Here is a 110,000-nt window from a genome sequence, read left to right as displayed (position 1 = left end):
CTACATAATTATATGTTAATAATGTATATTAGAAATGCATAAGGTAATCATAGTTTCAGCAAAAGAAAATCACATTAAGCACACACTGCAGGCCTCTTTTTTTCTGTGTTGTCATTTTCAAGTAGAAATATCTGAACGTTGTTTAATCAAGTTATGTTTACTCCAGCAACACAATACATTAAGACTTCATTTTTTTTTAGATAACGCATCTTCAATTTTCCCAATCAGACCCACAGCTCACACTTTACAATCTATTAATATATTGACAAGCCAATAATGAACAATACATTTATTACAGTGTTTATTCGTATTTGTTAATCAATAATTAATAGATTAATTAATAATTAGTCATTAAAGGGGGAAATGTATGGAATAAAAACTTTGAAAGATAAAAAAAGAGATGTATAAATATGAGGATAGATCATTATATGATGGAATTTGGGGTCACTGGTTTGAGTCCCGACTGTGTTAGTTGGCATTTCTGTGTGGAGTTTGCATGTTCTCCCCGTGTTGGCATGGGTTTCCTCCGAGTGCTCCGGTTTCCCCCACAGTTCAAACACAAGCTATATTGTGGAATTGATTAACTAAATTGGCCATAGTGTATAAGTTTGTGTGTGAATGAGGGTGTTTCCCAGTACTGAATTGCAGCTGGAAGGGCATCCGCTGTGTAAAACATATGCTGGAATAGTTGGCGGTTCATTCCACTGTGGGGACCCCCTTATGAAAGAGACTAAGCCGAAGGAAAATGAATGAATGAATTTTGGGATTTGTACTTTTGCAATAATTTGTTCATTGTGGGAAAGTTAATATAATATACTTAATATACATTTATATTAAATAAATTTGTTTATTATGTACCTTTAAATTTAGCAGAAATTGCACTGGTCTGGAAATACTGGAATGAACAATACATACAGTATTTACTCATCTCTGCTATTTAAATACAGTCATTCACTGTTAGTTTGTTAACTCGCAGTGCAGTAACTTGTTATCAAGCATGAATTTGGATTTTAATGCATTAGTAAATGATGAAGTGTGATTGATAAATGCTGTACAAGTATTGTTCATTATTAGTTTGTGTAAGTAAATACATTAAAGGGGTAGTTCACACAAAATTGTAAATCTGCTCATTAATCAAGTTCTGATTAGGGTTTTATTCTGTTGAGCACAGAAGAAGATGTTTTGAAGTATGTCAGAAAGCTGTAAGCGTTGGCTTCCGTAGTCAAATGGATAAAATAAATGATATAAAGGTCAATCATTTTTTTAAATAATAATAATAATTAAAATCATGATGTGTTCGACAGAAAAAAAGAAACTCAAACAGGTTTGGAACAAGTGAAAGATGTGTAAATGATCTTCAATTTCAGTAGTATTTACTCTTCATCCATTTGACTATGGAAGCCAATGGTTACAGCTTTCTGACATTCTTCAAAACATCTCCTTTTGTGCTCAGCAGAATAAAACCCTAATCAGAACTTGAATTTAGCAGAAATTGTAGTGATTTATAAAGGATAGATATCTTTTTCTGCACAATAACTATAATTGTATATTTATTTTGTAAATAGTTTGCAGTGAGAACTGAAATAAAAGAATTAAACTGGAAAATGAAATGATGAAGCTTAATGATGTATGCATAAATGATCTATGATTAAGTAATGCTGCGCATGTATTGTTCATTATTAGTGTATGTTAGTAAATACATTAACGAATGGAATGTTATTATAAAGCGTGACCAACATATCAGAATGCACAGCTGTGCTTCTGTGTCTTTAGAAAAGTATCATCAGATATTTTATATGGAAAACAATCGCAGTGTTGCAGTGCATTTATTGCATTTCACTATTAGTCTACCATGCCAAGACGGAAAACACACACACACACACACACACACATACACACACAGCTCCCACTCAAATCACTGGTCACACTTTACAATAAGAGTGTAATAATTGATGCATTTACTAACATGAACAAACTACATTTATTACAGTCTTCATGTTTGTAAACATTAATGGAAATAAGGTCATTTGTTGTTAGTTCTTGTTAATGCATCCAGTTAACAAGGACAAGTTTGTATTTTAATGATGCAATAGTAAATGTTGAACTATGATTAATATAGATTATTACTTCATGTTAGTGAATACATTAAAGCGCCAGTTCACCCGAATCTGACAATGCTCCCATCATTTGTTTGCTCACTTTTCAAAACCTGTTGGAGTTTCACAAAAGAAGTTATTTTGAAAAATGTTGTAAACCTGCAACCATTGACACCTGTGGTATTTTCGTTTCCTACAATTAAAGTCAATGGTTACAACAGTTTTCAAAATAACTTTTTTGTTCTGCAAAAAAAAAAAATAATAATAATAATAATAATAATAAAATAATAAAGTTTTGGACCCACTTGAGGAAAAGAAAATGAGTAAATTAGCATTTTCGGGTGAACTATCTCTTTAATTAAAGCACTTTTTACTTGTAAATATGCTATTTTACTGCTCTCTAATGTTTAAACAGGCCAGTTCTACCATTTTTTAATCCATTTGGGTGATTTCAAGATTTGGCAGGAACACTTTTAGCTTAGCTTAGCATAGATCATTGAATCAGATTAGACCGTTAGCATCTTTCTCTCTCTCAAAAAAAAAAAAAAGATCAAAGAGGTTTGATTATTTCCTCTTTAAAGCACGTTTAATTTGGCCATTTCTTGCATGCTCCAATGCGATAAGTTGAATCTATGTAGCTTATCTCAGGGTCTGTCATGAACACGCTTGGCTTAGCTTAGCATACATCATTAAATCAGATTAGACCATTAGCGTCGCACTCAAAAAAATGATCAAAGAGGTTTGATAATTTTCCTATTTAAAGCTTCACTCATCTGTTGTTTTACATCTTGTAATGAAAGTTGTTATTTTCTAGGCTGATAGATCTAGGAGCTGTACTTTTATTTTGCCGTAATAATAAAGGAGTTATAGTCGTACCGTTGCATTGATACAGCACTGTTGCTTAGTTATCAAGCTGGAACTATTTTCAGGCATTGTGTAAGATCACTGCACTGCTGCAGCCATGGAAACTCTTAATTATTATTATTTTTGAGCAAGATGCTAATGGTCTAATCTGATTCAATGATCTATGCTAAGCTAGGCTAAAAATGCTCCCGCCATACCCAAAAATAAGCTGAATAGATTAGAAAAATGATAAAACTATTCTGTTCATCTGTGGGAAAGCTGTAAAATTTGCATATTTCTAAAATAATAATAACAAAAATGTGGAGTGTTACTTTAACATTAACTTATAACACCTTATTGTAAAGTGTGACCAAATCATAACATACTGTAGACACACACATATAAAAGCCATGTGAATTCAGATCCAGAGCATCCATCACCCAGTGTTCACTAGTAAGTGCATTTGGAAATAGCTATTTAGATCCATTAATGGCACTATATTAACAGTGTCGCAACATTAGTCGCATCTTTTGCACTGATCTGGAAATACGGGAATGAACAATACATTTACTACAGTATTTACTCATCTCTGCTATTGTAAATACAGTCATTCACTGTTAGTTTGTTAACTCGCAGTGCAGTAACTTATGTTATCAAGCATGAATTTGGATTTTAATGCATTAGTAAATGATGAAGTGTGATTGATAAATGCTGTACAAGTATTGTTCATTATTAGTTTGTGTAAGTCGGGCTTGTCCAAACTCGGTCCTGGAGGGCCGGTGTCCTGCAGATTTTAGCTCCAACTTGCCTCAACACACCTGCAAGGATGTTTCTAGAAAGCCTAGTAAGAGCTTGATTAGCTAGCCCAGGTGTGTCTAATTAGGGTTGGGACTAAACTTTGCAGGACACCAGCCCTCCAGGACCGAGTTTGGACATGCCTGGTGTAAGTAAATACATTAAAGGGGTAGTTCACACAAAATTGTAAATCTGCTCATTAATCAAGTTCTGATTAGGGTTTTATTCTGTTGAGCACAGAAGAAGATGTTTTGAAGTATGTCAGAAAGCTGTAACCATTGGCTTCCGTAGTCAAATGGATGAAATAAATAATATGGAGGTCAATCATTTTTTAAAATAAAAATAATAATTAAAATCATGATGTGTTCGACAGAAAAAAAGAAACTCAAACAGGTTTAAAACAAGTGAAAGTTGAGTAAATGATCTTTAATTTCAGTAGTATTTACTTCATCCATTTGACTATGGAAGCCAATGGTTACAGCTTTCTGACATTCTTCAAAACATCTCCTTTTGTGCTCACCAGAATAAAACCATAATCAGAACTTGATTGACGAGCAGATTTACATTTGTGTGAACTATCCCTATTAAGTAATGACATGTTATTGTAAAGTGTGATCATATCCGCTAATATTATACTGTAGACACACATATAAAACCCGTCTGAATTGCTGTAAGGTCAATTACAGAGCATAAATCACCCAGTGTTTACTAGTAAGTGCATGTTTAAATAACTCACTTAAAGGGATAGTTCACCCAAAAATGAAAATTCTGTCATCATTTACTCATCCTACACGTTCCAAACCTTTTAGGGTTTCTTTTTTTCAGTTGAACACAGAAAGAAGATATTTTGAAAAATGTAGGAAGCCAATAACTTTTGACTTCCATTGTATTTATTTTTCCTTCAATGGAGGTCAATGGTTACAGCTTTCTAACATTCTGCAAAATATATTTTATGTTTGAAATTAACTATTGCGTTCCAAAGTCATAAAATAAATACAATGGAAGCCAATAGTTAACAGATTTCAAGATTTTCAAAATAATAACAAAACTGCGATATTTTTCCTTCTCAGGAAGTCAGTGGTTACACCTTTCTAACATTTTTTTTTGTTAGAAAGCTGTAACCATTGATTTCCATTGTCATAAAATAAATACTATGGAAGTCAGTGGTTAGAGCTTTCTAACATTTTTTATTTATTTATTTTTTGTTAGAAAGCTGTAACCATTGACTTCCATTGTCATTAAATAAATACTATGGAAGTCAATGGTTACCGGTTTCAAACAGTTTTCAAAATAATAATATAATAGTGATATATATATATATATATATATATATATATATATATATATATATATATATATATATATATGAAAATAATAATTATTATTATAATTATATCATTATTTAGAAAAATGTTTGAAACCAGTAACCATCGACTTCTATTGTACTTATTTTATGACTATAGAAATCAATGGTTAGAGCTTTCTAACATAAAAGATATTTTGAAGAATGTTAGAAAGCTGTAACCAATGGCTTTCGTAGTTGGAAAAAATAAATACTATGGTAGTCAATGGTTACAAGTTTTTAACATCTTTTGCCCCTAAACATCTAATATCATTTATATTAATATTATTTAGAATTTTTTTTGAAACTGGTAACCATTGACATCCATTGTATTTATGTTATGACTATGAAAGTCAATAAGTAGAGCTTTCTAACGTAAAAAAAGATATTTTGAAGAACGTTAGAAAGCTGTTACTAAACTATTGCCTCTTTTTTTTCTTTATATATATATATATATATATATATATATATATATATATATATATATATATATATATGTATATATGTATATATATATATATATATATATATATATATATATATATATATATATATGTATATATGTATATATATATATATATATATATATGTATATATGTATGTATATATGTATATATATATATATATATATATATATATATATATATATATATATATATATATATATATATATATATATATATATATATATATATATATATATAAAGAAAAAGAGGCAATAGTTTAGTTTTTTTTTTTTTTTTTTTTAAAGAAGGAAACCAGTAACCATTGACTTCCATTATACAAATTTTTCAGATTATGAAAGCCAATGGTTAAAGCTTTCTAACAAATTTTCACAATTTTTTTATGAAAAAAACCCATTGACTTCTACAGTATTAATTTTTCTGACTACAGAAGCCAATGCGTATAGCTTTCTAACATTTTTCAAATTATCTTTTATGTTAGAAAGCTGTAACCATTGACTTCTATAAATATAAAATAAATGCAATGGAAGCCAATGGTTACTCTTTTCAAACATTTTTCTAAATAATTGTGTAATGAGTGTATTACATATTGAAAAAAAAGAGGAAAACTGTAGCCTTTGATTTCCATTGTATTTACTTTTCTGACTATGAGAGTCTTTGATTACAGCTTTTAAACATTCTTCTAAACATCTTTTATGTTAGAAACCTGTAACCATTGACTTCTATAGCATTTATTTTTCAGACTACAGAAGCCAAAGCTTACAGCGTTCTAACATTCTTCAAAATATACTTTATGTTAAAAAAGCCTGTAACAATTGACTTCCATAGAATTTATTTTTCCAACTACGAAAGCCAACCGTTACAACATTCTTCAAAACATCTTCTTTAGTGTTCAACAGAACAAAGAAACTCACAAAACCACATTTGAGGGCAAAAATGAACAAGTGAGTAGACTTTAATATCTCAGTGTGTGAACTATCCCATTCAAATAGCTAGTTGCCTCTCCTCCATTAACAGCACTGTGTAGCGCTGCGCGGTTTCCTGTGCAGATTCACAGTGTCTGTAGGAATCAGATGCTCGTGTCTGTCCTCCAGAGACAGCACTCTTCTCACCGCCTCCTCGAACGCAACCGCGACATTAGTGGCATCTTTTGCACTGGTCTCGAAATACGGGTATCCACCGCTCTCCATGCACCACTCCTGCGCTTCTTCACTGCTCACCTGACGCTCCGAAACGTCCAGTTTATTTCCCAGAACCACAAACGGGAAGCTTTCGGGCTCCTTGACGTCGGCGTAATAAATGAACTCTTTTTTCCAGTTGACCAGGTTGTGGAAGCTCTGGCTGTCATCCACACTGAAGGTCAGTAGGCAGCAGTCGGAGCCGCGGTAGAAAGGCGTGCGGAGGCTACGGAAGCGCTCCTGCCCGGCCGTATCCCAGATCTGCAGGGTCACAGTACGGCCGTCCACCTATGCAGGAAAAAAAGGCAACATTTGAGATGCTTTACAAATACACTGGTTGACTTATTACAGCAGGGGTCACCTGGAGGGTCCCTGCAGGGTTTAGCTCCAACTTGCCGCAACACATCTGCCTGGATCTTTCAAGTATACCTAGTAAGACCTTGATTAGCTTGTTCAGGTGTGTTTGATTAGGGTTGGAGCTCAAATCTGCAGGACACCGGCCCTCCAGGAACAAGTTTGGCGACTACTGTATTACAGTATTTACTTTACAAATTCCAAACCTTTAAAGGTTTCTTTATTCAGTTGAATGCAAACAGAAGATATTGTAAAAAATGTAGGAAACCAGCAACCGCTGACTGACTTGCACAGTGTTTACTTTTCTGACTATGAAAGTCAATGGTTATTATTCTTCAGAATATCTTCTGTGTTAGAAAGCTCTAACCATTGACCTCCATATTCATGAAATAAATACATTGGAAGTTAATGGTTACCAGATTCCGACATTGTTCAAAATGATATAATAGTGATATTCTAGGGTCTGTTTTTCGTACCTCGCTTAAATGCTCTAAGATGATTTGGCAGATCCGGGATCTTTTAATCTCGATAACTGATCTCTGGCTAATTTTCAAACAAGTTTGCGAATCAGATTAGAATGTCTGGATGAACTGATCTGAGATCGCTGCATGCGTGGAGAAGGACTGATCTATCGATCCTCGAAATCATGATCAGCAATGCAACGATTGGCTGACGGCACAGCAGCATAATGACATCATCTGATTAATATTCAATTATCCATGTCAGCAAAATTACATCAAATTAGCAGTAAACGGCTTGTTAAATATGACCCGCAATAACCTTCCACATTTGTTGTGGGCTGCAGGCTTTACACTTTCATGTGTCAAGAGTATTCATCATTTATTTCAATGCAAATCAATGTATTTAGTTCTACATTTAGAGAAGATTTTCTTTATTATAGTAGCCGTTTTTTTAATCGGTGTAAAGAATAACTGGATGTTTACAAAAGCATTTTGATATTGGTAAAGGCGTCTGCAACTTTTGTGAAGCATCAAATCACTGGCATATTAACTATTAAAACATGTTTATGACTGCATAAATGTATTATTGCTTTAAAAAAGTCACATATTGTGCATTTCTATTATACACAATTTGTACTAAAGCGATCTAAAAAGTTCATATCAATAAGTTTTCTCTTTGCACCACCAGGTGGCAGTCTTTGTACTTTCATTTCGATGGTGCAGATTACATAAGTTTTATTAATATGTATAACTTTTAGGGATGTAACGGTATCAGAATTTCACGGTACGGTAATACCTCGGTATGAATGTCACGGTACGGTATTTATTGAATCATTTACAGGAAAAAACAAAACTTATGAAAATACTCCAAAAAAGTGCCAAAAGTGTCAATGACATACAAATTAGCCATCTATCTGTAAGCTTTGAAACAGGAACTTCAATTTTAATAACAAAAAATTATTAAACCATGTAAAAAAATAAAGTTTAAATTTAGTATTGTTGAAAACTCATCACATTCAACATTTAATCACACTCAGCCCATCTACCCAGATGAGAGCTCTGCTAGTTGGACTTCTCATCAAGCATCTCCCGCTGGATCTAATCTCACTATATTTATTAAACGGGATATTTCATTTATCTTGTCTTTATCTAACGACATATTCCCTGACTTTGGGCATTGGAATCTATTACTTGTTCTCAGGTAACGTGTTTTGGCAGAGCGCAAAGAGAAGTTAATGATTAATGTAAGCACGTACATTCTGTATATTGACTGATCGCTTGCCTTTATTTCCTATAATGTATAAACTTATTGTATGTTATACTTTTAAAATGGCCATTATCGATTATTAAAACTGATATTCAGCAAAAGAGAGGCTGTGTTTCGTATTTTCACTGAAATTGAAAGGAGGCAGTGTTTTTATCGGCTCCGTTTTGTTATAAATATCCACACAGTGAAGATGACGCTCATCTTATGCAGCACGACGCCTCAACATGTCTGCTGTCTGTTAAGTTGCTAATATTAAAATGAAAATAGGCAGTTCCTTAAATCATGTTTACATTTTATTGTTGAGAAAGTGAAACAACGAAGCCAGGGTGATGTGAATGAAGTTATAAAGTACACTGTTCCCTTTGAAGATTTACCCGTGTCCTCGGTATAGTCTGCTTTTCCATATCAAACTGAGAAGAAGAGACTGCAGCCTTGATCAAACTTGCGAAGTCTGAACTTACACGGAGATTATGCAGGACTGAACTGTGCGTGTTAGGCTACTTAATATTCAGGAAAAGCCCCAATCAGAGAGGCGAATGTCTGCAGCCCCGCCTCCGTTTTCAGATGTACATGACAGTTTATAAGTATCACACACCAGACGCGCACATTCGAATGATATTTAACATGAAACTAATCAGATGGCGCTCTGTGGCGCGGCTGAAAAATGAACTGCGTCCTGAGCCGTCGCCGGGCGCCGTCGACAGCCGCCATCTTGCGGCGCCGGTGTGTGTATCCTGATAGAAACCTATGTTTAGAATTCTAAAATACATGGCGCTCGCCGTTTCTGGTGTGCGACCCGCTTTAGAGTTTTCCAGCTCTTTTCATCCCCGCTTCTAGCAGCACACTCCATTTCCGCATTACTGGATCTGTAGCGACAACAGACCGCAAGGGATTATGGTCAAGCATGGGCTGATGGCAATTGTAGTTTTCGCTATCTCCCGTTCGCTTCATTCGCCTGAGCAAATTTTCTCAGAAGACCTATAGTTTTACCGAGTCATGCGACTTCGGTAATATCGAAAAAAATTAATATTGCGGTATGACGGTATTTACAATACCGTTACATCCCTAATAACTTTATTTATTTTATTAATAACTATAACTTTATATATATATATATATATATATATATATATATATATATATATATAGTTAAAAAATATTTACTATTTCCCAAGTGTATATAACTACTACTGTAAAATATCAGAATCCAGCACATACTTTCTCTATTATTTTTGCTTGAACTGAGCCAATATAATCCTGTTTATAAGATATGAACCTGCTCCCGATCAGGGTTGAGCTACGACAGGGTTGCTATGATAACAACTCTCGGATCAGCTTTGAAGAAATAAACAATCCTGGATCATGTCATATCGTCAATAACCAAATCCAGCTAACCGAGTAATCCACGTACGAATAACGGACCCCAGGGCTCTATTTTAATGGTCTAGGTGCAAAGTCTAAGAGCTCTATCATACACCTGGCACAACAAGAAGCAAGATGCGTGTTGTTGGGGAATTCATTGTGTCTTGATGAATTTCTGAAGAATGTATTACTCTCATTTATATGCTTATTTGTGTGATTTCAGTATTATTATTATAATTATATATTGTATTATTACCCATACCTGCGGCATTATTATCAGGTATGTGTGGTTTGGTAAATGAAAAAGTCATTCTGTGTAAATGCAGTCAGAGATGAGAAGATAAATTAGAAGAGCAGCATTAATGTCACAATGAGGGTAGATTTATGGATGCAAGGCCATAAGGACACCTGCGTTCTGTTCTGTAACTCATGATAAGGCACACCTGCACGTGCACCCACACTCATTTGTAATGACATCTAAAAAATATGAGTACCCATGAACTTCAGCTGAACGTACAGTTGACAGCTCAGTGGACAAGATATATTGTTGAGCATTGTTTTTGGCGGAGTCAACACAGGAAGGAAAGACCTTTACTGGACATGGGTAAGACACCTGAAAGACACTGAAATTCTATTAGTGTCGGGCACCTAAGAGATTTAAGATCTCATTAGCGGAGAAGCTGATGGAGGTGTGTAATCCGTAAATTTGGATGGAGTATTAAGACACAGAAGTGTATTTAAACTATGTACAAGCCTATGTTCAGCAGACACTCGAACGACCTGTCTCTGTTGTTACTGATGCTGTGACAAAGTGCTTTGCCTAAAGACTTCGGAGATCTCAGACTTTGAGAAATTTGACTTAAAGACTTTTGCAGACCAGAATCTTTTTTCTGCAACAGTTTCCACGACATGTTACTATTTTCCGACTCACACAACCTTAATTTTGCTGTTTTTGTGCCACGTTGTGTAAATAGCAAATCCATTTGCGCCACTTTGTGGACTCATGGGTGTTTCAGTGTAGAAAAGAGGTGTGTGAAGGCGCATTACTGGAGTGTTGCTATTTTGAGGAACTAAAATAGACTGTATAATAGACCAGCTAAAAACAGGTCTAAAGTCATGCACGCTTAGTTATGCACCGTACGTACACACTCCTTTAAACACGCAGGATGTACAGCAATACACTAATATCTTTACAGATGAAAACAATTAAAGAAATAAAATATTTAAAAAATATATTAGCATACTTTCTACATCAATATAAACAGCACTGCCTCCATGCCTTTTTCACCTCGGGGGGCTTTTTCAGTTTATTCATGACGATCTGCATCTGTATAATGTGATTATTATTAGCAGTTTTTTTGATTATATGCATATTTATATTTGCTTTAATAAATACAAGTGTAGATGTGTCCAGCTGTGGGGTTTTGGACACGTCTGCATCAGCATATGGGCCATAAGAACACAACGCTTGTTTTCTGACCACACTTCATTATAATTGTTCATTTATTTCTTTGCTTGAAATTAGAAATGAATTTAGATATAGTTTTGAAGCAAATCTTTGCTCTTAACAAACTAAATTAATTATGTAGGCTATTGGATGTCTGTGTGTACAACACGTTTTCTTTTCCACAAAGGAGTGAAAGTAAAGGCAGATTGGAAGAGGCTCACTCTCTCATTCTCGCGCTGCAGATGCTCTGTTTAACTGTTTTCTTTCAGTTTTTCCACTTACGAAGTCGACATGTAAATAGCAAATGCGCTATGGCGCAATGAACCGGACTCTTAAAGGGAATGGGAGATGAGACTCTGATTGGTTTATTCTCAAAACACACCCAGAACTCATTAAGAGAATAAGCTCGACCCTTTTAGACCATGCACCATGGTGCAAAGCGAATTTTCCCATCCTTAATATAGCAAAAGTGGACATGCCTTTAATGCTTTTGCACGCTGCACTCCAGACTTTGTACCTAGATCATTAAAATAGAGCCCTAAAGCTTGTGGCGCAAAAGCATTAAGGGCATGTCTGAATCCACTTTTGCCATTTTAAGGACAGAAGAATGCGCTCTGCACCCCCGGCGCATGGTCTAACAGGCTTATGCTTATTCTCTTAAAGAGTTCTGGGCGTGTTTTAAGCATAACGTGCATTAAACAAATCAGAGTCTCGTCTCTCATTCCCTTTAAGAGTCAGGTGCATCGATCCATGGTGCATTTGCTATTTATATGGTGACTTTATAAGTGTAAAAACAGAACGCTTCACTCATGAGAAAACAGTTAAACAGATCATCTGCAGCGCAAGGATAAAGAACGAGCCTCCTCCATTCAGCCTCTTTACTTTCTCTTTACTTTACTTTCACTCTTTACTCCTTTACTCTGGTGGAGTGAGGAAACGGTGGAAACTCACTCCATTGAACACATCCATCAGCCCACATATTTAATTTCTTTGTTAAACACAAAGATTTGATTCAACACTATTTCTAAATTCAGTTCTAATCTCCAGCAAAGGAATAAATGAGCAATAATAATGAAGTGTGGTCAGAAAACTGAGATATATCAAACACACGTCATGTTCTTATGCCCCATATGGTGATGCAGACGTCTCCACAACCCCACAGCTGGACACATCTACACTTGTGTTTAATAAAGCAAATATAAATATGCATATAATAAATAATTATGCTAATAATAATCACATTATACAGATGCAGATCATCATGAATGAACGGAAGAACCCCCCCGAGGTGAAGAAGGCATGGAGGCAGTGCTGTTTATATTGATGTAGAAAATAATCATGTTTTCATCTGTAAAGATATTTGTGTGTTGCTGTGTGTATTCAGCAGTGTGTAAGTGTTTGGATCTGCATAGGTGCATAACTAACGCGCTCTGCTGGACTTTAGAGCAGCTTTTAGTTGGTCAATGGTGCTGTTGGTCTATTTCAGTTCCTCAAAATAGCAACGCTCCAACAAATGCGCCTAAATACACCTCCTTAACACGCACGCACATACACACACACACCACACCACAGAAGGGCACAAATGGATTTGCCATTTAAACAATGTGGCGCAAAACATGAAAATTACAGTTGCGAGGGTCTGAGAAGAGCAACAAATCGCGTCAAATACGTCTTGTGTCTTATTGCGTTGGGTGTATGATTGGGTACTTTATATAAAAAAAAAAAAACAAGTAGGAAACCAGCAACCATTGGTGGTATTTTCGTAGTATTTGTTTTTTCGACTATGTAAGTCAATGGTTACAGGTTTCTAACAATCTATCCCACTTACGGGACAGTTCACCCAAAAAAAGGAATATTCTGTCATCATTTACTCCTCATCCCTTACTTGTTCCAAACCTTTAAGGGTTTCTTTATCCAGTTGAATGCAAAAAGAAGATATTTTGAAAAATGTAGGAAACCTGTAACCATTGACTTCCATTATATTTTAGTTCATAATAAATATGTTAGACCAGGGGTGTCCAAGCTCGGTCCTGGAGGGCCGGTGTCCTGCAAAGTTTAGTTCCAAAACCAATCAGACACACCTAGGCTATCTAATCAAGCTCTTACTAGGCTTTCTGAAAACATATGAGCAGGTGTGTTAAGGCAAGTTGGAGCTAAAATCTGCAGGACACCGGCCCTCCAGGACCGAGTTTGGACACCCCTGTGTTAGACAATAAAAAAAGTCTTTTTTTTTTTTTTTTGCATGTATTATCTACTGAACCCTTTTAACATGTGCGCGATTCTCAGCAGCAGAGGTCATCATAGTTGGTAAACTCAGAGCACAATGCATGCAAGTAAATGATTAGTTGCCCTCTCCCAATCCTATTTGATGAAATATTAAAAGAAAAACTCCAAGATGGTGTTATCAAGACTTTCGGAAAAAGCAAAGAAATAGTGCGAGACTGACAATGGCAGCCAGATAAGAGAATAACGTCAGATTTACTGTCCTGCCCCCATACACACTGCATTACACACACCTGTACATTTGTTTTGTGTGTGTGTGTGTGTGTGTGTGTGTGTGTGTGTGTGTGTGTGTGTGTGTGTGTGTGATCTCAGGCTTCTATTTTAGAAGTAAATCTTTTCTTTTAAAGCTAAAAAGAAGCTTGTTGCTGCAACTTCTATGTCTGTATTAGATTATGAAGATGTTATTTACAGTTAAAGTCAGAATTATTCGCCCTCCTTTGAATTTTCTTTTTCTTTTTCAAATATTTCCCAAATGCTGTTGAACAAATCATGGAATTTCTCACAGTATTTCCTATAATATTTTTTCTTCTGGAGAAAGTCTTATTTGTTTCATTTCGGCTGGAATAAAAGCAGTTTTTAATAGCTTTAAAGGTCAATATTATTAGCCCTCTTAAGCAATATTAGTTTTGGATTGTCTACAGAACAAACCATTGTTATACAATGACTTGCCTAATTACCCTAACTTTACCCTAATTACCCTAGTGAAGCCTTTAAATGTGATTTTAAGCTGAATACTAGTGTCGTGAAGAATATCTAGTCTAATATTATTTACTGTCATCATGACAAAGATAAAATAAATCAGTTATTAGAGATGAGTTATTAACACTATTATGATTAGAAATGTTGAAAAAAATCTGCTCTCCGTTAAACAGAAATTGGGGAAAAATAAACAGGGGGGCGAATAATTCTGACTTCAACTGTATTTACAGTAGAAAATGTACCTCCAAGTCTTTATTGAGGAACTCCACACCGATGGTGTGGAAGAGATGAGCATCAAACTTGTTGGTGACGTATCGGTTCATGAGCGAGCTTTTGCCCACGCCGCCATCACCCAGCAGAATCACTTTCAGGAGAGATGATTTAGATGACATGGCTGTAATCCTCGTCCTGTGAACTGAATATGAGAGACATGTTTAAAGGGCACCTATTAAACTCACTTTTATAAGGTGTGTAAACCCAGTTATGTGTCAGCAGTGTGAATATCTCCAGCCTCTAATGATAAACATGAATTAATTGTGTTTGTTAATCAGACTTGATGAATGAAACACTTTGATTGACATTCGATGACCTTTGTACATGTCATCAGGGGGGAAAGCCCCGCCCACTAGTGCCCATCTCTCCCTCATTAGCATAAACAGCAGCCCTGAGTGAGAAGCAGCCGTCTGTCCATTAGCCATTAGAGTGTTTGAGCTGCTGAAGATGATGTCAGCATAGACTCAGAGGATTATAGATGTGGAGTTTTAGATGAACAGCGACAGGAATCTTCATAGACCGACAGAGGCATGAAGCACACACTGACCAATGACAACCTGCAGACCTGACCAGCACTGACAACACTAAAGCTGTTTTACATCTGCTGCTATGGTAATGCACAGGCGCTTGTAGCTCCGCCTTCTTTTAAAAAAAAGAGCACAATCTCATTTGATTTTAAAGCGACAGTTTAGAGCAGGGGTGTCCAAACTCGGTCCTGGAGGGCCGGTGTCCTGCATAGTTTAGCTCCAACTTCCTGCAACACACCTGCCTGAATGTTTTTTGTTTACCTAGATAGAGCTTAATTAGCTGGTTCAGATTCGTTTAATTGGAGTTGGAACTAAAATATGCTTGACACCGGCCCTCCAGGACCGAGTTTGGACACCCCTGGTCTAGAGGTCTGCGTCGGACTGATTTTTTTGTCCCGCTCCCGCTAGGTTTTATTCCGCACCTAACCGCTCTATCTGTACACGGCTTTCTGACCTACCGAGTGCATCTGAGTTGCAGAGAAATGCAGAGTTTTTTTTCTCTTATACGACATGCGGTATCAAACATTCCACCGTCATTAAACACAATCACTCTCTTTCTCCCCTGCGTGTGTGTTTGTTTTGCCTTGGTGTAAATCAGCGCATGCCCAAATGGAAACTCCCATTTTTATTCAAATCCTTCCCCTTTTCCCTCCCCCGACACTCCCACCTTAACACAGCCAGACACACCCACTTTCCTGACTTTGTCCAAACTAGAGGAGTGAAAACATCCTGCTGATACGGGGGTTTCATGGCCCTTTAAATGAATAGTTTGCTCATAATAACAATAATAATAATATTAAAAAAACTATGCAATTACACAATAATAATAGAAGCGATAATAATGTATACAAATCGAGCACAAATTCAGCATATCTGGACTTTCAGTTTATCAAAGAATCCTGAAAAACTGTCACTTATTTTACAATAAAAATAAATAAATTAAAAAACTGTTTAATAGCAATAATAATAACAGAAACAATGTTATCCAAGACAAATTCATCATACTGCCGAGCGTACATTAGCCAGTGTTGGGCAAGCTACTTGGAAAATGTAGTGAGCTAAGCTATCAGCTACTCTACTCAAAATGTAGCTTAACTACACTAAAAGCTAGCCCCTGGGAAATGTAGCAAGCTAAGCTAAAAGCTACAAGGCAAAAGTAGCTTAGCCACATCCAAGCTATTTTTGCATTTTTTTATTTTTAAATCGAAGCAATTTAAATCCAAGTCAATCATTGATCTTAGTGGTCAATAAAACGGTCAATGAAACATATGAGGCAGAATAGTTCAGTTCAGTTATTTACTGTAAACAGTATGCTGTACTAAACAGAAACACAATATAGCATAACAGCTAAAACAAAACTCCAATAAAACCAGGTGTTACACATTTAAAATAAATACTATAATAAAGGGATTTTTTTTGGAATAATATACAAGTTATTGCATATTAACATGTACTTCTCGAGGTATGGTCACGAGGAATACTACTTCAGAAATAACTTCTCTCCCTCAGTCATCTTTCCATCAAGCAAATTTCGGTTGGCGACATCGCCAACCAGAGGTGGCAGTAATGCACCAAAAAGTTTGTTGTCGAACACCGTAAAACAGGAAGAAGAATTCCTCATTCTAGCCATCATATGGGCTGCGTCCGAAACCGCCTACTACTCAGTAGTTACTGCATTTGAATTTAAACGTACTACTCGGCAGTTAGAAAAGTACGTTCTATACAGTATGAACGTGAAAAGTATGAATGTAATTCGGGCGTACTACATCCGCTGTTTTATCATGGTCACGTGACCTACCTGCGTCAATTGCGTCGCTTTACTCCTATTCATGAATTCGCTCGCGGGGCATCATGGGATAGCGCAGCATGCATGGGATGAGCACTCTAGAATCTCGCCGGAAGTAGTAAGTCATCCGGGTACTTCTCGCATACAGATTTTCGAATTCTATGAATTCGGACATACTACTCGGCTTGCATACTGATTTTAGCGTACTATATAGTATGGAAGTCTGCGGTTTCGGACACAGCCATGAATTTACTTTCATCGGCTACACACCGGCCTCACAGCTCCGTGAATGTCGGTGCCGTCACTTTTTGATCTGTGATCTGCAAATGTAGCTTGTGTGGACGCTACTGCGCTACTTGATTAATAAAATAGCTTTGCTACTGAAAAGCTATTTGATTTAGAAAGTAGCGATGCTACCGCCAAGCTACTAAGAAATGTAGTGAAGCTAGTAGCATCACTACTTGTAGCAACGCTACTGCCCAACCATAGATATATACACTAGATGTCGCCTGGCCTATTGTTGTCTATTGCAGTGGTTCTCAAAGTGGGGGTCGGGACCCCCCGAGGGGTCGCGGGGCAATGAAGGGGGGTAGCCTGGTGATTTCCAAAAATCTATTTATTTTTATTAAACCATAAGAATTAACATATTTTATCCATAACTATACTGAAAATAAAAATAGTCGTTTATAGTTACTATATAATATATAGTTACTATAGTAGCTTATAGTTACTAGTTCTATTGGATTGCGACCCCTGGGGTAATTACATTATATTAAAGGCAGCAATAGCGTCAGATGCATTTTGATTTTATAACATCAGGTTATACTTTCTGGCACATTTAAAGCACTGACACAAATTTAATTAGTGTGTTTGCGTCATTGCATGCAAGGTTTCTGTATTTATAACCACCTCAGAGGATATTGGGGGTCGCGAGTCACTGGCATTGTTATTTTGGGGGTCGCGGGCTGAAAAGTTTGGGAACCCCTGGTCTATTGGACGGAATGCGTCAATACCGCCGCCATCTTGCTACAGGGTAGCGCTCCTTTGAAATGAATGCAGGACCAAGGTACAGTGGAGGACTGTGGCCATCCAAAGCCAGAGATATACACATATACACATATATCTATGATCGGGAGTTTTCCTGGATGTTAGTATGTAAATTTTTTTTTTGTAATTACAAAAATTATAATTTTACATCACTTTTCTAAATTGATGGATCAGTGACCGCACGGGCATTCCTGACAAAAAGCTTGTGTTTGTGTGTACAGAAATGTACTATCCACCCTCCCTGTTAAATCTGATTTAATCATGTCCTGAAACACAGCTCCTCTCCTGCTTTCACTCCTCATACTGACGGAGGGAGCGATTCGTTTGAGAATGAATCCCCCGAACGACTCTTTCACTAACGTTAGGCGACAATAATACAAGTTTCTGGCAGCGCAGCATCTCGTTGTCATATTTCTTTTGCATTGTTTGCTGATTTTATTCAACAAAACTAGCATAAGCCAAGTGTTTAGTGCGAGTTGGAGCTGCTTTGCCGTATGCTGAATGCAGTGACTGTTATCATCAATAACGTTACCTGATTAGCACAAAAGTTCACAACAAACAAAAACAAAAAAAAAACTTAATATTACCTATGAAATGTTCTGCCTTTGTGCTTTGTTTTCTTTGTTTGCTCGTTACTACACTCGTAGACAGCGCTAAAGTCCCGCATCTTCACGTAATAACACTGTCTTGACTAGTGCGGTTGAATGACATTTGTCCTTGGGAGCACTGTACCAATGTGGCGGCGCTATTGACGCATGCTCAGGGTCCCTATGCGATATCTAGTGTATATATCTATGCTGCCCAACACTGACATTAGCATAATAGACACATTTCAAATTATAAAAAAGTTAATTATAATTAATTATTAATAGTTTTAAATAATTAAAAATATTTTTAAAAGTCCACATTTTAGACTAGTGGAGTAGTTTACTCTATCAAAATAAACAATAATAAATGAATAAATATAGGAGCCTCTTGTCCTCTTGGAGCTTTATGAATGTTTCTAATACCTTGAGAAATGATCATGTTACTTACCTTTACTGCCTCAAATAAATCATCCTTCAGAATCTACAACAGAGAAGAGCTCAATCAGAAATCAGATCCCAACACACAGAACTATTCCAGATTACTTTGTATTTTAATGTGTTGTTTGCATTAAATATTCAACAGACAGGAGACGAATCACAGAAATACGTCATAAAAGCACATTAAACCTCATTATCTATCATGAATAGGTCTACTGTATTGTTGTTGCAGTATGATGATGATGATGATGATGATGATGATGATGTAGCTCCCATTTAGACAGAAAGATAAAGCCATTGTACTCATGCTCAGTATTGGATGTAAAATATAGGTCAGCGTTTACTACACTAGATAGATGCACATTACTGTCTTATTGCCACAGTAGTGATGGACATAAGAAAAGCATTCCTACAGTAAATGAATTAAGGCATGTCGTCAACAGAGAGATTTCTTTTACCTTCAAGTTTAAATTCAGCTTTATTTACTTATTTTTAACAATTCAATAGCATTAAAATCTATTTAAGTGTCAGAGAGAGAGAGAGAGAGAGAGAGAGAGAGAGAGAGAGAGAGAGAGAGAGAGAGAGAGAGAGAGAGAGAGAGAGAGAGAGACTCACAGTAGTTTCTCTGAGCTGCGGTCAGTCAGTCAGTCGGTCATGTGCTCCTCTCTGTCCTGCATCACATGCAACAGCAGACATTAAAATCAGGCAACATGATGGAGTCTAAACTGCTGGAATGAAGCACGCTCACAATCACAATCACACAATCTCACATTCACACACACACAATCACACACACACACAATCATACACACAGACTCACATTAATAAACAAAGAGACACACACACACACACACAACACAAATAAAACACACACACACACACACACACACAGAAGGATAAACACACACATGCACACGCACACACACAACACAAATAAACACACACAAACACACACACAGACAGAAGAATAAACACACACACGTGCATGCACACACACACAACACAAATAACACAAAAACACACACACACACACATGTGCACACACACACACTCACACAAACACACACAAACACACACACACAGAAGGATAAACACACACATGCACACGCGCACACACACACACACACACACACACAACACAAATAAACACACACAAACACCCACACACACACACACACACACACAGACAGAAGGATAAACACACACACGTGCATGCACACACACACAACACAAATAACACACAAACACACACACAACACAAATAAACACACAGAAGGATAAACACACATGCACACACACACACACACACACACACACACAAATAACACACACAAACACACACACAGAAGGATAAACACACACGTGCACACGCACACACGCACACACACACACACACACACACACACACACACACAACACAAATAAACACACACAAACACAGACAGAAGGATAAACACACACACGTGCATGCACACACACACACAACACAAATAACACACAAACACACACACACAACACAAATAAACACACAGAAGGATAAACACACATGTGCACACACACACACACACAACACAAATAACACACACAAACACACACACAGAAGGATAAACACACACGTGCACACGCACACACACGCGCGCACACACACACACACACACACACACACAACACAAATAAACACACACACACACACACACACAGACAGAAGGATAAACACACACACGTGCATGCACACACACACAACACAAATAAACACACAGAAGGATAAACACACATGTGCGCACACACACACACACAACACAAATAACACACACAAACACACACACAGAAGGATAAACACACACGTGCACACGCACACACACACACACACACACACACACAACACAAATAAACACACACAAACACACACACACACAGACAGAAGGATAAACACACACGTGCATGCACACACACACAACACAAATAACACACAAAAACAAAAACACACACACACACACACACACGGATAAATACATGCACACATGCGTGCACACACACACACAAATAAAAACACACACAAACACACACACAGAAACAAAGAGACACACACACTCACACACACACACACACACACAAATAAACCCATTCACACAAAGACACACACAAACACACACATAGACCTTGATTGTTGTTCTCTCAGGTTAATGACACAGTCTGTGAAAACTCTTCTGCACTATTAATTAGTGACGACCAGGAGATGTCAACACTAGATCACACTACATAAGAGAGGACAATTGAGCCTTTACAAGTGTAGATAAACCGGTGCGCACAAACACACACATGCGCGCGCACACACACACACACACACACACACACACACACACACACACACACACACACACACACACACACACACACACACACACACACACACACACACACACGCGCGCGCGCGCACATACACACACACACACACACACACACACACACGCACACACGCACACACGCACACACTCAAAGGTTTCAATAATAATACAGTCACTTCATTCACTCACACAGACCTGAGAGCCTGATGACTGAGTTTATGAGTACAGTTAAGCAAATGACTATTTACTTTTTTATGGTAAATGAGCACTTATACTGTAGATAATATTTGCACATTTTATTGCATTTACTTTTCTTCCCAAAACGATTAATCTTGATTATTCCAAAATAAAAGTTTGTATTTACATAATAAGTGTATATGATGTTAATCTTTATTTATATATAAATACACAAGCATACATAAAACACAAAAAAAGTACTGACGAAGAAATGTAGATATAATTTATATTGTAATAATACATTATAAAAGTATAATTTATTATTATTATTATTTAATTTAATATTAAAATGTTTTAACATATTCTAATTTAATCTAATGTATGTGTGTTACTTGTGTGTGTGTGTGTGTGTGTGTGTGTGTGTGTGTGTGTGTGTGTGTGTGTGTGTGTGTGTGTGTGTGTGTGTGTGTGTGTGTGTGTGTGTGTGTGTGTGTGTATTAGGCATGGTAAGTGTTTACTGCAGTAAAATTATTTCTTTTTACATTTCTTAGTAAAAACAACAACTTTCCCCCATTTAACACAATATATTACATTTTATAAAACATTTCAGGCTACATAATTAACATAAACAGTTGACTTCTTCTATCTTTTTTAGCTTCAAAAACACAGGTTTCCGTATTAAAAAAAAAACACTTTAAAAAAACCTTTAAATATACCTTAGTACCGGTATAACAAAATATTTTTGCGGTTTTAATACCTTGACTTTTCCAAACTGCAGTAAACCTTGAAACCGGTTATCATCACATGCCTAATATAAATACAGTTGAAGTCAGAATTATTAGCCCCCCCCCCCCCCCCCCCCCCTCCCCCCCTGAATTATTAGCACCATTGTTTACTTTTTCCCTAATTTCCTTTTAACGGAGAGCAGATTTCTTCAATCAGCACATTTCTAATCATAATAGTTTAAATAACTCATCTGTAATAACTGATTTATTTTATCTTTGTCATGATGACGGTAAATAATATTTGACTAGATATTCTTCAAGACACTTCTATACAGCTTAAAGTGACATTTAAAGGCTTCACTGGGGTAATTAGGTTAACTAGGCAGGTTAGGGTAATTTGGCAAGTTGCTGTATAACGATGGTTTGTTCCTGAGACAATCGAAAAAAATTGCTTAAGAAGGCTAATAATATTGACCTTAAAATGGGGTTTAACAAAATTAAAAACTGCTTTTATTCTAGCTGAAATAAAACAAATAAGACTTTCTCCAAAAGAAAAAATATTTTCAGACATACTGTGAACATGTCCTTGCTCTGTTAAACATAATTTAGGAAATATAAAAAAAAAACATTAAAAGGGGGGCTAATAATTCTGACTTAAACAAAATATAAATATATATATATGGCTGATTCCAGCGTTATGGATGTGACATTTGCAGTAAAAATTCAAAACAAAAAATTTGCAGAGAAAGTATACGTTAAAATTATATTGAATCATCTGTTTATATTTTCTAAAGCAACTAACCACAGAGTTATGGGATCAAAAAAATTCAATCTGTAAACATTTTTATACTTTAAATGAGGAAAATAAACAAGCGTTATGGATGTGACAAAAAAAGTCTGCGAGTTTACAGTATTCAACATATTTCGTAGAAATTCTGTGAATTAAACTGCACAACCCAAAATAAATAATGCTCAACAAAAGGATAAGAGTTGGCTCTTTATAGAACAAAACTGATTGATTTTATTTTATTTTTTACATATTTGCATTTTTGAGGGAAAAGCTTTGTTATGGATGTGACACTTTTTCGTTATGGATGTGACGGATGTGAAATTGCCATTTGTTTGACTTTGTTAAATCAAATATAATAGTTTGAAAACATTGACAGAGACATTTTTAAGTATTTTTAAAGTACTGTAAAACACTTGCCTGTGCAAAAAAATGTAGAAACGGTTTCGCTATTTTGGTGAAAACATTTTTCTTTTCATGGCAAGGTTGACATTTTCATGGAATTGCTCATATATATATATATATATATATATATATATATATATATATATATATATATATACATACATACATACATATATATATATACATACATACATACATACACACATACACATAGTTGAAGTTAGTTGAAACCATCATTATACAATAATTTGCCAAATTACCCTAACCTGCCTAGTTAACCTAATTACCCTAGTGAAGCCTTTAAATGTCACTTTAAGCTGTATAGAAGTGTCTTGAAGAATATCTAGGAATATATTATGTGCTGTAATCATGGCAAAGATAAAATAAATCAGTTATTAGAGATGAGTTATTAAAACTATTATGATTAGAAATATGCTGAAGTAATCTGCTCCCTGTTAAATAGAAATTGGGGGTACAAATAAACAGGGGGGCTAATTATTCTGACTTCAACTTTATATGACACACAAACTATATACAAAATACATAAAAAAAATATCCATCAGCAATTTCATGCAAATGTCAACCTTGCCATGAAAAAAAAATTTTTCACCAAAATAGAGAAACCGTTTCTAAATTTTTTTGTGTAAGCAAGTATTTTACACCTTAAGAATACTCAAAAAATGTCTCTGTCAGTGTTTTCAAACTATTACATTTGATTTACCAAAGTCACACAAGAGGCAATTTCACATCGGCCACATTTGTAAAGAAGCTTTTCCCTAATACATGCAAAAATGTCAAATAAAATAAAATCAATCATGTTTGTTCTAAAGAGAGCAACTCTTATCCTGTTGATTATTGTTTCTTTTGGGTTGTGCAGTTTAATTCACTGAATTTCTACAAAGTATGATGTTAACTGCAAACTCACAGACTTTTTTCGTCACATCCAAAACGAATGTTTATTTCCCCTTATTTAAAATATAAAAAATGTTTACAGATCAATATTTATCTGCTCCCAGAACTCTGTGGTTAACTGTTTTGGAAAATATAAACAGTTGCTTCAATATAATGTTGACGTATACTTACTATGTAAATTTAAGTCTTGAGTTTTTACAGCAAATGTCACATCCATAATGCTGGAACTGCTCATATATATATATATATATATATATATATATATATATATATATATATATATATATATATATATATATATATATATATATTATAAACATACATACATACATACAAGTTAGAATGCTCGTTTATAAATGTTAATACAACAATTAGTATTAATTATTAATATAAGTGATTAATAATATATATATTCTACCTTCCTCCCTACATTACACACACTATAAGTCATTTGTTTGAACTGTATTAAGGACTATATTATGACCCGGAGACAAATAAATGACATTTGGCCTAATTCATAACGTATATTACCAAAACTAAACGCAAAACAAGAGATTTTAGGACAGGCTAGCCTACAACCGACAAACTACACACACCACAACACCATTTATCACGATGAAAGCCGTGAATGACAGAGCTGAGCTGCTGAACTTTAGGCTAAACCGACATGATAGAGTGAATAATGAAGGAAATAAACACAGCCCTGACTGACTCTGTCTGTGTGTGTGGAGCTGCTAGCTAGAGCTCGAAACCCGCCGATTTAACGCACATTTGAGCTGTAAGCCACTCGGTCTCACCTGTAGATGCCTTTGAGCACATCGGGCTTCAATAACAGCGAATCTGAAAGCGATAAAAAGAAAGAAAACAAGCAATAAACCCAAACATGACGAGTTTATGGGCTCTTCCTCGGATCGCGGATGGTGCCACACTCCTGCGAGCCTATTGGCTGCGGTGAGTCATGTGACGCCGCGGGCTGATAGGCGATCACGTGATGGGTTGCTACATAAACAGAAAAAAAAGTTCAGGCCACCGAATTAAAGTTGAATGATTATCTGTGTTATAGGCTTGTTACACTAGTTTTGTTCAATTTAATAGTGCGATTAATATTCTCTGATTGCTGGGAAAAGGTCATATTATCACAGGTTTAAATTTACAGCCTCTAAACCATTATTTATCGTACTTTACTGGGAGTTTTTTTTTAAATAAAAAGGAACAAAAAGCAAATGAAGCACTGCAGATTTTAAATATAATCTCTGAATCAGCCGTGAATGAACAGAGATATGTTTAAATAAGGCTTCCCACTTTACACAATTGAGTAAGTACAAACTATTTTCTATATTAATATTTTTAAATTTATTGATTTAAACCCCTCACAACCTGTTCTTATTCACATTAAAATTAATTTGTCATTGTTTGCAACTTAACAGTATATTAACTAATAATGTTATTTAAAAATGTTTTTTTATCTTTATTTGGTCACTTATCGAGCTGGACCTTAATAATAAAAAATGAAAGCAGAGGAAATACATAGATTTATTTCTAATTTAGGGGCCAATTAATGTATTATTTTTGTACAGTGGTTTAGAAGAAAAAAATAGATAGGTGTGATAATCTGACGTTAAAAAAGGTCTGGGGTTATTATTTAAATATTATTATTGTCAAATAAGTATTTTCAGTTCAATTCTATGGTTAAGCACTTATTTATTAACATCATAGTTCTGGTCTTTTTTTAATACATTTTAAAACACACTCCTTCCTGTTCTTCTCTCTGCCCCCTTTTATCCTATTGGTTAATTTGAATATTAATCATACAATCTCTAGGACAATTATAATTAATACACTTAATGCAATTTACATTTTCAAATAATTTTTTGGGGGCCTCATGGTGGCACAGTGGGTAGCACGATCGCCTCACAGCAAGAAGGTCGCTGGTTCGAGCCTCGACTGGGTCAGTTGACATTTCTGTGTGGAGTTTGCATGTTCTCCCCATGTTTGCATGGGTTTCCTCCTGGTGCTCTGGTGTACAGTCCAAAGACGTGCTATGGGGGAATTGGGTACGCTAAATTGTTCGTAGTGTATGAGTGTGAAAGAGTGTGTTTCCCAGTGATGGGTTGCAGCTGGAAGGGCATCCACTGTGTAAAACAAATGCTGGATGAGTTGGCAGTTCATTCCGCTGTGGCGACCCCAAATTAATAAATGAATGAATGAGTAATAATTTGCTTGGTGATTTCCAAATATCTCATATATTTTATTAAACTATTAGAACTATCATATTTTATACATAACCTGCAGAATATAAAAACTAGGGCAAATTTTTTAAAACATAATATATTAAATATATATTTAATATTTAATAGTTACATTAAAAACAAACATGCAAATGTTGTTCCACCCAAGGCCAAAAGGTCCAGAATTTGTCCTTTTAATTATTTTATGTAATTTAGCATTTCAAAGTGCACAACTATGGAGTCAGAATAGACTCAATAATAATTCTTGCAAAAGACACGATGTACACATGCGTAGCCAAATTCACGTGCACAAAACCAAATTCACGTGCGTAAAATATTTATTTATATTCATAAAAAAATTTCACGTGCACAAAATAAAAATACATTTTCATAAAATACGTTTCACAAATGCAAAACACCATTTGCAGTTGTATAAGAGTGTACAAAAAGTTTTGAATGTTTAAAACTTGCGAGTTCATCCTGAATGAGAATGTGCAAATCCTCTTTCACGTACGACTCCGCCTGGATACGTGTGTGTGTATTTTTGAGACTTTCCTGGCAGAGGCAGGGCAACTCGTACCTTTCAGCCAATCAGATGAGAGCTGTATTCAATGAAACCAACTCTGCGCTTCTTTTGCGTAGACTGTTCCTCTCCAGCATGCCGAACGGAGAAAGCAGCAGTCGCACTTTTTTTTAAAAATATTTTTTTCTTTATTTGACCACATCCTCACTCTTTTTATCCATTATTTTGCCGCAGCTCCGCTCTTCTTATTTATTGTCTCGCTGCCTCATGAGCCGTTGTGGTCCGGTGGTCAGCACGTTGGACTGCCCTGCCTTTAGATCCGTGTTCGATCCTCACCTGAGTTAATATCTTATTTTTTCATTTTTATTGTTAAGACAAATAAAACTGTAAGGTTGTTGAACATTTAAAGTTCTAAAGCAGCTGTTTTCTAAAACAAAACGTGATGGTGTCATTACAAACTGAATGAAACTGAAAAAAAAAGATATTTACTCAGGTGAGGATCTTTTTTTTTCAGTTTCATTCAGTTTCTAATGACACCATCACGTTTTGTTTTAAAAATTTGGCTACGCATGTGCACCGTGTCTTTTGCGTGTATTATTATTGAGTCTATTCTGACTCCATACAACACTGTATAGCAGACTATTGATATTGATATAAATATCAGTCATATAACCACCAGTCAATGTGCCAAAAATTAAGAGTAGTTTAAGGAGACTTAAGAGTAGTTTGACACATAAACATGTAACTGACACTACATATATAACTTATACGAAAATGCAAGCATGTTTTCTTATCACATCTTAGTGTGTATTTACATTTACATTTTACATTTACATTTAGTCATTTAGCAGACGCTTTTATCCAAAGCGACTTACAAATGAGGACAAGGAAGCAATTTACACAACTATAAGAGCAACAATGAATAAGTGCTATAGACGAGTTTCAGGTCTGTAAAGTCTAAGAAGGGAAGTATTAGTAGTATTAGTATTTTTTTTTTTTTGGGTACAGTTAGTGTGATATTCAGAGAGGCAATTGCAGATTAGGAAGTGAAGTGGAGACTAAATAGTTGAATTTTTAGTCGTTTCTTGAAAGTAGCGAGTGACTCTGCTGTTCTGATGCAGTTAGGGAGTTCATTCCACCAACTGGGCAGATTGAATGCGAGAGTTCGGGAAAGGGATTTCTTCCCTCTTTGGGATGGAACCACGAGGCGACGTTCATTCACAGAACGCAAGTTTCTGGAGGGCACATAAATCTGCAGAAGTGAGAGCAGATATGAAGGAGCAAAGCCAGAAGTGGCTTTGTAAGCAAACATCAGAGCTTTGAATTTGATGCGAGCAGCAACTGGCAGCCAGTGCAAACGGATGAGCAGCGGAGTGACATGTGCTCTTATAGGTTCATTAAAGACCACTCGTGCTGCTGCGTTCTGGAGCAGTTGAAGAGGCTTGATAGAGTTAGCTGGAAGCCCGGCTAGTAGAGAGTTGCAATAGTCCAGTCTGGAGAGAACAAGAGCTTGAACAAGGAGTTGAGCTGCATGTTCAGATAAGAAGGGTCGGATCTTTCTGATGTTATAGAGTGCAAATCTGCACGATCGAGCAGTTCTAGAAATGTGGTCAGAGAAGTTTAGTTGGTCATCAATCGTTACTCCAAGGCTTTTCACCATTTTGGATGCAGTAATGGTTGCCCCATCCATCTGAATTGAAAAGTTATGGTGTAGAGTCGGGTTGGCAGAAACTACAAGCATTTCCGTTTTAGCGAGGTTAAGCTGAAGATGATGATCTCTCATCCAGTGTGAAATGTCCAACAGGCAGGCTGAGATACGAGCTGGAACCGAGGGATCATCAGGATGAAAAGAGAGGTATAGCTGGGTGTCATCAGCATAGCAGTGGTAGGAGAATCCATGTCTCTGGATGACTGGTCCTAGAGATGATGTGTAGATGGAGAAGAGAAGTGGCCCAAGAACAGAGCCCAGTGGTACCCCAGTGTTTAGATGCTGTAGGTTGGACACCTCTCCCCTCCAAGACACCCTGAATGACCTGTCAGAGAGGTAAGATCTGAACCATTGTATAACAGTGCCCGCAACGCCCAGTGACTCAAGCGTAGATAGCAGGATCTGGTGGTTGACAGTGTCAAAAGCAGCTGACATGTCCAGCAAAATGAGGACTGATGATTTAGAGTCTGCTTTAGCCAGTCTGAGATCCTCCATGACCGAGAGCAGGGCAGTCTCAGTTGAGTGGCCTTTCTTAAAGCCGGATTGCTTGTTGTCCTTGAGATTGTTTTGAGTAAGAAAGTCCAGGACTTGATTGAACACTACTTTCTCCAGAATCTTGGCCATGAATGGAAGCAGGGATACTGGTCTGTAGTTTTCAAGTAGCGTATGGTCCAGGTTGGGTTTCTTTAGCAGTGGGGTTACCCTAGCCTGCTTAAATGTAGTGGGGAATAAACCAGAGTCAAGAGATGTGTTAATTATGTGAGTCAGTGTTGGTATGACTGCAGGAGAGATGGCTTGCAAGAGATGAGAGGGAATGGGATCGAGTGGACAGGGGGTTGCATGGCTAGATAGCACGAGTTTGGACACCTCAGACTCAGAGAGCTGAGAAAAAGAGGTGAGTGTGTGTGGTGTTGGTGGTGTACCTTGCGTGTTTGTTGTAGATGCAGCAAATTGAGCACTGATTTTTGCAGTTTTGGTGCAAAAGAATGTAGCAAAGTCTATTTACACTATAAGCAAAGTTTATTTAACACTATTTACACATATTTCCTTCTTCTTACACGCTTTTAAACTTTTTTTTTTAGTTTTGTCCTCCTCAAGCATCGCCTGTGTGTAGCACTACATCTCCTCCAAAGCATTCTGTTGTGTTTTGATGTGATATGTGCTGTAAAACTGCCGGAACTACTTTATCTGTGTGTTTATCTGACAATAACCAAACACCTTAGAGCAGGGATGTCCATAAACCAAGCTTACAGAAAAAGCCAGGCTAATTTTGGTAAGTCAGGTTTAATAATGGCAGATTCGGCAAATTTACGATAGTTCAAACTGAGTCACCCTGGCAACTTATGCTGGGAAACTAGCCTGGTTCGGGGCAGGCTAACTCTCAGGCTAAGTCTTAGCTCAAGGCAAGCTTAATCAAAGTAATGTTAACATTCACCGGCCTTAATCTGATGCCATTTTAATTCACTTAACCTCTTAATAAAGAGTAAAAATTTATTGTCACTTAATAGCAAAAAGTAAATAAATAAAATAAAATAAAATACAATATATATATATATATATATATATATATATATATATATATATATATATATATATATATATATATATATATTCCAAACTTTGCATTGGTACTGAATAATCTAATGTATATGCACAAATATATTATTGTAAAGCATCTTGAAGAAAATATTAATTTAAAAGAGAAATCTTTCAGGGGTGTTCTTAGCGCTCTCTCTCTCTCTCTCTCTCTCTCTCTCTCTCTCTCTCTCTCTCTATATATATATATATATATATATATATATATATATATATATATATATATATATATATATATATATATATTTGGCTTAGTTCCTTTATTAATCTGAAGTTGACACATCGTAATGAACGGTCAACTTATATAGCATATGATTTATGCAGCGGACGCCTTTCCAGCTGCAACCCATCACTGGGAAACATCCATAAACACTCATTCACAATCCTACACTCTTTATACCAAGCGTTTTAAACTTAATGGGCCCTATCATACACCCGGCACAATGAGGCACAAGGCACGACACTATTGTTGTTTGCTAGTTTCAGCTCGGCGCAAGAGTCGTTTGACGTTTTCCGCCACGCTGTTTAAATAGCAAATGCATTTGCGCTCATAGGCGTTCTGGTCTAAAAAAGGAGACCTGTTAAGGCGCATTGCTGGTGCGTTGCTATTTTGAGGAACTATAATAGTCTGTTCAACAGACCAGCTTAGAGAAGGTCTAAAGTCCAGCGCAGAGCGCGTTAATTGTGCGCCTCGCTTACACACTGCTTAATACACACAGGATGTACAGCAATACGTATATGAAAAAGAATGAAATGAAAAGAATTTACAAATGAAAAAGAATTAAAGGATTAAAATATTACAAAACATATTATTTTCTAGCCTACATAAATTTAAACACCACTGCCTCCATGCCTTCATCTCAAAGGCTTTTTCAGTTTATTAATAACAATTTGCTTTGGTATAATGTTATCATTATTAGCAGCATTATTTATCATTTGCAGATTTATATTTATTTCCCAGAGATGGGTTGCGGCTGGAAGGGCATCTGCTGTGTAAAAACTTGCTGGATAAGTTGGCGGTTCATTCCGCTGTGGCGACCCCGGATTAATAAAGGGACTAAGCCGAAAAGGAATGAATGAGATGTATATTTAATTTATGAAAAATAAGCTTAGATTTGCCCACCTGTCAGGTTTTAGACCATATGGGGCACAGCATGTGTTTTAGTTTATAACTCAGGTTTTTTGACCACACTTTGTTATTATTGTTTATTTATTTGTTTGCTGGAAATTAGAACTGAATTTGGAAATTGTTTTGAAACAAATGTTTGCGCTTAATGAACAAAATTAATTATGTATAGACTAATTGATGTCAGTGCGTACAACGGGTTTTCTTATCCGCGAGAGCGAAAGTGAAAGTAAAGAATGAAGAGGCTCTCATCTCTCATTCTCGCACTGCAGATGCTCTGTTTAACTGTTTGCTAACTAGTGAAGTTTTCAGTTTTTCCACTTATAAGGGCATTAATGTAAATAGCAAATGCACCATGGCACGACGCAACAGACTCTGAAAGGGAATGGGAGATGAGACTCTGATTGGTTTATTCTCAAAACACACCTAAGAATAAGCTCAACCCTGCTGGACCATGTGATTTGGCGCTGAACGGATTTTTTCGTCCTTAAAATAGCAAAAGTGGATTCTCACTCGCTGTGAATAGCTGCGCCTCATTTCAGAGCTCTTTCAGTTCTCGTTGAAATGGTAGCACACAACATAATCTATATGCATCTATGCTCGACCTTCAGAGTTTGACAACAGCAGTTATCTAGACTATTTAAACTGATCTCAGATTAGTTCGATCAAATGATCTTCAACTGTTGTGGAACCAATTTAGGCATAGACGTTTAGTTCAGCTCATTGAAGTCAGGTTATAGACTTTAATCCCCGCTTTTCTAAATCACTTTTATGAAACAGCCCCCAGGACCAAGTTTGGACACCCCTGCCTTAAGTGACCATCAGCCAATCAGAATCAAGCATTCAGCAGACCTCGAGATCTCTTAAAAACATTTTAATGTTAAGCAAAATGTACAGCCATAATAATGTTACAGTGTTTATATAATCATACAAATGATGAACAACATCCACCTGTCAGAAAACAATCATGTTATTAATAAGACTTACATCCATCACTCTTCTTATTATCCTGCAGGTCTGCGCCTGTTTTATGAAGCTGAGCAGCAGCTAAATGTGTTTCTGTTGAGATGCTTAATAACATCTCACACACACATCCTAATCGTCCTAGAAGTCGAGTGTTTTATCTTCTGAACATTCTCCAGAGATCAGCAGCACATGATCCAGAGCGATTTCTCCAGTGCCGGAGCGTCCCCGCTCAGCCTCAAAGACCACCTGAGGAAACACACACACACACACACACAATAATCAATAGGTTGTTTGCAATCACGTGGTTTTGGTGATGCACGAAATCCAGATGGAGAGCAGCAAGTAAAAAAGCGTGGACTTTAAACACATGTGCTGTGTCCCAATTTGCATACTATGCATCCTAAATAGAATTAGTATGTCCCAAGGGTAGTATGTTGAAAAGAGTATGCCAAAGGTTCCCAGATGATTTACTATTTCTGGTAAAAATGATAAGAGTAGAAGCGTCCATACCATATACTGTAAAATATATGGACGCGGCCAATCGTCGCCATTTTGGTCAAGCGTCATCACACCGACAGCGGGATACCAAACAAGGGCAAAGAGGCGGAGAGTGAGCGGAGCTACAAACACCTGCTGGCATTTTGCTTGGACCTGGTTCAGACACACTTTTTACTTTGGGAGAAACGCTTAATACTTCATCACCTGCGACTCGTTTGTATTCTGACCACTTGTGCTTGGTTGTACACTATATCAATAAAGTGTTTAGACTTTTAAAAACACTGCTGTAATACATTGAGCCTCTAAACATTGTTCTTATGACGTTTTTCAACAGGAGGAAAACGCGAATTACATCCAAACACTTCAGATATAGTCTGTGTTAGTTAATGCAAGACTATTGATGAAATCCAGCATAACACTGTGTGACAACGCTTCAGATGACTGATCTAGAGCCTACAGCTAATCAATCTGACAGATTCTGAAGTGCATTACAGCTCTAAATATAAATATAAATGATCTTAAATAAAACAAATACATGTATAGAGATGGTGTATAAGTATATAACTTTACTCACATGGGAAACGGAGGCCACGTGAATGGTTTGTGAGCACAATTAACTGCCCTCAGCATGCCATGCCATCTAATAATTGTAGGAAACAAGTCCAAAAGGCAGTTGACTGTGTAAAGCCACATAAAACAACACAGAAATACGATAAATATGCCGAGTTCAGTGGCTAATCTGCAGGATTCAGCTGAGGTGACGTGACGGCGACCAGCGAGACCTAGCTGTCAATCAAGTGGCCACGCCCTTAATTATGCAAACTTAATATAACTTAATATAAAGGAAACGGATGAGTTATAAAAAAATTCACCCCCTCACAGTTGTCATGAAGGGTAATATTAGCTGTATTAACCAAAATCTTTTTTTGTACCAGGCTGTAAACACCTTTTTTTCTGCTGTAAAGTTGGCCATTATAACATTGGGCTCAATTGAAATTTGCTCTGTTTTGGAGCCAGGAGCGGAATTTCGGATGAATTGCAGTTTTAGTTACTACCGTACTGGCTTCCTGAGAGAGAGCGGGAGGTTGCCGCTTGGTCCATACTCTAACTGCTGATATTGCCCACAGTACATTGTGTGAGTAACATTTGATTAGAACTACAAATGCGAGTGTAAATAAACTACAAATATGATGGACGCTTGAGTCCAACCGTCAAGTAGAGAGGCTTCGGTAAAGATGTTTGTATGACTGTTAATCATTATGTAGCCCACTGGAACATATTTAAATCGCGATTTCTGTGTTATATTTCTGCAACAACAATGCTGAACTTATATAAAGACGTGTTTCGACATTAACTTCTAAGACCTGAGGAGATTTTTCTGCATGAAATAGACTGATTTCACACGGCCGCCATTTTTAAAAGCGAAATCGAGGCTGCGGTGGGAAGAAACCTAGAAGTATCATTGGGAGTTACATAGGAATGTTGTGTAGCTGGCTGTATATCTTATCAGCGAAGAGAAAGCGATATAAATTTATCATTTCTCCGCCTTCCGGGTGACCCGAAGGTCGGTTCTGAATGAATGGTGAAAATAAAAGAGATATCAGAGCTCAGTTTCAGCTAAGGGGAAATGGCACTAGTTAGCTAACGTTTTCTTTCCTAAACACATGTTTTAGATGTTAATAAACATCTCGAGTTAATAAACTGACTCTTTCACTATAATAGACTCGTCACGATACTGTATTAAAAGAAAAAACTGCAATTTCCCGTTAAAATTTAAGGCACTGTTGATTGTTTACTTAAAACAGCGCTGATTTGCCATTGTGTTCACTTGCTCAACAGAAACTACCAAGCACAAACTACCAAGCACAAACACAGATGAGTGATCCGCTTGTCGCTTGATGACTGGACTGATCTTCAGGGCTGCTTCGCACTCCAGTCTCCATGTATCTGTGTTTGCACTGGGTGAAGAGCGAAAAACTGAGTGCCAACACAGATACACGGAGACTGGAGTGCGAAGCCGTGAAGATCAGTCGAGTCATCCGCGCTCAGCAGAGCTTCCATGTTACCGGGAAATAGCCGGGTTTAAAACTTCAGTACCAGGACAACACTACTACAGACAACACGAGGGTGTGCTGCAGAGGACTGCAGTGTTTTATCACTCACCGGGTTATATAGACTGAAGCAGGAAAGCGTCCTCACAGTGTTTAACTAGTGCCATGAGCTGAAGCCTAGGAGGACACTTAAGCGTATCACTGAGATTGTGATGTTTTTTGATGCTAAATTGCTTTTAATTGTTTAAAATAAACTTATTGAATGACATTAAAGTGATGTTTACACTATTTCTGCATAAAAAAATCGCAGCTGGAGGTGTGTAGTACACAGCATGTTACTGCAGTGTTTACAGTGCTGATTTTATACATCCGGGTTTCTTCCGCACCACAGCTTTGCTTTGGTTCTGTAAAATGGTTGCTCAAAAGTTTGCTCTTCTATTACACACTCAAAAGTATATATATTTCCTTCACAAAAAAGTACATACATTTAGGGCGTAGTATAAGTATGCAAATTGGGACGCAGCACTGGATTATTGCAAAACAAGATGGAGATTTGATTGCAGCGATTACGTGGCAGGATACGTCATTTATATTCTCCTGGATTTTGTATAAGTGTGCTGGTGTTTGTATCTGATTTTTATATATAACATATCAACATATTTATACACATAGCTAGGCCTGTATTTAATCTTTATTATTAATGTCAAAATAATTATTCAAATATGGATGTATTGAAAAAAAATGTTTATTACATGTCACCTTTTCTTCCATTTTTCAGGCAGTTTCTTGAACTTTCCCCTCTTTGTGACTTCCCCCTTTTGGAAGTCTATAAAAGCTGTTCGGCATTTCTCATTTTAGCTGATTTAAACAATTATAACCAGCAAAAAAAAGGAAAAATTTGGATGTTCCGATTCCTATGTTGAAGAGATAGAGCCCTCTATCTGAGTTTTGCACGTCATCAATGGCGTCATGTGAAAATAACCTATATACTAAGAGACCAGGGCCCCGTTTCAAAAAGGAGGTTAAGTGAAACCTCAGAGTATTTTACCCTGAAATGAGAGAAACTCTGGGTTTTCCGTTTCAAAATGGCAGGTTTGTCAAACTGGAGAAAGCAGGGTAAGTCAAGCCTGTTTCTGAAAGAGAGGTAACTTTAACTCAGAGGGCTCTATTTTGATGGTCCATGCGCAGAGCGCAAAACGCAGGGCACAAACGCTTTCAGGGCGTGTCAGAACGCATTTTTGCTAATTTACGGACGGGAACATCCGCTTTGCACAAAGGCGCATGGGCTAAAAGGGTTGAGTTTATTTTCTTAATGAGTTATAGGTGTGTTTTGAGAATAAACCAATCAGAGTCTCATCTCCCATTCCCTTTAAGAGTCAGCTGCGTCGTGCCAAGAGCGCATTCGCTATTTACAGGACGCAAAGTAAGTCTAAGTGGAAAAAATGAGCATTTCACAAGCAAACAGTTCACAGTGTTTTAACAGAAAACAGTTAAACAGAGCATCTACTGCGTGAGAATGAGAGATAATGGATCACTTTCACTCGTGGATAGGGAAACCTTTACGCACAGACATCAATTAGTCTATAAATAATTAATTTTGTTTGTTAAGCGCAAATATTTGTTTCAAAACTATTTCTAAATTCAGTTCTAATTTCCAGCAAACGACTAAATGAATAATAATAACAAAATGTGCTCAAAAACCTGAGTTATATCCTAACACACATGCTGTGCCCCATATGGTCTAGAACCTGACAGGCGGGCAAATCTAAGCTTGTTTTTAATAAAACAAATATAAATATGGATATAATAAATAATACTGCTAATAATAATAACATTATACAAAAGCAAATTGTTATGAATGAACTGAAAAAGCCTCCCGAGATGAAGAAGACATAAAAGCAGAGATTTTTCATATTTATGTAGGCTAGAAAATAATATGTTTTGTAATATTTTAATCCTTTATATTTATATTCTATATCTATTCTTATTATATCCTATATATATCCTTAATATTTACATTTTGTCATATGTAAAGATATTTGCCTATTGCTCTCTTGTGTGTATTAAGCAGTGTGTAAGCGAGGCGCAACTCTGCGCTGGAGTTTAGACCGGGTTAGTTTTGGTCTAATGAAAAATCTATTATAGTTTCTCAAAATAGCAACACGCCAGCGGTCCGCCTCAGAACACCTTCCTTTTTAGACCAGAACGCCTATGAGCACACATAAGAGCGCTAATGCATTTGCTATTTAAACAGCGTAGCGCAACGCCTCAAAACCACTCTTGCGCCAAGCTGAAACTACCAAAAGACTACTGCGCCATGCCTTGCGCCACACTACGCCGGGTGTATGATAGGGCCCAGAGTCAGTTACTGTGGTGACTTACTCTGTGAACCTAACCTGGTCAGGAGCAGGTTTTATTCTCCAAACTCAGAGTTTATGTCGGTCTCCTCCCCTTTTTTAAAGACGAAATGGTATTTCTCGCCTTAGCCTGAGGTCTCCACCCACATATTTTAATGTTCATTTTTTAGATGTGCATAAAAACGATTGATGGAAACGTCATGATGCACATAACTTTTGAAAATATGCATAAAAACATACGCATAACTGAGTAGGATAAACTTTTATTCAATTAGAAAAGATGCGCATAAACTGCGATGGAAACACTTTTACTGAGCAAATTCCAGTAGCCCAAGTTATGTGTATAAAAAAAAAAGGTTTGTTATAAGAGATGGCAATGAAAATGTGTGTGAATGTACAAACCAGCAGGCATTTCATCAGATGAAAATTCAGATCAGCATTTCGTTCTCCAGCTGAACTTGATCTGCTCATGCATAGTTATAGCAAATATGAGCATATATTTTGAAAAGCAACACAACTGCATCAGGGAAGCAGAGACAGTAAGCATGGGAAAACAGCTGCTTAAGTAAATGCATAATTTTACATTTAAAGTATTTAAATATTTAAGTTGAATAACATAAGTAATGTAATGTGTGACATTTATAAAATCTTTACACACATTCCCACTTTTATACATGTTGATCAGTTTTAATAGATTTAAAAGTGCACTTGTGTCTGCCTTTTTTATTGATCAAGTGATAGAGGTTGATATGACATTTACAATGTAAACAGAACTAAACAACAGTTTTTAGAAAGAATAATAATCCTAATTAATCTAGGCTACTTGTCCATGCTGTAAAAAGGACAAGCCATTCTCGTACAAGACTTTGTTCTTTGTGTGACTGAAATATAGACAATAGCTGTTTCCATCCAATAATATTATATAAATTTATGTGCAAAACTGGAATAAAAAATGTGCGAATAAAGCAGCGTTTCCATCCAATGAGTGTAAGAGAACAACATCATCACTTCCTGATTGAATGGGCACCAAATATCAACAGTAAAAGCAGAATTTACCACGGTAGAAGAAACTGCAGTAGCGTCAAACTTTTCTATATTTAATAAATGTACTTGCGTCTCAGAACACAGTGCTGACACACAATAAACACGTGGGGGCGTTTGAAGCCATGAGACCCGGAGAACAGACGCTCTTGAAGCGCTCCAGACGCTCTGGAGGTCATTAATAATATAATGCCATTAATACTGAAACAGTTAAGGATTTTTAGAATGAATGAGCAAAACAACATTTAAGATGCGCTCTAGTGTGCTCAGCCTGCTGGTTTGTCCATTCACACACATTTTCATCATCTTATACACACCTTTTTTAATGCGCATAGTTTAATTTAACTTGCGCATCTTTTCTTATTGAATAAAAGTTGATCCTACTCAGTTATGCGTATGTTTTTATGCATATTTTCAAAAGCATCATGAAGTTTTCATTAATCGTTTTTATGCGCATCTCCAAAATGAGCATTAAAATATGTGGGTGGAAACGTAAGGCTAAGGCGAGAAATACTGCTTCATCTTTAAAAAAGGGGAGGAGACCAACAGAAACTAAGTTTAGAGAATAAAACCTGCTCCTGACCAGGTTAGGTTCACAGAGTAAGTCACCACAGTAACTGACTCTGGCTGTTTCTCAATATGCGTTCTTCAGCGGTCTTGCGTCCTCGTGTTCTCGTGCAACGTCTTCATCAGCTGCCTAAGTTCAGTTCCAATACTCAAGACCGCAAGTACGGAGGCTGCATGAAACTTCCCGGATGTGATCTTGATATCGAGGACGCACTGATGCAGACTTGAGCACTTGAGCACTTGCTCTGGAAGTCCCAGAAGTCATTGTGACTGAAGGTGGGAAGCGCAGCATTTTATTCAGATTTATTATTAAAGTTCAGAGATATCACTTATTTACCTCAGGAGTTTCCCTAAATGAAACGGTGAATATAAACATTAACATCTTAATAAAGGAATAAACACATTAAGGGTGTTTGTTTGCTGAAATTCGTATTAAAATCTGTTTTATTTATATTGTGCAGAGTATATATTTTGAAAAGGGGGAAAACCATAAATCATTGTATGAAGGCTGTAATGTTTAAATAATTTACCATTTAAAACACGTGAAGGTCATGTGACCATCAGGAAGAACGCAGCATCTCAAATCTCAAAGGACGCGTTCTCTGCCCTTGCCGTTTCCTGAGTTCGTTCCTCCGAGGACACCTGGCAAGATCGGTCTCCACAAGAACACAAGTCCAGTCTCTGCGTTCTTGGAATTGAGAAACAGCCTCTGTGTTATAGTTACCTCTCTTTTAGAAACAGGCTTGACTTACCCTGCTTCCTCCAGTTTAACAAACCTGCCATTGTGAAATGGAAAACCCAGAGTTTCTCTCATTTCAGTGTTAAAATACAGAGTTTTCACTTAACCTCCTTTCTGAAACACGGCCCTGAACAATGCTTTGTTGCCTATTGATTGGGTTTGTCCATGTCTGACCCAACATTGGGGTAAAACAACAACAACAACAACAAAACACTCTATTTTTCGAGTGTATTTTCACTGTAGAAATAATTGTATAACAGCTCTGCCCTGTTTTGAAAAGAGAATCTCATTTGAATTTAAAGTGAAAGTCACCAAAACACCACAATTAGGATCAAAGCCTAAAAGGGTCAGTTTCAGAGAGATGGAAAGCATTATCTGTGTGCTATTTTCAGCTCAAACTTCACTACACGCACTCTAAACACATATTTCTCATATTGTAAAAAGCATCATAATAAGTCCGCTTTAAATGAATATCTGTAACCCAACTGATAGCTTCATCTATACGTTTGACCCACAAGTATTTTATTCGAGTGTATAATGTGCTGTATTTCTGCTCACCGCTTCAGGATTACTGTCTGTCCAGCTGATGCTGATCTGCTCGCTCTGCCAGCTCTGCTTCTGACTCTGTTTTCTCTCCCAGATGGAGATGGCGCTGTTGTCCAGTTTCACCCGTAAAACACCCGTCTGCGGACCCTCAATGCGGAAATCAAACCTCAGACAGAAGCTGCTCTGCCGCATGTGATCTTCCAGCAGGAGCTTCATGCGGGCCTGCTCACGCCTGTTCCCCACGGGGCCCTCGAGAGCCAGGTAATACTCCCGCCCTGAACACATCAGGGGGAAACACTGGGTTTACTTTACTAAAACCATTCAGAAAAGTTAATCCAGCATTTGCATTTCTCCATTTTCACACTAATTTCAGTTGCAACAACCCCGAAAAAGAAATTAATTCTATATTAAAAATGATACTTATTGAAGATTAACATTAATAATAATTAAAATTTATATATATATATATATATATATATATATATATATATATATATATATATATATATTAGGGATGTAACGGTATTGTAAATACCGTCATACCGCAATATTAATTTTTTTCGATATTACCGTAGTCGCATGACTCGGTAAAACTATAGGTCTTCTGAGAAAATTTGCTCAGGCGAATGAAGCGAACGGGAGGTAGCGAAAACTACAATTCCCATAAGCCCAGGCTTGGCCATAATCCCTTGCGGTCTGTTGTCGCTACAGATCCAGTAATGCGGAAATGGAGTTTGCTGCTAGAAGCGGGGATCAAAAAGAGCTGTAAAACTCTAAAGCGGGTGTTGTCGCCGCGCGCGTCCTGAATAGTGGTGTTTTCGCGCGAGTTCTTATCAGCTGTGTTGCCGCGCGAGTTCTTATCAGCTGTGTTGTCGCGCGCGTACTGTAAAGCGGGGACGGAGGGTATGTCGCGTCGCGGGGGCACTTTTGATCATTTTGGAAGGGAACATTCTATCCAAGACTAAAAAGGGCATGTGCACTGCACAGGTTGAGCACTGTGTGTGCACGTGCCTGTAAGTTGGGGAATACGACTAATAATCAGTCATGGGGACTGCAGAAACACAGCACACTGTTCAGATTGATGCAGACATGAGACCTCTATCTCACTCATGGTTTGTGCTCTCAAGTGGGGGAAAGACAATGCACAACGTTACCCACTGCTGTCAACCTGGGCCAAGTCATATCTCTCTTGTCCCAGAAACCTCAGTCCCAAATGAGAGGGTTTTTTCTGTTGCAGGGGACATTGTAAATACCCAGAGATACCAGCTTTTACCAGATTATATTTATATGATAATTTTCCTTTAAACCCATCTCTATCTAAGTGAGTGAGTGATTAAATGTTGAATGTGATGAGTTTTCAACAATACTAAATTTAAACTTTATTTTTTTACATGGTTTAATATTTTTTTGTTATTAAAATTGAAGTTTCTGTTTCAAAGCTTACAGATAGATGACTAATTTGTATGTCATTGACACTTTTGGCACTTTTTGGAGTATTTTCATAAGTTTTGTTTTTTCCTGTAAATGATTCAATAAATACCGTACCGTGACATTCATACCGAGGTATTACCGTACCGTGAAATTCTGATACCGTTACATCCCTAATATATATATATATACACACACACACACACACATTATTTAAATAAATTCTTTATCTTAAGAATGCATAAGAAACCATATAAATGCACATATTTTATATACACATTCATACATTCAGTATTTGTACATGTATAAGTACACACACACACACACACAGACACACTTGCAATTTTATTTTAAATTTTAAAATATTAAAGTACCTTAATATAAAAATTTACTTCTATAATATATATATATATATATATATATATATATATATATATATATATATATATATATATATATATATATATATATATATATATATATATATATATATTCATTATATTTTTATTAATATTTATACACACACACACACAGACACACACACACACACACACACACACAATAGTATTTTATTTTTATTTTATTTAATATCTAAATATTAAAATACCAGAAGGCTCTATTTTAACGAGTCTAAAACTTAGGGTGCAAAAGCATTAATCCACTTTTGCCATTTTAAGGACAGAAGAATGTGCTCTGCGTCCCAGCGCTTGGTCTGACAGGTATGAACTTATTCTCTTAATGAGTTCTGGCTGTTTTTGAGCATAACCAGCATTAAACCAATCAGAGTCTCAGAGTCAATGGCGCTGTTGGTCTATTTCAGTTCCTCAAAACAGCAACACGCCAAAAATGCGCCTTAACACACCTGCTCTTTTGCGGCACAAATGGATTTGCTATTTGAACAACGCAGTGCAAAACGTGAAAATTACTGTTGTAATATATGTTTGTAATAGCATGTAATAGCAACAAATCGAAAAAAGTAACTTCAATATATATATATATATATATATATATATATATATATATATATATTTTTTGTATATATATATATATATATATATATATATATATATATATATATATATATATAAAATGTGTGCGCTCGCATGTATAAATATGATCAAAAATATTATATATATATATATATATATATATATATATATATATATATATATATATATATATATATATATATATATATATATATWATTATATATTTTTATTCATATTTATACATGCGAGCGCACACACACAGACACACACACACATACAAACAAAATAATATTTTGTTCACAATATTGAAAAATTAAAGAACCTAAATATGAAATAACCTTAATAAATATAAAAATATAATTATTATATTTGTATTAATATCTATATGCACATACACACACACACACACACCAATGGTTTAATATTAGCTTATATTACTTCTTAATTAATAAATTAATAAAACATAAGAGTTTGTAAATATATACATTTTAACGTTACGTCTTGCATGTCATTTTATTATTACGCCTATGATAAACATGAACATACATGCTATATATACACATGTATAAATATATGTTTATAGACAAACACACAGAAACATGACAGAACAAGAGTATATGAAGTAATATTTAACAGTCAATATATTTGTGTTTATGTATAATCATTTATTATAATTTTCTTAATTTTTTTATTTTATTGCAGTTTTTGACACTTTAACATTAACATTAAAGTAACTAAATATAAAAATTATTGCAATAAATATACATTTCAGTACCGTCTGGATGATATTTGATGGTCCAGTCCAGATCATCTGCGTTATCCTGAACCCATTCACAAGCACCGCGGTCAAAGTCACAATCCGTCAGAAATCCTGATCATAAACGCACACAATCAGCTGAAGATGATGAAAAAAACACAGAAAACTGCTGGAAATCTGCAAGAGTTTCTTACTTTCCTTCAGCGGCGCCGCCTGGATCTCCTTCAACTCTAACTCTGATTGATAAAAAGACACAAAATCATCCTGAGCTGCAAACAGAAAAACACACACATTAAAAACACACCAACATTTCACAAACCAACAATATACAGCTGACGTCAGAATTATTAGCCCCACATTTATTTATTTATTTTTTATATTTCCCAAATGATGTTTAACAGAGCAAGGAAATGTTCACAGTATGTCTGACAATATTTTTTCTTCTGGTGAAAGTCTTATTTACTTTATTTCGGCTAGAGTAAAAGCAGTTTTACATTTTTTTAAACTATTTTAAGGGCAAAATTATTAGCCCCTTTAAGCTATATATTTTTTCGATAGTCTACAGAACAAACCATCATTATACAATAACTTGCCTAATTACCCTAACCTGCCTAGCTAACCTAATTAACCTAGTGAAGCCTCTAAATGTCACCTTAAGCTGTATGGAAGTGTTTTGAAGAATATCTAGTCTAATATTATGTACTGTCATCATGGGAAAGATCAAATAAATCAGTTAAAACTTTCCGTTAAACAGAAATTGGGGAAAAAATAAACAGGGGCCGAATAATTCAGGGGAGCTAACAATTCTGACTTCAACTTTATATATGCAGTGTTTGAAAACAGCCAATAGAGGGCGACACAGCAGAAAAGTTTGCTAGATTCAGTCTGCATTACAGTACCTTAAGGAAAAAATAATGAACACAGGAACAAATGCTTCAGTCATTTATAGTAAATACTACTTTGAACCACACACACACACATGCAGCAAATCAGCAGTTATCATCCCATAAGCTGTCTTCCAGTTATGTGTGTCTGAAAAAGTTTATTGGTCAAAATAACTTCATGGCTCACTTCAGATACAGGTTCTCTTTTATAGTCAATGTAGTCAAATCTGTATACCCTAATGAAATGTTGTGTTTGTTTGTTTGTCAGTGGTCTGCTTTTTCGTCTGTGTGTAGTCTTCATTTTATTTTTATTAAATAGTTAATACATTATTAAGCCTGAGGGATTTATTTTGACGGTCCATGCGCAGAGCGTAAAACGCAGGGCGCAAGCGCTTTCAGGGCGTGTCAGGACGCGTTTTTGCTAATTTACGGACGGGAAAATCTGCTTTGCGCCGTGGCGCATGGTTTAAAAGGGTTGAGTTGATTTTCTTAATGAGTTATAAGTGTGTTTTGAGAAAAAACCAATCAGAGTCTCATCTCCCATTCCCTTTAAGAGCCAGCTGCGTCACGCCAAGAGCGCATTCGCTATTTACAGGACGCAAAATAAGTCTAAGTGGAAAAAATGAGCATTTCACAAGCAAACAGTTCACAGTTTATTAACAGAAAACAGTTAAACAGAGCATCTACTGCGTGAGAATGAGAGATAATGGATCTACTTTCACTTTCACTCTTGGATAGGGAAACCTTTACGCACTGACATCAATTAGTCTATAAATAAATAATTTTGTTTGTTAAGCGCAAATATTTGTTTTAAAACTATTTCTAAATTCAGTTCTAATTTCCAGCAAACGAATAAATGAACAATTATGACCAAGTGTGGTCAAAAACCTGAGTTATATCCTAAAACACATGCTGTGCCCCATATGGTCTAGAACCTGACAGGTGGGCAAATCTAAGCTTGTTTTTAATAAACAAATATAAATATGGATATAATAAATAATACTGCTAATAATGATAACATTATACAAAAGCAAATTGATATGAATGAACTGAAAAAGCCTCCCGAGATGAAGAAGACAAAAGTAGTGATTTTTCATATTTATGTAGGCTAGAAAATAATATGTTTTGTAATATTTTAATCCTTTATATTTATATCCTATATCTATTCTTATTATATCCTATATATATCCTTAATATTTACATTTTTTCATATGTAAAGATATTTGCCTATTGCTCTCTTGTGTGTATTAATCAGTGTGTAAGCGAGGTGCAACTCTGCGCTGGAGTTTAGACCGGTCTAGTTTTGGTCTAATGAAAAATCTATTATAGTTTCTCAAAATAGCAACGCGCCAGCGGTCCGCCTCAGAACACCTTCCTTTTTAGACCAGAACGCCTATGAGTGCACATAAGAGCGCTAATGCATTTGCTATTTAAACAGCGTAGCGCAACGCCTCAAAACCACTCTTGCGCCAAGCTGAAATTACCAAAAGACTACTGCGCCACGTCTTGCGCCACACTGCGCCGGGTGTATGATAGGGCCCAGAGTGTTTAAAGACCTGTCCAGGGACTGCAGGTGGAAAACAGCAACTTTGCTATAGCCTGGCACAAAACATAACTATAGTAAGAACTATGGTAATGGATCTGTTGTGGTGATTCCACAGTTGCTATGGTAACAAGAACTATAGTTATGGATTTGTAGTAGTGATTCTACAGTTGCTATGGTACCACAACAACTATATGCATGGATCTGTTGTGGTGACTCTACAGTTGCTATGGTAACACAAGAGCTTCAGTAATGGATCTGTTGTGGTGATTTTACAATTGCTATGGTAACACAACAACTATAGTCAAGTATCTGTTGTGGTGACTCTACAGTTGCTATGGTAACACAACAACTATAGCTCGAACCAGCGACCTTTATGCTGTGACGCCCCATTCACACGGGGCTTCAGCGTCAATGCTTGACTGAGGGCGTGTTTGAAGTTGGGGCTGACACGATCGTCATAGCAGCGTCAGCCAATGAAATTCAGTCAACAATAGGCCACTGTCTAGCTGGTGTATTTGCATACAGCGATCAGATTGGGTGACGCTTCTGTCGGCGCTTGAAAAGTTGAGCTAGTCCCAACTTCTGCAGCGAGCAACTCCTCTGAAGCGGCGCCGACGGATTCACAATGCAGTTCGGCAAAGCCTGACGTCACCCATTCAAAGTCAATGGGAAGCAATGACGCTGACGCCCTGTGTGAAAGGGGCGTGAGGCAACAGCACTACCTATTGCGCCACCGCGTCGGCCTGTATTGGTGTTGTAAATTATAATTCTAAATAAACCTTGTAGTAAACTGTGAGTACTGTTGTTTCGTATGTGCTTGATTCTCTCTATATTATTTATTATACAATACATTGCTTCAAACTATTAAAATGTCAATAAAAGTCACTGTTAAACTGCTGCACTGGAATTTCAACTTCAAAAATGGACGGAGCAGAGATCAACATCCCATAATGCAATTCACAAACATGAATAAATAATAAGCACAAAAAAATTCTGGAGATTTTTGTCACAGTGCACTTGCCTGATTGTTTACAGATTAACAGAGCTTACATTAATAATTCAGATAAAGCATGATGGGGCAGATAAACAAAGCTGAATAAATATGTCAGCTGTCTGTGTTAAATCAGGGAAAGCCCCTCGTAAGTGTGCAGAAAGCGAGTGTTCACTTGTCTGTGTATGTGTGTGTGTGTGATGAAAGACACTCAAACAGCTGTTCTCGGAGCTGTAATAAAAGACTTGACTCTTTCCGGCATTAAAGCTTTCATTCAGCAGAGGAATGTAAAACTCTCGGCTCTCGGGCCTGTCGACTCCTGTCCTCGGTTTAACATCAGCTCAGCTTTGTGTTCAGAGATTTAGAGTTTCCAGACATCACACAGGCCTTTCGTATGAACTCAAGAACTCATGGCTATTCTATGAGTGAATAAAAGAATCACTCTCTCTAATGATTCATGTAGAAACTGAAGAATCTCCTGTCATTATGATTGAATCACAGAATCAGCCGCCCAAACGATTCATTAAAAAAACTGAAGAATCTCCAGTCATTATCTGCTGAATAAAAGACTCACTGAATCAAACAATTCAATCAAACATTAATTATAGAATCACTCAAATGACTCATTTAAAAACAAGGATTCATTCAAAGCCTGAAGAAACTGCTTTATTTATGACTGAATCATAGAATCACTCAAATGATTCATTTTAAAACAAAGATTCATTTAGAACCCGAAGAAATTGCTGTATTTATGACTAAATCATACAATCACTCAAATGATTCCTTCAAAAACAAGGATTCATTCAGAACCCGAAGAATCTGCTGTATTTATGACTGAATCATAGAATCACTCAAATGACTCATTTAAAAACAAGGATTCATTCAGAACCTGAAGAAACTGCTGTCTTTATGACTGAATCATAGAATCACTCAAATGATTCATTTTAAAACAAGGATTCATTCAGAACCTGAAGAAACTGCTGTATTTATGACTGAATCAAAGAATCACTCAAATGATTCCTTCAAAAACAAGGATTCATTCAGAACCCGAAGAAACTGCTGTATTTATGACTGAATCATAGAATCACTCAAATGATTCATTTTAAAACAAGGATTCATTCAGAACCTGAAGAAACTGCTGTATTTATGACTGAATCAAAGAATCACTCAAATGATTCCTTCAAAAACAAGGATTCATTCAGAACCCGAAGAAACTGCTGTATTTATGACTGAATCATACAATCACTCAAATGATTCATTCAAAAACAAGGATTCATTCAGAACCTGAAGAAGAATCTCTGGTCATCATGACTGAATAAAAGAATCACTTAACCAAACAATTCAATCAATGACTGAATAATCTCCTGTCATTATGACTCAATAAATTAATGACTCAATTAAACAAACCATTTACAATGTCCTAAAGACCGAATCATAGAATCACTCACTCAAAAGATTCATTCGGAAACTGAAGAAGCGGCTGTCGTTATGACTGAATCATAGAATCATTCACTCTAAAGATTCGTTCGGCTTTTGTTTCAGCAATTTATGAGAAGCTTCGGCTTATAATTGAGATTTTTTTTTTCTGTTTGTGTTTTCCATGATCAGTTAGATTGTGTGCGTGCTTTGAGAATTATTGCAAGAACTATTAAAACCTCTAATGATGAATAAAAGTACTAAAAAAAGCAGAGAAAAGAGATTGTCTCCAGTGTGTTTCTCTAGTATTGTCCATTATTGAGGAGTGTTATTGAGTGTGTGTCAGTGATTGATCGCTCTCCGTCTCTCCTTTTGTAATCTGCACTCTATAGTAAGCGCTGCTGTTTTCTCATCCGTCATCAGTCTGTCTTTGACACCAAACTGAGCGTAAACGGAGTTAAATGGAGTGTTTCGGGTGGCTCTCATTGTTTCATTCACTTCCATTCATATGCATGAGGCTTCAGATATCTGACCTGTGAGAAACTAACTGCTGCACAGAGGAGGAACGTTTATCAGGGCGGATATTTTATTTACTGTCTAGATTAATTATTACTAATAATTAATTTATTTAAAATATCTGTAAACACAAGCCTTTTTTATAGTTAAATAAAATGAAATCTATCTATTTATCTATCTGTTGGTCAGTCTGTCTGTGTGTCTGTCAGTCTATCTGTCTGTCTTGCAATACACTAGCATTCAACTTAAAGCATAATTTAAAGGCTTAACTAGGTTAAATAGTTTAATTAGGCAAGTTATTGGACAACAGCGGAGTGTATAATTCTAATAATAATTCTCAAGGAGCTAATAATATTGACCACAAAATTATATAAAACAATAAAAAAAACAATAAAACTAAAAGAAATAATACTTTTTCCAAATAAAAAAACCCGAAATATTATAGGAATTATGGTGAAAATGTGCTTGCTTTTGTAAAACATTACTTGGGAAATTTCAAAGAAGGGCAAATTACTTGATCATAGGGGGCTTAAAATATTGACCACAAAATTATTACTAAAAACAAAAAAAAAACAGCCAAACTAAAACTTTCTTCAGATGAAATAAATATTATAAAAATTACTGTAAACATTTCCTTACTTTATTACACATTATTCAGGAAATATTCAATAAATAAACAAATAATTCACAGGCAGGCAAATAACTTGATCACAGGGGGATAAAATATTGATTAAAACTGTTTTATTTTATTAAAAACAGTTAAACTAAAAGAAATAAGACTTTCTTCAGATGACAAAAATATTTTAGGAATTATTGTGAAAGATTCCCTTTGTTAAATATCAATTGAAAAATATTTGCATTATAATTTTGTTTCAAAGGGCTAATAATATTGACCACTAAATAATTTGTAAAAAAAATAAAAACATGACAAACTAAAAGGAATAAGACTTTCTTAAGCTGAAAAAAATATTCTGGGAATTACTGTGAAAATGTCCTTGCTCTGTTACACATTATTCAGGAAATATAAAAAAAAAATGAATAAATAAATAATTCACAGGCAGGCAAATAACCTGATTCTAGCGGGGCTTAAAATATTGATTACAAAATTATTTTAAAAAAAATTAAAAAACAGTTCAACTTAAAGAAATAGGACTTTCTTCAGATGACAATAATATTATAGGAATTACTGTGAAAATGTCCTTGCTCTGTTAAACATCATTTGAGAAATATTTGAAAAATAATACAAATTTAAAAGGAGGGCGAATAACTTAATCCTAGTGGGGCTTAAAATATTGATCACAAAATATTTTTTTTTAATTAAAACCAGTCAAACTAAAAAAAAATAATCCTTCTTTCAGATTACAAAAATATTATAGGAAATACTATGAAAATTTCCTTACTCTGTTAAACATCATTTGAGAAATATTTGAGAAATAATAAGTTTTGAAAAAGGGTGAATAACTTTATCTTAAGGGGGCTAAAAATATTGACATACAAAAATACAAAAAAGGCCAGTCTAGAAGAAATAAGACTTTCCCTAGATAAAATATTATAGGAATTGCTGTAAAAATGTCCCTACTGTAAAAATACTCCTACTCCCTAAAAAAAAATACAAATTTCACAAAAAAAGGAGGCTAAAAATATTGACCACAACATTATTAAAAAAACAAAAAAAAACAAACAAACTGAGAACATAATACTTTCTCCAGATGAAATAAATATTATAGGAATTACTGTGAAAGATTTCTTGCTCTCTGAAGCATAATGTTGGAAATATTTGAATTATAATTTTATCTTAAGGTGGCAAATGATAACCACTAAATTAATATTTAAATAATTAAAAAATAGCCAAACTTAATGAAATAAGACTTTCTTCAGGGGAAAAATATAATAGGAATTACTGTAATCCCTGCTCTCTTAAACAGCACATAGGAAATCTCACTTCAGCTGTTTATGAATGTAAAGAGTATTTTTGAAGTCACTCACAAAACACGTCTCCTCTGCTGGTCAGCTCTTCATCCTCCAGCTGGTTCTCTGTGTCCTCTTCCTCTTCCTCTTCCACTTCTTCTTCCTCAGGAAACACTGGTGTTTCCTGTGGAGCGCCGATGTAAACCTCTCCATCATAATCGAAGGGTTGCAGATGCTGTCGAGGAGATTCAGTCAGCACAGGCTCTGGGATGCTGTTCTCAAATTTACCCAAAATCCGGGTTTTGGACGGAAAATCGGGAATCGCTGCAGAATCAAACAGAAATCTGTCAGTGGAAATCTTGTTTGTTAATGCTGAGTCATGCATTCAATATACAAAAAGACAAAAATGCTTATTTGAATAGCATTTATATAGTAAAAAAATATTTAATGATATTTAAAAATATAAATAGTAAAAATATAACTAAAATTAAAATGGAGTGTAAAATAATATATAGTTAAATATAACTGTAGATAGTAATTTTATATACAGAATAAACCAAATGTATAATAATAACATATTTAAATTTAATAATAGCTATTTATTGCACACAATAAACTAACTGCTTACTACTACTATTACTACTACTACTACTAATATAATAATAATACTAACATATTTAAATGTAATATTAGGCGACGCAATGAGCTCTAGGTAGTGCTGTCGCCTCAAAGCAAGAAGGTGGCTGTTTTGAGCCTCAGCTGGATCAGTTGGCGTTTCTGTGTGGAGTTTGCATGTTCATGCAGTCCAGGTGAATTGGGTAGGCTAAATTGTCCGTAGTGTAGAATGATTGTGTATGGGTGTTTCCCAGTAATGGGTTGCAGCTGGAAGGGCATCCGCTGCATAAAACATATGCTGGATAAGTTGGCGGTTCATCCCACTGTGGCGACCCCAGATTAATAAAGGGGCTAAGCCGACAAAAAAATTATAAATTATATATTTGAATATAATTATAGATAGTAATTTCATATACAGAATAAACCAAATGTATAATAATAATAATAATAATAATAATAATAATAACATATTTAAATTTTATAATAGATATTAATTGCACAAAATAAACTAAATGCTTAATACCACTACTACTATTACTACTAATATAATACAAATAATAATAATAATAATAATAATAATAATAATAATAATAATAATAATTAATAATGATAATAACATATTTAAATTTAATAATAGATATTAATAGTGTGTATGGATGTTTCCCAGTGAGAGGTTTCAGCTGGAAGGGCATTCACTGCGTAACATAATAACTGCACATACAAAATAAACCAAATGTATGATAATAATAATAATAATAATAATAATAATAATAATAATAATAATAATAATAATAATAATAATAATAATAACATATTTAAATTTAATAATAGGTATTAATTGCACAAAATAAATTAAATACTTAATACCACTACTACTATTACTACTAATATAATAATAATAATAATAATAATAATAATGATAATAATAATAATAACATACTTAAATTTAATAATAGATATTAATAGTGTGTATGGATGTTTCCCAGTGATAGGTTTCAGCTGGAAGGGCATTCGCTGCGTAACATATTAACTGCACATACAAAATAAACCAAATGTATGATAATAATAATAATAATAATAATAATAATAATAATAATAATAATTATTATTATTATTATTATTATTATAACATGTTTAAATTTAATAATGGATATTAATTGCATGTATTAAACTAAATGTTAACTACGACTACTGCTAATAAAAATAATAATAACATGTTTAAATGTAATAATATCTATTAATTGCACATACAAAATAAACCAAATGTATGATAAAAAATAAGTAACAACACATCTGATAAATACATAGCTAATAAAAAATCTATCTGGATTTTTAAAGTACATTATCATGACTAAACATGACCAAAACTATACCTGAAATAAAAATCAGCTAATTACGATTTTTTTTAAGTAAATGTAATGACAATTTAAAAGTCAACAATATATATATATATATATATATATATATATATATATATATATATATATATATATATATATATATATATATATATATATATATATATATATATATATATATATATGTATATTATTGAACGGACAATCTAAAAATAAAGCTAATTTAAAAAATACATCAGGTTAAATATTGACTGCTTTAAAGCCATTGTGAAAAATGCACAATATCAGCATTATTGCATTAATCAGGCATGCTTTACATCTGCCATGACTGCATGTGCACTGCATGACAAGCCATTCACAATCATTATAACCAAGCTGCATGACAACTTTCATCTTTCATTTGTTTTCCCAGCGGCATGGTCCAGATAATGCATTAACATCTGCAAAGCTTATTAGAGTGTTTCTAAATGTATCTGCAAAGCATCCAGCAGAGCGCAGGAGCCAATAGTATCTGGATGCAGCCTTTATGGTGCAAGCTGAGATTGCATCACTTAGCGATGCAATGTCAGACACAATGCACTCAATGGAGTGAGTGACGTCACTGTGACGGGTAGGGTTAGGGGCGGGGTTAGGTGAGCGCATTAAAAAGCATTGGATGCAGCTCAGATTGCACTGCACTAGGTCTGCAGCCAGACCCCTCTCGCAGGAGCTGATGTTCATCTAATGCTGATGTTTTACAATATCAGATGTATTTCCATCAGCTCATTCAGCCGTTAAACTGCGTCTTTCTCACCGTTCACAAGCACATCTGTGTTTCCTTTACTGCTGTCCCAGGATCTGTGATAAAATGGCTTGACTACACAAACACAAAGCATTCGGTTCACAAATTATATCTACAACATTTCTCCTAAAACATCCACACAAGTTTGGAAATTGTACTGTTTGTTTCAGCATGTTTAAAAAATGCTCAGCGATGCTGTATTTATTTAATTAAACACACACGAAATGCTGGGTTGTTGTAACCCAGTGTTGGGTCCCATGATGCAATTCAAAAGCATAAATAAAGGAGGAAAAAATTAAAAATTAAAACATAAATCACAAAATATGGAAAACTGCTCATTTATGGATATTTTAAAAGTGTAGTTTAATTTTCGCTGTTTCATTAATGCTGTCATTTCTCACCTGAACAATCGAATCCGCTGCCACGGAAGCCCTGCTTGCATTTACACTTGTAGGACCCAAGAGTGTTGATGCATTCAGCGTGATGACTGCACTTGTGTGTGTTCGACGTGCACTCATTTACATCTGCAAACACACACACTCGCATTATTGCATTTCACATCAACTGAACAAACTCTGCATGCACTAATAAAACACTGGAGAACTAGTGCTGGACCTGATACAGTAAAGCCAAAGCTGTCATCACAGATGCATCACTGTGTTTATAAGTGTTCAAGAGGAGCTGAGATTTACATGAGGGTTGGGTTTCAGCCAATCACAACAAACTGAAATATAAAATCTATCTAGCAGACTTGTGATATCTCTATAATTTGATAACTCTGCATCAATATAGATATAGATATCTATATAGAAAAGACTACTGTCATCTGACCAATCAGAGCAGAATAATGTCATCTGACTAATTAGAAAAACTAGTGTCATCTGACTATTCAGAAAATACTTGTGCTATCTGACCAATCAGAACAGACTCGTCTCATCTGACCAATCAGAGTTGACTTGTAATATCTGACCAATTAGAAAAGACTACTGTCATCTGACCAATCAGAGCAGAATAATGTCATCTGACTAATTAGAAAAACTAATGTCATCTGACCATTCAGAAAATACTTGTGCTATCTGACCAATCAGAACAGACTCAATTCAATTCAATTCAGATTCAATTCAATTCAATTCAGATTCAATTCAATTCAATTCAATTCAATTCAATTCAATTCAATTCAATTCAACTACTGTCATCTGCCCAATCAGAGCAGACTATTGTCATCTGACCAATCAGAGCAGACTATTGTCATCTGACCAATCAGAGCAAACTATTGTCATCTGACCAATCAGAGCAGACTATTGTCATCTGACCATTCAGAAAATACTTGTGCTATCTGACCAATTAGAGCAGACTCGTCTCATCTGACCAATCAGAGTTGACTAGTGCCATCTGACAGATCAGAGCACACTAGTCTCATCTGGCCAGTCAGAGCAGACTTGTGCCATCTGACCAATCAGAGTAGACTTGTAATATCTGACCAATTAGAAAAGACTACTGTCATCTGACCAATCATAGCAGAATAATGTCATCTGACTAATTAGAAAAACTAGTGTCATCTGCCCAATCAGAGCAGACTATTGTCATCTGACCAATCAGAGCAAACTATTGTCATCTGACCAATCAGAGCAGACTATTGTCATCTGACCAATCAGAAAATACTTGTGCTATCTGACCAATAAGAACAGACTCGTCTCATCTGACCAATCAGAGTTGACTAGTGCCATCTGACCAATCAGAGCACACTAGTCTCATCTGGCCAGTCAGAGCAGACTTGTGCCATCTGACCAATCAGAGTAGACTTGTAATATCTGACCAATTAGAAAAGACTACTGTCATCTGACCAATCAGAGCAGAATAATGTCATCTGACTAATTAGAAAAACTAGTGTCATCTGCCCAATCAGAGCAGACTATTGTCATCTGACCAATCAGAGCAAACTATTGTCATCTGACCAATCAGAACAGACTATTGTCATCTGACCATTCAGAAAATACTTGTGCTATCTGACCAATCAGAGTAGACTTGTAATATCTGACCAATTAGAAAAGACTACTGTCATCCGACCAATCAGAGCAGAATAGTGTCATCTGACTAATTAGAAAAACTAGTGTCATCTGCCCAATTAGAGCAGACTATTGTCATCTGACCAATCAGAGCAAACTATTGTCATCTGACCAATCAGAGCAGACTATTGTCATCTGACCAATCAGAAAATACTTGTGCTATCTGACCAATCAGAACAGACTCGTCTCATCTGACCAATCAGAGTTGACTAGTGCCATCTGACCAATCAGAGCACACTAGTCTCATCTGGCCAGTCAGAGCAGACTTGTGCCATCTGACCAATCAGAGTAGACTTGTAATATCTGACCAATTAGAAAAGACTACTGTCATCTGACCAATCAGAGCAGAATAATGTCATCTGACTAATTAGAAAAACTAGTGTCATCTGCCCAATTAGAGCAGACTATTGTCATCTGACCAATTAGAGCAGACTATTGTCATCTGACCAATCAGAAAATATTTGTGCTATCTGACGAATACGAACAGACTCGTCTCATCTGACCAATCAGTGTTGACTAGTACCATCTGACCAATCAGAGCACACTAGTCTCATCTGGCCAGTCAGAGCAGACTTGTACCATCTGACCAATCAGAGTAGACTTGTAATATCTGACCAATTAGAAAAGACTACTGTCATCTGCCCAATCAGAGCAGAATAATGTCATCTGACCAATCAGAGCAGATTATTGTCATCTGACCAATCAGAGCAAACTATTGTCATCTGACCAATCAGAGCTGACTATTGTCATCTGACCATTCAGAAAATACTTGTGCTATCTGACCAATCAGAACAGACTCGTGTCATCTGACCAATCAGAGTTGACTACTGCCATCTGAATAATCAGAGTAGACTTGTAATATCTGACCAATTAGAAAAGACTATTGTCATCTGACCAATCAGAATAGATTAGTCTCATCTGACCAATCAAAACAGCTTAGTGTCATCTGGCCAATTAGAACAGAATAGTGCTATCTGGCCAATCAGATCAGAGTTTTATCTGAGCAATTAAAGTTGACTAGTGCCATCTGACCAATCATAGCAAACTAGTGTCATCTGACCAATCAGAGCAGGCTAGTCTCATCTTACCAATCAGAGTAGACTTGGGATATCTGACTAATCAGAACAGCCTAGTGTCATCTGGCTAATCAGAACAGACTAGTCTCATCTGACCAATCAGAGGAAACTTGTGATATCTGACCAATCAGAAGATACTTAAGATATCTGACCAAATCAGAACAGCTGATTGTCAGCTGACCAATCAGAGCAGACTAGTCTCATCTAAGCAATCAGAGTAAACTGGTGCCATCTGATCAATCAGAGTAGACAAGTACCACCTGACCAATCAGAGCAGAGTATGCTTCCTAAGAAGGCGGGTTTAGAGCAACCAGATCGTTGAACCAAACATTTCAGAGACTGTACACTTCTAAATTAAAGTGATTTTGATCTTGAATACACATAAAACTATTCTAGAAGAGTCCCAAAATAAAACAAATACATTTTAAATAGCACAGGGACACGGAAGACTAATTGTGAAAAGCGTTATACAAATAAACTTGAATTGAATGTTTTTTACACTGATTCTTTAGCATCAACACTAAATGCAAGACTCATTACTTCATTAATGGATATTTTTAGGGTAGTTTACTTCTTTACCAGTAATTTGGCCATTTTTATGATGACTTTCTTTGACAAAAGCACACATCATCTTTAATAACTCGTACTAGCTCAATCTAAGGTGGACAGTTGTTTTTATAATAGTGTATAGTCGGTCATTACAGCAGGTTGTACACACAGTTGCATTCTTCTCACCAACGCAGTCGTATTTTCCATTGATGTATTTGAGGTCGTATCCTGGCTGACACTTGCAGTAGTAGCTGCCGAATGTGTTTGTGCACTGCCGGTTAAACGGACACTGGTTTTTCCCAGTCGCACATTCATCAATGTCTGCGAAAGAGAAAGAGGACAACAAGAAGAGTGCATGGAGAACATTCACTGTTATTAGATCACAGAGCTTGATATGACCAATGAGTTCAGAGTTTTTTTTGTTCTTGTTTACTAGCTGGGAGGCACTGTGGCTCAGTGGTTTGCACTGTGGCCTCACAGCAAGAAGGTTGCTGATTCGAGTTTCAGCTGGGTAAGTTGGCGATTCTGTGTGGAGTTTGCATGTTCTCCCAGTGTTGCCATGGGTTTCCTCCTGGTGCTCCGGTTTCCCCCACAGTCCAAACACATGTGCCATAGGGAAATTGATTAACTAAATTGGCCGTAGTGTATTAGTGTGTGTGTGAAAGAGTGCCCTATCATACACTTGGCACAATGTGGCGCAAGGCACAACGCAATAGTTGTTTGCTAGTTTCAGCTTGGCGCAAGAGTCGTTTTGATGTTTTCCGCCACGCTGTTTAAATAGCAAATGCATTTGCGCTCATATGTGCGCTCATTCCACTGTGCCTCTGGGCCCGTTTTTTTTTAAAAGGTTTAATCCGGATAAAATTGATACGGATTTAGTAATCCTGTTTTTGCGATTCGTGATCACGTAATCCAGTTTACTTTTTGAGCCAGTTTTTCAAAGCAACATTGGATTGGATCAATCTGATCCGGATAGGAACTTTTTAGGACCACTAAATCTGGATTACCAGTGCTCAATCACAATGTAGATGGATAGATAGGCCTATGTAAAGAGCAACAAGTAGAATAGCCAGTGTGGGGTCAATATAACTTTATTTTTATTTGAAATGAAAACTAAGAACATTTTATAAACAATAAAATAATTATAATAATAAATAATAAAAGCAAGAAAAACCCCACTCCATCCTCTTCCAGCAGTCCGCTCATCTGAGACCTACAACACTGTACATTGAGGATATTTATAATAAGTTTCAAATATAGATGTATTGAATAAAAAAAGACAATGTTGAAACCTCCACAATAATGTCAGACTTCCTCATCTGATGTGGAGGGAGCAGCTTGTCTGAGCGTATTCTTTAGGAGGCAGATCTCAAGTGTGGTCTTGGTTTGCTGCAGTTTGGTCAGAGTCAGTTGTTCCTCTGCCAGATAAAGCTGAACTTCTGCCCTTTCAGTCTCTTTTTGCAATTGTTCAAAGTGATTTCAAAAATCAGGCATTGCCATTCTTTGCATTTTTTTTGTTATTCTCTAATCATTGCATGCATCACTAATAAATATTCTAAACACAAAAATATTTTCCATTGTGATGAATATGTGTGTGTGTGTGTGTATCTATATATATGTATATATATATATATATATATATATATATATATATATATATATATATATATATATATATATATATATATATATATATTCCTTGGACTATATATCAATTAGTAACATAATAAAATGTATTGTTTTTGGTAAATTTTGACAGCTGTTTGGGGGATTATTTTATGAGGCCAAACTCTTTCTACTTTGCTGTAGGCCTATACTGAAAGGCTGAATACGTTAAAGCCTATAATCACTATAGCCTGACAGATGAACAAATAAAATTAAAACCTTATGAATAAATTGTATATCTCGTAAGATACTGCATGATCCAAATGTAGTTTTATTTAATAATTTTTTGAAGTTTTCATCACATTTTGGGCATGAAATCCACGCTAAATCCACCCTTCTGATGGGATCAGTTTAATCCAGGTTTTTTGGATCAAAGTGATCCAAATCCTACAAAAAAGGTCTGAAAAACCCAAACTAAAGGTTTGATCCGGATCAAAACAAAGATTGGATTATGTGATCTAATCCGATTACGTAATCCGTTTTTTCTTTTGAAAAACCCATTTTCAAGATTTGATCCAATCCCTTATCCAAAATCCTAGTGGATTACTTTTGAAAAACTGGGCCCTGATGAATAAAGGGACTAAGCTAGGGGTGTCCAAACTCGGTCCAGGAGGGCCCGTGTCCTGCATAGTTTAGCTCCAACCTCCTTCAACACACCTCCCTGGAAGTTTCTAGTATACCTAGAAAGAGCTTGATTAGCTGGTTCAGGTGTGTTTAATTGGGGTTGAAGCTAAAAGATAAAGGACACCGGACCTTCAGGACCGAGTTTGGACACCCTTGGACTAAGCTGAAGGAGATCAATGAATGAATGAATGAATGTTTTCATTTCAGTTCTCACCCTCGCAGGTCTTTCCATCAGACCCGAGCTGAAGGCCAGGGGATGGACAGAGACAGCGAACCTCAGACTGCACCTCCTCACAGCCGTACTGACAGTGAGCCAGAGAGCACGTCCTGGAGTCTGCAATGACAGACAGACAGGCAGACAGACAGACAGACAGACAGACAGACAGACAGACAGACAGACAGATAGACAGACAGACAGACAGACACACACAGTGTAACAGCTCATTAGGGCTGTACAGTTTCAATTCAAAACAATGCAATACAATTTCAACACATGGCCTAAATAGCTCTATATGGTAAGAATTCAGGTGCAGAATTTAAATAAACAGATGTGACACAACCAACCCAAGCTCATTCTGAAAAAGTAGTCCCGCGGACGTTTCTGGAGGCCGTGATTTATGTAGCCGGAGGTATGTATGGCTGCATTTCATTTGATTAGGCCAGTGGTCACCAAACTAATCAAGGTCTTATTAGGTATACTTGAAACATCCAGGCAGGTGTGTTGAGGCAAGTTGGAGCTAAACCCTGCAGGGACACCGGCCCTCCAGGACTGAGATTGGTCACCCCTGGATTAAGCAAACACTACGGGGCGGTATGTGTCCTTTTCGCGCTCGCCGGCTGACTGCTTACCTCCGTGTGGAAGGCTTTCCCACCTCTACAAGTTTGTCAAGTTAGCTCGTCGTGTACGTCGGTGGACTTGAGATGTAGAGAGGAGCTAACAACGATGACCGGGTTCGAGTCCAGGGAAGAGCGGTTCCAGAAATCAGGTAAGATTTCGAAGAAAGACTTTTTTGGACAGAATCCAAAAGATAAAGTGAACAAGTTCATAACAGGGTGAGAATGTGGTGAAATCCGAAAACGTGGTAAAAATCAGACGAGGGCTTTTCTTTTTCTGGACGGCTTTTGTAAATCGTTGCTTGGGTTTAGGGAAGCAATCGGGCGGGCGGGTCAATCGGTAAAACCGGTTGGGTTTAGGGAAGAAGGAGGAGGAGGGTGGGTCGGCCGATTGGCCTGTCGCCCAGTCAATCATTTAGTCAGTCGGACAGACAGTCACCTGACAGCGGCTTACGATGGGTTTATGCGAGAACAGCGCGGGCATGAACGGCACTCGCGAGAGATGTTGGAGATGTGAAAAAGCACACACAGCGGCCCCAAATTCGCGCAACAAAACTGCACAAATACATACCTCCCGGGACGTATTTCGCGGCCTCCAGATATGTCCATGGGACTACGTTTTCAGAATGAGCCTGGGTTGGAAATAGCACTGCATAATCTTCGTTGTGTGAATAAGTTGATAAAATATTTTAGATTAAAGTTACAAATATCATTATTCCTTGTGCCTGGATGCTTTAAACTCTCTCAGTATGCAGTCACAGGCCTTAAAAACACTTGCAAATGACAAAGATTTGCTCCTTTATCTCATGTTTTTACAGATCTCATGTTTCTGAACTGTGGCTCCTGGTCAACTATAATGGCTATTCAACATTGCAGATCCTGAGATGTGACTATTGCGGATGCACACATTGTAATATCCATGCTGAAACGATATATTGTGTATGTAAACATTCCTCTGTTTCCCAGAGATGGGTTGCGGCTGAAAGGGCATCCGCTCGTAAAAAACGTGCTGGATAAGTTGGAGGTTCATCCTGCTGTGGCGACCCCGGATTAATAAAGGGACTAAACCGAAAATGAATGAATAAGTGAACATTTCTCTGGATATATCGTGGTCACTCACTTGCACAGGATCCATCAGGCATTAGCATGTAGCCGTTTAAGCAGTAGCACATATAGCTGCCGAATGTGTTCATACAGCGATGCTCACAGGGACGAGGCTTCAGACCACACTCATTCAGATCTGAAGGAGAGAGAGAGTGAGAGAGAGTGTATTTTAAAATCCTTCCGTGTTTTATAACATTTAAAATACACAATTAACAAATGTACATTTCAGTCACAGACATTTTGCAAAAATGATCTCTCCATGTTTAACAGAGCGTAGCGTTTCTTTATTATTACACATTATCATTACATCCCGTTTCTCAAATCACAACACACAAACACTTTAATAAGCATGTACTCATAGACATCGCTATAATGCAGGTTAACTATGTCTGTATAATAGCTTTTTATTTGATGGCAGCAAGGTAGCTTAGTGGTTAGCACTTTGGCCGCACAGCAAGAAGGTTGCTGGTTCGAGTGCCTGCTTGGTCAGTTGTCATTTCTGTGTGGAGTTTGCATGTTCTCCCCGTGTTGGTGTGGGTTTCCTCTGGGTGCTCCGGTTTCCCCCACAGCCCAAACACATGCGCTATAGGGGAATTGATTAACTAAATTGGCCGTAGTGTATGAGTGTGTGAATGAGTGTGTCTGGGTGTTTCCCAGTACCAGGTTGCAGCTGGAAGGGCATCCGCTGCGCAAAACATATCCTGGATAAGTTGGTGGTTCATTCCGCTGTGGCGACGCTGGATTAATAAAGGGACTAAGCCGAAAAGAAAATGAATGAATTATTACTATGGTAGTAAATGTCGGCTGCACTGTGGCGCAGTAGGTAGTGCTGTCGGCTCACAGCAAGAAGGTTGCTGGTTCGAGTCTCAGCTGGGTCAGTTGGCATTTCTGTGTGGAGTTTGCATGTTCTCCCCGTGTTGGTGTGGGTTTCTTTCGGGTGCTCTGGTTTCCCCCACATCCAAACACATGCGCAATAGAGGAATTGGGTAATCTAATTTGTGCATAGTGAATGAGTGTGTATGGGTGTTTCCCAGTGATGGGTTGCAGCTGGAAGGGCATCCGCTGCGTAAAACATATGCTGGAATAGTTGGTGGTTCATTCCGCTGTGGTGACCCCTGATTAAAAAAAGCGACTAAGCCGGATAGAAAATAAATGAATGAATACTATGGAAGTCAATGGCTACCAGTTTGCAACATTCTTCAAAATATCTTCTCCCGTGTTCAACAGAAGAAAGAATCAGGTTTGTGAATGGTGAGTAAATAAAAAAATAAATTGGGTGAACTACCACTTTAATGCCTTTTAACCTGTCCTGTATGTCCATAAACACTGTAAAAAATATTTGTAAATGATCAGTTTTCCGTGTTTCGTGATTCATGTTTTTATTCAAAGTATCATTTTGATTTTTGATCATTTACAAATATTTTTACAGTGTTTATAGACATACAGAACAGATTAAAAGGCATTAAAATGATAGATCACCCAAAGTTTTTGAGCATTCACAAACCTGATTCTTTTGTTGAACATGGAAAAAAAGATATTTTGAAGAATGTTGGAAACTGGTAGCCATTGACTTCCATAGTATTCATTCATTCATTCGTTCGTTCATTCATTTATTCATTCGTTCGTTCGTTTGTACGTTCGTTCATTCATTCATTCATTCATTTTCTATCCGGCTTAGTCAATTTTTTAATCAAAGCTCCTGAAAGCAAAGAAGACCATGTACTTTAGGATTGGCCAACCCAGTCACCAGACATGAACATTATTGAGCATGTCTGGGGTAAGATGAAGGTTGAGCCATTCATCTATCTTTGCCATCTTTGCCGTTATCTTTGCCATTCCAGATGACTTTATTAATCAGTGATGTGAGTCTGTCAGAGATGTATGGATGCAGTCCTCCAAGCTCATGATGGAGTCAGACACAATATTCATTCTGTCTCCACTGCAGCAGGACTTTATATTCTATACTGGACATTATTTCTGTTCAGTGATGACACTTTTGTCTAAGCAAAGTCAGACCTTACCATTCACACGGGGCGTCAGCGTCAACGCTTTCCATTCTCTTTAAATGGGTGACGTCAGGCGTTGCCGAACTGCATTGTGGATCCATCAGCGCCGCTTCAGTGGCGTTGCTCGCTGCAGAAGTTGGGACTAGCTTAACTTTTCAAGCGCCGACGGAAGCTTCAGCCAATCAGATCGCTTTATGCAAATACACCAGATTAGACAGTGGCCTATTGCTGACAAATTTCATTGGCTGACGCTGCTATGACGATCGCATCAGCCCCAACTTCAGACACGCCCTCTGTCAAGCGTTGATGCTGAAGCCCCTTGTGAATAGGATGTTACTGTGCTAATATTGCCACTGGAGTCAGCTTCCATAAATGATCAGATGTGCTCCAACATTAGGCACATTCACATCCAGACTGAAACACATCTGTTTAGCTGTGCCTTTACTGAATGAGCACTGTGACACCTCCTAAATAAACACTTGTGCATCACTAAATACAGAATCTGTTCATCAACCCATATGTTTTACAGTGCAGTGTCTAATAGCGTATATTGTAAATAAATAAACAGTTGAGACACACAAACCTTGGCTGCAGGTCTTTCCAGTGTATCCAGGAAAACACTTGCATTTGTTGGGGCCGACACACTCGCCGTGTTTGCAGCCCAGATCACACTGAGCTGGAAAAACATGCCGAAATATTAATGAAGAAAACAGCGGAGGTCAAATCTGTTCACAAAACCACACACGTCTGGAAAACAACGGCAGCTCATGTCCCACAATCCCCCTCAGAGCTCAGACCGCAGAACAAGCAATGTGTATCAGAAAAGTTTGTGGATGGAAAGTAAAGCCCAGTGTTTCCATGTTTTGAATGAAAATAGGGTATATTCACAGCTAGTGTTTTTCCCCTAGTGATAAACTTCTGGTGAACGGATAATGTGAATATCTTCAATTTGATAAGGTTTCTTTCAAAGCGTCGATGTTGTACTGTAATTAAAATGCAATCAGTTAAACAGACTTCAGCATTTATTTAGTTGTTCAAGTGTAAAACGAAATGAAAAGTAGTATGTAGTGTAGGTTCCCAGCTAGCAAAATTCATGTGGCTCAAATCCAGCCCGCACCAGACACTTACATCCGGCCCACAAACTACATGGAATGGTGGCACTTGGGCGATCCGCTCCTTTTTGCCAGATCTGTGCCACAATCAAGCCATACCAATACCTCATATCAGCCAGAATTTAACCAAATTAACCAGAACTGACCCTATTCTGGGCCACAGTTTGCTTTTATTCTGTCCCAGATCCGGCCCACACCAGACACTTACATCTGGACCACATACTTAATAGAATGATGGATCTAGAGCAGTCTGCTCCTGTTTGTCAGATCTGGGCCACCAATAAGCCAAAGCAGTACCACATATTGGCCAGAATTCAGCCAAATGAACCTGAACTGACCCTATTCTGGGCCACAGTTTGCTTTTATTCTGTCCCTGATCCGGCCCGCACCAGACACTTACATCCGGGCCACATACCGCATGGAATGATGGCACTAGAGCGGTCCGCTCCTGTTTGTCAGATCTGGGCCACCAATAAGCCAAAGCAGTACCTTGTATTGGCCAGATTTCAACCAAATGAACCAGAACTGACCCTATTCTGGGCCACAGTTTGCTTTTGTTCTGGTCCAGATCCGGCCCACGTCATACACTTACATCTGGACCACATACTGAATAGAATGATGGCTCTAGGCTGGTCCGCTCCTGTTTGTCAGATCTGGGCCACCAATAAGCCAAAGCAGTACCACATATTGGCCAGAATTCAACCAAATGAACCTGAACTGACCCTATTCTGGGCCACAGTTTGCTTTTGTTCTGGCCCAGATCCGGCCCGCACCAGACACTTACATCCGGGCCACATACCGCATGGAATAATGGCACTTGGGCGGTCCGCTCCTGTTTGCCAGATCTGGGCCACAATCAAGCCATATCAATACCTCATATCAGCCAGAATTTAACCAAATTAATCAGAACTGACCCTATTCTGGGCCACAGTTTGCTTTTATTCTGTCCCAGATCTGGCCCACACCATACACTTACATCTGGACCACATACTGAATGAAATGATGGCTCTAGAGCGGTCTGTTCCTGTTTGTCAGATCTGGCCCACCAATAAGCCAAAGCAGTACCACGTATTGGCCAGAATTCAACCAAATGAACCAGATCTGACCCTATTCTGGGCCACAGTTTGCTTTTTTTCTGTCCCAGATCCGGCCCACAACAGACACTTACATCTGGACTGGACCACATGCTGATTGGAATGATGGCAGTTGATTGGCAATGATGGCTTAGATTCAGATTACATTATGCCATAAGTGCCAAATTGTTGCCTTAAATGGCCCATTTATTTGCTATTGTACATGGGGGCCACTTCCCTAGTAGCAAAGAATTCTGGCCCAGATTTGGCAAAAAGCTGGCACAGCAGGCATTCATCCACCACTGACATACAGCATGTGGGCCAAACATGGCCCGGGTTTGGCAGAGGTGGCACCGTCTTTAAGGCGGCACACAAGATTTGGGCCAGATGAAAAACGTAGTATTTGGCGCAGATTTAAAAATTTGATAAGTGGGCCATGTGAGTTTGGCTAGTCTTGACCCACATTTAAAATACACCAAAATAATTTTTGAGTAAAGAAAAAAAAAAAATCTACCAATCAGGTCACTTTGAGAAAAAGCGTGCCCATAGTGTGCCTAAAGCGCATCACTCCATAGGTTTATCAATTTCATTGCAACCGTGACACACCAACCTATCTGGCCCAGTTCAGGCCCAGTTATGAGTTATTAACTTGGCTGAGACTTGGCCCAGATATGGTCCGTGTTTGGCCCTTGTCTGGAAGCCAGATTTGGTCCAGTCATGTACCGTAATTCACTGCAGCATGTGGGCCAAGCAAAACCTGATTGTGTGGGCCAGAGCTGGGCCAGAGAAATTTTGCTTTGTGGGTTCAGGCTCACTGAATGAATACCACCAGTGCTGCATGACTGCCTAAAGTGGCCCACATTCATATGCTATCTGGGTTAACTGTGCTTGATTTAAACTTTCATTTGTCAACAATTCAGTGTTTTTCTGTCAGTATGGGCTGCTGTGTGTACAAAATAATTAACTAAAATAATTAGCAAACAGCGGCAATATAACAAAGAGTCAAAAATTTAAGGGAATCTGAATATATATATATATACACACACACAGAAAAAGGAGATTCACTAAATGTAATAGCAATCTTATTGTAGATCTGCTTTTATCTGCTAAATCACCTTCACATTGTCCTTTAGTGTTTTTCTTCCAGCCGTAGCAGCACTCCAACCGGCTGCCGTATCGACACACACCCAGCCCACTCATGACGGAGATCTGCCGCCGCTGTCTGTGGGGGAAACAATAAGGACACCCTCAGTTTAACACACCGATGGGGGATTTATAGTAATGCATTTAGATGAAATATAAATAAATACTAATATTAAGATGTAGACCATGCTTCACTTTTTGTGTCATGTGTTTGTATGTGTGCGTGTTTGTGTATGCATGGCTGTCCATGCATGTGCTTGTGTGTGAGTGTGTGTTTGTCTGTCTGCATTTTAATTGTGTGTGTGAACAGAGAAATAGATCTCAGGTTGTTTCAGGTGAAAAATGAGGCATAATTAGAAGGTAAACGTAGTCCTTACGGTGACCTTTGACCCTTTGGGGTTAACTGCAGTTGCTTTACGGCTCTTTAAGTGTTTAACAGACACTCTTACAGGAACCAATAAAATCTCCCGCAGCACATTTCTGCTATAATTACACCTCGTACTATTCATGGCCATCACACTTCAGCAGGAGCTTCTTTAAGACAGCGCTGAGGGTTTAGTGTGTCGCTGAGAGCAAGCACAGGTTTATATATATAAAATAGCCAATGAACACTTCACACCATCCATAGAGAAATATGATATATGGCAATATACGCAAATCACATGTATGTCTTGTGTAAAAATACATGTCTTTTATATACATGCAGTGCTCAGCAAAGCTAGCGAGTAAAGGACATAAATAAAATTAGACTAAAAGGCAGCCCTTGTCATCAAAACAACATCATAAACATCAATAAAACACAACAAATATGCCTAATGACATATGTTGATTTATTTTTTTGTTGATTTCCTTAATGTCGAAGCTAAAACAAACTGAGATCAAACATTAGCTTCAAAACAATACCTAAAACATACATGAAATGACTGTCATCTAATTGATTTTTGATGCCAATGTTCGATATTATCTTGATGTAGTTTTGACATCAGGGTGGTAAATTCATAGTAGGGATATCATAAATATGTACATTAGATATCTCATACAGGCCCTGAGCATGCATCAATACCGCCACCATATTGGTACAGGGCTTCCATGACAAAACTCATCAGCATTCAAGACTAATGCCAGTCTGAAGATGCTGGACTTTTGCGCTGCGTACAGGTGTAGTAATGAGCAAACAAATAATACCAAGTAAAAAGGCAGAACATTTCAAAGGTAAGATTTAGTTTTTTAAAGATCTGTGCTGGTATGTTGGATTGAATTTGCCAACAAGCATAGAGATATACATTAGATGTGGCCGGGCCTATTGTTGTCTATTGGACGGAATGCATCAATAGCGCCGCCATCTTGCTACAGGGTAGGGCTCCTTTGAAATGAATGCAGGACCAAGGTACAGTGGAGGACTGTGGCCATCCAAAGCCAGAGATATACACATATACACATATATCTATGATCGGGAGTTTTCCTGGATGTTAGTATGTACATTTTTTTTTGTAATTACAAAAATTATAATTTTACATCACTTTTCTACATTGATGGATCAGTGACCGCATGGGCATTCCTGACAAAAAGCTTGTGTTTGTGTGTATGGAAATGTACTATTCACCCTCCCTGTTAAATCTGATCTAATAATGTCCTGAAACACAGCTCCTCTCCTGCTTTCACTTCTCATACTGACGGAGGGAGCGATTCGTTTAAGAATGAATCCCCCGAACGACTCTTTCACTAACGTTAGCCGACAATAATACAAGTTTCTGGCAGCGCAGCATCTCGTTGTCATATTTCTTTTGCATTGTTTGCTGACTTTATTCAACAAAACTAGCATAAGCCGAGTGTTTAGTGCGAGTTGGAGCTGCTTTGCCGTATGCTGAATGCAGTGACTGTCATCATCAATAACGTTACCTGAGTAGCACAAAAGTTCACAACAAACAAAAACAGAAAAAAACGTAATATTACCTATGAAATGTTCTGCCTTTGTGCTTTGTTTTCTTTGTTTGCTCGTTACTACACCCGTAGACAGCGCTAAAGTCCCGCATCTTCACGTAATAACTGTGTTGACTAGTGCGGTTGAATGACATTTGTCCTGGGAGCACTGTACCAATGTGGCGGCACTATTGATGCATGCTCAGGGTCCCTATGCGATATCTAGTGTATATATCTATGGCCAACAAGCAGTGTTATTGATGATAATACAGTCGCTTACTGCACTGGCCATAAGGCAAAGTAACACCAACTTGCACTATAATACTAGGCTTATGCTAGATTTGTTGAAGAAAACCAGCAAAAATGTAAATGAAATATGACAACAAGTAACGACTAGATTTTAAAGTAACATAACAGTGCCAGTGCCTTGATGTGCATACTGTCCACCCTTAATTATTGAAGATTATAACTTTTATATACCATTTAGATCAGAGAGGTGTACATGCACAATGAGGTGCAGGGATATCTATGGTTGAGTGTTTCACAAACGAATCGTTAGCTTTCATTTATTTCCTCAACATTCTACACACAATCCTCCACAATGACATTGTGAAAACAGAGTTTTTGAAAGTGTTGCAAATTTAATAAAAATATAAAAGCTGTAAAATAAAGATGTACATCAGTCTTCACAGGCTTTGCTCAATACTGTGTTGATGCACCTTTGGCAGTGATACCAGCCTCAAGTCTTCTTGAATATGACGCCACAAGCTTGGCACACCTGTCTTTGGGAATTTTTGCCCCATTCCTCTTTGCAGGACCTCTCAAGCTCTATCAGGTTGGATGGGAAGCAATGGTGTACAGATCTCTTCAGAAATGTTCAATAGAATTTAGATCTGGGCTCTGGCTGGGCCCCGTCGCCCTGGTCAGTTCCTCTCTACGCCTCAACTCCGCCGACATACACGGCGAGCTAACTGGACAAACTGGTTGCGGCGGGAAAGCCCTCCACACGGAGGTAAGCGTTCAGCCGGTAAGCGCCAAAAAGAACGGCATCATACCGCCCTGTAGTGTTCGCTTCATCAAATGAAATGCAGCTATATGTACCTCCGGCTACATAATTCACAGTCTCCAGAAACGTTCGCGGGACTACGTTTTCAGAATGAGCCTGTGTTGTGCAAAACAAATTAACACATGCAAATAGCCCGGGACACAACAGATAATGTTTTAAAGGAACCCAGAAATGTGATAGCTGCTTCTCACTTAGGGCTGTTGTTTATGCTAATGAGGAAGAGATGGGCACTAGTGGGCGGGGCTTTCCCCCTCTGATGACACATACAAAGGGAGAATGTCAATCAAAGTGTTTCATTCATCAAGTCTGATTATAACAAACACAATTAATTCATGTTTATCATTAGAGGCTGGAGATATTCACACAATGCTGACACACAACTGGATATACACCCCTTTATAAAAGTCATTTTTGCATATTAGGTGCCCTTTAAATAATAAAAAAAAATACATATATATATATACATATATATATATATATATATATATATATATATATATATATATATATATATATATATATATATATATATATATATATATAAACTGCATTGATCAGCATTTGTGAACGCATTGATCCAGATGTCTGTAATTCTGCGCGCTCCTCATGCTAGTCTCTAAATCTGTCCCGGGCTCCAGAGGGACGCGGTGAATCCGTGAACCGACTGAAATACACCCAGCAAATGGAGCCGCTCATGTGAACAGGTGGCAGACGCTCATTACAGACAGAATTAGCTGCTCATCAGAACACTTTACAAAACAACACCAGCATTTGCACAAGCACTGAAGCTCACAGCCACAAATCAACAGCTATTACATCTCATTTCCATCAGCTATTTAAATAATTGTGTTTTGATTCGACACTCTAATTTAAATAATTTACTGACACTTTTAAAGGGGAGCTATTATGCCCTTATAACAAGATGTAAAATAAGAGTCTGATGTTTCTAGAGCATGTAAAGTGAAGTTTCAGCTCAAAATAACACACAAATAATGTTCCACTAACTCTTTGAAACTGACCCTTTTAGGCATTGATCCTAATAGTGATGTTTTGGTGACTGTCGCTTTAAATGCAAATGAAGGCGGAGCTATAAATGTCCATGCATCACCATAGTGGCAGATGTTAAGCAGCACTAGCTTCATTATCAGTGCTCTATCTATCTATCTATCTATCTATCTATCTATCTATCTATCTATCTATCTATCTATCTATCTATCTATCTATCTATCTATCTATCTATCTATCTATCTATCTATCTCTCTATCATCTATCTATCTATCTATCTATCTATCTATCTATCTATCTATCTATCTATCTATCTATCTATCTATCTATCTATCTATCTATCTATCTATCTATCTATCCCTCCATCCAATTCTATCCATCATTCTATTGTTCTACCCATCGTTCTGTCCGTCATTCTATTGTTCCATACATCATTCTGTCATTCTATCCTTCGATCCATCATTCAATCTTTCCATCCATTGCTCTATCCATCATTCTGTTGTTACATCCATTGTTCTATCATTGTATTGTTCTATCCATCTCTCCATCCACCGTTCTATCATTGTATTGTTCAATCCATCTCTCTATTTATTTCTCTATCCTTCGATCCATCATTCTATCTTTCTATCCATTGCTCTATCCATCATTCTGTTGTTCCATCCATTGCTTTAGCTATCATTCTATCCATTGTCTATCCATCGTTCTATCATTCTGTCCATCTTCTATCCATCTATCAGTTGTTCTATCTATCATTTTGTCCATCGTTCTATCATTGTATCGTTCTATCTATCTCTCCATCCATCGTTCTATCATTGTATTGTTCTGTCCATCTCTCTATTTATTGTTCTATCATTTTATCCATCGTTCTATACATCATTTTTTTCATTCTATCCATCGTTCTATCCATTGTTCTATCCATCATTCTATCATTCTATCCATCATTATATCTATCGTTCTTTCATTCTATTTATTGTTTTGTTCACTGTTCTATCGCTCTATCAATCATTCTATCAATTCTTTCCAACGTTCTACCTTTCTATCCATCATTCATTCCATCATTATATTGTTCTGTCCATCGTTCTATATTCCATCCATTGTTCTGATGTTGTATTAACTGTTCTATGTTTTACGCTGCAAATGCCCTTCCAGCTGCAACCCAGCACTGAAAAACACCCATACACACTCATACACTACGGCCTATTTAGTTCATCAATTCCCCTAGACCACATGTTTTTTTTAGACTTGTGGAGAAAACTGGAGCACCCAGAGAAAACCCATGCCAACATGGGGAGAACATGCAAACTCCACACAGAAACGAAGACTGACCCAGCCGGGACTCGAACCAGTGAATTTCTTGCAAAATAATATGATGCCCCAATAAAAGTTATTAGTAGTAGTAGTAGTAGTAGTATGCAATCAGCATGGCTAAATAATTAGTGAAAATCAAACTTGCAACCATGAAAGAAGCATGAGCATCTTTTCATGTACAGTTTCTTTTCAAGGTAATATCTATGCTTTTCTTTCTACAAGTAATTCAAATAAGCAAGACTTTTTTAAAAAGCAAATTAATATAAAATCCCATTAAAAAATCCCAATAATCTTACATTTATTGTACAAAAAGCCTGCACTGAAATGTCACAGATGCTCATGTTAACTAAAAAAAAAAAACATACAGAGATGGTCATTTACATATGCAAATTCAATATATTTGAACTTATATAATATAATAATACATCTTAGAATATATTTTAGTATTTACAAAAAAACATTTATAATATATTTTAGCATTTACAATATTTTTTGAATGTATTTTATATATTTATAATATCTTTCTGCAGTATTTTAAAACACACTGCATGCTGCATTTGCACATACAGTATATTTGACAGTTTATAGACTGTATGTGCAATCCTAACATACATTTTTTTGTGAAATGTTTTGAAATACCTTGCCTTTTTTGCAATATCATGAAATTTATGTTGCATAAATGCATGTGAAATTAAAACAAGAACTTTTATGTCATAATAGTGATTGGCATACATCAGATCTCTACTGTTTTCTACTGGGAGTTTAAATAGTTACAGCAACGTAATGACAGAGCAAACACTAACAAACAACATTTTCTCCACAATAGAGTCTGTTTGGTGTTAAAATGAGAGGGTGATTTACCTGTGATCTGCAGTTCCTAGTGTAAAAGACAGCAGGAGTGAGAGAGCGCTGATCCACGTCAGATGTTTCATGGTTTAAAACAAATCCTCTTGAATTCTGTGCTGCTGGGGTTTCTCTTCACTTTGCTTTTCTTCCTCCTGTGATTCCAGCAAGAGTTGAAGAAAAAAACTCTGCAGCGTCTCTCTCTCTCTCTCTCTCTCTCTCTCTCTCTCTCTCCTCTCTCTCTCTCTCTCTCTCTCTCTCTCTCTCTCTCTCTCTCTTTCTCTCTCTCTGTCTCTCTCTCTCTCTCTCTCTCTCTCTCTCTCTTCTCTCTCTCTCTCTCTGCTCTGTCTCTCTCTCTCTCTCTCTCTCTCTCTCTCTCTCTCTCTCTCTCTCTCTCTCTCTCTCTCTCTCCCTCCCTCTCTCTCTCTCTGTCTCTCTCTCTCTCTCTCTCTCTCTCTCTCTCTCTCTMTCTCTCTCTCTCTCTCTCTCTCTCTCTCTCTCTCTCTCTCTCTCTCTCTCTCTCTCTCTCTCTCTCTCTCTCTCTCATATCTTTAGCCAAGAAAGGTTTATTTATGGTTCTAAGTATCGGTATAAAACATGGAAGGTTAATGTTTTTAAAATATGTTGTACAGACAAGCAGAATTGAGAATGGTTAAAAAGCAAAGCTGAAATTTCAGGGGAAGGTTTTACCAGTATTGTTACTTATTAAATGTACAGGACAATGGGAACCATTTAAAGAACTTTGGCGTAAAAAAAAAAAAAAAAAAAAAAAATATATATATATATATATATATATATGTGGGTAACACTTTACAATAAGGTTCATTAGTTAATGCATTTACTAACATGAACTAATCATGAACAACACATATTTCTTGATTCAGTTTCAAATAACATGAATTAATCATTTAACATACGTAAACTTGATTTGTTCTTTTCAATCTGACAAATTTTTATTTTGTAAATCCAATACATGCCTAGTTGATTTTTTAAAATGTAGTATGCCTTGATTCAGTAGATAGCAGAACTATGGGGGCCACATAAAATATCCTAAGTTGAGTAGGGTTCTGCTTTTTAGGAGAGTGATTAATCGCCTCTGTTTAATGACCAAGACTGACAAGCTTGTGCTTAAGAGATTGTATACTCGGCTGGTACAAGACTCAGGATGCTATAGGAATCGGAACAAAAGAATAATATATAATACCAAATCAAAGAGAATATTCAATCATAATTTAAAGTAATGCTAAAGGAAACAAAATAATCTTATCAATGTTTTATAAATGGAGTCAGATAAAACGAGAATAAATATATTAATATTCTGGTAACACTTTACAATAAGGTTCATTAGTTGCATTAATGAACTAATCATGAACAACACATTTATTAATCATAACTGAACATTTACTAATGCATTATTAACATTCAAGCCCATGCGTGTTAACATTAGTTAATGCACCGTGAGTTAACATGAACTAACAATGAACAACTGTATTTTCATTAACTAACGTTAACTAGCATGAACAAATACAGTAGTAGATGTATTGTTCATTGTTTGTTCATGTTAGTAAATGCATTAATTAGCATTAACTAATGAACCTTATAGTAAAGAGGGACATATATATATATATATATGAAAAGTTCAGATGCAAAAACCTCTAAGTGCCATCTAGAATTATCTTCTACAGTGAGCATTTTTCTCTGCCTCTTATGTTTATGTTCAGTTATTTGATGTCAAAATTACTGAAAATAACCTTTTATTTGCTATAAAAGTTAAATTGCTGAATCAAAACACAGGAGGCTGAGAGAAATGCTAATGTTAGAAGAAATTTTCAGATAGCACTTCATATTTTATGTGAGATAAGAGAAGTTTGATTTTAAGTTTATGTGCATCATTTATTGAATTAATGTGCTAGTTTGTTAAATAATTGTGCTGAAAACTAATTAACTAAGTGAAGAAGTCTCTCTTGTTCCCTTTAAAGGACTAACAACATCTCTCATTAATGTAAAAGGTGGTTGCTATAAAATGGTAAATGATTTGACAATGTTCTGTAGCATTGCATTGGCTATGTTTTTATTTTATTTTAAATGCATATGCCATGTATAATCTTTTTATAATAAAGAGAGCTTCACTGCAGTTTTGTTCGCAGTTTAGCCTAAATATCCAATACTCAGATCTAGAAATCTAGAAGCCTTTTCTGGAGAAGTAGTCCAAATTAATTGACTTTTTCCTGAAAACAAGGAAAACAATATGACAAAACAATCCTGCCTTGCATTGAAATAACATTATTCTGCTAACCCTATTGGCAGGTCTTTTTTTGTTTATTTTAACCAGGTAAACTCTGCTGCTATTTTGGGAAATCCTTTAAATTTTCTTAAAACACTATTGAAAGTGTTTATAATATCTGTAGATGTTGTCAGTGTTATAATAAACACCTAATAAAAGAGGCGCTTTTTGTATTTTTTTAATAAACTCAAATGTGAAAGTGGACCTTTTAGGTTGTGTGTGGTCTAGTGTGCTGTAATTAATGTTGGTGGTTCCTGCACATGTCTGTAATCATAGGAAGAAAGAAAAATGTCTCCACCATAATCTATGCAGAAGTTATTGTATTCCAGCTGATGAGAGGTGCTGTACAAGCCACAGGGAGCGATCATTGTTTTCATATTTCACTATTCTTTTGTTTGATCAAACATAATTCACTGTGTTTGGAGCACATCAGACATATTAAAGGATTACTTATGCACATCACCTCAAAAACAGAGGAGAATGGCCCTGAAGCGCACAGCATAAGGTAAGAGATGACAGCTGTCTGTGCTATCTGGGGCTGCTTATTGATCATAAATGTATTGTTTTCACTTCTGCGCCATGGAAACACCACAATTCATTCAGCAACTGTTTGATATGTGAATATAATTCAGTATAAAGAATGCTAGAACCGTATGAGCACCGGCAAGAGCTTTCATTTGAGCTATAACTTGTACATGTGTCATATAAAAAACATGAAAATGAACCAATGTTCAATACCCAGCTCAGGGATCAATAATCCTGTGTATTTAAGTGTAAATAACTTTTGTACAGTAGAATAAAAACCACAGTGATGCATATGTGCATAAAATATAGATTCTACACTCTCAAATGAAACCACTTACAGGGGTCTGGTGCAACGCTAGCCCTTTAAATCTGAAAGCGAATGTCGGCGGAGTTTGAAAAGCTCACTTATTTTGGCATGCTATTTCTGAACACAAGACAATATTTTTTGCTTGTCTCGAAAATGCATGGGTCACACTTTATTTTGATGGTCTGTTTGCTGAATGTAAGTTACATTGCATCTACATGCCAACTAATTCTCAATAGATTATAAGTAGACTGTTAGGGTTGGGGTTAGTGTAAGTTAACATGTACTTGCAAAGTCTCTTATAGTCAGTTAAATGTCTGATGAAGGAGCAGAATCAGCAGATATTAAGCAGACAGTCTACTAATAGTCTACTAATACTCAAGTGGACCATCAAAATAAAGTTACCAATGCTTCTTGATTTAAGATTTGTTGGATATTTGGACTAGAAACAAGACAAACTCTAAAGGAAGAAAAGCATTTTGCAGTGTTAAAGTCAAGTCTCTCTCAATACAGTTAAATTAAATTCAATTACTGCTTTACTGGTGTGACAAACGTAACAAATGTATTGCCAAAGCAGTTCTAAAGTTTACATTTGAAAAGCACTCTCTCTCTCATTTCTGAGATTCCAGATGTCATGGGGTTGAGTGACACAAGGGCTGGAATGGGGTGTTTTTTCAGACGTCCTCTCACTGAAACTCAATACAACACCTCTAGATTGATGGTGTCAAACATCTCACTTCACGGTTCAGGAGAAAAGAAAACCTGCTCTGAGGGAAATCCAGAGTGAATGAGCGCTGTCTTTATATTCCTGCATTTAAATATGAATTAAATCTGCCTGAAAGGACTCTGAATGTGCTTCATTTACAGAAGCAATCGACAACGGAGCAGTTTTATTAATGCATTAACTCATCAGTGCATTCATTAATTAATGCATAATGTTTTGTAGGGCGTCACGGTGGCACAGTGGGTAGCACAGTAGCCTCATAGGCAAGAAGGTCGCTGGTTCAAGTTCCAGCTAAGTAAGTTGGCGTTTCTCTGTGGAGTTTGCATGTTCTCCCTGTGTTGGTGTGAGTTTCCTCCGGGTGCTCCGGTTTCCCCCACAGTCCAAACTCATGCGCTACAGGGGAATTGATCAACTAAATTGGCCGGAGTGTTTGTGTGAATGCAAGAGTGTATGGGTGTTTCCCAGTGTTGGGTTGCAGCTGGAAAGGCATCTGCTGTGGAAAACATATGCGGGATATGTTGGCGGTTCATTGCACTGTGGTGACCCCTGATTAATAAAGGGACTAAGCTGAAAAGAAAATGAATGAATGCATAATGTTTTATCACAAAGCATACTGTAAATATATATTAATTTTGATTAGTAATGTCATATTTGTACATGCATGCTGTAATTTTACCTAAAATGCACTGTAAATGTCATTAAACAAGTCTGTTTTGGAAACTGACTGTTAAATTGAAAGGGCCAGTGTACCCAAAAAAAAATGAAACTTACTGACTCTTTACTCACCCTTAAGTGATTCACCTTCATGAGTTTCTTTCTTCTGTCGAGCTCAAAAGAAGATACAGTATTTTGAAGATTGTTGAAAGACTATCAACTTCCTTAAAAGGGAAAAACAAACATAGAAGTTAATGGTTATAGGTTTTCAGCATTCTTCAAACTATCTTCTTTTGTGTTTAAAGGTGTAGTATGTAGGTCTGACACCTAGTGGTTGAACTAGATATTGCACTCCTGGTTCAAAACCCATTTTCACCTAGCCCTTTCTCCGAAAACTCCACGGTTTAGCTCATGCTACAAGCGACGACACAATAAAGGCAAATTTACCTAATTAAATTTTGTCTTAACCAACACCTGAAATTAATATTTTAGAAACTGTTTCTATTTCTTACTGCTGAACAACAGAAAACTGACAATGATCACACACCAGAAGCGCTTGAGAGCGTTATGGAGAGTCATTCAAACACTAGCTCTAAAGTGACGTTGGTGAATTAGTAACGGCTTCTGCTGTTCTGACGTCAGCTGCAGATGTGAATGAATGGTGGAAGAAAGTAGTTCCTCATACAAAAGGGTTTTAGACTCTCTGTCGCTGTATATCGCCCCACCAGTGCTGATATACAGTCATATCACACTGCTACGAGTGTGATATTGCTCATAAATATTGTGATGTATTTTTGTGGTCCTGTGGTGTTTAGTTTTCCTCTCTGTAGTTCAGAGGTGGTGTTTGGGCTTGTCGTGAGCAGCTGGAACGCTCTTTGAAGAGTTCACATAATTATTACGTCTCGAAGTTGTTGAAAAACACAGAATATCCATCATTAAAGTGGTTTTATGGCCCTGCAGCCTTGAAATCTCCATGGGAAGACGCTAAACAGCTGGTCTGACCGTAGAGAGATCTTATAAATCTAACGGCATCCCTTTTAATTATGTGCATTAAACTATTCACATTATTTTAAGCATGCAAACACAATTTTGTATTACGACATTTAGTTTTGAATTTTTTATGAATTATTATTGTTGTTAACCCCAATAAAACCATGACAAGCATTTGCAGTAAAATTAAATTTAAAAAAAATTATATATATATATATATATATATATATATATATATATATATATATATATATATATATATATATATATATATATAATAAGGTTACATTTTAAAACAAGGTTCCATTATGGATTTACTTTATTTGCATTAACTAACATGATTAAAGATCAATAAATACTGTAATAAATGTAGTTTCCATTGTTTTTTCATGTTAGTAAATACATTAAATAACAATACTGTAACTAATGGAACCTTATTGTTAGGGAAGTGAAATAATAAATAAACAAATAAAATAAAACAATAAATATTCATTTTAACAATAAAAATAACAAAATACAATAAAAAATGATTAATAATTAAATTAAATAAAAGCCACACTATAATAAGGTCCAAGCAACTAATGTTATGTAATTTTCTTAATTTGCATGAATTTCCATGAATAAAGATATAAAAAGTACAGCTTTAAACACATTTACACACATAAATAAATACATATTTTCAATGTTTGTTTACATTAGTAAATACATTAAGCAACATTACTTATGATAAATAATTAAATTAAATTAAATTAAATTAAATTAAATTAAATTAAATTAAATTAAATTAAATTAAATTAAATTAAATTAAAGCCACACTTTATAATAAATTCCAAATAACTAATGTTATGGATTTACTTTATTTTTATTAATTAACATTAACAAAGATGAATAAATACTGTAATAAATGTATTGGTAATTTTTTTCTGTGTTAGTAAACACATTAACTAACATTAACTAATAGAATCTTATTGTTAGGGAAGTGAAATAATAAATAAACAAATAAAATGAAAATAACTCATTTTTGCATTAATTGCAGAATTAATTGTAAATTAAATTAAATTAAATTAAATTAAATTAAATTAAATTAAATTAAATTAAATTAAATCAAATTAAATTAAATCAAATTAAATTAAATTAAATTAAATTAAATTAAATTAAATTAAATTAATAAATGCCACACTTTATAATAAAGTCCAAATGACCAATGCCATGTATTAGTTTACATGAACTAATATGAACAAAGATGAATAAATACTGTACTAAATGTATTTATCATTGCTTGTTTGTTTTAGTAAATATGTAAACTAACATTAACTAATGCAATCTTATTGTAAAGTAACTAAAATAAAATATTTTAGTTAAAAACAAAATAAAGGTCTTTTTGAAATAGGGCTCTATTAAATAATGTTGTGTATTCTGTTATGTATATTGCAACCTTATTATAAAAACAAATAAATGATTCATTTAATAATAATAAATAACGAATACTTTTAGTAATATAATAATAATAAAATAATTTAAAATAAAATACAATTAAATTAAATATAAAATGTAATTAAAGGTAGATGTTAATATTTTCATGATAAAAGATGCACTCGTTTATTTTTATTTGTTTATATGTCCTGAGTTTTCTCGTGTCTCTTTTTGTCATTGTGGTGTTTCTGAGATCCTCAGGGCAGAGAAGCTTTGTCTGACAGCAGATTATTTCACATCATGATGATGAGAAAACAGGCTTGAATTCGTCTCGGATCCTGAAATGTGGCTAATCTGCTACCGGAGACAGAGATGCAAGATTAAGAGCCTTGAAGCGACAAACATTCCTGCATAATTTATACAGAACACGTTAAACTGGTTGAGCTTTATACCAGTTGTAATGTATTGCATAGCATTGTATAGAATTCATCACCTTAGAATTATAAGGTTCTTTCTGAAATTTTTGTCAAAATTGAGTTATTGACATATTCATACTATATTACAACTTATTTAAATGATGGGATGTTTTTTATAAGTTGTTTAAATTTTAAGACTTTTTATTTAAAAAAAAAAAAAAAAAAACGGTGACACATAATGTCTGCTATGAAATGCAAAAACTTTCAAGCTCAATATCTCAAAATCATTCATATCACAGATGGAACCTTATAACTCCAAGGTAATGATTTGTATAGCATTGTATAGTATTGTATTGCATTGCATTGTATAGTATTGCATTGCTTTGTGTTGTATTGTATAGCCTTCCCACATAGCAAGTGTTTTCTGGCCCAGCTCCGGGCCACACAATAACTTTTATCTTGGCCCAAGTACTGCAAAGAGTGACGGTCCTGAAGTGGCCCATAACTGAATTTAAGACAAGGGCCAAACATGGGCCTTAACTGGCCCTAAACTGGGCCAAAACAGGTTTATTATTGGTAAAGATTCTCAGCAATAAGTTAACCATATCAACACCACCCTTTGACTACAAACCCTAAAAACGGAGCCATAACCCAGCCTAATGTTACCTAAACAATGTGAACAATCATTGATCTGGGCCACACACGTCCCATCCCCAACTGGCCCAAATGTAGTTTGCCATCATGCATGCAGTGCGATCATTGCCATGCATGGCCCACATTCGGCTGACATTATGCATGCCAGTGCCAGCAACATGCAAGCAGTGCAGTAATGAGGCCACATTTGGGCCAAGTCCGTTTGCTATGTGGGTTGTATTGTATTGTATTGTATTTTATTGTATTGTATTGCATAGCATAGCATAGCATAGCATAGTGTGGCATTGTATTGTATAGCATTGTATAGTATTGCATTGCATTGTATTGTATAGCATTGTATAGTATTGTATAGCATTGTATAGTATTGCATTGTATTGTATTGTATAGCATTGTATTGTATAGCATTGTATAGTATTGTATAGCATTGTATAGTATTGTATTGTATAGCATTGTATAGTATTGCATTGCATTGTATTGTATAGCATTGTATAGTATTGTATAGCATTGCATAGTATTGCATTGTATTGTATTGTATAGCATTGTATAGTATTGTATAGCATTGCATAGTATTGCATTGTATTGTATTGTATAGCATTGTATAGTATTGTATTGTATAGCATTGCATAGTATTGCATTGTATTGTATTGTATAGCATTGTATAGTATTGTATTGTATAGCATTGTATAGTATTGCATTGCATTGTATTGTATAGCATTGTATAGTATTGTATAGCATTGCATAGTATTGCATTGTATTGTATTGTATAGCATTGTATAGTATTGCATTGCATTGTATTGTATAGCATTGTATAGTATTGCATTGCATTGTATTGTATAGCATTGTATAGTATTGTATTGTATAGCATTGTATAGTATTGCATTGCATTGTATTGTATAGCATTGTATAGTATTGTATAGCATTGTATAGTATTGCATTGCATTGTATTGTATAGCATTGTATAGTATTGTATAGCATTGCATAGTATTGCATTGTATTGTATTGTATAGCATTGTATAGTATTGTATAGCATTGCATAGTATTGCATTGTATTGTATTGTATAGCATTGTATAGTATTGCATTGCATTGTATTGTATAGCATTGTATAGTATTGCATTGCATTGTATTGTATAGCATTGTATAGTATTGTATTGTATAGCATTGTATAGTATTGCATTGCATTGTATTGTATAGCATTGTATAGTATTGTATAGCATTGTATAGTATTGCATTGTATTGTATTGTATAGCATTGTATAGTATTGCATTGTATAGTATTGTATAGCATTGTATAGTATTGTGTAGCATTGTATAGTATTGCATTGTATTGTATTGTATAGCATTGTATAGTATTGTATAGCATTGTATAGTATTGCATTGTATTGTATTGTATAGCATTGTATAGTATTGTATAGCATTGTATAGTATTGCACTGTATTGTATTGTATAGCATTGTATAGTATTGTATAGCATTGCATAGTATTGCATTGTATTGTATTGTATAGCATTGTATAGTATTGCATTGCATTGTATTGTATAGCATTGTATAGTATTGCATTGCATTGTATTGTATAGCATTGTATAGTATTGTATTGTATAGCATTGTATAGTATTGCATTGCATTGTATTGTATAGCATTGTATAGTATTGTATAGCATTGTATAGTATTGCATTGCATTGTATTGTATAGCATTGTATAGTATTGTATAGCATTGCATAGTATTGCATTGTATTGTATTGTATAGCATTGTATAGTATTGTATTGTATAGCATTGTATAGTATTGCATTGCATTGTATTGTATAGCATTGTATAGTATTGTATAGCATTGCATAGTATTGCATTGTATTGTATTGTATAGCATTGTATAGTATTGCATTGCATTGTATTGTATAGCATTGTATAGTATTGCATTGCATTGTATTGTATAGCATTGTATAGTATTGTATTGTATAGCATTGTATAGTATTGCATTGCATTGTATTGTATAGCATTGTATAGTATTGTATAGCATTGTATAGTATTGCATTGTATTGTATTGTATAGCATTGTATAGTATTGCATTGTATAGTATTGTATAGCATTGTATAGTATTGTGTAGCATTGTATAGTATTGCATTGTATTGTATTGTATAGCATTGTATAGTATTGTATAGCATTGTATAGTATTGCATTGTATTGTATTGTATAGCATTGTATAGTATTGTATAGCATTGTATAGTATTGCACTGTATTGTATTGTATAGCATTGTATAGTATTGTATAGCATTGTATAGTATTGCATTGTATTGTATTGTATAGCATTGTATAGTATTGCATTGTATTGTATTGTATAGCATTGTATAGTATTGCATTGCATTGTATTGTATAGCATTGTATAGTATTGCACTGTATTGTATTGTATAGCATTGTATAGTATTGTATAGCATTGTATAGTATTGCACTGTATTGTATTGTATAGCATTGTATAGTATTGTATAGCATTGTATAGTATTGCATTGTATTGTATTGTATAGCATTGTATAGTATTGCATTGTATTGTATTGTATAGCATTGTATAGTATTGTATAGCATTGCATAGTATTGCATTGTATTGTATTGTATAGCATTGTATAGTATTGTATAGCATTGTATAGTATTGTATTGTATAGCATTGCATAGTATTGCATTGTATTGTATTGTATAGCATTGTATAGTATTGTATAGCATTGTATAGTATTGCATTGTATTGTATTGTATAGCATTGTATAGTATTGTATAGCATTGTATAGTATTGCACTGTATTGTATTGTATAGCATTGTATAGTATTGTATAGCATTGTATAGTATTGCATTGTATTGTATTGTATAGCATTATATAGTATTGCATTGCATTGTATTGTATAGCATTGTATAGTATTGTATAGCATTGTATAGTATTGCATTGTTTTGTATTGTATAGCATTGTATAGTATTGTATAGCATTGTATAGTATTGCATTGCATTGTATTGTATAGCATTGTATAGTATTGTATAGCATTGTATAGTATTGTATTGTATAGCATTGTATAGTATTGCATTGCATTGTATTGTATAGCATTGTATAGTATTGTATAGCATTGCATAGTATTGCATTGTATTGTATTGTATAGCATTGTATAGTATTGCATTGCATTGTATTGTATAGCATTGTATAGTATTGCATTGCATTGTATTGTATAGCATTGTATAGTATTGTATAGCATTGTATAGTATTGCATTGTATTGTATTGTATAGCATTGTATAGTATTGTATAGCATTGTATAGTATTGCATTGTATTGTATTGTATAGCATTGTATAGTATTGTATAGCATTGTATAGTATTGCATTGTATTGTATTGTATAGCATTGTATAGTATTGTATAGCATTGTATAGTATTGCATTGTATTGTATTGTATAGCATTGTATAGTATTGCATTGCATTGTATTGTATAGCATTGTATAGTATTGTATAGCATTGTATAGTATTGCATTGCATTGTATTGTATAGCATTGTTATGCAATGTAATGTAAAGTATAGTTCATTCCTTCATTTTCTTTTCGGCTTAGTCCCTTTATTAATCTGGGGTTGCCACAGCGGAATGAACCGCCAACATATCCAGCATATGTTTAACGCAGTGAATGCCCTTCCAGCTGCAACCCATCTCTGGGAAACACCCCTACACAGTCATTCACACTTATACAGACAATTTGGCCTACCCAATTCACCTGTACCGCATGTCTTTGGACTGTGGGGGAAAATTGAGCACCCGGAGGAAACCCACACAAACACAGGGAGAACATGCAAACTCCACACAGACACGGCAACTGACCCAGCCAAGGCTCAAACCAGCGACCTTCTTGCTGTGAGAGGACAGTACTTACTGCGCCACTGCGTCTCTGTAATCTGTTGTTTTGTATTGTATAGTATTGTATTGGCAGGTTAAGTGCTTTGTGGTTGCAAAGGTCAGGAAAGTGTTGACCTCAGTAACTCACCAGGTTAAAGTTCACTCTCATTCGGATCAAACGCCTGACCTTTGACCTGCAGCAGGAGACATCAGCCTGTGTAAGTGCCTGGAAAAGAAGCAGATTGAATATTTACATGTAACGCATCAGGTTTGACAGTGCATTAAAAATAAGATGTATGTGCAATGATATATAAAAATAAAAAAGAAATAAAAATAAGAACAATTTATCTTGAAGTCTGTCAGCGTTCAGACTTTGTAATACATATAATATATAAATGTTTTATATTTATGAAGTGCATGACAAAGATAAAAATAAACATAATATAATAAACTGAGCAAAGGTGCAAGGGTTTTGAGATGAAAATATCTATAATTCAGTTTGTTATTTTATCAGGAAAAAAATGTAATTGTGAGATAGACATTCATTATTTCAAGGAAAAAAAATGCAGAATGGAAACTCAAAATGCCAAGAAAACAGAGATATATAGAATAAAAACAAAATAAAAACATTCCAACATTAAATATACCCCCCCACCCCACAAAAAATATAAATAAATAAATAAATAAATAAAGGGAAAAAGTGTGTAAAAGTAGAATTGTTAGGGGGGGGGGGGGGGGTGAAGGTGATGTAATTCTAAAATTCATTCATTCATTCATTCATTCATTCATTCATTTTCTTTTCGGCTCAGTACCTTTATTATTCTGGGATTACCACAGCGGAATGAACCACCAACTTATCCAGCACATGTTTTACACAGCGGATGCCCTTCCAGCTGCAACCCATCTCTGGGAAATATCCATACACAGTTATTCACACACACACCATGTACAGTTTTAGCTTAACCAATTCACCTACCACATGCAGGACTGCCCGATGACCCAGGACCAGCATGAGAGATGCTTTGGACAGTATACAGGATCATTACTGGCCCGATTAGAACACTGCTGCCTTGTCACTAACGTTTAGTTTGTCTGCGACTTTTTTGTCAGTTGTGTGCATTTTAAGTTTGTGCTTTTAAGTCTTTAAATGTTATCTTCTCTGTGATGTCGCAAACACCATATTGCTTTTCGGTTCCTCTTATTTGATTGGATGTTTTGTGCGTGATATTTTTTCTGTAACCTGCTAACAAGCAGTACAGCGAAGAAACGGCAACAGGGGCAGCAACATCAAATTATAGGAAGAAAATGTCTGTTTCTAATGTGTTGACAGCAGACATTTACCTGGGAACACCATGACAAAAAATTAATTGTTGTTTTGGACAATTTGCAGTCAGTTTGACAAGTCAATCACTACATTTTCCATACAGCTTTTTTTGTTTGCATAACACTTTGAATTTTGCTCATTATACATTTAACTTTTTAGATTTTTAAAGTATTGAAATTTTAGATTCACAGACATTATTTTTGACACATTATTGAAAATATGTCGCTAAAAATGAGCTATTAACTTCTTTTTTTTTTTTTTTTTTGGTGGTGGCCAGTCAGTCAGACGTAAAACTATATATATATATATATATATATATATATATATATATATATATATATATATATATATATATATATATATATATATATATATATATACATATATTTATATATATATATTTATATATAATATATTAATATTAATATATAATATTAAAATAGTGCTAGGCAAAGATAAAATGCCATTATATATAATTTATAACTAAGCATAAAAAGAAATCTCAAATAAAAGCATGCATGTATGTATTTAAATACACGCAGTATGCACAGATAGTTTAACTTTATTTTGGATGTGATTAATGGTGGGTAATTTTGCCCAGCACTAAATTACATATGCACAAACCCAAACATTAAAAAGAGCAATGTAAACCCAAAATAATGGGATAAAAAAAAGTCAGGAGGATAAAGTCAGAACTGTGAGCTCAGCATTTCTCTTTATTTCCCCCATTGTAAATGAATCATATAGGTTAGCCTGCTGTTTATTCCCTACAGTCTCGACTCTGTCCACTAGAGGTCAGCAGCGACCATAGATTTCCCTCACCCAATCAGTTTCCAGCGCTTTCAGTCAGAGATTTTTACATGTACATCCTCCATACAAACAACTCCACAGACAAACTACACACAGAAGACAAAACAACTCTCAGAGGAAAACACAAGAGCACAAACGAGTTCAGCACATCAATATTATTATTACGGCGAGTGGAATTTTACCAGCAGCGTAGTTACGCTCACTAGGGGGCGTGTCTGTATTCATGCTATGCGGAAGTGCGTGAGGAGGAGGAGGAAGTCTGGCCTTCATCGGCTTTAAAACTCAAACAAGGAAGGAATGTGTGGAGAAATGAAAATGTTTATTCATTAACCATTTTCAGGAAGCGGCAGACGCAGGAAGGCTAATGTGTTTATCTGTCGTTTTTTAAGTGACATTTAAGACAAACACCGCGTGATAATGAGCCTCTCGGGGATAATTAAACATGTAAGATACTCTGGAGATGAAAACAAGAGAGAGGAAATCACTGAGAGAGATTTTACTGTGTGTCCTGGAGGGATTTGCTAACAATAAAGCATTTTATACTCCAAATTTGCTAAATAAGTTGTCAAATTGGTCAGAAAATAGTAAGAAATGTAAGTTTTTTGTGGATTTTAGATGATTACTATGATTATTTTAGATTATTTGCCAAGAATAAAGCTCCAAATTCACTTAAGAGTGAGCAAATTGTCAAAAATATATTAATAAAAACTTTTATATAGGTTTTAGATTATGACGATCAACTTTGGTGTCAGGTAGTCTTTCATAAATAATTTATATGTCATAAAAATGCATTTAAAAATGTAAAAAATATATGCGAGTTACCCTGGAGATGATAACAAGAGAGAGGAAATCACTGAGAGATTTTACTGTGTGTCCTGGAGGGATTTGCCAAGAATAAAGCTTTTTACACTCTAAATTTGCCAAATAAGTTGCAAAATTGGACAAAAATAGTAAGAAATGTCAATTTTGTATGTTTTTTAGGTGATTACTAAGATTATTTGAAAGTATTTGCTGATACTAAAGCTCCAAATTCGCTTAAGAAGGTGCAAAATTTGTCAAAAAATATATAAATATTAGCTTTCCCTGCAGAAAAATCCAGCTTAAACCAGCCTAGCTTAAACCTAGCCAGGCTAGGTGTCCAGCCAAAACCAGCTATGTCCAGCTTAAACCAGGGTGGTCAAGCTGGTTTTAGCTGGTCATTTTCCAGCCTGACCAGCTAAGAGCAGGCTTGAAATGACCAAAACCCCTCTAAATCCAGGCTGGTCAACCAGCTAAATCCAGCCAACCAGCCTAGGCTGGTTTAAGCTGGATTTTTCAGCAGGGTTTATATAGGTTATAGATTATGACTTTCAACTTTGGTATAAAGTAGTCTTTCAGAAATAATTTATATGTCATAAAAATGCATTTAAAATGTAAAAATATATGCAAGTTACCCTGGAGATGATAACAAGAGAGAGAGAGAAATCACTGAGAGAGATTTTATTGTGTGTCCTGGAGGGATTTGCCAAGAATAAAGCCTTTTACACTCTAAATTCGCTAAATGAGTTGCAAAATTGGTCAGAAATAGTAAGAAATGTCAATTATGTATGTTCTTAGATGATTACTTAGATTATTTTAGAGTATTTGCTAAGACTAAAGCTCCAAATTTGCTTAAGAAGGTGCAAAATTAGTTAAAAATATATAAATATTAGCTTTTATATAGGTTTTAGATTATGGCGATCAACTTTGGTGTCAGGTAGTCTTTCATAAATAATTTATACGTGTTAGAAATGCATTTAAAAATGTAAAAATATATGCAAGTTACCCTGGAGATGATAACAAGAGAGAGGAAATCACTGAGAGAGATTTTACTGTGTGTCCTGGATGGATTTGCTAAGAATAAAGCATTTTATACTCTAAATTTGCCAAATAAGTTGCAAAATTGGACAAAAATAGTAAGAAATGTCAATTTTGTATGTTTTTTAGGTGATTACTAAGATTATGTGAAAGTATTTGCTGAGACTAAAGCTCCAAATTCGCTTAAGAAGGTGCAAAATTTGTCAAAAATATATAAATATTAGCTTTCCCTGCAGAAAAATCCAGCTTAAACCAGCCTAGCTTAAACCTAGCCAGGCTAGGTGTCCAGCCAAAACCAGCTATGTCCAGCTTAAACCAGGGTGGTCAAGCTGGTTTTATCTGGTCATTTTCCAGCCTGACCAGCTAAGAGCAGGCTGGAAATGACCAAAACCACTCTAAAACCAGGCTGGTCAACCAGCTAAATCCAGCCAACCAGCCTAGGCTGGTTTAAGCTGGATTTTTCAGCAGGGTTTATATAGGTTATAGATTATGACGATCAATTTTGGTGTCAGGTAGTCTTTCAGAAATAATTTATATGTGTTAAAAATGCATTTAAAAATGTAAAAATATATGCAAGTTACCCTGGAGATGATAACAAGAGAGAGAGAGAAATCACTGAGAGATTTTATTGTGTGTCCTGGAGGGATTTGCTAAGAATAAAGCATTTTATACTCCAAATTTGCTAAATAAGTTGCAAAATTGGTCAAAAACAGTAAGAAATGTCAATTTTGTATGTTTTTATATGATTACTAAGATTATTTTAGAGTATTTGCTAAGACTAAAGCTCCAAATTCACTTAAGAAGGTGCAAAATTACTCAAAAATATATACATTTCAGCTTTTATAGGTTTTAGATTATGACGATCAACTTTAGCAATAGGTGGTCCTTCAGAAGTCATTTTATTGGGATGGAACAAGGATAAAGCACTGTTATAAACATCCAAATTCACAAAGAAAGTTGTAAAACTGGTCAGAAATTAGTAATAAATGTCATACTCGATAAAATACACTTACTTTTTTATTATGAAGGAATTTAAAAATAAAATATGATGAAGGTCACCATTTTCAGAGATAATCATGACCATTTCATAATGATTTCTGAAGTATTGACTCAGCTTTCACAGCTGTAAATGATATTTTAAAGCACATTCACATGGAACACAGTATATGATATTTTTACTCAGCGTTTGATTGAATAAACGCAGCCTATTTTTACAGACAGATGGTGTGCTTGTGCTTCAAAACAGAGACAGTGGTTGTTTTTGGATTGCAGAAGTGGCTTAAACTAATTTAAAAGGTTTGTTGCATTGAAACGTTGTGTGCAAATGTCATGCAATGAGTGAATTTAGCTCAAATAGAAAGCACATGTAGACTTTAGCTTCTCACTTTCACAACATAAGGCATGTTTAATGGAGTATTTGATCTTCATCTTCTGTTATTATGTTTATATGTCCTCTAAAATCTCATCTGTATGCTGTATGCTTTTAATTATAAGTGTTTTTTCTTATTGTCGTCTTTGATCTATGAATATGTAAACAATATCAAATTATGTTTAAACTATTTGTACCTGATAATGAAAATATTATTTATTTTATTTATTTGTAAAACAGTGGCGTTTATTAGTACAGTGTATGTTGTAGTACACATTATTTATTTGAAAATATTAAATATATTAAAATATACATATGTGGTGTTTGATTGTGAATAAGTAAACAGTATAAATATTTATATTTCCCCCTTTTAGATATAATAAAAAATATTGATTATACTTAAGTGCTTCTTGATTTAAGAATTTGTATATATTTTAACTAGAAACCAGACAAAAACATTAAGAAATACATTCTTTTGCAGTGTAAAAATCTATATATTTATCCGTATTTTTTATTTTCACAATATATTATTGGCTATATATATATATATATATATATATATATATATATATATATATATATATATATATATATATATATATATATATATATATATATATATTAAGGCAGAGGGTCCTATTGGAATTGCATCGAATGTTATCAAATATTATTATTAATCAGAATTTTAGTTTTTACTGTTTGCTTGTTTTGTGTTTTTATTTGTATTTGATTGTAAAACTAATTAATTTATTCATTTAAATTTTAAGCTTTGATTGTTCATGTTGTTTTATAATATTTGTTTATGCTTTTGAAGCACTTTAAATAGCATTTTATATATAAAAAATGCAATACAAAAAAAAAACAATTATTATTATTATTGTTGTTGTTGTTATTGTTTTAGATGCAATGGATCTCCAAAAGTAAATAAAGCCCTTATTTATTAATATTACAAACTAAAAAAAAAAAAAACTATTGGAAAAATACATTCATTCATTCATTTTCCTTCTTTTAAGTCCCTTTATTCATCAGAGGTCCCCACAGTGGAATGAACCGCCAACTATTCCAGCATATGTTTTACACAGCGTATGCTCTTTCAAGCTGCAACCCAGTACTGGGAAACACCCATACACACTCATTCATATACACATACACTAGGACCAATTTAGTTCATCAATTCCCCTATAGCGCATGTGTTTGGACTGTGGGGGAAACCAGAGCACTCGGAGGAAATCCACGCAAACACGGGGAGAACATGCAAACTCCACACAGAAACACCAACTGACCCAGCTGAGACCTGAAGCAGCAACCTTCTTGCTGTGAGGTGACAGTGCTAACCACTGAGCCACCGTGCCGTCGTATTTGATTATGATAATAATTAAATGATTAACCCTTAGACTACCCCATGTTCATATTGTTGTATAATATTTGTGTTACGCTTGTGAAACATTTTAAATAGCATTTTATATATGAAAAATGCAACATAAATACAATTATTATTATTATTTTTAATAGTTTTATTATTACAATTATAATTATCTATAATCATGTTATTTTATTATTATTATTATTTATAATAATTTTATTATTTTTTTAATAACTTTATTAGTATTATTATAATTATTAATTATAATAATTTTATTATTGGTATTATTATTATTATTATTTTTTTGTTTATAATATTTTGTATGATGATGATAATTATCATTATTATTATTATTTATAATACTTTTATTATTATTATTATTATTATTATTGTTGTTGTTGTTGTTGTTGTTGTTGTTATTATTATTATTATTATTTTTAATAATAATTTTATTATCATTATTATTGTTATTACAATTTACAATTTATTATTATTATTATTGTTTTTATCATTATTTTCAATAATAATAATTATTTTTATTGTTATTATTATTTATATATTTATTATTATTGTTGTTGTTATTATTATTATTGTTATTTATAATATTTTTCATTATTAATAATAATACTATTTATAATAATTATATTATTATTCATTTTGTTGTTGTTCTTTTGGATGCGATGGATTCCCCCAAATAAAATAAAGCCCTGATTTATTTTTCAATCAAGAAATATCTCAAACTTTTACATTAAAATATTATTTGGAAAATACAGTTTATTGTCATGTGTTTATAATGACCTCTGCACAACACATTGGTCTCAACTTCTGTTTTTTTAAATTATGGATAAGTGTTTTTTTTGTACAATGCACACTCTGTAAAAAATGCTTCTCTATGTTTTAACTAGTCCAAATATTTAAAAGCTCTTAAATCAAGAAGCATCTTTTAGACAAGCAAAACATACAGTCTTGTTTTAAATCAATATGAAGTGAGTTTTTCCTTAAAACAAGCAAAATAATCTGCCAATGAAGTAATCAAAATAATATTGTAACTCCTTTTGACACAAGATTATTTTCCTGCAGACTATTTGGCCTCTTTTAAAAAGAAAACTCACATTATTTGGACTCATTATGCCTTAAAACAAGACAATATGTTCTGCCTGTCTGGTAAATGCCTCGATTTAAGAAGTTTTAGATAGATGGACCTGAAACCAGACCAAAACTCTAAGACAGAAAAGCGGTAGAGAAGTAATGCCCCTGAATGACTGACTGCAGGATAAATGTTGGTTCATGACTGTGATAAAACTCAACGCGTCTGCACGTCTTTGCCTATAAAAGGAGAGGAGGCCGTGAGGGTATAGAGTTATTTCGAAAGCTCGACACGACCACATCCTGCTCGAGTGGGAGTTTTGACAGCATTTACTGTGGAGCTGATCACAAAACAGCTCATTTGCTTCATCAACGGCCCCTTTTACAATACTACTGAACCACAGAAAGTTACTTCAGAACTGGCATGCTGTACATTTAGACATTCAGTTTGATGTGAAGTCAATCAGTCAGGTTATACTTTCTGAAAAGGAAGCACACTTTATATTAATGTTGCATTAGTTCATGTAATAACATGAAGTAATAATGACCAATATAGAATTTATTAATCATTCAGCATTTACTAATTATTATTACAATCCAAAGTTGTGCCTGTGGCTTTAGTAATGCACTGAGAGTTAATGAGAACCAACAATGCATGACTTTATTTCCATTAAGGGTAGCAAAGATGAATTAATAAATTGATAACTGTGTTAATAAGTACATTAACTAACACTATCTAATATTATTTATAATAGTTTTATTTTTACAATTATAATTATTTATAATAATGTTATTATTATTATTATTATTACCAATAATTTTATTATTACTATTTATAATAACTTTACTAGTATTATGATAATTATTAATTATAATAATTTTATTATTGTTATTATTATTTTTTTTGTTTATAATATTTTGTATGATGATGATGATGATTATCATTAATATTATTATTTATAATTTTATTATCATTATTATTATTGTTATTATAATTTATAATTTATTATTATTATTATTGTTAATTATTACTAAGAGTTAATGTGAACCAACAATGCATGACTTTATTTCCATTAAGGGTAGCAAAGATGAATTTAAAAATTGATAAATGTGTTATTAAGTACATTAACTAACACTATCTAATGGTGATGTAGGGATCTATTTTAACAAACTAGGTGCAAAGTCTTAAGCGCATGGTGCAAAAGCGGTAAGTGTGTGTCTGAATTCAGTTTTTGCTATTTTAAGGACGGATAAACATGCTCTGCACCCTGGTTCATGGTCTAACAGGGCTGTGCTTATTCACTTAATGAGTTCTTGCTGTGTTTTGAGCATAACATGCATTAAACCAATCTCATCTCCAATTCCCTTTAAGAGTGAGGTGCAAAACTCCATGGTGCATTTGCTTTTTACATGGCGACTTTGTAAGTGTAGAAACTGAACGCTTCACTAGTGAGAAATCAGTTAAACAGAGCATCTGCAGCGCAAGGATAAAGAACGAGCCTCCTCCATTCTGGCTCTTTACTCTCTCTTTACTTTACTCCTTTACTTTATTTTTACTCTTTACTCCTTTACTTTGGTGGAGTAGGAAAATGGTGGAAACTCACTCCACTGAACACATCGCGCACCCTGCCACCTTGGAGCCTCCACGATGTCTCTCTTTCCAAATTTGGACCCAACTCAGCACAGAGCTTCAAGAGGATAGCTCTTGGAAATCTGAAACATCATCGTGGGCCAGAAAACCACTGTGGTCCCTAAAAACATATGCGTTCCCTTTGGATACGACCATTGACAATATCCTCTAATAAGGCCAACACTGCCATTGCCATAGACTAAGGGTTGTGTACATTTGCAAATGCTTTTATATTTTCTAAATCACATAATTGGTGAAAAAATATATAAATATTGTGTAAATTAACCCATTTTATTAATCATAAATGAACAGCAATGTTTTTGACATGTGTTGAATATGATATGAAGATGATACTTTGTAGTGTGCACTTTAACACAACTGCCTCTAGGAGTCGCCAGTGTAAATAAAACAAACACACACAAGAAATGCACGTACACCAGACATGAAGTAGGCGTGGACCAACGCACATTCTCATGTTAATTTCATCGTTATTAAATCTAAAAGTGAGCGTGAAATCTGGCGTACTCTAAGTTTTTGTGCGTACGCAGCGTTGACACATGAGACCCCAGGTCCCTCCAACTGCAGCTCAATGCACACGCAGGATGCCAAATTGATGACACAAACATATTCGAGCGTGTCTGATGATCCATCCTTAAATTGCAAGCTGCTCAGATAATGTGTTATGATCACCAGCGATCTAGTTCGCCCAAAGACAACAAATCCGTCATTTCATGGACTTCAAGATCCAGTCATGCGTCATTTACACACACACACACACATACACACACACACACACACACACACACACACACAATCGGTTCCTGATCCTGACTGATTACATTCTCACAGCTGGAGGATCGTTATGAACTGATTACATGGACTTTAAATACAGCACACACACACACACACACGGCTGAGTCTTGTTGAACTGTTAATATTACTACCAGGCCCGGATTGGCTAATCGGGAGGACCGAGAGAATTCCCAGTGGGCCGGTCTGTTTTTTTGGCAAGAGGGCCGGTGTCCCTAGCTGCTTGCACTCTCAGCAGTCACACTTTTTTCATCTATTTATTTATTTGACCATAGCTTCACTCTTTTTATTCATTATTTTGCCGCAGCGCCGCTCTTTTTATTAATTTTCTCGCAGCCGCAAAATGCAGCCTGCAGGTTAACTAACGTTAATGATGATGATGTAACTATCGACCCCAAACAGCGGCACCTTAGTGAATATAAGAATTCGAATAATTAATATTAATGAATATTACACCTGCTCAATGAAAATCAGATGATTCACTACATTAATGAATCTGACATAACTTGATCAGAAATCTAAAAAAGGGGAGAAAAAGATTAAGCCATCAAAAGAAAGTAATGCTGTGTCTTAAGGGTCACAAGTCATTACTTATTTTTTGTTACAACTGAAATAGTGCCATTGTGGAGCAGTGGTTAGCACGTTGCGTTGCGATGATGCGGACCCATGTTAAATCTCACCTGAAAAATTATTATATACATTTTTTTCAATTTTATTGTTAAGACATATAATAATGTTAGGGCTGTTGAATTTCTAAAGCAGCTGTTTTCTCGAAAAAGACGTGATAGTGCCCTTAGAAACTGAATTGGATGGAATCAGTCGTTAACTGAGGTGGGCCGGTCTGGCTTGAAACTCCAGGGTTGAAAATGAGTCCCTCTCCGGCCCTGATTACTACGCGTTTTCTCTTTCCTTATCCTGCCTTGTTTTAGACCCTAGCCTTGTCTTGTTTGTTTATTCCTGTCTGCTGCCTGCCCTTTTGACCATCTGCCTGTTTATCGACCTTGACTCTGGATTGCCTGTGTATATCTGTTTGCCCCTGTGTTGACTATTGCTTGTCTGACCATTCTCTGCACAATAAAACCTGCGTTTGGATCTGGACTGCTTTTATCTTGCGTCACGTCACATAAAGTTTACATTTGTAATATTTATATTAGGGCAAGGCAGTGGCGCAGTAGGTAGTGCTGTCGCCTCACAGCAAGAAGGTCGCTGGGTCGAACCTCGGCTCATTTGGTGTTTCTGTGTGGAGTTTGCATGTTCTCCCTGCACTCCCATGGGTTTCCTCCGGGTGCTCCGGTTTCCCCCACAGTCCAAACACATGCGGTACAGGTGAATTGGGTAGGCTAAATTGTCCGTAGCGTATGAGGGTGAAAATGTGTGTGGATGTTTCTCAGAGATGGGTTGCGGCCTGAAGGGCATCCGCTGCTTAAAAACGTACTGGATAAGTTGACGGTTCATTCCGCTGTGGCGACCCCGGATTAATAAAGGGACTAAGCCGACAAGAAAAGGAATGAATATTCATATTATTAGCTCCTAAATAATAAATAATAATATTAAGTGACCCGACATCCCTTTTAAGGGACTGTAGGCAGCTGATTCCTTCAGCAAACCTGCAAATACCTGCAGCTCAAGGGCTTTTTTTATATTTCATGAGCATTAAAAGTGCTGGATCTGTTCAGCAAAAGATTTAACTGTGTGTCACTGCATGCTCCAAATAATACAAAACAAGACAACCAAAGCAATCTCCATTGTGCTCAGCGAGAGCGCTTCTCTTCTGTTAAACTGAACCGTTGCATCATCGATGATGTCAGCGTGCTCCGGCTCGGAAGGTAAAATGCAGTGTGAGTGCATGCAGTGGGGGAGAGGGCAAGGGGACAATCCTGTCTGGGCACGAATTAAGACAACCCTGCCTAGTGTGAGTACACACTTAAAAATCTGCAGACATGCTATGGTATTATATCCTTTAAAGGAGTCTAAAACACACATACAACACTGAGCATGTTTAGATCTGTGGTTTGAAAGACAGACTCCTGAAGGAAACCCCCTCTGGCCTCAACCTCTTATCACACGGATCGGCATTTGCAATAAAATTGGAGCTTTTCCTGTAATGTTTAACCATATTCCCCAGCACACCGAGAACTAAGGCCTGGTTTCTGTTGTGTGCATCGTCACTAAACGCACTACAGGAAGACTGTGGGTTTTATAAAGGGTTTATGTCAGTCTAGAGAGAGTGTGTGTGTCAGCTTTGGTCATAACGTGAGAAATACACCCGTTTAGGTATGGAGTTTTAAAGACAATGCATTTATTTTAGTGAGCGACCAAACTCGCAGCCAAATATATTTGCTTATCACTGGCATCAGAGAAAGATGTTTGTGCGTGATTATGCGCAACCTCAAACACAGGCTCCGCCCACTTCTGCTTAACAATGTGTTTTATTTAAAGACCCTTTGCATTCCATAAACACGATTTGCTTTGATGCATGGTGTTTGAACTGCTCATTTGCATGTCTGTACTGTAAATAACAGACCCATGTGGATAATATTTTCATAACACTGACATGCAATAACCGAGGGTGTGAACGCTTCGGCACAATGATAGACTGCATATACAGTATATTAAAAAAACATAGATATATCGTGACAAAATAGGCTCTGCCCCATTGAGGTTAACAATGCATTTTATTTAAAGGTTTGCAGGCTTAATAAACATGATAATACAGCTCACTCGCATGTACAAAATATAAAGTTGAAGCCAGAATTATTCAACTTCCTGTTAAATTTAAATATTCTGTTTATCAAACGTGTTTATTCAACACATTTCTACACATAATAGAATTAATAAGTAATTCCTAATATCTATCTATCTATCTATCTATCTATCTATCTATCTATCTATCTATCTATCTATCTATCTATCTATCTATCTATCTATCTATCTATCTATCTATCTATCTATCTATCTATCTATCTATCTATCTATCTATCTATCTATCTATCTATCTATCTATCTATCTATCTATCTATCTATCTATCTATCTATCTATCCTCATGGTTACTTTATTTATATGTACTCCAAAACAGTTGCAGTGGTTTAAATAACAGTGTTTTCAGCTCTTGCAGAGTTGTTTAAAACAACTTTGAATAAGTGAACATATAGTCCCAAATAGTTTAAGAGATTTACTTGTATAACACTAAAAATGAGACGGCCACTTTATTAGGTACACCTGTCCAACTGCTCGTTAACACAAATGTCTAATCAGCCAATCACATGGCAGCAACTCAATGTATTTAGGCATGTAGACATGGTCAAGAGGATCTGCTGCAGTTCAAAGCGAGCATCAGAATGGGGAAGAATAATCTAAACAAGCCTAATTATTAGTATATATGTAGTTTAAGTAAAAATTAATGTTTAATATGTGTGGTTGTGGGTATATATATATATATATATATATATATATATATATATATATATATATATATATATATAATGTATGTATACATCTAAAAAACAATTGCTCAATTACTTACAGCCAAAAAGAAAAGCGGGAATTACTTGACAAAGCCTTAAAGGGCCACACCCACATAAAGTAAAAGTGTAAGGGCTGTATAGATAAGAATATATAATTGTTTTGACTAATATATGACTAATTTGACTCACATTGTAAGAGATCCTGAGGGAAGATATGCAAGTGTGTGTATATGTATGTATGCGTGCGTGCATGCGTGCGTGTGTGTGTGTGTGTGTGTGTGTGTGTGTGTGTGTGTGAGGATGAGCACACAGACAGATGGAGCAGCAGACAGGATTGAGCCCTTCCCCCAGTGCTCTGCTGTTACGCAACACACTTTCACTTCTGAGGGGCTTCAGTGAGAACAAACTGCATTATCAGGCAGACATATACACAGACTATTCTGGGAGATTCACACCAGACATGATCACAACATCACAGCTGAATGATCATGCATTTAGGATGGCAAGAGAAGGATGATTTTTCTCATATGCGAAAAAAGACTGCATCATTCTTTATTAATGAAAAATAATGCATCATTAAATATTGATGCGCATCACATTTGACATCAAAATCAAAATGGGCGGGAAATGAGGTTATATTTATTATTTATAATTATTATTATCATTTTTCTTCTTATTATTATTCTTCTTATTATTCTTATTATTATAATTCTTATTTAAAATATATTATATTTTCAGTTGTGTAAATTAATATTACTTATTCACATTGTGTACTGCATTTCTTTTCAATGGCAGAATTTAATTACAGCCAACATTATTATATATGTAATAATGGTAATAATTTAAAATATGATTTGTATATTTCTATTGCATTGTTTTACACATGTATTATCAATAATATTTAAATCAAACTGAGCTGAATTTAATTAATACATTTTTAAGAAAAAAAATATACCTTTACATGGAAATTGTTTATATTTATTTTTATATACCACCATCCAAAATTATATATTATAAAATTATGTGCATATATATATATTTTTCTATTTAATAATTTCTTTAAATGTTATTCATTCATTCATTTTCTTTTTGGCTTAGTCCCTTTATTAATCTGGGGTCACCACAGCGGAATGAACCGCCAACTCATCCAACATATGTTTTATGCAACAGATGCCCTTCCAGCTGCAACCCATCACCGGGAAACCATACACTTGCATTCACACCCATACAATACAGACAATTTAGCCTACCCAATTCCCCTATAGCACATGTGTTTGGACTGTGGGAGAAACCGGAGCACCCGGAGGAAACCCACGCCAGCAGAACATGCAAACTCCACACAGAAATGCCAACTGCCTCAGCTGAGGCTCGTATGAGCGACCTTCTTGGTGTGAGGCGATCATGCTACCCACTGCGCCACCGTGACGCCCATTAAATATTATATTTGTGAATATCATACCAGCTTTTCATTTGGTCCATCCAACATCAACCTCAATACATACGCTGGTTGCCAGACTGACAAGACAAACAGTAGCGAGCCTGTCTGACGATCCATCCTTATGCTCAGCTAATGTTTACATTTGTAATATTTGCATTATTAGCTGATTAAATGCCACCTTGTATGTATTTTATGGTGCATTTAAATACAGTTCAAGAGTTCCCACTTAGCTGATGATTGGTAATAAGCTAGTCTGGCATGCTGTCCCGGGAGGGAGCCCTCAGCTCATGAGATCCTTGAGATCCTCGGGGCTCCCTCCCATTTGCAGGGCGAGAGGGGAGTTTGAGCTCAGGTAGACCTCGAGGAACCCCCCTTCCTGCTGCTGAAGGATTGCTATGTGGGTGTGTTGCTTGTGGAATCAGACTATAGTGCTGATTTGGTTTAGTCAATTTACTTATGTCTCATGCTATGGACAGTGGGAGAAAACCGGAGGACCCAGGGAAAACCCACGCGAGCACGGGGAGAACAAGAACTCCACATAGAAATGCCGACTGGCCGGGTAGAGAGACGAACCAGAGGCTTCTTGCTGTGAGGCCACTGTGCAAGCCACTGGGCCGCCGTGCTGCCCTATAAAGGAAAAAGAGGAGGAGAGGGGGTGGAAGAGGGGATTATTCAAGATGAAAATGACTAAAGGTAAGACTGGTCATTTCTACTGAGCTAGTAATCGTCTGATTGGGGGTTCATACGTTAGCTTGACTCGGGGCCAGCCGTGTCGATCATAAGCACGTGATCCTCTCGAAATTAGTTTATAAATAAACTTCACTTAAAAATTAACACAAGTACTGTAGTAGGCGGAGCTTAAGATCTGTTAACTCTCCCATTGGCTTATTTTTTTGAACAGCATCATGGGTGATGTAGTTTACATGAGTTCTGCTTTTAAAAAAATAAGCGTTTCAGCAATTAATATGAGCAGATGGGTTCGACAAAAGCAAATACATACTCGATTAACAGCCTCAGAGCTGACAGCAGGCCTAGTTTCCATGCTAATGTTACTGGTTGTATGTACACAAGCAAGATAATTCAAGTAATTTATAAAATAATTATAAATATACAAATATACATGCATTTTAAAAGCATAGGGGAGACTCAGTAATATAACTTGTGGTGTTTCTTGGCAGTCTGTGGAGCTTAAAATAGTTCTGGTTACAATAGTTAATAAGTAAAGATTTTTATTTCACTTTAAATATTCAGGTAAGTTTATTGGCTGCTGGAATATAATATAAAATAAACAGAAAAAAAAAAATATATATATATATATATAGCAAATCGTATTAAATTGTACGAATTAGATCGTACGAATTCATACGAATTAGCCACTAAATGAAAAAGTTATGAATTGCTGTGAGATTGTGTTGATATATATATATATATATATATATATATATATACACACACACACACACACACACACACACACACACACACACATATATGGAATATAGAATACAGTTGAATACAAATTAAACAAACATATTAAGTGGGCGGACCTAAAGTCTTTTTTGCTACACTGCAGCTCTCTGATTGGCTTTCTGAACAGCCTCATGAATAATGTAGTTGAATAGGAACAAATGGTTCAACAAAAGCAAATATATCCCTGATTAACGGCCTCAGAGCTGACAGCAGGCCTGTTTTTAATGTCTACAGAAGCAAAATATTGCAGGTTAAATTAAAAAGTAGTCATAAATATACAAAAAAAAATATGCATGTATAATATATACATCTGTATGTACAATAAACACTATATATATATATATATATATCATAATAATATTTATTTTCTCTCAGCTTAGTCGCTAAGTCAGGGGTGTCCTGCTGATCTTAACTCCAACTTGCTTCAACACAGGCCTGGAAGTTTCTAGTATACCTAGTAAGAGCTTGATTAGCTTGTTCAGGTGTGTTTGATTAGGGTTGGAGCTTAACTCTCCAGGACACCGGCCCTCCAGGACCGAGTTTAGACATCCCTGCTCTAAGTTAAGCTATTCCAACTATTCCAGCATATGTTTTACACAGCGGATGTCCTTCCAGTCACAACCTAGTACCGGGAAACACCCATACACACTCATTCACACACACACTAAGGTTAATTTAGTTAATCAGTTCTCCTATAGCGCATGTTTGGACTGTGGAGGAAACCCACGCAAACACGGGGAGACCATGCAAACTCCAACATATTTCAAGTTTATCATAAAATAGTCATAAATATACAAATATATATGCATTTTGAAAGCATATAGATAATATACATCTCTACAAATAATATACTATATATATATATATATATATATATATATATATATATATATATATATATATATACATATATACATATATACAGTATATAAATATGTAATATAAAATACTGATTAAAATGAACAAACATATTATAGTGGGTAAAGCTAAAGATCTTTTTCAGTGTTTTTTAAGAGTTTTCTGAACAGCATCATGGGTAATGTAGTTTCATGTAAACAGATTCAACAAAAAAGCAACAAAAGCAAGTGTACAGTCAGAATTATTAGCCCCCCTGTATATTTAGTCACCAATTTCTGTTTTATATATTTTTATAACACATTTCTAATCTTAATAGTTTTAATAACCCATTTCTGATTTCTTTTCTCATTGGCATGGTGACAGGACATAATATTGGACTAGATATTCCTCAAGACACTAGTATTGAGCTTAAAATGACATTTAAAGGCTTAAAATTAGGGTAAAGTCAGACAAGTCATTGTATAACAGTGGCTTATTCTGGAGACTATCCAAAACTAATACTGCTTAAGGGGGCTAATACTATTGACCTTAAAATATAATAAAAACTGCTTTTATTCTAGCTAAAATAAAACAAATAAGACTTTCTCCAGAATAAACAAATATTAGAGAAAAACTCTGTAAAAATTCCTGAATCTGTTCAACATCATTTAGGAAATATTGGAAAAAAAAAGTTCACAGGAGGCGAATCATTCTGACTTCATTTGTAAACTTGATTAACAGGCTCAGAGCTGACAGCAGGCTTGTCTTTACATGTTAATCAGCTGTTATCAGAGAAACTAAAGGGAGTTTCCAGATCTGACTCTTGTGCTTTCTTGTGCTTTAAGGCAGAATTTCTGCATCGTCTCCTGCATCTGAACTCCTTGAGTGGCCTTTAATGCATCTGAACGGAACTGACTGGCAGCATTATTGACCAGATCCATTTCTCACTTCACTGTAATAACCTCTCAAGCTGGATTTAATGCATGAAAGCATCTGCTGGATTCAGAGTCATTTATTAGCAACACAAACACTCAGTGATGCTTACGGTTATTTGTTTATTTATCACACTTTTCTGATTGCATTTTGTATACACTGTTAACAATTTTTGTAAATGACACAGTATTTAACTGTTATATGAACAGTATTTTACTGTAGGACAGTCATGCAGTATGTTACCGTATTTTAAAGTTGCATTGTGAAAATTACTGTATATAATACAGTAAAGATCTACAATACTATAAACGCATATGAAGCCAGATAAATGATGCTGTAAATGTAAATGCAGTATTCTAAATGTATTCTAAATGATTTTCAGCAAGTTACTGGCGAACTGTAGATTCTACAGGAAGTCGTTCGCAGTGAAAATATAACATTTTAACTTCATTCAGACCTCTTTTGTTGCATATTTAAAATGTAGTTTCTAGTGGTTAACGACTTCATTGTGTACTAGAATGAAGCACATCTAAATGTTTTTATTTTTATTTTATTAATGTTTCTATATTTTATTGAATTTTTAATTTTTAATATTACAATTACTGTAATATATTAAAGTAAATTATGCAGTATTTTAATACATTTAGTAATTATACTATTAATATATTACTACTACTGCTACCATTGATTGTTATGTTTTTCAAAGCTATCACTCTATATATATATATTCATTCATTCATTCATTCATTCATTCATTCATTTATTTATTTATCTAACAATTTATTTTGTTATCTACCATTTGATTTATTTATTTGTTCTTTCTTCCATCCGTCCATCCATCCATCCATTAATTATTATTGTTAATAATTAAACATTTCATTCTTTTAATAATTTATTCACCCATTTATTTATTTATTTATTTACCAATTTATTCATTCGTTTATTTATTTACTTAACTATTTATTTATTTCTTTATCAATTCATTAATTAATTTATTTATTCATTTTCTTTTCGGCTTTTCGGAGTCACCACAGCGGAATGAACCGCCAAGTTATCCAGTACGTTTTCTTTTTTTTACACAGCGGATGCCCTTCCAGCTGCAACCCATCTCTGGGAAGCAACCATACACACTCATACCCAATTCACCTGTACCGCATGTCTTTGGACTGTGGGGAAAACCGGATCACCCGGAGGAAAGCCACACAAACGCAGGGAGAACATGCGAACTCCACACAAAGAGGAAAACTGACCCTGCTGAGGCTCAAACCAGCGACCTTCTTGCTGTGAGGTGACAGCACTACCTACTGCGCCACTGCATCTGCTTAATTAATTAATTCATCTATCAGTTCATTCGTTCATTCATTCATTTATCTGTCCATCCATGTCTTATTCATTTGTTCATTTATTTATTTACTTATTTATTCATTTATTTACTATTCATTCATTCATTCATTCATTCATTCATTCATTCATTCATTCATTCATCTATCAATTCATTTATGCATCTATCAATCCATTCAGTCATTTATTTGTTTATTTATTTATCAATTAATTAATTAATTAATTAATTCATTCATTAATTCATTCATTCATTCATTCATTCACTTACCTATTTATTTATCTAGTAATGTATTTATTCAATCATTCATTCATTTACTCACCTATTTATTTATTTATAAATTAATTTCATTCATCTATCAGTTAATTAATTAATTAATATATTTATTTATTCTTAATTCATTCATCTATCAGTTAATTAATTCATTTATTCATTCATTTATCTGTCATCCATCTATTAAAATTAATAATTAAATATTTTGTTCATTTATTTGTTCATTTATTTATTCATTCATTTATTCATTTATTTGCTATTTACCTATCTATCTATTCATTTATTTATTCATTCATCCATCCATTCATCTGTCCATCCATCTATCAATTCATTATAATTAATAATTAAATAATTCATTCATTTATTTTTTCTTAGTTTATTAATTATTTTTTTAATCTATTCATTCATTTATTCATTCATTCACACTTTTTCATTTCAATTTTGATCCATAGATGTACATTTTATTTTATTGTAAAACGCGACACATCTTCTAAATCTGGTCACCTTCTATGAAGGCTTAAATCTACTTGTTTTTGTTATGCACAATTGTAAACAAAGAGGAATTACATTGAAATCAATACTGAACCCCATTGATGGCTGTGAATGGAGAGGAAGAGGATTAAACTCGAGCCGCTGTCGCCTTTAATACATCTATACTGGTGTTGAATAGCACATAATTTCATTCTCCTCTTTCACACACTTTTACACCTCTGAAACATTTCACACACACACACACGTACGCACGCACACAGACACACACACACATACATGCACGCACGCACACGCACGCACACACACGTGTGGAGTTTGCATGTTCCCCCTGTGTTGCCGTAGATTTCCTCCGGTTTACCCCTTGGTTCAAACACATATGCAATATAGTTGAATTGGCTAAGAAAAACTGTCTGTAGTGTATGTGTGTGAATAGGAGTGAATGGGTGTTTCCCAATGATGGGTTGCAGCTGGAATGGCATCCGAGGCGTAAAACATATACTGGATAAGCTCACAGTTCATTCTGCATTTTATGACCTGAGAATGTTCTCCTAACGTTATATTTTGGTTACAGGATTGGTAATTTATAATGTTTAGTTGGTTTAGCGTTTCAGGAACGTTTTTGTAAGGTTAGCATAACATTCCTGCAACATTCTTTTGAGAACTTCTCAGTTTTGAGAAGTTGCTGGAGTGTATGTGGTTTCTGAAGTGTTTAGGATGCTTTTAGAAGTTGCTATGGTATTTTGAGAGGTTGCTAGGGTGTTACTATGCAGTTTCAGAAGTCTTCTTAGTGGTTGCCAGGGTGTTCTGAAAGGTTGCTAGGGTGTTGCTATGCATTTTCTAAAGTATTTTCAGTGATTTCAAGGGTATTCTGCATGGTTGCTAGGGTGTTGCTCACTATGAAGTATTCTCAGTGGTTGCCAGGGTGTTCTGAAAGGTTGCTAGGGTGTTGCTATGCAATTTCTGACATAATCCTGGTGGTTTCAACAGTCTGTTAAGTGGTTGCTATGGTTTAGCTTTTTAGTTTCTGAAGTAATTCAGTGATTTCCAGGGTATTCTACATGGTTGCTAGGTTGTTGCTCACTATGAAGTGTTCTCAGGGGTTGCCAGGGTGTTCTGAAAGGTTGCTAGGGTGTTGCTAAGCAGTTTCTGAAGAACTTTCAGTGTTTTCAAAGCAATTTTTGTTGGATGCAGGGTGTTGCTTACTATAAAGTATTCTCAGCGGTCGCCAGGTTGTTCTCAGTAGTTGCTATGGTATTTTGAAAGGTTGCTAAGGTGTTGCTATGCAATTTATGAAGCATTTTTATTGATTTCAAGAATATTCTGTGTGATTGCTAGGGTGTTGCTCACTAGGAAGTATTCTCAGTGGTTGCTAAGGCATTCTGAGTGGTTGCTAGGGTGTTCCGAGCGGTAGCCAGGATGTTTCTATGTGTTTTCTAGGGTATCCTCAGTGGTGATGTTCTGTGTAGTTGATCTGGGAGGTCCTAGGGGCTGTTGTTAGCAGTTAATAGGCTGATAGAGAGATAGATTAGTGTCCAAACTTGGTCCTGCTGACTTTAGCTCCAACTTGCTTTAACACCACCTCCCTGGAGGTTTCTAGTTTACCTAGAAAGAGCTTGATTAGCTGGTTCCATCGTGTTTGATTAGGGTTGGAGCTAAACTCTCCTGGACACCGGCCCTCCAGGACTGAGTTTGTACACCCCTGACATATTATATAGATATAGAGCAGATAACCATCAGTATGGATGCGTCCTCATATTCTAGTCACCCTTAACACAATGCAATGTGCTATTTTTTTCGGCACAGGCTGGATTTTATAATGCATTCAGCCAACAATAAGTGTGTGGTACTTTCAGCACCATTTCGCACACATTGTACGATTACATCTGTTCCTCAACACAAATCTTGGCCAAAACGTGACCGTACGTCCCTTATAAGGGTGTGAACAAGGGAGACGCTGTGGTCTTTGTAATGCTGGCCTATTGTGAAAGACTGCAGTGCAATGCATCGGGTTTGTTTTCAGAGAAACGTCACAGTTTTCCCCCAGAATTCCTCACTCCCGAGCCCTGCTGATGATGTCAGCGCTTTGCTATCTGCCTTTCACCATATTAGGGGGTGGAAAAAAACGTCGGCATGCATTAACTTTTTTTTTTAGCTGAGGAATGTTGCTCTCCCTATCAGTCTCACACACACACCACACACACACACACACAGACATACACACACAATAGTCTGTTGTTCAGGAGTTCTGGAGGACGGAGTGTGTTATTCTCACGTGGACGCAGGCTGAATTAAAGTGTGAGAAGATTAATTTGATTTAGCGCGTAATGTGAGAAAAGCAGGCCGGAGAAAAAGAGGAACTTTGAGTTTGTTCAAGTTCTGCTTTACTGGACTCAGAGTTCCTCAACAGGCCCTGTGTGCACATTTCTTCAGTGCTTTTGACTCATTTGACTGCATAAATATGTGAGCAGTTTTAAATCGAGACACATTTACTGGAAGTGGGTGTTTGTGTGTTAATCTGTGTGTTTTTGTTGGTTTGTTTAAATCAAGAACAAAATCTAGCAGAGTCAGAAATGTAATGCTTTTTCAGTGTATGTTAAGCTTTCTGACCTCATTGGCAGATATTTGCTCTTGTTTTATACATAAAATAAGATTAATCATATTGTGTAGAAATTATGCTTGGGAAATAAATAATAATATTAATAAATAATAATAATAATAATGATGATTATGATGATGATGATGATGATAATTTAAAATATTAAGTATTATATTATATAATTTATTTATTATTTATTCTAAATATTAATGATTATTAATAATGATGAAGGCCAAGATGATAATAATAATTATTATTGCTATTAATAATAATAATAAATAAAAATGTAATAATAATCATCATCATAGGCACATTTATATCAAGATTGAAAACAGTTATGTTTTTTTAAATAATATTTATTATTTGTTTTTATTTTTATTATACTTTTTTATTCCTGTTCATGTAAAGCACTATGAATTGCCACTGTGTATGAAATGTGCTATATAAATAAACTTGCCTTGCCATAATCATAATCATAATAATCACAATAATTTAGAATATTTATATATTCAATATTTATTTGTTGTATTTTATAATTTATTTATTTATGTATTCTAATTATTGGCCATGATAATAATTATTTTTCTGCTATTTGAAAAAAGAATATTTTAAATACTACTACTACTACTACTACTACTACTAATAATAATAATAATAATAATTACCAGTGCCATTATTGTTGATGGTTTTATTATTATTATTAAATATTTTATAATATTATTTTATACTATTTTAGAATTTTATAATAGTTATAATTAATAATAATTTATAATTGATTTATTATATTTTCTTAAATTATTTATTCATTTATTATAAACATTAATTATTAATAATAATGATGAAATCCAAGGTGATAATAATAATAATATTTATTATTATTATTATTATTATTATTATTACAGCTATTTATTAATATAATTGTAATTTTTATTATAATCAGTAATAATAATAATAATAATAATAATAATCATCATCATCATCATCATTGTTGTTGTTATTAAATAAATAGCAGTAATAATAATAATTTTTAATATAATTTATTTTATCATATAATTTATTTTATTATGTTATTTGTTTATTTTTTATTTATTTTAAATATCATTGATTATTAATGATGATGAAGGCCAATGTGACATTTATTATAACTGTTAATAATAATAATAATAAAATTAACAATAATAATAATGATAATAATAATACTAATACTAATAATAATACTAATAATCAATTAAAATATTATTTATTTTATTACATAATCCATTTATTCATATATTCTAATTATTATTGATTATTAATGATAATGATGGCCATGGGTATATTTATTCTTATTACCGCTATTAATAATAATAATTAAAAATTACATAATAATAATAATAATAATAATAATAATAATAATAATAATAATAATAATCAATTAGAATATTAATTATTGTATTACATAATTCATTTATTTATGTATTCTAATTATTATTGATTATTAATGTTGATGATGACCATCATGATAATTAGTATTTTTACTGTCATTAATAATAATCATATTATTAATAATATATTAACAATATATATTTTATATTAATAACAATAAATATCATGTTTACAACAATCATCAAATGTAATACTTCTTCTTCTACTACTACTACTACTACAAATGATAATAATACATTAATAATGTAACATTAATCTTAATGTAATATTCTTAATTACAAATTACAAAATTTTTGGTGCAATATTCCTTTAACTGTCCATCATTACACATAAAACAGTTGCTGAAACTCTTATTTCACTACTTCCAACTGAAACTGAATATTGAGTAGGGGTGGGGCTTTTTTTATTGTGCATCATTCCCTCAAAGCAAACTAACAATAAAAGGGGTGTGGTTAAAGGTTTTAATATGCAGTTGCTATGGAAATACTCAAGTTGATGTCAATAGAGAAGGCGCCAAGAAGCAAATGCTCAGACTGAAGATTAACCAAACATCGCTTGCACAGATC

General features: G+C 35.4%; 2 protein-coding genes across 5 annotated transcripts; both read right to left on the bottom strand.

The window, feature by feature from the left end:
• Positions 1 to 6,477: 6,477 nt before the first annotated feature.
• On the bottom strand, positions 6,478 to 25,551 carry rab9a (RAB9A, member RAS oncogene family). Its single transcript, NM_001242974.1, has 5 exons — positions 25,398 to 25,551; positions 19,865 to 19,920; positions 19,260 to 19,292; positions 14,834 to 15,006; positions 6,478 to 7,006 (listed from the first exon to the last, which is right to left on the bottom strand). The coding sequence occupies exons 4-5, from the start codon at positions 14,981 to 14,983 to the stop codon at positions 6,551 to 6,553; spliced, it is 606 nt and encodes a 201-aa protein (NP_001229903.1). The 5' UTR covers positions 14,984 to 15,006; positions 19,260 to 19,292; positions 19,865 to 19,920; positions 25,398 to 25,551; the 3' UTR covers positions 6,478 to 6,550.
• A 7,088-nt stretch (positions 25,552 to 32,639) lies between these two features.
• On the bottom strand, positions 32,640 to 73,318 carry egfl6 (EGF-like-domain, multiple 6). Of its 4 annotated transcripts, NM_001002457.2 has the most exons (13): positions 73,149 to 73,318; positions 66,961 to 67,067; positions 64,244 to 64,336; positions 61,671 to 61,790; positions 59,931 to 60,050; positions 57,614 to 57,748; positions 54,138 to 54,260; positions 53,749 to 53,811; positions 51,061 to 51,306; positions 43,916 to 43,990; positions 43,740 to 43,835; positions 40,559 to 40,821; positions 32,641 to 32,993 (listed from the first exon to the last, which is right to left on the bottom strand). In NM_001002457.2, the coding sequence occupies exons 1-13, from the start codon at positions 73,217 to 73,219 to the stop codon at positions 32,886 to 32,888; spliced, it is 1,620 nt and encodes a 539-aa protein (NP_001002457.2). In that variant the 5' UTR covers positions 73,220 to 73,318; the 3' UTR covers positions 32,641 to 32,885. The 4 variants fall into 4 exon arrangements, with proteins under 4 accessions (XP_073767914.1, XP_073767913.1, NP_001002457.2 ...); XM_073911813.1 differs by lacking the exon at positions 53,749 to 53,811 and having other exon boundaries at positions 32,640 to 32,993; positions 57,614 to 58,251; positions 59,656 to 60,050; positions 73,149 to 73,305; XM_073911812.1 differs by lacking the exon at positions 53,749 to 53,811 and having other exon boundaries at positions 32,640 to 32,993; positions 73,149 to 73,305.
• Positions 73,319 to 110,000: the final 36,682 nt, after the last annotated feature.

This window comes from Danio rerio, chromosome 9 (assembly GCF_049306965.1).
Source record: "Danio rerio strain Tuebingen ecotype United States chromosome 9, GRCz12tu, whole genome shotgun sequence".
Lineage (NCBI taxonomy): Eukaryota > Metazoa > Chordata > Actinopteri > Cypriniformes > Danionidae > Danio > Danio rerio.
The sequence above is the reverse complement of the archived record's forward strand: the minus strand, read 5'-3'. Positions and strand labels throughout refer to the sequence as shown.

Excerpts from the sequence above, each read along its gene's own strand:
- egfl6 (NM_001002457.2), bottom strand. The coding sequence starts at position 73,219 with ATGAAACATCTGACGTGGATCAGCGCTCTCTCACTCCTGCTGTCTTTT. Across the intron at positions 61,791-64,243 it reads TGGAAAGACCTGCAGCCAAG|ATCTGAATGAGTGTGGTCTG; the intron begins GTTTGTGTGTCT and ends TCTCTCCTTCAG. Across the intron at positions 32,994-40,558 it reads CAGACAGTAATCCTGAAGCG|GTGGTCTTTGAGGCTGAGCG; the intron begins GTGAGCAGAAAT and ends GTGTTTCCTCAG.
- rab9a (NM_001242974.1), bottom strand. The coding sequence starts at position 14,983 with ATGTCATCTAAATCATCTCTCCTGAAAGTGATTCTGCTGGGTGATGGC. Across the intron at positions 7,007-14,833 it reads TCCTCAATAAAGACTTGGAG|GTGGACGGCCGTACTGTGAC; the intron begins GTACATTTTCTA and ends TTTCCTGCATAG.